The sequence below is a fragment of the Ambystoma mexicanum genome, chromosome 1p, assembly GCF_040938575.1.
Source record: "Ambystoma mexicanum isolate Mex_15411 chromosome 1p, UKY_AmexF1_1, whole genome shotgun sequence".
NCBI classification, from domain to species: Eukaryota; Metazoa; Chordata; class Amphibia; order Caudata; family Ambystomatidae; genus Ambystoma; species Ambystoma mexicanum.
Genome location: NC_090921.1, coordinates 816,840,778 through 816,984,956, shown reverse-complemented (window position 1 = coordinate 816,984,956; position 144,179 = coordinate 816,840,778). Strand labels below are relative to the sequence as shown.

At 46.8% G+C, this 144,179-nt stretch overlaps 1 protein-coding gene across 1 annotated transcript; it reads right to left on the bottom strand.

Moving 5' to 3' along the window:
- Positions 1 to 42,350: 42,350 nt before the first annotated feature.
- SF3B4 (splicing factor 3b subunit 4) lies at positions 42,351 to 133,648 on the bottom strand. The gene is made up of 6 exons (XM_069652413.1): positions 133,501 to 133,648; positions 57,062 to 57,190; positions 52,568 to 53,113; positions 51,832 to 52,026; positions 43,996 to 44,172; positions 42,351 to 42,797 (listed from the first exon to the last, which is right to left on the bottom strand). The coding sequence occupies exons 1-6, from the start codon at positions 133,532 to 133,534 to the stop codon at positions 42,622 to 42,624; spliced, it is 1,257 nt and encodes a 418-aa protein (XP_069508514.1). The 5' UTR covers positions 133,535 to 133,648; the 3' UTR covers positions 42,351 to 42,621.
- Positions 133,649 to 144,179: the final 10,531 nt, after the last annotated feature.

Here is a 144,179-nt window from a genome sequence, read left to right as displayed (position 1 = left end):
AGGCCTTGACCGCATCCAGCGACACTACCGCCATCTCGCCCGTGTCATCCTTAGTATGGTCGATAACATGGTGCAGCCTCCTATGGTTATCACTGATATTCCTGCCTGGGACATATCCCGTTTGATCCGGGTGGATCAGCTTGCCAATCACCTTCTTCAACCTGTTGGCCAGCACCGCCGTGAGTATTTTGCTGTCCTGGTTTAGCATGGACAGAGGTCTATAAGATCCACACTCAACAGCCGGCTTGCCTGGTTTCAGTAATGGGACAATAATGGCCTCACGGAGGGACAACGGGAGTTCACCCTGTTCGTATGCCTCATTCAACAAGGCCAGCAGTGGCTGGAGCAGCTCCTGCACGTACACCTTGTAAAACTCACCAGGCAGTCCATCCGCTCCAGGGGCCTTACACGTGGGGAGGCCCCGGATCACCACCTCCAGCTCATCTGTAACGCTCACCTGATTCTCGCAGAGGCGCCGGTCTTGACTGGGCGACTACCGTATCTTCAAAGGTGATGTGTAGCACCCGGTTGGCTCTTTGGGCTGGACCTCTGTGCACTGTATGCCTGACGTTTAGAGTAAGATGTCTGCAGATAGAAAATATGGGGTTAATGAACTGGGGTTATTGGGGTGTCCCTATCTCTTTCCTCTTCTCCTCTCCTGTAGACCCCCAAAGTTTAACGCTCTCACCTTAGGTAAGTGAACGCCGAGCTCTCCATCTGCCTCGGGGCAGGGTGCTGTAACCAGTTTCTTCACTGGATAGGTAGCGCAGGCCTCTTGACTTCAGAGGACTGCTGTCCGTCGTTTACTGCACGAACGGTAAGTTTCGAGTCATTCAAATGTCTTTAAAGTCTTTAGTAATGATGTCTCTTGTTTTGCAGGGTTCCGGCGATGGCGGATGACGGGCTGAAGTGAGTTGAAGATGGAGCCCGTGTGATGAATAGAAGCGCCTGGTAGCACGTAAGTAAGCGCTTGTTGCCTGCTTCACTATGCGCTCTAACTGTCTTTTTATTTTGCAGGTACGAGTTCGGAGCGGCTGCAGGGTGCCGGAATACCCACTGGATTAGATGTGGAAAGGAGTAATGGCACGTGAGTATTAAAGTTCCCCAATGTCTTTAAACGCACCTTGTTTTGTCTTTCAGATGCGGGATGCAGCGCCGAAGGCCTCCGGAGCGTGCGAAGAGTTGGTAAACTTTTGTCTTTCAGATGCCGGAATGCAGTGTGAAGACCTCCGGAGCGCACGAAGAGTAGGTAAGCCTTTGCCTTTCAGATGCCGGAATGCTAACCTGTTCTTTCTTGTCTTTATAGGTGTTGCTGAAGACTGGATTCAGGATGGTAAGCCTTTTTCCTTGGGCCCAGGACCGGATGCAGAAGACACGATGAGCGTTCTGCTGCAGAGGTTGCAGAATAACGCAAAGCAAGATTCATCCACCGGGTGTGGTTTAAATAGCCTCCTGTAGTGCTTAGGTGTCTCCTTCCACAGCCACGCCTAAGTAAGAAAAGAGTTCCTGGTAAGAAAAGAGTTCCTGCCTTCCAGAAGAGTTCCAGTGTTCTGAATCTAGGGAGTGGCTCCAGCCCCACCCAACAGGAAAAGTAGTTCCAAACAGAAGAGGATCAGAGGCTCAACTGGCAGGCAAGTAAGCAGCATGGTCTGCTGAAGGTAAGTCCACCCAAGCATTATGAGCCCGGCGCTTCCAGCGCTGGGACTGGGCATATTTATGAGCCTGGTGCCACTGGCGCCAGGACTGGGTCCAAAAGGTCCCAATTGGGACTGGTTGGCACTCGGAACCTGGGTTATGGATCTGCTTCCAAGGGAGTTGGGAAAACCCTGACCTTTTGGAAGCAGAGATCATGACATCATCTGAAGTGATAGGGGCGTCCAGTTCCTCCCGCTCCAGGTCGTCTAGGGTGGGCAGACCAATGTCTTCCAGTGTGTTCAGGATGTCCTGGCTCCTGTCCTCCCCAGTGTCCTCATACAAACGTTTGTAGAACCTGAGGAATTCCTCGTTCACCCCATCCTGAGTGTTGCGAAGACAACCGTCCTCACCACGGATCTCATGAATAACCACTCGGGGGGACTCGCTCTTGTACAGCCAAGCCAGCAGTCTGCCTGGCTTGTCACCCCCCGCGTGCAGCCGCTCGGTGTATTTCCTATGGTTCAATCTACATAGTCGATCCCAAAGAGCGCTGCACGCCACCTGGAGGTCCCTCATCCTAGTTTTGTCTACCTGAGTGGCGTTCGAGACGAGCCAGGCTCTCCAGTTCCCTTTCGGTGTCCTGAAGCTCCCTCCCGATACCCCCTTGAAGTCCCTTGGATTTAGAGATGGCCACTCCGCGCACCACCACCTTAAAGGCCTCCCACAGAGTTCCTGCAGAACGCACGCTAGCCGTGTTTATCTCAAAATATTCCCCGATGGCAACCCTCAGGTCTTCCCGGAATCCCTCATCCTGCAGTGCCTCCGACCGGAGCCTCCATGTGGGGACCCGAGGCCTAGGGGGTTGGTGTCGCCACTCTACCACCAGGGGCGAATGGTCCGACAATACTCGAGCCTTGTATTCCGCCCCCACTATTTCGCCCGCTATCTCGGCGGTTCCAAACACATAATCCAATCTCGTATATGAATCGTATGGCGCCGCATAGTGCGAATACTGCCTCTCTGTGGGGTGGAGTTTCCTCCACACATCTACCAGTCCCAGGTCTCCTAGCAATGTCCCGAGCGCCTTGGCCGCCGGCGACATTTTCCCTTTGGTATCGGCGGACCGGTCGATTTTGGGATCTAAGACGCAATTGAAGTCCCCACCCCACACCATCGCACCCCCTACCAAGGGGCCAAGTTTGCCATAGAGGGATCTAAAGTAGGCTGCAGTATCATGATTGGGGGCATACAGGTTGAGGATGTGTACTTCCCTGTTCTCCAGGAGTCCTGTTATCGCCACCATTCTACCCTCCGGGTCCACTATCGAGTCAAGCACCCGGAACGGCACGTGCGGCGCCACCCAGGTGATGACCCCTCTAGCATACGCCGAGTACGTGGCACCCACTACCTTGCCCTTCCACTTCCTCTTGACTACCTCCAATTTCTCCCTGGTGAGGTGGGTCTCTTGTAGCAGGGCTATGTCTATCCGCATCCTCTTCAGGTATAGCATTACCTTGTTCCGCTTGAGGTAACTATTGAGGCCTCGGACATTCCAGGTAACTATGCGGAGACTATCCGATGCCATCGGTTTGGTCTGTATTCAGCTCCGCCCTCCCCACAATACCCCCTTGGTCTAACACTCCGCCGGCTCTTCCGCCCTTGATCCCCATCCCCCCTCCCTGTTTCCCAACTACAAACCACAGCAAACAACCCCTCCCCTCCCAACAAAAGCCCAGCTCCATCCCTGGATCTCAGGCCCACCCGCGTCTGGTCTTATCCCGTATTCAAGGAGTAGGACCCTGCGGGGCGTCGCCGATCTAACAGCGACCTAACTAACTAGATATGTTACTACTGGGGACAAAGGAAGCCTCTAGGAGCTCCCAACCAAGTAACCACGGGTAGGCACGCCCAATGGGCCAGCCAGTCAGCACCATATCATACTCATCATATACCGTATGAATGACTATATTCAAGTCCCAATGTCTCGGCCCCATTGCCCTAGGCGACCCAGCCGTAAGCTACTTATCTTCCGAAGTCTCTGCCTGGATGCCCGATTCTTGAGGACTGCCCAGCGCGTCTAGCCAGTCCATCGCTTCAGTTGGTGTTTCAAAGAACAGGGATCTGCTTCTGTAGAAAACTTTCAATTTGGCCGGGTAGAGTAGCATGTAGCGATGGCCAGCTTCACGAAGCCTCCTTTTCACCGCCCCAAAGTGCATCCGACTCCGCTGTACTTGTAGCGTGTAGTCAGGGTAGGCCGTGATCTTGGCCGATCCTCTGTCAATCGTTCCCCCTTTTCGAAAGAATTCAAGGATTTTTTCGCGATCTCGGTAGTTCAGAATTTTCGCGATCACCGGCCGCGGGGGGGCCCCAGGAGGCGGCCTCCTGGTTAGGGCCCTATGCGCTCTCTCGACTGCAAACCCCTGGGTCAGTATCCCGCCGGTAATCTCCTGCAAAAACATGGATTCCACAAATTCCGTGGGGTCTGGCCCTTCCGTTCCTTCAGGTAGGCCCACGATGCGAATATTGTTGCGCCTGGCACGTCCCTCCGCCTGCTCCGCTCTGTCCTCCAGGTTGCCCACCCGTTGCACAAGGGCGTGTAGTTCCTTTTTATGAGCAGCGCAGTCTGCCGTGTTCATGGCCGTCTCCTTCTCGATGGTCCCCGTGCGCTCCAAGATCGCCCTCACATCCAGTCTAAGCAGGTTCACCTCCTCCTGGACGGCACCGATCTTAAGGTTTAAGCCTTCCTGTAGCTCTTTCAAGGCGAGGCCCAACTTGGTCTCCCATGACACTTTTAAGTCCGCAATCGCCGCCAGCACCTCCTGTATCGTGCCCGGTGACTCCGCGGCCGTCACGGGGGTCTCTTTGTTCTTGCCTCCTTCCGCCCCTGAGGGGGACTTGGCGTAAGCCTCCATCGTGGGCTGTTTGGCCTTGGGTTTCACACCTCTCGTGGCCATGTTGTTATATGAGTCGGGTGGGGGGCACCGAGGGGGAGTCACGCCACACAATGTTCAAAGCCAGGCCCACCACACCCTGGGGCATCCAACACGCCCGGAGCACCCCAACCGCCGGGCCCACGGTCCCGTCGTCACAGCTACATCCGTTCGGCTCTCCAGCTTGCTGGGCCACCGTGCGTCCTAGGCGGCGCTCACGTGTTTTGGTCTCCAAGCAAAGGGACCCAAGGGTCCTGCACTCGTGATCGCGACACTGACTTCACGATCCTCGGTGTTCGCAGCGTGTCGCCATTTTGTCTTGTCCGCCTGCTCAGGGCTCGTCCCAGTCAATCACATTTATTTCGGTTTCTAGGCCTTCTAGACATCAAACTTTCACCGGGTGTAGTGGTGGCATTCACACAACTGGACATCGATTTCCAGCGTCGGCCGGCCCCCGTGGACGTACCCCTCCATCAGGATCAAAACAGGATCTGCCAATCAGGTAAGTCTTTAATGAGTGTTTTGGTAATGTCTTTTCATTCACTCATTAACGCTGATGTCTTTTTCCCCTTGGGGGCCGGGGTCCGAAAATGCCTGATGCGGCGCGGACCCGAAATGAAAAGGGAATGACCCAACAGGTAAGTCTTGACATGGAGTTTTAGCTTCCCTTTTCCCTTCTTTCTCTCACCTTTGTTCTTGTCTTTTTCTCCCTAGGCGCGGGGGCGCGACTGCGAATCCGGATGGTCGCTGCTGAACATGGAGGCGCCCTGTAAAGGTGAGTAGAATGCGGCGCTGCAGCGATCGATGCGATGTGCTTTTAAAAATAAATGTCTTCCTTTTCAGGATTGTCGGCGAAATGTCTCTGGGGTGCAGATTTAGCAGGTGAGGCCTTTTCCTTCTTCTGTTCTCTTGTTCCCTTCCTTTGCAGGTGATTCAGGATGCTGGCAGGTGTGGCAGAAGTCAAGATGCAGGAGCAGACACGGTGAGCGTCCAGCTGCTAGATGCAGAACAACGCGAAGCACGTGTGGCTGATCAGGTGTGGTTAAAATAGCCTTGGAAGAAGTTCCTAGAATGTGTCCTTCCTCCAATCAGGTATGTATCCTTCCCCGACCACACCCGGGTGGTAAATGAGTCCCACAGGTAAAGTAGTTCCTTTCAGGCCTCAAGGAGGCCGGGGTTCTACAGCATGGTCTGCATCAGGTAAGTGCACCCAAACAATTTCATAATGAGCCTGGCGCCTATGGCGCCAGGACTGACGTTTTCTATGAGCCTGGCGCCATAGGCGCCAGGACGCTGTCCAAAGGGCCCCTATAAGGGGTTGCTGGGACCTTCCCCGGGGACTTGATGTCCGCTTTCGGGGACGCAGGGCCTGAGCCGGCTCCCCGGGAGCGGGCATCGTGACAGCTATAGACATTAATGATGAAGATGATGCTCATGATAGCATGAGAGGTTCAGACATAGATACCCCAGACTTATCCTCATCGGAGGAGGATACAATGAATGAATAAGACGTTTGGCATATGGCCAAAAGGAGGGTTTGTCAATCTGGAAAAGTGAATACCCTTCATTTGAATGACGGACGTAACTTGATGGCCGTAGGCCAACCGTCTTATGCATCGAATTAAAGAAATACAGACTGCTATGCTTGACCAACAAGCGGCCATTTTAAACGTAGCAAGAATCGCCATTTTGCTTGTTAACCATTGCTCATTGCTTTCTGTCTAAACTGCTTTGCAGCTTGCAATTCTTGCGAATTCTGCTTACTCTGCTCAACTGTTAACATTGTTGTCTGAATATGAAAGAGCAAGGTCGCAGGACTGAGGAGTTCGTTGAAACTCCTCATGAGTAGCCCAGAAAGGAATGCCCACGCTCCCTCTCTGTAGCCTTGAGGGAGAGCTGCAGGGCATTTAATCATTTCACAGCTGCCAGCCAGTCTCGTACTGTGGTAGAATATGTTAGAATAAAGCAGCTAAAGGCTTGAATTATGCTCTTCTTACGGCCCCCCTTCGCAAAACCCTTTAGAGCGTGTCGGCTCCCAGGACACGAATAGTACCTCATAAGATAGCAAAGCTTGGAATGTGACTCTTCCCCCCCGTGTGCAGCTGGCTTCCAAGAACAGATCCACTGTGTTCTGTTCAACAACTAAAAGATGCCTCCGCACTTTCTAATTGCACATTGTTACTAGAATAGACATCGAAAGTGTCATAATTGTCATACCCGTCGGAAATGTCCATCGTCATCCCGAGTTCAAAGAAACTTAATAAGGAGGGGTGTTAAACATGACATAGCCGATTGTATGATATGCATTTTGTATATATGTAACTGATGTACGTAATTCGCTCTCTTGCGTTCCTCGAGGTCTAGGAAACTCACGTCGCGGGGCGTGAGACCACAGTTGGCCAATTGGGACTATTTTTGCTTGCAATAAACCCTAGCATTGGGAATTTGAACCTTGTGTCTGGTGCATCCTTTCGTGTATGGTTATTGCCTTGTTTCCATATATCGAGGGACCCCTAGGGGCCCCTTTCACATCGATGGGGGAAATGCTCTCCTGACAGGGCTCCAAGCTGCTCATTAGGCTCCCCTAAAAGCAATCCACCACGCTGCAGCGCGTCTTGTTAGGGGAGAACGGAAATTTGACCAAATGATCCCCATCCTATGTCAACTACATTGGCTTCCACTCAAAGCTAGTATACTGTTCAAGACTGTATGCATCATCTACAAAGTAGTCATGAGTAGCACACCAGCGTGCCTGGAGGCTAAGGTCCAAATATCAGGTGGCACACTCCTCGCGCAGAATTATCTAACCCATTCAAGACATGGTTGGCCAGCATCTGGAAAGTGGCAGGTGCATTCTTGAGACCAAAGGGCATTACCCTGAACTGGTAAAGTCCATCAGGCATAGAGAATGCAGTCTTCTTCTTGGTATTTTCGGTCAGCGATATTTACCAATACCCTGCAGTGAGATCAAAAGTGTGAAGGTATTTGGCAATGCCTAGCTTGTCCACCAACTCCATCAGTTTGTGGTAAGGGGTAAGCATATGTCTTAGTGACTGCACTTTAGAGCACAGAACCTTAAATCTCAAGTTCCAGCTTTTGGGACCAAACCCCCTGGGATGGACCAAGGACTATCAGAAGGCTCTATCACCCCAAGATCCAAAGTCTTGTTGACCTCATGCGAGACCTTAGTGGTACGACAGTCCACAACTCCAACTGTTGGTAGGCCCACTATTTCCAATGTCAAAGACATGCTCACACCAAGGTATTTGGGATTAAGGGAAAACAATGGGGAAATATTTCCTACGCAAAGCTTTCACCTCACCCTGTTGTTGCAGAGTCAGTTGAGAAGAGACAAGGTCATCCACAAAAGGACTGGAGCAGGTTATCGGAAGTACCCATCTCATTCTGTGGGACTCCTCTGGGGGAATGCTCTCCTGACAGGGCTCCAAGCTGCTCATTAGGCTCCCCTAAAAGCAATCCACCACGCTGCAGCACATCTTGTTCGGGGAGAACGGAAATTTGACCAAATTATCCCCATCCTTTGTGAACTACATTGGCTTCCACTCAAAGCTAGTATACTGTTCAAGACTGTATGCATCATCTACAAAGTAGTCATGAGTAGCACACCAGCGTGCCTGGAGGCTAAGGTCCAAATATCAGGTGGCACACTCCTCGTGCAGAAAATCAACCAACCGGCTTGAATCACAACTCATCCACAAAGAGCAGACCCACAAACAATCCTTCTCTTGTCATGAACCCACCCTCTGGAACTCGTTCCCGGCGTCAGCTCGGAATGCCCTCCAATTTCGCAAATCTCTCAAAACATAGCTCTTTCAACAACACCTGACCAAGGACTAATTCCAATGGATGCACATACCGACGCACAGACCTCACTGTACTGCGCTGTTAAAAGATGCCAGGCCAAATGCAAACTATCCACACGCTGTACAGCGCTCTGCTGCTCTGGAGCTAGATTCATACTTTAAACAATGAAAAATAAACTTCAGGGAAGCCATCCCTGTTAAAGGTGTCTAGTAATGCTGAAGTAACTGAGTTGGCTGTTACAATCTCTTGTGCGATGGCTTTAGGATACCTTCTGAGTGATCAACTACCAGTATGATCATCCCGAGGCTTTAATAGGATTTAAGGGACTAATCACAGTAATCCATACCTTCAGAAAAGGTACATCCACTACTGGTAGTGGAACCAGTGGTGTCTGAATCACAGTTCTACTTCATCAGACGACTGGAAAGTTATGGAACTCCTGTAATGGTTTTCAACTTGTGCTCCCATCTTAGACCAGAAGTATCGAGATGAACTGCAAGAGGGCCTTCTTGCACCAGCTGCAGGAGGAAGGGCTGCACATTGTGAGGGACCACCAACTTCATATGGTCTTCCCCAGTGGGCTCTGTGGGCTTACAAACTATTAACCCACCTTCCTTTTGGATTCTTCGCTTCTCAGAGGATTCAAATTCCAAATGAGAGCAGGCCTGGCTTCCAAGGCCTTCAAGCAATTGACACGTATGTTGACCCTTACTCATCTCTTCCTCCATGGAGTACTATTCTGCAAGCAACCATGACAGGTAAGGATACTCCTGGGGATAGAGATTTTCCAACAACCCTTCTTCCTCGTTAGGTTATGGGGTTTAGCCAACTAACTTAACCGGAGTTGGAAGTAAGACATGGGGAATATTCTCCTTCCATGATGCTGTCTTTCTCCTTTAATCTTCGGTTTCGCCTTTGGCTTAGGCTTGTCTGAGGCAGCCTGGTTTCGAGACCTAGTGCTTGAAAATTCTGCAGCGTTTGCCTCAAGACCTAAGTCTTGGAGTTTTATCTCGGACAGAACACTTTGTGAACTTTCCGCCTCACACCGACAGGTGTCCTGTCCACTTCTATTCTGGCAGCTAAAGTGACAGGTATTTCTGGAAAGTTATGGGAGGGATCATCAGTCAACTGGGAAGTCTGGCCAGGGCCTCTTGGTTTACCAATGTGGAGTCCACCACAGTTGGACTGGACACAGTGTTCCTAATAGTAGAGGTAGTTACACCACCGAAGAGTACCCGATCCTCCAGAATATCATTCTGGGGGTTAACAGATATGGGAGAAGCTCCAGAAATTCTAGAACTCCAGGTTCCCAGGGAAACTAAATCTACTTCAGATCCATCACTGCAGGGTAGTCCAAAGAGAAGGATTCTCCTGTGATAATCTCTTCCTCATCAGGAAGGGTCAGATTGAGAGAATGGACACACACGTAGGACCTACTCTTACCTCTGGGGTCCCCTTCACATGGTGACTTGCCCCACAGACTACCCAAGGTCCAGAGGACCTTTGTATATAGGGAGGCTTATAGTGTCCCACCACCCTTAACAAAATCATGTGACTTAGCACCCATATTAAACCTTGTGTGATACTCGTGGGAAGAATTTTGATCAGTATGCCCACTCTCCTACTTTTTCCCCTCCTCGTGTTTACCAGAAACAGGTTTGTCCTTATGGGGCACTATGTGAAACCCACAAATCAGCAGCAATGGCCAGCTTATTAGGATCAAACTCTCTGAAATGCTGTTTCAGCTCAGCAAAAATATATTCAAGCATGACCAAATTGATCAGGACTTCAAATGTAGTTAACTTATGGCCTTCCACCCAGCCTCACAAGTTCTTCAATAGGCCCATTACAAATGACACCCAAGCATGACTCCTTTTCTTATATTCTCTAAATCACTTTAGGTATTGGGCAGAAGCCTGTTTCAGTGTATTAAAATATTTTCTGTCAGCTTTAGACAAATCCATAAGGGCACTGCAGCCACAATGGGGTAGTCTGTTACAGACTCTCCTACTTCTTGCCCTTCACAGGCATATTCAAAAGCAGTCAACCAATCAATGATATAATTTTCCTCAGCAGACATACTCAACAGATCCATAGGAAATCTTGGATGAGGAGGCCCAGAGCCACTCCCAGAACCTCTGGAGGAGCCATGAGACACTTGGTCTGGCCAACTCCAGCTGGTGCTCCCTGTCCTTGTGCTCATCAATTCGGCCAAATTCTAGCTTAACTTTATTAAATTCAAGCTCCTTCTCTCCAAGATTAGGTTTTTCCTTCTTTCCCCTCATGCAAAGTGTAAGAGTGCAGAAGTACGAGCCCAACACAGTGGTGGTATGTTTGTTGGCAAAGACTTATTTATAAAAGTAAAAGTAAATGAAAAACCTATCTTGACCTTTTACTATGAGGGGTTGCCCTACCTCAACAAAAATACCAAGGACTCTGTCAGGATGTGCGTAAAGTAAAATGTCCACCATCCTGTGTCCAAAGCGATTTCTGTCCCTTACACTCTAAACATACAGAAATAATTGGGTGTCTTCTTGATCCAGGTGGTCCCCCTCGTTCTGGATACAGACTCAAATGTTCAAGTCTTGATAAGAAAACCTTATGAATTAATCTTCAACTTAAAAGTTCTTGATCTTAAAAAGTCCTTCCTAACTTTTACAAAACACAGTTCCCAAATATCAGGGGGGAGCCTCTTCCCCGGTCCTTTCTTTAGCTCAAACATAGCATCAAGTTTGGTTCACTATCCTGCCAGATCTGACTGTATACTTTCTGTTCACAAAACACAATATCCAAATATCTCCAAGTCACCAATGTAGTGTCAAGCCGTGTTCACTATCCTGCCAGGCTTGACTGTGGACCTCTTGTTCACACAACACAATTTCCACATCGTGGCATCAAGTGTGGTTCACTATCCTGTTAGACTTGTTTGTAAATCTTAAGCGTTTGAAAGATATATATCTCCCTCTCTCTCCCCCTCTCCCTCTCTATCCCCCCCTCTCTCTCTCTCTCTCGCTCCCTCTTCCTCCCATCTCCCTCTCCCTCTCCCGTTGGTTTCTCCTTTTTGTGGGTCCAAGAACCCTCAATATTCTCTTGGGACCTCCCCAGACTTACTTAAGGCCCAAGCCCACTGATTAAGTGTTTCTTTGCACTTGTGTGGGTCCTTGACCTTGGTGTATTTCTTTCACGGGTTTTGCCCACTTTCATGTGGGTCCCAGACCCTGGTATCTTGTTTAGGTGGGAGGTCAGCCCCCGTTTCACTCAAAGTCCAATTAAACATAACTGGTGTACTCTCCCTGCCAGGTACTGTTCCACATAGGATGTTTCACAAAGTTCATTCCAAACTGTATATTTCTTCCGTTATCCCTTTTTGCTCCTCGGGACGTTACGTGCGCCTTTTTAATCCATTTAGCTCCCTGCATGTCCCAGTAGCCAGCCCAACCCTTTTCCTACCTTTAGTAAGTGATGTTCTGGACTTCGATCTATCCTGGTAGCAAAGTGGGGCTTCTGTGCTGCTATCACATTTGGCGCCCTGTCTTTGGCGGCTTTGCAACGTTGGACTCTCTTTTGCGTCCTAAGCTGCACACCTTCTTCTCGGTTTGGCTTCACCAGTCAGGTTTTCCCTTTCCCCACCACTGGCCAGGTGCCTATTGCATGGACCTCCTGGAGAGACTGATCCCTCCTCGACAGAGTCTCTGATTCTTTCCTTTGGGTCCCTCGCCAAAGAACCAGCACCTGGTTCCTCGTTCCGCTAGGTCTGGTGTGACAACATATGCAGTCCTTCCTTGCTTTTTATCATCAAGGCTGCCTCTAGTAAAATGTACTGTGTATGTTGGTTCTGCAGTGGGCTTTTGCCTACTTTCATCTTCGTGCCAGTGATGCGTTGTATTCTACATGGGTACGTCTCACTCTTCCTTGTCCCAGTAGGATTAAGTCCTTGACTCTACTAAAATACATAGAGGTGTGTGGGACCAGAGGGGACTGAGTGGGGGTGCAAGGATAGTGGCGATAGTAATGGAGGGGGCAAATACTGTGTTCTCCCAAGGCTATCGTCACTGGTCCCATGGATGGCTTCCCTCCCCATGAGATCCACAGCTGAGTACCACCCCCAGGGGGACCATCGGGTAGCAGCCTCGCCTTCCTGGCCTCATGGGAAGGGGCTCCACCCATGGGAGCAGTGACAATAGCCTGGGACTCGTCACAAAAGCATCAGCTTCTGAAGTTTGCATTGAAACATCTATGTTCTCAATAGTAGCAGTTACTACAAGACAAGTCCTACTGCAAGGCCCTGCCCCAGCATCAACTGCATCACTACCCACAGGTAAAGGACCAATCCTACATTCCCCATGATCCATCAATCTATCATCAGATCGATCCGCTTTTAGGAAAGGCATGATCAACTTCAAGATTATAAGTAGGTACTATTGGTAACTTCTGTTAGGAATCTTTAATCTATAACATGTTATATTCAGGGAGAGGACCCTGAGATATTAATGTTATTGCAGGTTGCCGATTGTTTTAACCCAAAGGCATTCTAAATTTAAGTGAATTGAAACAATAGGACTGAGTTTGAGTCCATTTAAGATTCCAGTGAGTATGTATTGCTGGAATTAAACAGATTTTGATATTGTACATTATGGATAGATATTGATTTCCAACTATTAACAGAACTATGGACAACCACAAGATATTTTCTTAACAGAGGCAGATTGAAAAACAACACAGTTTGTGAGGTGTTAATCATTGGTATTTTTTATCACATACCCCACAGTACAATTAATAAGATTAAATGATATTGTATTAAACTGTAGGATTTATATTCAGGAGTGTCTCCCGATGCAGAACAGGGAACAATTCAAAATGCGTTGTGCCACTTTACTACAGTCTCATATGTTTGACAAACTTGAATAAATTATATTGATGCATCAATGAACATTTTGATAGGACAAATTCATTTGGATTACAAGATTTGATTTTTACATTTCTAACGCGCATACCTTATCAGGTCTTGGCAGAAACTGCATCTGGGCGCAGATGATAGTTACTAGCTATTGACACACTTCGCTAGACAATAGCTTGATGCTAAAGTGTAGTTGGTAAAAGACACATTACAGAAAAAGATACGTTTTTAATTGTTTCCTGAAGATAGGGATTTAATCCCTCGGAGGTCATAGGGAAGAAAATTCCAGGAGCGAGGGCTGAAAGAGGAGAAAGGTCTATCACCTGATGTTGCAGTTTTTGAGAAAATGAGCATTAATTACTGAAAAATAAAATCGTTCTATTGTTTGAGCAAATGTTAAGAAAAACATTTACATAAGATGCTAATTGGACAAATTGTGAATTAAATGTAGGCATGCGTTATGAATCTTATTGTTCAACGCTTACAAATATATCATTTTCAGATTTATAAAGAATTTTCAGATTAAATCACAATTTATTCTAAGAGAAGAGTTAGTCACTAGATTAGAGTGCAGAAGGTTTAACGGAAGAGCTGTTGTGACCATTTTGATAATAGAGGGTTTTAGCTAAAACAAGAACTCTTGATACCTGCTTGCATGGCAAATTTGGTCTTCTTTTTTATGAATTGATTAGATTTATCAACAATTATTCAAATAAAACCCGAGAGCGCACCACATCCCAGATCAGCTTTTACACCACAGGATGGCAATCCTCTGTCTAAACAATACTTTTTCAAACGATCTACCTTGAGAGCAGTAAGAGTACTCATGGTGAATGTTTGCAATATATATCTCAAGAGCAGGCAACTGTCATACAGTCTTATCTAAAAATTACAATGTTATGTGTAAACAGAATTATGGTACACCACCAGTGAACAACACTTGGCCCCCAAGGCTTTATCCTCACTGCCAAGTACCAACATGTTAAAATTGATTTCTAGAATCTGGCCTGGTATGCGCACATTTTAAGAGGCCGCCGTAGTTATAGTGAACAAGGAACTCACAATCAAGATGCATGGAGGAGCTGTTAAGACTGATTCTCAGGAATGAGTGGGGTCGGGGGCCCTTCATGAGTCCACACAGTATGGCACACAATCAATATAGACAGCAAACATTTATTATAAGCCTTCTGGTAGTATTATCGCACACTACTCTATTGCACATTCACCATAGGTTCATGAATGCATTAAAAATCACTTATTTGACAAACAGGTAAGTAGATGATGGAACCAAGTCACCAGTTAATTGCCTAACTTAAGTAGTCCAAACCCTAAGAAGAATGGGGCCTTGTGCCCAAAAGCCACAGTAGCCACAATGTTTCTCCCCTGAAGAGTCTCTGCAGGTCAGTTGCAGTTTCCTTGTGTTGGCGATAGTTCAAAAAGTACTTCAACAATTTTACCAAAGGTAAGAACATGTTTTCTTGTATTTCAGGTTTCTCTACCCAGGTCCGATTAACAAAAGAGTGAGTGGAATGGAACACAGACCATGAGACTTGTTCCCAGTGTTATCCTATGGATGACAGGGGGGACAGATACACTGTGTTTACTTACCCCGCCCCCTCACTGATGTCATTGTGGATCATCGGAGGGTTCCCGGGGATTGGTCTTTCGCTGCCGGTTCTGGTGGGTGATGGCCAGGAGTTGCGGTTTAGGGGATTCTTCCGTCAGGTGCAGATGCAAGATTCAACCTCTTGCAATGAAGAAATGCAAGGAACACTGATGCAGAGCTCCTCAGGACACTTCACAGGTTGGAGAAAGGCGAGTTCCAGCAATGGTCTCTCCTCACACAGGTCAAGACAGGCGTCCTTCCAGTTGTGGTCACAGAAGCTGCTCCAGCACAGGATCTCTTGATGCAGGGAAGCTGAAATTCGGGGAGAAAGTGACTTGTGGCATGAGCTGGCGACCACCGAAGTTCCAAGCTTGAATGCAGACTGGCAACACTTCTGGCGAGGTAGGGTAGCACCGGAGAGAGCTGGTCAGACCACCGGGCAGTCCAGGGACACTTCTGAAGGCTCAGAAGGGCAGCAACCTCGAGAATATGTGAAGACTAGTTGGTCCCACTAGTCCAAGGGCTGAAGCAGCGCTCTGGGTCTTCGGAGATCAGGAAGTCACACAGGGCTTCACCGGGCCAGACATAGGAAGGGATGCTGAGCCACTCCAGTAGTAGTCTTCGGATCTTCAGCAGGCTGTGCTTGTTCGAGGGATTCTCGGCTCCATCGATGGTCTGGAGATATAGCTACAGAGGTCCTGTTTTTATACAAAATCAGAGCTGGAAGTAATTCCAAGCCCACTTATGTTAAGGATCTGCACCATTCACACTGCCAATAGTTGTCCAATCAGGGATAACTACTGGTTTCACATCTGCCCCAAACCTAGACTTTCTGGCACCATGATGTGGAGTGGGACTGGACAGTCCCACCCCCCTTCCTGGACCAGACACATAGAACGGCATCATTAGACCAGCAGCAGCTTTCCCGGGCAAGTGTATGACCTTTAAGGGATTTCCTGGCCTGGCAAGGCAGGAAGCAGGCCAAATAACAAGCGAAAAATATCAGGGCACAGCCCTTGTAAGGCACTGGCCACGTTTAGTAGCCAATACGCGGTAAAGACAAAGAACACTAAAAACAATTCAAAATGGTAAAAATGAATTTGCTCCCACCAGCTTGATTTAAGGCACATAAAAAAGTAACCAAAAATCCCCAGTATAAAAATCTATGGTGACACAAAAGTATCCCCATTGCACTGCACTGTAAGGTGCTGTTTGCAATGTTAAAAGTACATGAATTCAAAAAGGGAAATAGTTTCCCAGTACTGGAAAACTGAAAGACTGATCAGATTCCCCATAAAAATGAGCAAAAGGGAAGTGAAGCTGAAGCTAAATAAGTCAGAAAAGGTTTAAAAACAGAGCACTCGTAATAGCGTTCAAAGGAACACTGCATTAATATGTCATGGCTGTGGCCCTGATGGCATGAGCATGAATGCCCTTAAATGGCTTGCGCTTCTGCATGGATTAGCAGTGTCTGATGCCATGAGAATAGCCACCTGGCATTAGTCGTCCCAAGAGGCCCGTAAACCGAGGTGCTGACCGCCAAAAGTAATGAAAATAGCATCCGATTTCCTGAACTGTTTAGTTTGATGCAGGTAAAACTTGAAGGGTCTCCTGACATCGAGGGAGTGAAGAGCAAAGTCAGCCAGAGACTGAGGATTCGGAAAAAAAGGTGGGTAATATCACCTCTCAATTGATCTGGAATGAGAGACCACCTTAGGTAAAAAGGCTGGGTGAGTGTGTAAAACTATCCTGACCTTATGGAAAATAGTGTAGGGCTCTGAAACAGATAGGTCCTGGATCTCACTGAATCTGAACACTGATGTGAGAATCACCAAAAGTGCCTCCCTCCATGACAGAAACTTCAGCTCAATGCAAGCCAAAGGTACAAAAGGTTTGAGCATCAGTGATGAAAGGATGATGTTCAAATACCAAACTGGATGAGGTCTCTGGATCGGCGATAGAACCTGGTGAGACCCTCTAGGTGTTTGCGCACAACCGAGCTTGAGGTGGAAAAAGACATGACCTGGGTGGTCCGATATGCCCATATAGTTGAGAGATGAGATCAAGTCAACTGAGGTCTTAAGAGGCCGCAAGATGGGAAGATAAAGGAAAGGATCTCGTGCAGACACAAGTCAAGGGATGGGCGCGCTTATCCAGAGCTCAGTAACAGAACCTGGTACACTTGCTTCTTTACCTGGCCTGGGCAAATACCTTCCTGGCTGCCTGGGTTACTTCCATATTTTCTGCAGATAAACCCATATGGCCTAGGGTGAGCTGCTTAGGAATCATCCTGCTAAGCTGTGCAGTTGAGAGGAGGAACCTGCCCTTCTGTTGATGGAGGATATAGTTTACTGCAGAAAGGGCCAACCGTTCGGCTTTCGCCACGTGGGAGAACCAGAAGCTGGCTGGCCACTGAGGAGCGATTAGGATGAGAGTGGTGTTCCTGCTGTCGAAAAATCTATATAGGACCCTGGGAGGGGATTGGGGGGGGCAGGGAGTCCCAATGGATCACTAGTGCATTTCTCAAATAATTCCGCACACTCCACCCCTTGGGTAGAAGAGACGGCACTTGCTGTTCTCGGCCGTGGCAGTAGTCTACCTGTGGGTGACCAGTTGCACAAAAATGTGCTTGATCCCCCACTCGTGATCCAATGATGTCAACCTGCCGAGGTCTGGGACCGCATTGAGCATTCCCGGGAATGGGATGGCCTTCAGGGAAGCTTGATGCTCGGTGGCCCACTCCCAAATCGTTACTGTCAGTGGGAACAAGTGGAGTGGGCAATCCAGTTACCCCTGCTCCTTCAGATTATACCAGGAGGTCAAGCAGTTCTGTTCTGACTGAGAAGCTCTCAGGGCACTGAAAACCACCTTAAGTTAGAGGATGTGTATTTGAAGAAGGCTCTCCTCCTCGGATCACAGGCCATGTGCCTTGAGAAAATGCCCCCCGGCCCCCAAAGTGGCTCACCACCCCGCTAGGGAGGAGTTGGTGGCGACACCCTCCATTGGGTCCGATTGTCTCCCCATAGACTGGCTTCAGGAGCTGGTAAAGTGCAACTGGAGACGTCTAATTTTTATGCATGCCAGGGGAGTGCAGAGTACGCATGCATCAATCACCTCAAAGATCTTCTAAAATAACCAAGCAGAAATCGCCGATCTCCGGGGAAAATGGCCCAAGGCATCCGAGATATCCAAGATCCTTGGATAGGGTGGCAAAATCCTTGCAGCCTGCAATTCCCACACAGAACCCAGAAAAGGCCAGTCTCTGTCTAGGGAGGAAGGTCGATTCTGATGGTTGATGAAACATCCCAGATTGAAGAAAGAGCATGTCAATAATTGAGCCGATGCAGCTGCTTGGAAGACCAACCAATTATTTATGTATGGGTAGGCGTGTATCCTCTTTGGACGAAGGGAGCTGGCTACTGTGCATCAGTTTGGTAAATACACTCAAAACGGATTTCCATCAAACTAGGAGGTGTGAGGGGTCAGAAATGAGAGGTGGACACAAAGTTATAATGTTTTCATCTTTATTAAAATAACAGGGTTGGATAAAGACCTTTCTGTCCCTATCCTAAAGATGGTTTCCCTGCATAGGAAACTAAAAATCACTCTCTCTTGTAAACATTATGCAAACTGTCCTTGTGTCCAAAACATATCGGATGCTCACACTAAAAATGAACAATAAAAAGGTGCAAGTGTCTCTGTTTTTGATTTAGCAAAAAGTCTATACAAATCAAACATGAAAGAAAAAAAAAATCAACAAACAACCCTTGAATCCAGGAGGTGGTTCCCTTTCCCCGAATTATTTCAGGTAGGATAGCAAAAGTGTCCTTTTCAAATAATGATTCTTTAATGGTAGCAGAAATGTCTCTTCCACACAACACTTTCTTCAGGATGGCAAAAAGGGTCTTTTCAAAGGATCCAAGTCATCCGACCACGGCTGATTTTGCTGCGATCAGAACGTTCGCATGAGAAAGGTGCGAACTACCAAATGTTTGCACCTTTCTCCTGCGAACACACGTACATACTACAGGGCTGCAGGAGTTTCCCCACACCCCCTGCTCACTATACTGTTAAGTATAGTGAGCGGGGTGTTGCGGGGGACACCCCCGTAGTCTTTTTTTTTTTTACTTACCTGTAATGCTACCACCAAAGGTTCAACCTTTTGGTGTTTGTACCTTTGGTGGTAGCATTTTTAGAACTTTATGTCCTTGCGGACCTTTTTTTTTGGTCAAAAAGTACAATTCCCTTTTCAAATAATGATTCCTCAGGAAAGGTAGAAATGTCTCTTCCACATAGCACTTTCTTCAGGATGGCAAAAGGGTCTTTTTAAGAATAACAAAAGTGTCTCTTTTTACAAAACTTGTTATGGATGGCTAAAATGTCTTTCAAACAATGATTACTCAAGAGTAGTAGAAATGTCTTTCATACAACAATAAGGATGAATGTCTTTTCAAACGATGAGTTCATAATAGAAATGTTTCTTTCAGACAACACTTTCCTGTGGATGGTCTCCTGGTATACTCTGCTGCCAGGAATCCTTTTGGGCTTTGCAGAACCTCCGGTTTCATAATGTCTTTTCCTTTCATATATTTTACTTGGATTACCTGATATACTCCCCTGCCAGGAATCCCCTTCTGGGTTTTGCAGATCCCCTGGTATACTACCCCGACAGGTATCTTTCTCCCAAAAGGGTCACTGCCCGATTTGCATCTTTCACCAGGACTTCTGACAATGTTCTCTTCCAGTATAACAGTTGTACTCCTTCACTGTTTCATACTTCATTGAATTTAGATACTACTTGTTCCAACATCCCCCATATTGACCTCTCATATATGGAGACTTGTACAAATTTTGCCTTTCAACTTCTTCATTAATGTTCATCTGCTGGTCATAACATTTACTCCAACTTTCCCCCATATTGACTTCTCCTATATGGGGAATTGTGTAAATTCTGTCTTTCTAATTCACTATGTTGGTTTTCAAATAAACGTTTCAATTATTCATGTGCCTATCGGCATGCCCGGGATCCTCCAACACCTATGGGCAGGCTCACCGGTGTTTGATGGCGTCTTCAAACCATGGCACGCCGCTGCTGTGAAGTTTCAACACTGCAAAAGCTTCCCCTGCTTTGCAGTTGCTCATTCAGGTTCCCTGCTGGCTCCGAATTCATCTGCCAGCTGAACTGTGGCTGCTTAGCAAGACTGCGTCTCCAACAGCCTCGCTTTTGCTGTCAGTCTCTCAGCGGTCCTTCCAAGGCACCTGCAGCGCTTCTCCTGGTCTCATGCCTCTCTGTTAAAGCATGCTCAGAAGCGGCTGCTTGTGAGAGTCTGTCTCTCTCTGCATGGTTGGACTCTGCTTCTGCCTTCGGTTCTGCTTTATGCCCCACCCCTCTCTGCATCGCTCTCTTTTCCTTTCTTAAATGGAAGGTGTTCACCTGGTTTAAATGTCCTGTGCAGCCGATTTCCATTGCGACATCTAGACCACATGTTTAGCTTGCCGTTTTCACATAAACTCCTCCTTCCTCGTCTCAGCATTTGAGGCTGTATTGGAGTCCATGGAAATAAAGATCTTTTAAAGTTGTATTGTTTTGGATCTTTGTTTAAATCAAAGATATCAGAGACAGGAGATGTGAAGTGGGTATTATGTGTATATAAAAAAAAGGTATGAATATTATTCTGCTCAGGTTGTTTTGCAGGGAGGGTTTTTTTGGATCTTACAATGAGAGGAATTTGTAAAATGACAAGCCATCAGGAATTTAGGGTCTTCGTTTGGAAGGGAAGAATACCGTGTCTCTCCTGCTGGGGTCACCACATCTCCCAGACAGCTATTTGCTCCCATGTGATCCTTCCTTGTAATACCACCCCGAAGATCAGGTAGAGGCTGCCGTCCCCTGGCCACATGGGAGATTTTTTTCCACAGGATTCATCAAAGAGGGCCTTGCACTGAAAATGCCTCCTGCTGATAAAGAAACACAGGAATCTCGAATGGTGTTGCCAATTTGGAATGTGAAGGTAAGCGCCTATGAGGTCCATGGCACAAAAGCAGTCTGGTCAGGCGTGACTATCGTGTGCTTTTCATTGGGGGGGGTGGGAGGTAGAAGGCCTAGGACGGTTGTTCTTGGGCACAGAAACATGATGGGAACAAATACCTGGACCCTCTGGGCCTGGGGAAATAGCATTGATGGCCTCCATGGAGAGGTGCTTGTTGACATCTACTAGAAGAAGGGTGGAACTCATCTGGATGGGTTTAGAGAGAAAGAACGACAGTAGATCCTGGACACTATGGAGAGTGTCCAAGGGTCCTGAGAGATGGTCTGCCAGTGTGAAAATTGACAGGGAAGCCTCAAGTCAACTGGTGTTATGTGGACCTTGCTCAGCCAGTCATTGCTTCTTATTGATCTTCTGAACTTGTAGAGGAGCATCTGGTGAAGAAGCCCTTTTAAGAAGAGTGATGCTGCTTCCTTCTGTGGCCAATGAGAAGTTGTCAGGGCGTCTGGCCTTCCTGTCAATGGAAACACGAAACCCACCAATTACTCTGTCTGGCATCCTTGGATAAAGATGACAGCTGAAAATGCGCCACTTTGAGATGACCGCCAGAGACTTAGCGGTCTGGGTCGAAGTCTTCCCTTTGTTTATTTCTCAATCCATGGATGTACAAAATAAATCCTGAGCAATGAAGGGCAAGTCCAGTATCTGTCTTGAACCTACTGTATAAACTTGGTCGCATGCATCCATGCCACTCTGCTAAGTCAGCGTTCAAAGCTGGAGGTATCGATGTGGTGGACTGAAACTTCGAAGAGGTCCCAAGTGATGAGCCTGGCCTCTATCATGTCCAATTTGAAGACACGCTGTTTGTTAGAGGAAATGAAATCCTGAACTAGCCAATTTCCCCATAGAGCTTTTGGTTAACAGTAGCCAGAATCTCATCAGCATTGGCCTGATTAAAATGCAAGGCAGCGTTGGTGAAGACTGTGTGACCATAGGCCTCCAGAAGCTTTTCTTCCTCATTCAATAAGGCTGGTGACGTGGAGGAGCTGCCTGAAGTAGGCGGCTTAGCGTAGAGCGATGCAGAAGCTACCACTGCCGAATGTGGGAGAGTGGTGAGACACACTTTTTCAGAAGCGAGGTGCCTGTAACGTGCCTCGAGCATCCTATTGGTGGCTTGCACAGCATGGGGCTTTTGCGAACTCTTGCAAGCTTGCACCAAAACATCCTTCTGGATTTGTAATACAAGTCTACTGGAAGATCTGAGGGCCAGGACCTCTGAGAGGACACCCGACTCCTGCTGCAGCTTCTCAGGAGTGGGAACACTTAAAAATGCAGATACTGCAAGCATCCTGTCATGGAAAGCTTTAGCTGAATGAGAAATGTCATCTTCTGCTTCGCTTTACAATGAAATATTCGCCCGGTGGGTCAAAAAGATCCATTGCCGGAGGGAATGGCTGCTGGGGAGCTGGCAGAACATCAGAGTCCGTGGTTGAGTTGGAGGTGCAGTCAGAGGGTCGGGCAGCACCATGGTGGCAGGTGGCTGTATGGGGGCGGGAGCAGAAGGATGCTTGGCACCACTGTAGTCATGGTCTTCATAGGCATGACTGGAGGAGTCAGAGATGACCGGAGATGCAGGCGGATGAGGCATCATCTCATTGCTAATCCCATTAAAATATTCAGTCTTGGCTCCATAGACCTTATCACGGTTGGAAACCGGTCTTCAGGCTGGTCTGATACTGGGTGGCTGACATCAGATTTCATGACAACATAGCTGGAAGCCAGTATGTTTGCAGTGTTGAGCCATCCAAGACTTATTTTTTTTGTATTTATAAAGCGCCTACAGCCCAGAGGCATCAAGGCGCTGTTTCAAGAATGTCTTAGTTGCGTGAACAGTAGGCATTGCATGGGTTACAGTTAAGGAATACAGTAATACATATATGATACAGGGTGAGTTGAGGAGATAGACATACATACATGATAATTGTGCGATTAGCACCTAATTCTAAACAGTGTTTTAATTGATTTCCTGAATGCTGTGAGTGACTCAATGCCTCTCAGTGGGGGGTCAGGGGGTAGCAAGTTCCAGTTGGTGGCTGCGATCACTGGGAAACTCTATTTTCCTGCTCGCGCCCAACACTTTTTGGGATGGCTACACGGTTAGTGTAGGCTGTTCCTGTGGGTCTGTCGGTGTTCGGTAAGGAACAAGTTACTTACCTGTAACTGTTGTTCTCCAGCATGGGTCTGGCATGGATTCACATGCTCATGAATATTCCCCGTCGTCAGGCTGTGAATCCTCGGTAAAGAAAAAACCAGTATCAGTTTCGTTTCTGATCTGTCTTTCGTAGTAATAACCAATCACTGGTCTCTGAGTCATACTGACCACAGCCAATGACTGCCCTCTACCTAAGCACCGCCTCTGGCAGCCATCTTCAGATTTGGAAGCACGTGAAGTGGCAGTATGACCAAGTGAAGAGCCGCAGAGGGGTAGGCGGGAGGGTTCGCATGTGAATCCATGCCAGACCCATGCTGGAGAACAACAGTTACAGGTAAGTAACTTGTTCCTTCTCCAGCATGGGGTCTGGCATGGATTCACATGCTCATGAATAAAGAATACATAGCAGTACACACATGCACAACCACGGGAGGTGGCAACGGCTCAACATTAAGCAGTACATCAAACTCAACATTAAGCATCTTACCTCCTCACCAGGCTCACCTCAGGCGAACAGGTTGCGCAGCACTGCTTGGCCGACCCTGGACTCCTCCCTGGAATCCCGATCGACGCAGTAGAATTTCGTGAAGGTGTGCGTCGACCTCCACGTAGCAGCCCTGCATATGTCCAGCAGGGGCACACCAGAAAGGAACGCCGTGGTAGCTGCGATCGCTCTGGTGGAATGGGCTCTCGGACGGCCAGGCAGCGGTCGGTTTGCCAACCGATGACAGTACATGATACAGCCGGAGAGCCATCTGGAAATGGAAGCCTTCGAGAGAGCCTTCCCCCAATTGACAGGTCCAAAGTTCACAAAGAGTTGTGACGTCTTCCGAAAACACTTCGTGCGGTCCACGTAGAACTTCAGCGCTCTAGCTACATCCAGCGAGTGCAAAGTCCGCTCAGCCGGCGACGAAGGCGACGGGAAGAACACAGGCAACACCAAGGGTTCGTTGAGATGGAAGTCCGACGGTACCTTGGGCATGAAGGAGGGGTGCGTCCTGAGCACTACCCTCGTGTCGTGAAAAGTCAAGTACGGGGCCTTGCATGAAAGGGCCTGGATCTCTCCCACCCGTCGTGCGGAGGTGATGGCCACAAGAAACGCTGTTTTCCACGACAGAAACTTCAACGGGGCCGAGTGCAGAGGCTCGAACGGAGGTCCCATGAGCTTGGTCAGCACCACGTTGAGCTCCCACACCGGGGCCGGAGCCTTCACCGGCGGGAACGATCTGAACAGTCCCTTCATGAACTCTTTCACCAGACGATGAGACCACAGGGACGACCGGCCCGTGGTTCTGGTGTATCGGGAGATCGCAGCAAGATGAATCTTGATGGACGCGTGTGCCAGTCCAGCTTTGGCCAGCGTCAGCAGGTACGGCAGTACCTGGGGAGCCGTAATCCCTAGAGGGTTAATCTTCTGTGCGTGGCACCAGACAGAGAACCTCTTCCATTTGTGTCCGTAGCATTTAAGAGTCGAGGACGCCCTGGCCTTTGCAAGAACCTCTCTGCAGTCGGCCGGTATGTCGTATCTGTAACGCTCACCTGAAAACTCTGCGGGAACCTTCTGGAACTCCAACTGACTTCTACCTTCCTGGGAACTAGACACTGAATTTCTGTGGAGAAAATAACAATTTTCCCTTCCTTAGTTTTCTCGCGTAAAACAGAAAGTCAAAACTGGTAATATGGGGGCCAGCAAATATCTCACCTTGGTATTTAATTTGTTGAGCTCTCCATCCTGTTCTATACAGGGGCGCAAGCTCTGAAGAATGGGATACTGGATAATAGTTTCTTTTGAAAGGGACTAAAATGGCACTAAACAAATGACAGAAACCCTATGCTACTTGGACCTAAAGGGGGCATAAGCTGAGGTGTGATGCAAGTGTAGAATTACAGAAAAAACTACCTCACTACACTACGGGACGGTAATGGAAAACACCTTATTACTGAGCGTAATATGAACCTTAGTGTGACCAAAATTATCTGACTAGAAAATCAGCTTCCAAGACAAAACTCCACAGGAAAAGGGCGCGAACCCGCTACAAACAACGTAATATCCTGAAAATGCGTGAGGAATCCAAATAACATTTATACACAATTTCAATGTATCAGATAAGGCAACACAAACGGAGCAATTGCATTTGCACTTAATAGGTGTACTTGCGTGAGAGAAAACTGCTACGAACTGAGAGATGAGGAGACCGCTATGACAGGACTGAGCCGGGAACGGCAGCAACTGGAAAAACACAGGAAGGGAGCTGATAACTAATTAAAGTTACTCAAGGAATGAATGGAATAAACTGTGGACAAGGTCTATTGAGCGGTGACAGGGAACGGAGGTACGCGGCGAGCGTTCAGTCTGAACTCAGACAAACGACGCGAAGCGCGAGCCTCCTGAGGGGCGGGGCTTAAATAGCTGGCACATGAAAACAACTAGACCCGCTAACTAACTGACCCAGAGGCACCACCTAGCGGCCATTAAAGAAACTCAACTAACCATTAATATGGGGAGTTAGAATCAATAACTAGCTAGGGCAAATAAATTCCCAATAAACCTGCAACTCTTAGGACAAGTATGGGAAAATAAACTAACCTGTGGTCATGACAGTATCCTCCAAACTCTAGCGCTGCAGGAGCCAGGCCTGCAAGTTCAGCGATTTCGGGTCGTGGTGGAGGATGGCGCCTCCTTCCCTGGAGAGTAGATCCGCGTCCACCGGCAGCTTGATTGGCGGGGACGCTGACAAGTCCAGAAAGTCCGGGAACCATATCTGCCTCGGCCACGCAGGTGCGACGAGGATCATCCTGCACCGTGACCTCTTGAGCTGGTTGACGAGCCGGATTAGCAGTGGCAAAGGAGGGAACGCGTAGAGGAACAGGCCCTCCCAGGGGAACGAGAAGGCATCGCCCATGCTCCTCGCCTGGGGAAACCTGCTGGCGAACCTCCGGCACTTGGAGTTCGTCGCCGTCGCGAACAGGTCGATCTGGGGTGTGCCCCACCGTCGGAAGAGGCGATCCACTAGATCCTGCCGTAGTTCCCACTCGTGGCACGAGCGCAGCTCCCTGCTGAGTGAGTCGGCGATGGTGTTTTTTATCCCTGCCAGATGAAACGGCACCAGAAACATCCTTTGGGCGACGGCCCAATGCCACAGGTCCTGCGCCTCCTTGGACAACGCTGGGGACCTGGTTCCGCCCTGTTTCCTGATGTAAAACATGGTGGTGGTGTTGTCGGTGAAGATCCTCACCACCTTGCCCTTGAGGGACGGAAGGAAGGACCTGAGGGCCCAGAACACTGCACGGAGCTCCAGGACGTTGATATGGAGGGACTTCTCCGTCGGGAGCCAAAGGCCTCTCGCGTGCAGATTTTCGGTGTGCGCTCCCCACCCTTCCAGGGAGGCATCGGTGGTCACTGTCTCCTGGTGGTCTGGGGTCTGGAAGTCCATGCCCGCCGTCAGATGCGTGCGGTTGCCCCACCACCGGACCGCTCGGCGGAAACTCTCGTCGAGTGTGATCCTCTCCTCGAAGCTGCCCGTCGTTTGGATCCAGCGCGCGTCCAGGAACTCCTGCAACGGGCGCATCCGGAGCCTGCACATGGGAATGAGGTAGATGCAGGAAGACATCATTCCGAGGAGGGACTTGATGGACCTCACCTTGGCCGCGTCGGAAACCAACATCCGCTGTACCTTGCCCAGGATAGACCTGGTCCTTTTCTCCGACGGGGAGGCCAGAAGAGACACTGTGTCGAGCTTCGCTCCCAGAAACAGTGCGTTTTGCGCGGGTACCAGGTGAGACTTGGCGTAGTTCACGGAGAATCCCAGGTCCGTGAGAAGTCGGACGGTCCTTGCCGTGTGATCCACGGCGAGCTCCCTCGTCTTGGCTCGGATGAGCCAGTCGTCCAGGTAGGGGTAGACGTGGATCCCCTCGCGGCGCAGCTGCGCCACCACCGGTGCAAGGCACTTGGTGAATACCCTGGGTGCCGACCGTAGTCCGAAGGGGAGGGCTTTGAACTGGTAGTGACGCCCTTGGACCACAAACCTGAGGAATTTTCGGTGCCCCTTTAGGATGGGAATATGGAAGTAGGCATCCTCCAAATCCAACGACAACAGGAAGTCTCCTTCCACCAGCTGACCCAGGACGTGCTGGAGGGTGACCATCCGGAACTTTTGCGCCTTGATGAACTTGTTCAGACGTCGCAGGTCCAGGATGGGGCGCCATCCCCCCGTCTTCTTCTTCACGAGGAAGTATCTTGAGTAAACTCCGGAGCCCCGAAGCCTCTTTGGGACGAGTTTGATGGCGCCCTTCCTGAGCATCGCCTTTACCTCCAGGAGAAGTTGAGGGACGTGAAGTTCTTTCCTGGCCACGGGGGGGACGCGCGGACCCCTTCTTTGAAACTCGAGCGCGTGGCCCCGGGCCAAGGCGTCCAGCACCCAACGGTCGGTGGAGATGGACTCCCACACGCTGACGAAGCTCGCCAGCTGGCCTCCCACCGGGGTGCTTCGGTTGGGGCCCGACCCCACGGTCGGTTCAATCCTGCTTCGACGAGGCTTTGCCGCCTTGACCTCCTTGGCGACGACGGCGGGGTCCGCCAGACTTGCCTCGTCCTCTGTAGGCCTCCTGAGCCGACGAGCGGGCCGCTTGACGGTAGGTGGAGAAACCGCCGCCGGAACTTTTGGAGGCGCCCTTGCCTCCGCTGCTCCGAAAGGGCGTCCGTCGTTGTTGCAGAACTCCAAGGGCCCGGGCCGTCTCGGTGTCCGCTTTAATGGCCTGAAGGGAATCGTCCACTGTTTTCCCAAACAGGTTGTTCCCATCGAAGGGCATGTCCAGGACTCTGGTCTGAACGTCTTGACGGAAGTCCGTAGCCTTGAGCCATCCACGCCGCCTAAGGCAAACGCCGTTGCCCAACTGGCGGAACCCAGTGTCGGCGATGTCCGTCGCAACGGTAATGGCGTGGTCCGAAGCCACCTCACCTTCCTGCAGGATCTCCAGGGCCTCTGCCCTCTTGTCGTCCGGCAAGAAGTCCAGTAGGGGAGCCAGTTTGTACCAGAGCTCCCTGTCGTAGCGGGCCACGATAGCCAAGGCGTTGGCCGCTTTAATCGTCGACGCCGCAGACGAGATGACTCTGCGTCCCATAGCGTCCAATTTCTTTCCCTCGCCGTCCGGTGGGGAAGTCGATGTGGAGGCCGCACCCCCCCCCGCTTTTTTCCTGGCCGCCGCGGAGACGACGGAATCCGGGGTAGGCTGCGCCCGGAGGCACAGGGGGGCCGTGTCCGGGACCCGGTACTTCTTCTCGTACCGGTCTCTTCTAGCTGGCGTCGTGGAAGGGTTCTTGAGGAGGGTGAGGCCCTCATCCCAAATGTCGTCCAATAGAGGCACTGAGAGGACCGTCTTCCTCTTGGCCTCGCGCCGCTGATAAAGGAAACCTTCCTTCTTCTCCTCAGGGCAGAGTTGGAAAAGCTCGGATGCCCTGGTGATCATGGAGTGGAACGATCCAATCTCGTCGGGCGGAGAAGCCCTGGTGGGAGGCGACGACGGTACATCCTTGTCGTATACCTCGTCGTCCGTACCCGTCGCTGCCGTGTCAGTCCCCGTATCATCCCCTCGGGTGGACGGGGAGGAGGGCTGGAAGGGGCGCGACGGCTGAAAAGGAGGCAGAGGGTGGATCCTTCTTTTCTTGGTAGGGGGAACACCAGAAGGTCCCGGTTCTGGGTCCCCCGACGGGAGAGGTTCCGTCGGCAACGGTAGTCTCGTCCTTATCTCTGAGCATAAGGACTGTATAGTCAACAAAATGGCCGCCGAGTTGTCTCGCGGCGCTGGCAGAGGGGAATCCGACGGGCGATCAGGGGATCCATCCCGACGGGCCTGTCTTCTTCCACGCCGAGGCCGTGGCTTAAGACTTCGACCAGCTCCTCCTCCGAGGTTGAGGCCGAATCTACGACGACGCCCTGCCCCCCCTTTTTCTTCCCCACGGGGGATTTCACGGGGGTCCTATCGATGGGCACAAAAGAGGACTCCCTCCGAGGTGGCAGGGAGACTCTGAGCCCCGAGGTCGCCACCACTGGTGTAGCCTCCACAGGCTGAGCCAGGGCCGCCGCGACAGTATCGATAGAGGGCTTGGCCGGATGGATTAAGGCCTTCACCACCCTAGGTGCGCTCACCGCCTTATCCTTGAGGGGGGGGGACACTGCCTCGCTCCCCCTCCGCCTTCGAGCTCGACCGGGGCATCTCCAGGAGCTTCGCCGGGTGCTCGGCCTTCCTCTTACCCGACCCAGAGCGTTGGCTCGTGGTTGATGGTGCCGGGGAGGGTGCGCCCTGCCTGGCGCCCGTAGAGCCCGACCGTTCGGCGCTCCCGGTGCCAGCGGACTTGCGGTGCTTGGCCTTATGTTGGACCCCCGTCGCCGGGGCGTCCTCAAAGGTCTTAGAAGACCGCTCGGCTTTCTTCCTCTTCTTCTCGCCGGACGGGCTCTTCCCTTCCAGCCAGTTGGCGAGACGTTGATGGCGGTCCTTCATGGTCCGCTCCGACATGTTGCCGCAAAACGCACAGTCCTTCTCCACGTGCGTCTTGTCCTCATGTAGGCAGTAAAGACAAAAAGAGTGTTCGTCCTCCTTGAAGACGTTCTGCAGCTGGCATCCAGGGCAGACCCTGAACAGCTTTCCGGGCGTCGAGCTTCCCTTCTCCTGGGCCATGACCGGGCCTGGGAAACTTCTGGAGTCCTCCAAAAGCGTAGCTCGACGAAATCTTCACCCTTGAGGGGCGCAGACGAATCCGACACGGGTCCCCGTTGATCGGATGGAGAATCGGTGGAGCTTGAGGCTCTTTTGACCGAAAAAACGAAGTTTTTGAGAAAAAACGTGAAAAAAATAGCACTAACGCTCGAGAGCAGTAGCACGAGGATCCCAACACATGAACGTGCGGTAAAAATCTGAAGATGGCTGCCAGAGGCGGTGCTTAGGTAGAGGGCAGTCATTGGCTGTGGTCAGTATGACGCAGAGACCAGTGATTGGTTATTACTATGAAAGACAGATCAGAAACGAAACTGATACTGTTTTTTTCTTTACCGAGGATTCCCAGCCTGACGACAGGGAATATTCATGAGCATGTGAATCCATGCCAGACCCCATGCTGGAGAAGGTGAATCTCTGAGCGAGGTAGCAGGGTGCTGAGTTGTGGAGACATTTATGGGCAAGTGCGAGAGTCTTGAAAATGATACGCTCCTCAATGGGGAGCCAATGAACACATTTCCTAGTGGCAGAGATGTGGTCCCTCCTTGAAATGCCAGTGGCTGCTCTAAGGGCATCGTTTTGTACCGTCTGAAGTTTCCTAATGTTTTTTGCAGAGGTACCTAAAAGAAGTGCGTTGCAATAGTCAAGTCGGGACCCAATTATTGCTCTGGAGATGGTGAGGCAGTTTTGTTGCATCAGAAATGGTCTGGCTGTAGTGATTAATTTCGTGTGATAGGCCGATGCGGATAAGATGGCGTTAACCTGCCTAACCATTGTGAGGTTAGAGCCAGGTAAACGCCCAAGAGCTTTTACTACCTGCGATACAGGGATGGGGGTATTGTCGATCAAGAAAGAGTTGCATTTTGCTTAAGTTTGAGTGTTTCCAGTGAGCCGATGAGTAGAAGTTCAATTTTTTCCACTGTTTAGGCACAACCAATTCGCAGCCATCCAGGTTTGGATTGTGGCATAAATAGTGTCAAGGGATTCCTTGTCAGCCTCGTAATCTCCCGTAAGGAGTATGAGGACCTGTGTATCATCAGCACAATTAGTATATGCTATGTCTAGGGAGTCCATACAATTAAATATCTATCTCATGAACAGGTTGTAGAGAGTGGGCGAAATACAAGATCCTTGTGGAACTCCGCATTTGATTAGTTCGGGCCTGGCACAGGCTTGGTCTGAGAAGACTTCATTGCTCTTTCCATTGATCAGGCAGTGGCATTTGGTGCAAAGTTTGCGGCTGTGGAAAGGTGGTGGCATAGGGTAGCATGGTCAACCAAATCAAAGGCTGCGGACAAATCAAGGAGCAGCAGGAGGGCAGGTTTGCCTACATCTCGGAGGTCATCCATCTGGTTTTTAAGGTCCAATAAGGCAGTTTCCATTCCGTGGTTAGGACGGAAGCCTGACTGTCGGAGACCTAGTAGGTGATGAGTTTCCAGGTATTTGTGGGCCTGCAGGTATGCTGCCTTATCCAGAATCTTCAGTAGGAACAGGACCGTTGCGATAGGTCTGTAATTTCAAGGAATTTCGGGTCCAGTGTGGGTTTTTTTCAACAGTGGACGCACCCACGCTTCTTTGAGGCAGGAAGGGACACGGTTGGTTTTGAAGGAGGTGTTGATGAACGCTGCGATGAAAGGTGCCAAGGTGGGTGCACTGTCTTTGATGAGCTGTGCTGGGCAGGTATCCCCCTTACAGTTTGATGGCTTGATCGACTTAAGGATTGGCAGGACTTCTAGTTCATTCATTTCTTTGAATGAGAATCCTGGGACTTCACCTGAAGTATTCTGGTGTAGGTTGGATAGTTGTTTTAAAGCTTTTTGGTGGCAGACGAGGGTGTTCAGTTTGTCCAGCATAGCATCCTGGATCTTATTACACCAGTCCTTGTGCTTGCCTAGGGATGACGGGGTGGGCGCAGGAGCTTCCAGTTCCCAGAAGATGGGGAACATTTCTCTGGATCCTGATTTAGCATTAGCTATCCTGGAGTTGAAGGAATTGGCTTTGGCTGCTATAACAGCAGCTTTATATTCTTTAGCAATGTTTTTGAAGGCAGGTTTGGTGGTATCACTAGGTTTGGCCATCCATGTTGCGAGGGCTGTCCTTTTCTTGGTGCGTAGTTTGAGTAGTTCAGGAGAGGACTTAATGGTACATGGAGGAGGTTTGTGGCATCCTCTCATGCTGCTGGTGATTTCAGATAAGAAGTGCACCAGCTGTTGGACTGCCAGCCCGAATAAGGTATGAATGATCCTTGTGGCACTGAAGGTGGCAGAGGCACCAGCGATTCAAGGTCTCTATGTGTAGACCTTGCAGCCAGCTCCACCGGCTAAGAACTGGCTGTTGATCCTTAGTCGATGACATCAGAGTCTGTACCATTGGTGGGCATCCCTTCGGGAATTGTGCGTACATGCTCCCTTGACGTACATGTTCATCTTCTTTTGACCTGACATTTAGTGAATACTGTAGCCTGTAGATTTAGGGACACTAGGACTTTTGCCTACCAACAAGGGCAATCTATGTCTCGGGCATAGACACGAGAGATACTGAAAAACCCTCAGGAAGGAAGTGGCTGGTAACTCTGCCCCCCTTGGAACATAATACGGTACTAGGCTCTGAAGAACACTTGGCCCTAGAGCGGATGTCAGCGGTTCAGGCCTTGGGGCCACCCAGTGGGTCTTGGTACAAGGCTCCGAAGATCCATCTGCCCTAGAGCTGGTGTCTGCTGTTCCCACCTCGGGACCACCCCAGGTGGGTCCTTGGGGATCCAGAGGACTCCTCCCATGCATGGCGGGAGTTGCCCCGGTGCCTGTGGAAGACGGTAGGAAAATGCCAACAGGACCCCTCCACTGACTAAGCGTGTGGGAGCCAAGTGCTGAGTAAACATTCCAGATGTGGTTGTGGTCCAGGCACCTCAAACAACGGCTGTGCATGTCCGAGGCCGGGAATTTCCTGATGCTGGAAATGCAGGAGTTAAATCCTGTTAGCACAGACACATGACAAAAGCTAAGGCGGCGAAGCAGGAGGTGAAAAAGCACAAAGGAATCAACAAAAAAAATCTTTAATGAGGTAAAGCTGAAACGGCAAAAAGAAAAAAGGTTGCAGCGGTCCGTAGAGCATCTAGTCCCATCAAGCAATATAAAGGACCGATGGGTGAGGCCGGTGGAAGGAGTAAGTGTGGGAGGACACAGAACAGTCATTCAAGGCCTCAGACACAGGCACTCACTACTAACTCACTGTGGCAATGCTAGCTCAGGTAGCCACAAAGGAAAACCTTATTACATTTGTTGAAGCCCAAGGAGGACTGTGGTCCAGTTTCACATCCCATCTCCTACCGCATGCAAAGAAACAAAGATTTGAAAAGTCACTTTAGCCAAATGAGCGCCATACCCTCTGGTCCTCATGGTACTTAGAACAGGCATGCCCATGCTTGCACCAAATTAAGGAGGGGGGGGGGGCGGGAGATGTTTTATTGTGCTGCAAAAGGCTCCGCTTCCTGATGGACTCCCATCAGTATGGAAGAAAGGGGACCGGATGTAGAAGTATAATGAATGTTCTGCGGGTGGATTGGTGTGTGTGCGAGGCACAGAAGTCTTCCAATAATGGCGATTGACAGACTGGTTGTGTAGAACATGAGCTAGTGTGCTTGTCTACATACTTGATGAGACTTACCATGACTTACTTACCTGTAACTCCTAAAACAAGAAGATTAAAACAACCTTTTCTTTTCTCTATGGTCTCGGAGTCGAAGGCAACCAACAGCTTTATGTTTCACTAAACACATGTACATATGTAAAATGTTCGGAGTTTAAAAAAAACACCTTTGAAAGGGTATTGTCCGATCGGACGGAAAAAAAAAGGTCCGACCATACAATACGACCGAACAATGCAACAACCTTTGGTGGTAGCATTGCAGGCAAATAAAATAAAAAGACTGCGGGGGTGTCCCCCGCAACACCCCGCTCACTATACCACACATTAGCACCGGGCACAACGGGAATACTGCATGGTGATTGGCTCATTTGCGAGCCATACCACACAGTATTCCCTTTTACGCCGTGCGTGCCGGCTACTCTGTTCCCGGCGAGGGGCGTGACAGCCCCTCAGCCAATGAGGAGGCTCGAAACGGGGCAATCCCCGCTCCGAGCCTCCCCATGGCTGCAGGCTTCCTTCGTCCCCCGCCGGGGACTCAAGTAAGAATTTTTTTTTTCTCCTCCCTCCTCACCCGACTTACCTTCTATCCTGCGATCTCCGGCGGGGGACGATGGAAACCTCCAGGCGTGTGGCGACTCGGAGCGGGGCCATCCCTGCTCCAAGCCTCCACACAGCCGGAGGCTTCCATCGTCCCCCGCTGGGGAGACTGCAGTACTCCCCCCCCACCCCCACCCCGTTCCCCTCCCTTCCGCCCTCCCAACCCCACTTACTCTCTTTTTTCTTCTGGTCTTGGGAGTGAACGCGCTGGGAACACTTGTGTTCCCAGCGCGTCTGCTCCCGATGGCCGCCATGGAAAGGGAAAACGGACTACGTTTTCCCTTTCCCGGCGGCCATTTTTTTTCATTTTTATTTTTTTTTCTGTTTCGAAACAAGCGAAACAGGAAAAAAAAATGCCATTAGCAGCCCGGTCTAAGGGGCCGGGGTGCTAATGGCAATAAGACCCTCGGCGACGGGCCAATACCGCCCACGGTAATGCCCCCGGGGCTTTGTTAAGGCCCTCGCTACGCTCAGGCCTGTAACTATGGCCCGGGGACATTACCTGGGGCGGTATTGGCCGCCGCCTCGGGTCTTATTGCCACAGTATAGTGAGCAGGGTGTTGTAAGAGTGTTCGCATTAGAAAGGTGCAAACTTTTGGTAGTTCGCACCTTTCTCATACGAACTTTCCGCCCGCTGCAAAATCAGCCGCGGTCGGATCACTTAGAATCTTTGAAAGTGCTTGCCAAGAGCAATTATTTATATTATGCATAGGAACAGAAAATACTTTTTGTTTGGAAGCTTGCATAGGTCCATTACAATACCTGCCTTCGGTTTTCCATAAAAGAAAACATGAATGTTATGCATTGCCCAAAATTCTTATGTAGTGGTGCATAAACATGTTGCTTATTTTCTGGCATGTGTATAGGTTCTCACTGTCAAATGAAAAGTTATGTCTGCAACTTGATTAAGAAGAATTCATACAGCTGCGGAATTGCTATGGAGAAAGTACAAGTTGTGATATTTTATCAGGTGAATTTCCAGTAGTGTTGTTTCTATTTTTATATAAAGGAGCCTGATGTCTCAAACCCCATGTGCTACAGATGGAACCTGTAGAAACCAATTTTTAGATCATATCTGGAAGTCCACTTTCATGCGCTACTCACAGCTGAAATGGAAGCACCTGGGATACCCCATCCAGACCGCAATAGACCTCTGCTGTCTCACGTGTTTTTTTCATTCAAGGCAGTGTACCCTGGGAGAAATTTTCATTGAACATTACCAAAAGGATTCCACTGGATCAGGTTCGTGTCATAGGTTTTTGTACATCTCCTGAACAGCTACGAAGAAAGCTTCAGTTGACATTATTGTCTCTCTGTGTACAATGCACCTCTCTCAGTCCATACATCTGCAGGCAGCATCCTGCAAGCCCCAACTCATTAACTTCATGTGCACTTTTCTTTCCTTCCATGCCCCTTGTTCCACTATGTATAGCAAAGCTAAAATTAGTGGCTTGGACAATGCTTCCTTTGTACAGTGCTCCTTTTGCTTTCTAGCCAGATAGGCCTACTATTGTGTTCGTATTTCCCCTCTACTCTGACCGAAACACGAAATAGGTTTTTATATTGTGGAGTAAGAGGGCTGGGGGATAGCTCAAGTGTAAGATGCTTGCCTTGGGAACAGGACAACCCTGTGCATCATGATTTTGATTCTCCAGTCAGGCCAACTCAGCCATGCACTCTACAAACCCCCATGTGATAAACATAGTAACACACACCAAATAACTCTTAGGGAGCTCGAATCCCCAGCACCCCCCTTGGACAACGACCCAAAAGATGAAGCCTGGTGCACCCTCATCCAATCCTCCCTGGACACTAAAACTCAAACTCTAAGGGATCAAGCTATTCTTAAAAAAAAACCTTCTACCACCCCTGCCACCTCCACCCCAGCCAGCACCTCCTCACCTACCACCCACATTCCCCTTTTTCAATTCTCAACTGTCTCCCCTCCTGAAGTCCTCACTACCATTCAGCCCCTAAAAGCATTTAATTGTGCTGGAGACACCTGCCGAGTCCACATTGTCAAATTGTGGGCAGAATCCCTGGCCCCTACCATAGCTACCTTCATACACGCTTCCCTTAAATCCAATTCCATTCCCACTGCCATCAAAGCAGCATGGGTCACGCCTCTCCTGAAGAAACCCACTCTAGATCCTACCATCCCTACCATCTACCACCCCATCACTACCGTGCCATACCTCCTTAAGATCCTGGACCGCACTGCCTTCTCACAATTGCAACTACATCTTGAAAGCTATAATCTACTGGGCACCCGCCATCGGGCTTCAGATCTAGACACAGCACCGAATCTGCCCTCCTTGACCTCGAGATCCAGCTCGACCACATTAGGGATAATGGCGAGCTCGCCATCCTCCTACTGCTAGACCTCTGCAGCTTTCGACCTGGTGGATCATGAAATCCTCTGCAAACACCTTACTGCCACCTTCCACCTCGCCCCAGAAGCAACCCTATGGATACAATCCTTCCTATCCGGCAGAGCCACTAGGATGTCTTTGCAGGCCAGGAATCTGCTGACCCCATACCTGTCTCCTATGGTGTTCCACGGGGCTCCTGCCTCTCCCCCACCATCTATAACATGTACACCAAACCCCTCTCCGACCACCTAGACAGCCTTAACATCCCATATACCAACTTCGCTGACGATATGCAGGTCCTCCTCAAAATCACTGGTGACCATGACTCAGACTCTGCCAATATCAATCATGTCTTCAGTATCATACAGGCCTGGATGGCCACCCATCGTCTCTGCCTGAATGATGGAAAAACAGAGCTCCTTATTGTGGGCTCCCCACATCGTTTAAAACTCCTCAGTCCTGCCTACTCTTCCTTCTGCATAGACAGTTTATTTATTTATTCGTAGTTTTAAAGCGCACATCAGCCGAAGGGCATTGTGGTGCTGTTACAGGATATACATTGCTGGTTACAGGGAATACAAGAGATACATGGTGGTTTCATGGTTACATGAGTTTCATTACAGATTCAAGTTTTTAAGGATGCACATGTATAACTTTACAGATTTTTTGGGTGACATAGGGCCTGGACTGTGGGATGTACAGTGCATTATCGGATAGTCCTAGTGAAGGTGTGGTGGGGGTTATATGAATAGTGTGGTTTTGAGCGATTTGCGGGATGCGGATAGGGAGGGTTCTGCTCTGAGTGCATTCGGGAGGGCATTCCAGAGTTTTGGTACTATGTGAGGGAAGCCTATGCCACCGGCATTGGCTCTTTTTATGAGTGGTATGCGGAGTCATTTAGCAAGGTGGCTTCTGGTGGGGTGGCCAGAGGCGTTTTTTAATATGGTTTCTGATAGTTAGGATGGGGCGAAGAGGTTGATGCATTTGTGCGTAAGGGTGAGAATTTTGAAGTTGATCCTTTCCTTAATAGGGAGCCAATGGGCATTGCATCTGATCTGGGATATGTGGTCCCTTTTTGGAATGTGTAGGGCTGTGCGGAGCACGTTTTGTATTATTTGGAGCCTGTTGATGTTTTTTGGGGACGTGCTTCGTAGGAGAGCGTTGCAGTAGTCGAGTCTGGCTCCTATTGTGGCTCTGGCTATGGATAGACAGTTTGGAGTGGTAAGAAAGGGTTTTATGGCAGTTATAAGTTTGGCGGTGTGAGTGGAGGTGGAGGAGATGGCACGGACTTGTTCTGTCTTTGAGAGTGTAGAGTCTAAGTACACACCAAGGGTCTTTACCGATGATGAGACTGTTATGGTAGAATGATCAATGGTGAATTGAGAGCATTTAGTGTTTAAGTTTGGAGAGAGTTTCCTTGGGACCAAGGATGATGATCTCGGTTTTATCCCCGTTTAAGCAAAGACCGTAGATTGCCATCCAGGTTTGGATGGTAGCATAGATCTGGAGGTGTGCTGCCGCGTCAAGGTCGTAATCTCCGATGAGAGGGAGGAGGACTTGGATGTCGTCGGCATAGTTTGCGTAAGTAATGCCGAGTGCATCCAACAAGTCAAAGAGTGGTTTGGTGAACAGGTTGTAAAGGGTGGGGGCTGTACAGGAACCTCGGGGCATTCCACAGTTGATGGTTGTGGGGTCGGCGTGGGCCTAATCAGAGTAAACCTTCATGGCCCTTCCTTCAAGGAATGAGGCTATCCAGGAAGATGCTTTGTCCGAGAAGTGGGCTGTGTTGGATAAGTGGGCGGTGAGGATCATTGTCTACAAGATCAAACGCAGCGGAGAGATCGAGAAGAAGCAGGAGAGCAGGTTTGCCGTTATCCATTATTTTGGTGATTTGGTTCTTAAGATCTACGAGGGCGGTTTCTGTGCCATGGCCTTTTCGGAAGCCCGATTGTCTTTTACCAAGGATGGCATTGGATTCCAGATATTGTTGGATTTGGTTGTGGGCTGCTTTATCAAGAATTCTGAGGAGGAGGTGAACGGTAGTAATGGGGCGGTAGTTGTTTGGGCAAGTGGGGTCTAGGGTGGGTTTTTCTATGAGTGGGCGAACCCAGGCTTCTTTTAGGCTTTGTGGTACGATGCATGTGGAGAAGGATGCATTGATAAATGCAGTGATGATGGGGGTGAGCGAGTCCGCACATTCTTTGATGATAGTTGGGAGACAAATGTCGCCCTTACAGGTGGAGGGTTTGATATTTTTGAGGTCGGTGACTTCCAATTCTGTGACGTCTCTAAAGACAGAGTGGTATTTGAGGGAGAGGTTTAGATGGAGAGGGCAGGTGAGGAGTGTCATGGTTGGGAAGGGCTTTGCGCTGGGTTATTATTTTGTCTTGGGAGCATTTTGACTTTGTTGATGAGAGCACCCTGGATGCTAGAGCACCAAGCTTTGGCTTTAGTTATTTCGTCTGGGGCAGTAGCGGGGGAGGTGAGATCTTTGAAGATGGTGAAGATTTCCTTGGTTTTTTAGTTAGCATTGGTTATTCTGTGGTTGAATGATTCAAATTTGGCTAGGAATATGGCATTTTTATACGTGGATGAGACTGCTTTGAATTCATTAAGGGTGGACTGGTTGGGTGAGGATTGCCGGTTAGCTAGCGCTCAGCGCTTGTTGGTAGTCGATAGCTCTTCCGTAAACCAAGAATTAGAGTGCATAGATTTTTTTTTCTTTTTTCGCTTCTAGGGGAGCTACGGACTCAATTGCTTGGGTGAGCATCTGAGTATAGGTGTTGGTCAGTGGGATAGGGTCTTTGTTAAAAGGGGGTTTGAGTTTGGGGATGTCTAGAAGCGGTTCCAAGTTGGTTTTTGTTAGTTTTTTAGAGCTTCTGACTTTGGCGGGAGGGGCGTGTGAGAGTATGGGTGGGGAGGGTGGGAAAAGCAAATTGGATGAGGTGGTGATCTGTCCATGGGAGGTCTGAGATGTTGGTGACTGAGGATGAGCAATTGTGATCTGCGATCCAGTCGATGGGTGGGAGGATTCATTTTAAGCTCAAAGCCAATGTTGGTGAAATCTTTGGCTCGGGAGGTGGCTTTATCCTTGGGATCGTGTAGGGCTAAATTGAGGTCACCCAATAGGATGGTTTTGGTCGAGCTTTTTAGGTTTTTCGCTAAGATTTGGAGGAGGTGTTTTGGTAGTTTAATGGTGAGCCAGGTGGCCTGAAGGTGATTAGAATGTTTATGGGGCAGTTGGGGGGAAGAGAGATAGTTTGGCAAAGAGGAGATCAGAATTGTTTCCCCACTGTTGGTTGCAGAGTCTAATGGAGTAGGTGTCTTTGAATGATTCAAAGGGAGGATTCATTTTAAGCTCAAAGCCAATGTTGGTGAAATCTTTGGCTCGGGAGGTGGCTTTATCCTTGGGATCGTGTAGGGCTAAATTGAGGTCACCCAATAGGATGGTTTTGGTCGAGCTTTTTAGGTTTTTCGCTAAGATTTGGAGGAGGTGTTTTGGTAGTTTAATGGTGAGCCAGGTGGCCTGAAGGTGATTAGAATGTTTATGGGGCAGTTGAGGGAAGAGAGATAGTTTGGCAAAGAGGAGATCAGAATTGTTTCCCCACTGTTGGTTGCAGAGTCTAATGGAGTAGGTGTCTTTGAAGATGAGGGCTACGCCCCCCCCCACCTTTAGAGGATGTTTTGTGGTCCTGTTTTAGGATAGTGTAACCTTGCTGAAGGGTGAGGGAGGGGCCTGATGCTTCATGTAGCCAGGTTTCAGCGATGGCTAGTATGTCGAGATTAAGGGTGATGAGGTCATTAATCTCCAATGCATGTGCAGGGAGGGATCTGGCGTTGATGAGCACGCATTTCAGTTCTGGGTATGATGAAATGGGTGGTTTAAGGCAATAGATGCTGGGGTTTGGGCCGGGTAGAGTATTGAGTGGGTGATTGTCGGGATGAGAGGGGTTAGGGTTTGAGCTCAGTGCAATGGGAGTGGGTGTTGGGCAGCTGGTGGTAAGGGGTGTGTCTTTGTGTGGACTGTGTAAGGGTGCGAGAGCAGAGTCTGGAGTTTCTGATGTCCAGGGAAGGTGGTGTGCTGCGGAGAGTGACGTGTAACTTGGTGTCGGCTCCAAGTCTGCAAAGCCTATGGGTGAGGAGGGTTTGACCATTGAGCTTGAGAGTGTGTGAACTGGGCTGGGTATGCTGTGGTGGGTGCAGAATGCAGTGATTCTGGTGTGGTGGAGGAGCAAAATCTGTGGGCAATAAGGGCATGTTGCAGATGGCCCAGAGGGCGAGTGTGATAAAAGATAGGGCGAAGTGGGAGAAGTGAGGAGAGGTGGCTGGTGATGCTGTCTGGCAGGGTGTAGGTGGATACCTTAGTATCCACCTACACCCTGCCAGTGACAGTAATACCATCACTGTATCTGCCCATGTTGGAACACTAGGCGTCTATCTGGACGCTTAACTAAATATGCCAAACAGGTCAAAGCCATCACCTCCTCTGCAGCCTACTCTACCAAACTTATCAACCTTTCTAGAAAATTCCTCACTTCCAATAACTGTCTTCCCTTAGCTAGAGCCATCATAGGTAGCAAACTAGACTAATGCAATGCTATCCTAGCAGGAACCTCCACTAAAAATATAATAACGCTTCCCATCAAAGCCTGCATAGAATTCAAACTTCTCGCCATCACCTATCGCTGCCTTACTGTCCTCCCTTACCTTACCAACCGAATCACCAGGAAACACAACATGTGTAATCTCCGCTCTTCTACCACATCAGCCTGGAACATACCTAGATTTGCTAGAAAGAGAGCTGGGGGATCCTTTTCACCACCACCAATCCCACCCTGTGGAACGCCCTCCCTCAGCAGATCCAAGATGAACCAACCTATGCACTGTTCCGTAAGAAAGTAAAAACCTCATTGTTCAACAAATATCTCTAATATTCTGGCCGACCTTTCAAAAAAAGGTAGCAGGCGCTCCTCTTCAGAAAGAACAATGCATGATAACCTGTTTTGAGAGGAGTTTGCAGCACACACCTTTTGCTCACTGTACCTTTCACAGATGGGAAATATCCATTTGCATCTCAGTCTTTGTCCCGCCCAAATGGGCAGTCCTGCACCGAAATGCTATGGCAATTCCTCTCTGAACAAGAGTACCAACAGCAACCCCATACACGTGTTTCAGCCTTGTTGGGCCTCATCAGTGAGGTGAAGCTGTGCCTCTCTGAGCACAGTGAACAGGGAGTCCTGGCTGACCTGCCTACTCTCAACTTGGCTTACTATCTTGATGTGAAGCAACTACCTTCTCTGTATGACTCGCATTCTAAGATGTAATGCAACCACCCTATTCTGAATGACTCACGCTCTGTTGTAATGTTACCTCACTATTCCCATAGTCCTAATTATGTACTTTTAGCGCCACGATACCTCAGAGTTTGGGCGCAACCAAAAACACAAATAAAATAATGGTTGCGAAAAGTAACACTGTTAACAAGCGCGCTGAAACTCGATTTCTGGTGTTAAGCAGTGTAATATAAAACACAAAAAAAATACTTTATGATAGTTACAGGATGGATTCTGGGGTTCACATGTTGAAGGCCCGAGCTTAGCTTTTAGATTTGCTTATATTGTTAATACACATGCTCCAGTTCACTCCAATCCTAGAGCTTCCTGGCACTGAAGGGCTAGGATTACAGGAGACAATACAGTACCCTTTGCACTTTCAAAACAGGGTGGTACGGTGTCTTGCACTATGTGAGGAGCTGGGGTGTCTCCTTTGTTACATATTATCATTCCACTTTAACAGGTCCAGGTCATCTTGTACCTAATTTAAATTTTTATTTAAAAGGAAAGCTGCAACTAAAACTGTATTGTTACTTGCTACGATAAATCATTATTTTAGTTAAGTGTAATGGTGACGGAGAAGACAAACAAAAGAAGCAATTCTATGAAAAAACGGCCTGGTTTTATTTACGTGGCTGAGCCGGCTGAATTCACATTTAGATTTGTATTTAAAAAATGGCTTGTACTGTCCTATAATAAACATGACAAATAATATTGGATCTAAGAATTAGAAAGTAGGAAAAAGCAGAGTCCTGTTGACCAATAAACTCCAAGCATATCGTCTTTCCTGTAGGAATGTCAATGTACAGGTATGACTTGGCACTAGAAAGACCATGAGCCAATAGTAAGGTCTTTGCACGCCTGCGGTTCCTCACTGAGGCATGGGTGCCCTCATAGGGACCAGTGGTCGTTGCAATGGCCGTGGAGGTGGGAGTGGTCCCCCTCTGTAACCATATGGTGGTGGCCGAGGTGGTCCATTGAAGGCATGGGGTGGCATCAGTGGGGGAGGGCCACGCATTCCGTGTGGTGGCATGTGACCTGGGTGCCCTAAAGAAAAGAAAGCAGAGGCACAAATTAACAAGAGTTGCTCATATCGTTTCAACAATATCGAACTCTCACTGGAGCTCACTTCCTTGGGAAACCCCAGAACAAACAGAAGCAGAAAGCCATCCTCTGAGACAACTCCAGATGGAACAAAGGAAAAAGCTCACAGCCTCTGAAACAGCCCTAGAGCGACTGTATTTTATTGCACATCAAACTAAAACAATAATCCCACACCCCAGTTAAAACACAGGGAGATTATTAACTGGCTCAACATCCCATATGAAACCGGAGCAGAAGCTCCCTAATCTCTACCAGGGCCCTGATAGAACCAACAATCTCTACAATACCCCAGATGAAAGCAGGAAGAAACTCAAGACTTTCTGAAAACCTTACAAAAACAATATAGGGCACATTGGTACTTCAACCGAATGAGGTTCCCTGTGGGCCACATGATCATATTTTCTCTCCAACCCCATTCCAGCTTCAAGCTCCAGATCAGCGACTCTAAAGCATATATTTTTAACACTATTTCTTGTCAGGATACTCTTAGGATAAACTTCTATGTCAACTAGGGTTTTACCTACAGATAAAGAAATATTCCTCTTTTGGAACCAAGTAAAGGGTATCAGTCTGGGATAAACTAAAAAGGTATACAGGTTTGTTCTTTTAGTAGAAGTATTTGACTCCTCGAAGAGCTCTATTCAGTCACACTAATATGGCACTGTTCGGAGAGATGTTATTTCACTGCACTGATAGTTTACAACTACTTAGTTATGTCACACTGAAGCACAGCACTTTAGACAAAAGAGCAATCAAATCCCAAATCTATGCAAACAACAAGTGCAGCAATCTTGGTCTCCCTTTGTGGACTGTACCCCACTACACTCACCCTGTGAAAAGTGGGAAGTTCTCAATATGATACCTTAGGAGGGATTTCAGATCACAGTACCAAAAACCAAATCCCTGTGAAACCAATTCTCCAGAATGGGTTATTTTTTCAGCACTGTACAGTATAGAACATCTTTGGGTTCCAGGCACAAACTCCTGAAAAACTTCCACACATCTCACTTAAAACACTTTCTGAAATCACAGAAGACCAAACCACACACTAACACACATGGAGATGCAACAGCAGCTGTTTCCTTCTAGCACCCTTCAAACCATCTTCTTGGGAGATTAAATGCACTGCAAACCTACTCACCCATGGGAGTGCCGAAGTGTGGGCCTCTGGGTGGCATGCCCATCGGAGGAGGGCCAGGATGTGGCATACCATGAGGAGGGCGTGGTGGAACCTGCCCAGCAGAACCCGGGGGCCCTGGGAGATGCTGCTGCATCCCAGGAGGTCTGAGGTGATGCTGAACTTGCATTGGTGGCATTCCTGAAAAACAGCCAAAGTATTATGAAAACTCCGTCACAATCATGATAATGACAGTAAACCACCCCCCATTCGTTTTAGTGAAAACATCAAGTAGCACCCACTCCAACATCAACTGCATATTAAGGCCACCAGGCACCTACATTTAATGGACTGCTATAAAGGGGCATCAAGCACTCATTTTTCTAATATATGCAAACATTTCAGGATGGAACTGATGCGAACTAGGTTTTTGGAGCAAAGTGTAGGCTAGGTTCTTCTGACCATTAGCATTTCTTTTTTGCTTTCATGCAGTAAGAAAAGCATTTGTTTTCTCGCATAGGCATCCATATGTCAGGAGTGCCATTTCCCTTCACAAATAAATACAACAACAAGAAAAAGCTCAAACGTTGCCTTGAGAAAACAGCACATTTGAGGTGTCCAGTGCCGTGCTGGCAGGGTGTTCGCTTCGCTTTCCCGGTTCCCCTGCTGCTTCTGCCCAGGACCAATGGGCCTGAATCAGGCTTGCAGTCCCTCCCATCAGCCCTCCTTACCATCAGGAATACTACTCCAGAGCTCTGTGGGCGCTTGCTTTCCTGGTTCCCCAGCTGCTCCAACAGGCCTGAACAGGGCTTGCAGCCCCTCCCACCCCCCCTATTCGCCATCAGGACCGCTCCACTAGGGCTCTGCATGCCACACTGGCTGGCACTTGCTTTCCCAGCTCCACAGCTGCTACTGGCCAGGATCAAAGGGCCTGAACTGAGCTTGCAGCCCCTAAACCTCCCTTCTCCCTATTTTTTTCTCTCCTTGCTGGGCGACACTGCCCTGGGTGTCTCTGCCAAAGGGTGGCATCTCACAATGGCTCAGTCTCTTCTGCCCGGTTTGGACTTCGTCCTACTCATTAGTCTCCTACTATGTTTTCCACTGTTCCTCATTTTTCACCCTCCCATACCGCTCATGGGCATTGTTTACATTCTCCCACAGATTATTTCCCCTTTTTAATTCGCTCCATTTCATATTTTCTTTTCCTCTCACGTTCTCACAGCTTCTTGCTCCTCTGTTTCCTATATAAACCTATGCACTCACAAATCCTAATAATCTCTATTCCCTCTTCTGATATCTCTTCATCTCTTTCAATTGGTTTACTGAACAGTCGGTCTGCGAGTAACAAGCCTCACGCTATTCTGGATTTCTTCTTCTGTCTTAATCTTCAATTTCTTTGCATCACCGAAACTTGGATCCCCTTTGATACTGTTGCCCGTGCCTTCATTATTCCCATCAACATCCTTTCCTCTTTCAACTCGACTGCATCAGCAATGGCGTTATAAATTCCATATCATATCAGTTTCATTCTTCCTTTTCCCCCTTCCTACACCTGCTCTTCAATCATTGTCTTCTTTTGAATATATTTCTCCTCATTCTCCAGGCCCTAAACCCTTACCTTTCTTACTATTTATCGGCCTCCTGGTCCTTTATCCTCATTCTGTGATGATTTGGACACCCTTCTTTCCTCTATTCTTTCTTACCTTTTAAACTTTTTCTGCTAGGTGACTAATTTCCATCTTTCATCCTCCCATGCCTCCTGTCCTCTGCTTCCCTTGCCCTTTTCCTATGATCGTTTGTCTCTTCAATCCACTGCATCGGACATCTCGGGTTCTACTCTCGATTTAGTCTTTTCTTCCTCGGATTCAACTGCCTTCTCTTGGATCATGCTCTACTCATTTTCCGTTTCTACCCCTGCTTCTTAATCTATTCCTCCCCTTACTAAAAAATCAAACATCTATAAGGAACGCAAGGTGGCAATAGTAAGATAGACGCAAGTCACCACAGTTAAAGGGTGTTTATTCAACTTTCACAAGGGGATGATTAACGCCTATCTAAACCTAAATCTAAAGATGGGAGCAAGCTACGACCATCAAATAATAATAACGCAGTCCTAGTGAGTTTTGTCAAAAAGGGCTTATAGAAAAAAAAAAAAAAAAAAACGATTGCCAATCCTTAACACTAATTTACAAATAATGTGGGGTAATGTTCATGAAAAGGAAGAAGTGTTCACAAAATGATATGTCAGGATGCTCGGGCTGTTGGTCTCCCCCACGTTTTCAGCACAGGGTAATGCGTGTCACTAGAGCAAAGCACACTGGGGCACGAGGATGCAGTTCAATTGCCACAGTTCAAGACCTTCTGTATGCAAGTCTCTTTACTTGTTGCAAGTCTCTTGAGTCAGAGGGCATGTTGCACAAAACAATAAGGAAACATTATTTCCCTTCAGAATTTCGCATGTACACACTTCGGGTGTTCACCCTGGGTCCCCCTCAGCCGGGCTCAGATCCCGCTCAATTACCCGGGCTCGGACCAATGGCGATGTACTTTAAATGATCGAAGACTTTCAAATGTGCACAGAATTTAGCTTGACCCGCTGCATGACCACTTCGATCTCAATCTTCCTTTTAAATGACTCAACATCAGCTGAATACCAAACAGAGACTTTCGAATAAGCACCCACGTGGCACCGGACCACTCTGAATATGGACTCTTGACTTTATCTCATAAAGTCCAATTACTCCATCGCTAACGCCTCACACACTGTTCTTTTTATACAAAGTTGCCAATTGCAACCTTGTTTCAAAACACAAGCTGGTTCGGTATCAGTCTCTCCGACTCACGGCTTTGCTGTCTTGTCGGACGCTGCTTTGTTGTAGGAGCCAAGGACAGTACCACGGCTGCAATCGCTCCTCCCCGCCAGAGTTATCGGTGCGGGAGAGCCCTGGGTACCTCCGACACAATGCACAGGTTTGACCAGCCTTTGTTTGTGGTCTTTGGTTTCTTACGTTCCAAGGTTCACAGAAGTAACAGTCTTTAGAGTTCCAGGGTACTTTCCTTCTAGTGACCCTCTCTGGTCTCGCCGTCTTTCTACTTGTATTAAACTGCAATGTCGGAACTGCTGTCTCCTCGTGTGTTTTGAGTCTGTTTGAGTGCTCTGCCTTTTATCCGTGTGGGGAAGTGGGAGAAGTCAGGTGTGTGTAATGATCCGTAATTGCCTGACCTTGCCTGACCATGGTGTTGGGACATGTCAGGTATACGACTCTGGTGTTAGTCCATTGTCGCTCACGGTGGGCTGGGGGAAAGGCGTCATAAGAAAGGGGATACCGCATCTCACCCTTTGGTGTCCCACTTCCACTCCCAGAACACCCCTCATCAAGGTGATCCTCTGGCACTGGCCCATCCCCAGGAACTAGGTCCCAGGAACTGTCATCCAGGTGGCCAGTGTCCTGGCCACCTGGATGACAGATCCGTGGGACTAGCGGGTGAGACACCTTCAGGTTGCTCACACATCCCTTTGTTGACGTAATCTAAGTAACTTATTGCCTCTCCATTCTTCCTCTCGACTCATTGCTACCACCCTTTCCTCATAACCTCCTGACAAAGCTAGATCTCTTCTTTTCTCCACACTTACGTCTATGCTAGACTCTCTGCATCTTTTGTGCTGCTTTACTCCTCCTACAAGAAAAAATCTCAACCCTGTCTATCACCCAACTCCGCTCTCTGCAAACTTCTGTGCGGCAGGCAGAACGTCGCTGGAGAAAATTGCATTGCGAGTCTGATCTTTCTGCTCTCTCCCTTCTTCATTCTTCCTACGATTCAGTCTTTTTCAAGCTAAAAAATCCAAAATCTCATTCAGCTTTATTTTCCCCACCCTCGTCTTTTCCAGTTGGTTGATCGTTCACTCTCCCCTCCCTCTTCTGAAACCGCTATTTTATCTTCCCTTTAGGCTCTCGGTTTCTCCAACTATTTTTCATCCATGATTCCTCAGATGTGTGCCTCACCTCCCCCACTCATCTACTTTCTCATCCTCTGTCTCATCTAGTTTACTCCAGGTCTTAGATTCTGAAACTGCCTGGTTTCTTTCCAGAGCTATTCCCACTGCTTCCCCTGATGTTCCTTTACCCTCCTCCCTTATCCTCAAAGTCTTTTTAATTTATTATACCATATCTTTCATCATTCATTCATTCTCTTCCTCCATTTTCCCTATATAATTTCAAACACGTGATTATATTCAATATTCTGGAGGAAAGAAAACGTGCCTTAATCTCTTTCCTCTAATTGTTGCCTTACCCTTCCCTTCTTCCTTTTCTACAGGTTTCTCCCTCTTCCTTTTCTACAGGTTTCTAACTATCTACACTCTCATTCTCTTCTTCCTCTTAATCATTTTTTCACCCTATGCACTCGACTGAAACAGCTGTGTGTCACCAACTCTCTTCTCACTGCTAGGCATTCTAAACACTCCTCCATACTAATCTTGCATGATCATTCCTTGGTGTTCAACAAGGCTGGCCACCCTACTCTTCTTTCCACTAAAATATGGTGTCCCCAGGGCTCCTTCCACTCCTTTTTCCTCCTTTACACTTCCTCTCTTTCTGAAATTTCTAAATTCGGGTTCTTGTTTCACTTGAATGCTGGTGACCCTTAGTTCTTCCTTTGCTGACTTTCCCCGAGACTCTCCATACCTTCCTTTCCTAATGCCAGATTGGAAGCCAACATAAGATGCATTCTCTGTCCTTTCATCTAAACTCAAAGACTGAAATACTTCAGTCTCCCTCTTCTATATCCCCATCTGTCCATGCGCTTTCCTTCTACTGTGCACGGTTGCCCTTTTCCAAGACTGCACGTAATTTGGGTGTATTCTTCGATTCTACTCTTTCCCTCCATCACAATATTAAGCTCACTGTCCATGCCTGTCAGTTCCATTTACACAACATCTGTAAGATGCACAACCTCTTGTCCTTTTCTGTTGCAAAAACCCTTATGCCAGCCTTTATCTTTTCTCGTTTGTTCTATTGCTCCACGCTGTTTTTTCATCTTCCTGCTTACCATCTTTCCCCACTACGTTCAATTGAGCATCCATCTACTCGTACTCTTCTTTCTCTGCCCTCACGGTCAGCAATTTCCACTGGCTTTCATTTGAACATTGTCTTCTTAAAACTTTGTATGCATTGTCTTCAAATCTCTACATGGTCTTTTCCCTACACTATATTTCATCCCATCTTTTTATTCCAAGCTTTGCCTCCCTCTCTCCACAGTCTCTTTAAACAAATGGTTTTTAACCATGTGAACTCAAAAAGGTCACTCTGAATTCGATAGCAATTTAATTCAGCGCCTAAGCACTTTGTAAATACATATATACCTTCAGACATCACTCTCACAAGCTACTTTGCATTCACTTACAATCTGCACTACTATTACTACTTTTAGCTCCAAACATAAATCTTTGTTTCTCCAAATGTAACCAAACCACAAGCACCATTTCACGGCAAGAATATTTCATAATTTTAGGAGCAAAGAGAGAAGAGAAAAGAGAGGAAAGAGGGGAGAGACTTGTTAGCGTTTTGACAACACAAGATTCAAGCCACTATCCATCTTTCTATGGATTGTTGAGAGGCTGAGTGACGGCCATATTAAATGAAGAGCTGTTTGGTAGCTCTAAACTCCTTGGTCTTGTCTAGATAATAGTGAAGAGCTTTCTTCACATCTGAGGTGTGCAGAGATGGTTTGGTAAAGAAACTGTAGGCAAGGAAATGGTTTGATTAATACGGAAAGCAGACATCACCTTCGAAAGGAAAGAGGGGTGGTGCCTAAGCATTTCCCTTTGGTTTATGAAAAGCAGCAGCTGGCTTTTCCATACATCAGGCTTGAGTCTCACTAACCTATCTAGCCGATGTCATTGCAACCAGAAAAGATACTTTCCAAGTTAAATGTTGGAGGTCTTATTTGTGCATTGGCTCAAATTGGGGGCACCATCAATTTGAAAGGACATTTAGTTTCCAGGAAAGAAAAGGTCTTGTAATGGGAGGGTACAACTTCAAAACTAAAGGGGCTTTTCTGTAAGGCATAAGGGCAGGCGGACTTATATAGATGAAAACTGCAAGTCTGACTCAGGAAAGTATAAAAGCCAAAGCCGTACTGCTTCTTCTTGACAGGATACAGGGTTGGCTTCTCTCTCCCAGCACCAGAGAAAGAAGATCTACCAGTTGGCCTGGTCAATTGTCTTCTGGCCTCCTTGAGCACTTGTATGCAGTCAATCAGGAGATTCAAGTGGCAGCATTTCGAACTCAGAACCCATGCTATCAAGTTCAGAATAGAGTGACTGATGCAAGATTCTGGTACCTAAACAGTAGATCATCTATCTATGCATTGCAAAGTCCAGTGTGGCTGAATGGACAGATGAACTAGGTGTGTGTGCCACCATTGCCATGCCCATGCCAGCCCAATCAGATAATCATTGACTTCAACAGTCTGAATTTTAGGATTGCATTCGGTATTAGAGGAGTTCGAGGAAAAGCATTGAGAAAATCTTGCGAACAGTCTATCAAAAGGGTATTCCCCCATGGCAAATGTTCTGTAATACTGAAGATGAAGTCTTGACATCTAGCTTTTTCCATTGTGACCAAGAGGACGAGAGACTTCTATAAAAAGCAAATATTTCTCATACCACCTCCTTGTTTAGGACACGCTCTTATTCTTCTCGAAAAGGACCTGCTTGCATGCAGTTTCTTTATTACCGGCAGATGTATTGCCACTATCAAGAAATTCCTTGCCAGAATCCACCACTAGATGGTTTCAGCTTCCCTCGCAGAGGTCCTCGTCATCCTGCCTACCAATTTTCTCAGGTAATGACTAGCAGTGTGTTACCAACCTGTATGAGATTTCCAATTGAGGTGATGGAAAGCAGGAACAAGTTCAATGCAAACATGGGCTGCCTTCAGCTCCAAAATGTATGTGGTTGTTCTATATACTCACTGACCACGTACCCTGGCAAAGGAGATGGTCTATATGGGTACCCCCTTCCTTCCATTGATGTATGGTGGGTTGGTAAAGGTTGTGCCTTGCAGCATGTTCTCCCTTTGGCACCACCATGGGAGTGAGGTTTGTGCCACCTGGGCATGGCTAAGACAATCCTTCCAGTTGCTGCTTTTCAATGGTTCGCCAAGCATTGGCCTCATATGGAGTCTTTAATGGGCACAATGAAAATACAGGTGGTCATCGCTCCATGGAGAGAGATCCAGCTCGCTGAAGGGCTAACTTCTTCAGAAGATCGCACCTCATTTTAATAAATAATAATCTTGCTTCTGCCTCTATGGTATTCATGGTCCATCCGAGAAAGGCAATAGTCTGGCGGGGACATGGACAGATTTCTTTTCATGATTATTTGAGCCTCACCTCTTCCAACACAGCACTCTCAGTTTTAAAGTCCTGGCTTCCACGCGGTGGTGAATTGGCCTCGATTAGCCAGTCATCGTAGTATGGGTACACTACTATTTTGCCGATGTTTCTCACAAGGTGCAAAAATTCAAGCTGTAAGCTACTGGCTATACATACACACAGCACACCATTTCTTACTCGCAAAAAGTCAAATATCACTGGCCAATGGGCGAGTTCAAATTTTGCACCCAGCTTTCTCAGGTGTGCTACCACTCACATGCACCAGTTATGTGTAATGTTGTGGGAAAACCCTGACTGGGTTCTAAAATGGAATGGTTAGCGTTAGGCAGTATTTATTGTACCACTGAGTGTGTTCAACTATGCACATTATTAAAAGAAAAATAACTATTATTTGACTGCACTGAGCTACTACCCACTCTGCTGCAGATGTTTTCTTTCCTATTTAAAATGAAACCATCTTACCTGGTGGTGGCAGGCCTCCTGGCTGGAAATGATGAGGGACTTGTGGGTGAGTCTGCACTGGAGCGACTGTGGTAGCTGGACCAGGAGCACTTGATACTGGTGGCAAGGGCATGGGTGGCAGAGCTGGAGGCAGTCCAGGGGGCATCGCGCCAGGTGGAGGAACAGGAGGTGGGAATGTGCCCATGGGAGGAATTCCTGCAAAGAAGAAAAATACACCCAACTGGTCAAAGCAATTCTAGGGTTGGTAGATTGTTCACCTGCTTAACGCTGTGCTAAGGGGGCGGGGGATCTTCTACAATATGTATAACCAAAATTATTTGCCCTACTGTTTAGAGGAAAGTGGGGAGGGAGGCTCTAATAAATTTCTGGAGTAAATCCAACCAGTGCTCCTCTTCACTCACTTATCTGAAGCAATGCTGAGAAACCTGCGGTCATGTGCTCAGGAGAGCAACACACTTTGTAAAACAAAACAAAAAACAGCTGCTGGTAAGCAGGCTGGGACCATTTGCTTCATTACAGGCATTTCCTTAAGCTCAATTAAGCAAGACAGTGTCCAGCTTGTAATGGGAATTTGGCAGCAAGCCCAGGGACGAGATGGCATGCAGAAAAGGGGATGATTGCCAGTTAGACAATTCTTCCTGCACACAAAGGGATGGCAGGCCAGTAGCATAAAGGGAACCCATCAAGTAATATTTTAAGTGAAAACGTTGCGCTTTAATTATTCTCATTTGCTTACCAACTGGGGTAACACCGCCCTGCCCCATGGATGCAACCACGGGCGTTGGTGCTGAGGGAGGAGGAGGGGCATCTGCGAACAGCTGGTGAGGGCGATCTGCTTGGGACAAGGGGTTCTGTGCCGCCAGCAGCCGTTCGGCCGCCGAGCCGTGACGCTCGCCCTTTGAATCCTTTTTGAAGGCATAGGATACCGTAATGGGTCGATTACAAAGATACTGTCCATTCATAGCCTCGATAGCAGCATCCGAGGCATCAAAGCTTGCAAAATTGATGAAGGCATAGCCCTTGGAGTTTCCGGTGTCAGGGTCTCGCATGATTTTAGGTGTCTGTAGGATGACCCCAAAGGCACTGAAAGTGTCATACAGCAGCTTTTCATCGATCTCGGGGTCAAGGTTGCCAATGAAGATGTTCGCTCCCACGTCCAGATTTTTGTTGTGAGCAGAGGCCTTGTTCACTCGAATGGGTTTGCCATATAGCTTGATCATATTCATAATCTTGATCGCATAGTCTGCATCTTCCTCACTAAGAAACTCCACAAAGCCATAACCTGTGAATGGAAAGTCACAAAAAAGTTAGGATAACTATTCACAGATAGGAGATTAATTATGTTTCAGCAAAAAGGAGGTTACAGTGAACATATTGTGTGGCCAGGAGTGGAGACAGCACACATGGCCACAGCGCCATGAAAGGATGAAAACCAAGATACGCAGTAGTGGTACTATGTCTTTATCCCGAATATTAAAGGCTGCAACACAAAAAAGCCGGGTTTTTTTTCGGCCGATTTTGGGCGGCCTTAATATTCGAAGCACTTGAATACCCCCTCCCTACGCCTTTTGAAATCGGGGCATTCACCCCCAAGCCCGCCATTCAACCTCTCCTGCAACCCAACCCTGCTGCATACTCACACACACACACACCTTTTCCCCAGCACCGCCTTACATACCAAAACACTCAAAAACACACACGCAGACACACTCCTTTCCCCTAGCACCCTCCCCACCACAAACACTGTCCCGTTTCATTCACACACGCGCGCGCACACACACACACACACACACACACACTTACCTGTAACCCATCTTCAACGGCCCATCTCGGTCTGTCAGCCCCTGTACTGGTGTGCAGCAGGGGCGTGGCAGTTCCGATTTAGAAAGAACGCTCCGAGACTTCTCAGAGCGGTCTTTCTAAATCGATTTAATGCATCAGAATCAATGATTTGGGTGTAAACAGCAATACTCTGGTTCAAATCCTGGAGGGCTGACGCCACCATCCATCCAGAAGAGGTGCATAAAACAATTACCACTACATTTAGTAATAAGTAGTACACATTAAAGTGCATAATGTGATGTACGTAATGTAAATGGTAATTACCATTATTATACTAAGACAAATCTCAACTTAATTACCTCAATTTATGAAGCCAATGAGCAATTGAGGTCGCTTCAAACAGATCATCAGCTGCACCCACCCCCTTTATGAATCAGCTGCCCCCCCCCACCACCTTTATGAATGGACAGGTTAAAGTTATACAGGGACAATTTAATTTAAATAATGCTTCCTCGAGCGCGACACTAAATGGAAGCAAAACACGTGTATTTGGAAAATACAAATAATGCAGACATTTACAGAGAAAGCTTTGTTGACATGTCTCAGTGAGCAACAATGTGTACTTCAACCAAACAAGTAATGGTTTACATTTTATTTATAAAATCAAGCTGACAAGGTCGCTTAATCAGGGCCCTTGTGCTCCTGAGGTAAAGCCATAACACTGATAAATGACAGAAAAGCAGGATGACCTCCAAACAAAAATTACACAGGATACAGAAAAAATGAAGAATGTTATGGGGAATACAGGTTTCCACAAGTGCTGTTGTCCTACATGTGGTTATCGACAGGAGGTAGGATATTTGATAAGAAATGGTCTTGTGATGTTACGATTTACAGTGGTTTGCATGGGAGACATATAGCCAACACAAAGGGAAGAAAACAAAGTTGCAGAAAAACAGTCGAAGGAACTGTAGTATAGACTCACAAAATAGATGGATTTCATTTATATTACGTATAAAAGGATTATACAATTAATGATTGTAGCTTATAAAATAAACTACTTCAAAATGCATTCCAGGTGTAGTGGTTTGACCGTCGTCTTTTATAAATCGTGTTCCAAGTGATCCAGATAAAGGCAGCAAAGCATTTTTCAGCAACAAACTTTACCTCACTCTAAGAAAATAGGAATTCCTGTGTCACTCCATGAAGTACATCCGAGAAACCACCTGGATGAAGAGGTAGCAGTTTCACTAACCATCGCCTGACCTACACGCCCACAACCCTGCATAGGCCCAGGGAAGGGATACGTGCATGAAAGACGAACTGGAAATCCTTCATGGAGCAATAATACATCCGGAAAAAATACAAAAGGGGAACCAAAAATGTCTTTGGCCCAGTGAAGCTATACTAAGTTTTTACACCCACAGATCATTTACAAAGTACTTTTCCTGGCAACAATGAGGCATGTAGTCGGGCGTCTGGCTGCATCTCCAGCACTGACCCTCTGAAGAAATCTAGGTTTTTAAGCGAGTCAACATCAAAGTAGACGTTATTGGAAGGGGGGTGGGGGGTGAAGATGGAAGGGAAGAGACAACTTACATGACTGACATTGCAATTCTAAGTCACAGTTGAGGAATCTACATGGCCTGTCGAACAGTTCAGATGGACGAATGCCAACCCCACCTTATTATCTGCTTAAGAACTCACAATTGATTAATGCACCTACGGCAGAACTGTGTTTAGTCTACAGCCACCGTCTGCAATCTGTGGCTCTCTGCATTATTTGGACTCGAAGTCATGATCCTTCACTACTGACCATGCTGGCAGGAGCTGATGGAGTTGCAAACATATGCAGCACCAGAGGCCATTAAAATGGGCACCGTTTAATGGGATAACAGAAACATGGTCACAGGCATGCTAAGATTTCAGGGAGTTAGTGCTATAATAAAATATCCAGGCAGTCCTGTACTCACAGATTTAGCTTGCAGGCCAAACAAGATCTAGTGCGGACTGCAAGATCATTCCAGTATCTAGTACCAAGAAAATCCAGGAAAAGGCTGCATTTTCCCATACATATTGAATTCAAATAATTTAACTTCAATAGTCTAAAGTCACGCATGGAAGTCCGTTTCCTGTACTGTCATTTTGTCAAGAAATGTGTGGCACGGAGGCTCGAAGGGTTCAATTATTTAACCATTTTTAAAAACAAGTTATTGAAAATCAATAAAATAATGAAGCCTCAGACCGTTCATATACCCGGTGCTATGACACAGCAATGATTTACGAGACCATAAGAAGCTTGGTACATTAGGACCTTACAGGTAGATATCCTGCAAAGTCTATAAGGAACCGCTTCTTCCGTGTTTGCTGGAGCGTGATCCTGACTAATCAGATCTTGGTAAGATATGGCATGTTAGGGATGGATCATGCATCGTGTCGTTTTTGCAAGGTTGAAAACCAATGTGAAACTCTTAAGCACGTGATGCTGTTTTGTTCAGCTGTTCGAGGCCGGGGATGAAGAACAGATTTGGTCAACTTGCCTGGTATACTACCTCAACAGTTCTTGCATTCATTCATTTCTTAAAATCGGACTTTTTTTTAGAATAGTGTTTTTATGATATACATAAAATTGTGATTCTGGCATAGAATGAAATGACTGCAGTTCAGATTTTTTTCCTTCTTGTGTGTTGTCTGGGTATTGATGAATATTCTTTTGCTTGCAATTTCTTTTCATTCTTTTGTTTCAAATTTGTTAAAAGGTTAAGTTTTCATAGCCATATAAAAATAAAATTAAAAAAGTAATGATTTACGAGAAATGCTTGTTTTGTTGACCCTAAAGATTATCCGATTAAATATATTTAATCCATCGTTTCGAGAAAGCATGTGTCCTTTCTGGGGATTTTTAAAATCGAAATCCGTTTTCTTTCAATCACAGCCAGTGCACCCAGTCCTGTCAATATAAGTACTGACCCTACCAATCTGATGCGTGGGAGAAAAACATGGAGGGTGTTACATGAAGCACCCAGCAGCCACCATATTTGGGATTTGTTTCACATCAGAACAAGGTGCTCCGCTTCTTTTGGAAAAAATAGTTTCCAAGTCTTCATTGAGAGCCAGACACAAATATACCACCAAGTAGCTGAACCTGTCCCGCCCTCCCCTCAACCCTACACAGAGTAATAGTCGCCTCATAGGTGTGTAATACTCGCCTCATAGGTGTGTAATGATTCTGAAGTTTAAAAAGGACCATGACGAGAGTGTCAAACTCGTGAGGACACCACATGCAACGTGGCGCGTTCCTGGTGGCCTTGAATCTCAGTTCAAAAAGATACTCAAATGTAAAGGAAAAAGTTTTTGATGAGGATTCGAAACCAGCCAAATTCTCGGGAGATGGTTCTGTGGCTATGAAAACCGATTTGCTTTCAATCTACACCACACCACAACTTACCTTGATGTTGGCCTGTAACCCTGTCCTTGGGCATGTGCGTGTTGACCACCGGCCCCGCTTGTAGGAACAGCTCCCATAGCAGCGGCTCACTCACTTTCTCATCAAGCCCACCAACATAGACTGTGGCATCTGGAACAGAATGAATTCAACATCAGAAAATCTGCTGCAATAATGTATCATTCAAAAAAATCATATTAATGATTATTGCAACTCAGGACGAGGAGCAACATTCTCATTGCATAAACCAAAGGGAGTTTTGGAGGACTCTGCTTCTAAGATATGAAACCAGAAGAACATTAGATTGATGGGTGATTTCAATCTCCATCTCTCTTCTAACCCTCCCACCTCTCTCCTTTCCATCCTTGATTCCTACTTTCTCACTCCTCTCCCCTCACTTCCCCGCCTACCCACCAATCTGGCTCCACCATTGACCTCATCTTTACCTCCTCTTTCACTGCTTCTCCCATCTCTTCTCTACCTACCCATCTCTCTGACCACTCCTTACTCTTCTTCTCACTCACCCCCCCTCCCCACCTTCCACCACCCCCTTCTTCCGTCGTGACCTACGTAACTTTAACCCTTCTCGCTTCCTCATTTCCTGCTCCTCCACCCCCCTCTCTTAGCCACTGAAGCCTCTTCCACCTTACCCTCCTCCCTCACTTCTACTCTAGATCTTTATCCTCTCACCTCGTTCCGCCCCTCTTGTCGACCTGCTCCACCTTGGCTCTCAGCTCATCTTTCCTCTATGCGCTGCCTTCTTAGGCGTCTTGAACGTTCCTGGCTCAAACACCCCTCCCCCTCCAACCAAGCTGCATACTTCCACTATCACACCCTCTATGACTCCTGCCTTAACTCTGCTAAGCGTACTTGCTTCTCTGACCTTCTCCACTGTCTTCTCATCCTCGCCGTATTTTTCAAACCTTAACTCAACTTCTCTCTCCACCTACCCTTGACCACTCCATCGCCTCTCCTCTCCCTGCCTCCAATCTGACCACCTCCTTTTCCAACAAAGTCCTTGATCTCCGCCAAACTATCCTCTCCTCCCCTTCCTATTCTCCTCCCCCTTTTCCTTGTCTTCTGACACCCCTATCACTCAATCTGAAGTTGCACTCCTCGTTTCTAAAACTCATCCCACTGCTTCTCCCACTGACCCTATTCCTACCTCCCTCATTCCCAAAATCTACCCTCTTCTCATACCCTATCTCACCTCATTTTTCAACACTTGTCTCTCCACATCCACCTTCCCCACTCCTTTCAAGCATGCTACTATCATCCCCATTCGTAAAAAACCCTCTGCTAATCCCCATCTCCCATCCAATTTCCGCCCCAATTCTCGTCTACCCTTCCTTTCTAAACTTCTAGAACGCATTGTCAATTCTCAACTCTCTACCTACATCTCCAACCATTCTCACCTCCCGCCCGCACCCAATCTGGCTTCTGCCCTCTACACTCCACTGAAACTGCTCTCATTTCTGTTCTCGGCTCTCTTCTCTCTGCCCGTTATTCCAAGCATTCCTCTATTCTTATCCACCTCGACCTCTCTGCTGCCTTTGATATGGTCGACCACCCTGTACTCCTTAGCTCTCTCTCCTCATTTGGCCTCAAAGACTGTTCTCAGAGGAGAACCAACTTATTTTACTAACCGCTCCTTTTCAGTCTCCTGGGGTGGCTGCACCTCCCCTACCTTTCCTCTCAACCAGGGTGTTCCACAGGTTCTGTCCTTGGCCCCCTTATCTTCTCTAGCTCCCATTATTTCCTCCTTTGGTATCTCACACCACTTCTATGCAGACGATACCCAGCTCTTCCCCTCTTTCTCTCCTGACATCCACCATAAGCTTTCCTCTTGCCCTTCAGCCATCAAATCTTGTATGTCCTCTCACTTCCTTACTCTTAACACTGACAAAACCGAAGTCCTATAAACACTCTTCCTCCCCCATCCCCTCCTCCATTCATTCTCTTTCCCCTCTCTCCCCATAATATCTCTCTCTCTCTCTATAATATATATATCTCCCCCCCTCCCTCAATCCCTCTTCCACATCTACAGTAACCATAAAATTCGTCTCGGACTCTTCTACTGCTCCACTCTTCGCTTTGGACTCCCTTCCTCTCACCTTTCCCCCCCTCAAATCTATCACTCTGCCATCCATTCCCTCTGCCTCCTCTCTCCTCACGACTCCATCTCCTCTTCACTTCACACACTAGGTTGACTGCCTTTTCACTCTCAGCTCAAAGCTCAAATTTAATTTCCTCTGCCTTGTCTTCAAAGCCCTCTATAGTCTTGCCCCTTCTTACCTATCCTCCCTTCTTACTTTCCATACTCCCTCTCGCTCTCTCCGTTCAGCTGATCTCTTCCTTCTCTCTCCTTCTGACTCCACAGCTCCCAACAGTAAAAATAAGAGGTACGCACCGAATAACCTTAGAATTGAGATTTGATGTGCAGAGGATTTGATGCTTAAAGTGGAGTGACAATTTCTTTGAATATATACTGTCTGTGTTCTTCACAATGACACTAATAGGTTTATTAGTGTCCAAATATACATTTCTTCGTGCAATCCTGCTAATTTGCCAATAAGTGCCAAGGCTTCAGCAGGTGTAAATGGTATAATTGGCACTCTGATCCCCTGCCTTTTTCCAACTTAAATTAATCCAATGCCATGACCAGCTGAGTGGTGGCGGGACTCTATAGGTAGGCTCATGCGTTGAAGTGAGCGTTTTATTCCCAGCGGTCCCTTAGGGGATTTAACAGTGGTCCAGAAACAGGATTCACTGTTTTAGACCATGCTCTGTATGAAATGCCTCCATTTTCCATTCTGAAGCCCAGGTTCAATTTTCTCTTGCCTCTCTCTTACCCTATCGTGCCCAGTCAGTCCTCTAAGTAGTTATAGTTTTCAAGCCTATACCAGTTCTCCTTTGTCCAAAAAGATTGAGTAATGGGTTTTAGCTTCAAAAAGGGTAGACTATGAACACCCATTTTCAGCTAGTGAATCAACACCACTACAACAAACCCCATTCGTGGTCCGCAAGGGCTACCGTCCAAGAGAGACAATGATGAACTTAAAAAGGTGGGATATCTAAACAAACCCTTTCCAATCTACCAGAGAGGGATTGCAAATACCTAGGTGGGGCGGTGGGAATGGCATGAAATTGCTAGCAATAGCATGGGTTAAAGTAAAAAACTGGGCATCTGTGGCATGCAAAATTACACTAGTAAACAAGCTGCTTTTCTGGGTCCAGGACAGCTGGATATGCCCGTTAACAGAACAACACTAGGAATAAGCATCTATAAACAACTATGGTCTAAAAGGCTTGTACATTTCGAGCCATGGCGTGGCACACAGAACTGGGAGGCGAGAAACATCGGGGCGAGTGCAGGATGTAAGGGCACAATGTATGCATGAACTCACAATGCTCTGCCAACTTCAGTGAGATCTGGGAGACTGCAGAAACAACCAATTAGGTGGAAGAATGGCATAGTGTAACTGTTCGCCTGCTACTATGAGTCTTACCAACCCACTTCTGTACCTACACGGATTCAAACAGAGGCTAGAGAAGTATGTGGGCTGGGACGCTGGAGACAGGAGGCAATCGGGGACGTCAGGTCCTTCACGTTGCTTTCAGAGGGAGTGGGATCTTTATCCTGACTGCTCACATTGTGAGGCCCACTAGCACCCTCAGAGACACTATACCATTTATTGAAAACGCAAGAAGAGTATTTGTACTCAGTTTGCATATGCAGCAATAGTTTCCTTCTTTGCTGAAGTATGCAAAGAATAAAAGGTTAAAAAAAAATGGGTGTGCACAGCTACAGCACAATTGAGGCCAGAGATAGCATACCCTAAGACTTACTGACAAAGGTGGTTCAGGAGAAGAAAAAAACCAATTGGCTAACGACAACACTATAGTTAAGTTAATGTATTCCCCCTTCTACTACCACCACCACAGACTCGTCACCCCAACTTTGCAGCTTTTACCACAAAGACCATCTCCCCGCCGTCCCCGTTCAGCTCCCGAATTACTCAGATGAAGCCCCTAAAGCACATATTCGATGGCCACAGCACAGAGGGTCTATGGCAGTTGCATTCACGCGTTTTTATGCCGAGGACTCCCTTGAGTAAAAAAAATGTTTCCGTGCCCCGGCACAATATTTAACTGCTTAGATTTTCGATTGAAAGCAGTCACTGTAATCCCTTTTTATACAGCCTCGCACCCCCACTGTACATCCTTCGGTCAGTCCACAGTTTGAAGAGCTGTGAGGAGTCGCTGCATAGTCAGATTCCCAGAAGCACTAGGTTAAGAAGGTACGGTAGCCTGAGTGCAGAGCTCCGAATTACAGGGAACAGTAGATGCTCCAACTATGGAAGACACATACACATCTAAATAGAAGATCGAGGGAAGCTGTTAAGAACACGTTATACCGGTCACTGCCCAGATTCTCAAGTAAAATCTGACTGAGCAGCCATGTAAGCGGGTGAAGAGAGGTGTAGTTCCAGCAGGAAGATGAGGATATCTGCAAGTAACACTACCTGATGTCTGTTATGGATAATGTACCAGCATTCACAGCAAAGAAAAAGCGGAGCAGATTTGAATGAAAATAACGTCCAACCATGATAAAAATCAGAAACACTGGTCATTTAAAAGACCGAGTACTAACAGATTGCCTGGAAATCCTTGAAAGAAAGCAGGAAGACTCACGAGCGAGTGTGAAACTGCCAATAAATGGCTAATCAAGCAAGATAACTATTCCAGAAGGCCTTTGTATGTGTGTCTGAATTTTCCGACAGGGTCTGAACATGGTAGACAGACTGAATACCTCCAGCGGGAACTACCTACATTTCTGGGCCTACATGCTGGGATGCATTTGGGGATTGAGAAGGCATACAGGTCCCATGCGACGAAGTCTAAACTGGGCCAGCTCCCAGTCCTGCTTTTGTCAGGGAAAAAGTTTTCAGGAAGATCAGGGAACGTCAGAAAGTTTACAGGGGTGATGAACGACTAAAAATAATTTTTTCAGTTACCTTTAGAAGGTGATCATGAATCAGAGAAAGCAGTTTATCACAGGTAAAGAACATGCAAAACCTAAGTATTTTAAGCTATTTGATCGTATACTCTGCCAAGCTAAACGTGGCCAAGAAGGAACAAACGCATACAAACGCATGCATTCAATTATCGAAAGGCTGTTGAAAACGCTTCGCATGTGACGCAGTATATTGTGCCCCCAAAGCAAATTGCAGCTATAAAACACAGTTGCGTGTCAGAATCAGCAGATGGACAAGCTGGATTAAGTGGTTCTTTAACAACCAAAACGTGTCACTAATTTTGTCAGCCCTAGTCTACAGGAAAAAAATGAGTCTAAAAGGGTGCTCGCCAGAATGTAACGGCGGAACTTTAGCAAAAGTAAGGGCCAAGGAAATGCTGGCTGGTTCCTTACCCCACCGTTATGTCTCCTCAGAAAACGGGTATGGGGGCCCTTGGCACAGTCCGAAAATAAAGATGCCAAATGTCTCTTCTACCTTACTCTCCTCGGGTTGTGCATTTGTTGCTAGTCTTTTTCTCCTTGTACTGCCAGGGATTTTGTCTCTGGAGTTCTTCCTCACCCTTGGGATCGCCTCCTGGCTCGTAAATCCACATCAGCCCCCTCAACAGTTAGGCAGAAACCTGTGCAGTTCCTTTAGGGACCACTGCAAAATGTTTAAGACTACATGTGTTGGCAGTAAACCCAATTGGTAGCAGTCCACACCACCCAGATTTACCTGGTAGCTGTGGCTGAGCAGTCATACTTCTCTCAAGAGTTAGACAGTATATAGAGTATACACATTAGGTACAAAAATACAGTAGCACAAGCAAACACTGACCAGAGCTTTGGTATAAAAGTATATAATTATTTATTTAAAAACACTTGTAAAAAATACACTGGCACTAATATGTCAAGCAAGTTCAAACACAGTCACTAGAAATATATACACCTCCCTAATATACACACCTCCCTGATTAATTATTCGATAAGTCTTAGGAAAAGAACACCACTTATCAATACAGAGGTGAGCGCTTAACCAAGATGGCACTATAATAATTATTTAAAAAAGGAGGGAAAAGGCAGAATTAGGAAAGCACACAATACAATACCAACACTTTTAGAGAACCACAGTTAGTCAAGAAAGGCAGGGTCTACTGTAGAGCAAAAAGTTCATAGGCCAGGCCCACTCTTGGAGAGAGCAAGGCGGAATGTGCCCAAGGTCACACAGTTGAAGTACACTTTAAAAGTCTTTGCAGATAGTTCAAGAAGGAGTTAAATCAGTTCAGAAAAGTTAGTTAGCAGGTCCCAGGACACCCCAGGATAGAGAGTCAAGGATTTACGGGACACCTTGAACAGTCTGTTGCAAGGGAGACCAGGCGGGACACAGTAACTGAAATGGTGAGAAAGCTCCAGCGGGGGCAGTTGTTCCTGGCAGCAGGTGCAAGTCGGTGCTTCGTCCAGGGGAAGAGAAGATCTCGACGTGGAGGAAAGCTGGAGGTCGTTGCACTGCCAGGGAAGAAACCAGCCACTGAGTTTCCCCGATTAAAAGGTACGACCCTTTTATTCGTGGTAGTGGTGAAGCGTGGCTATCCGGCCGCCGGGGTGCTTGGCACTGGCGATTGACCACGAGATGATCCAGGAGGCGAAAAAGAGGAAAACTGGTTAACCCCACCAGCTCAAAGGAAGAAGACTCTCCTGGATGAAGATCTTCTCTGTCGTTGGTAAGTGGTGAGGCGGTTCAGCAGGGCTCTACCGGTGGTGTCGTCGTTGCAGGTCGGCTCAGCTTCTCCCTCTTCGGATTCTTTAGGTCCTGTGGCGACTTCTCCAGTCCCCAAAGCCCTGCTTTTATGCAGACAACCCCCATTCACCAGTCCTAGCTGTCAATCAAACATGCTAAGTGGTGAGCCAGGAGGCTCACCACTGGGCCAATCACACAAGAGTGAGAGGGTGCCTATTCCCCCCTCCCACACATCCTGTAGACCCAGACAGAGTGGCACCACTTTTGGAGGCTTCTGTGTAGAAGCCCGCCGAAAGTGGAACAAAGGGCTCGACTTAGGTTGGAGTTACAGAGGCGAACACAAACACCATTTTAAAACAGAGTCCTGGCAAAAAGACCAAACCGGGGAATAAATATTAAATAAATAACCCGGCAGTATCTTTAACATTGCACCAAAAAGTGGTGCGTTTAAAATGAATGGGAAAATCCCATAGTAAATATTCTTAAGGAATATTTTGCGTGGTAACCACTGCCACCAGCCAGAAACTCGACAAGGCGGGACTGCACAGTGCCCCCTTGAAAACAGACCCAGGGGTAATCTAATTAACCCCTTCAAGTACTTCCACAATATGATGGTTTGTACTGGTTCTGTTCACAAATTTGGACTAATAAAGCCAATGGTGATTTACATGCCCTGGGAGACAGTAGTCAGTCCCAGGGTATGGAGTCTATGTTTGGGGGCCACTATGACACCCCTGTGTTAAACACATACCAAAAACAAATGAAGCCCTATGTAGTAAAAGACCCCATAGCCCATAAAACGCATACAAAGTCAAAAGGCTATCTCAAATCATGCCTAAGAGTGGGAGAAAAAGAGTCACTCTTAGCAGGAGAAAAAAATAAACCCCAAAAATCCAGCAAAGCTGCTGGGGGACTCGCTAGGTTTGGGAAATTAGCCGTAAGAGAATTCTCCTTAACATCGACCCCCCCAAAGCCTTAGGTAGGTCTTGATTTGCACCCCTTCTTGTGGGCTTTGCACCCACACCTCGCCCCAGGGTCTGGTTTCTCCCTCTCTCTCCACATTGTGGGGTCTGGTCTCTGCTACCCCGGCTTGGGGCCCAGTCTGAGCTACCCCCACCATGGAGTCCGGCCTCACCTCTCAGCCCTCCTCACCATTCCATGGAGCACCTGTGTACCTTATGTCAGCAGGCAATGCTTCTCCAGGGCTGTTTTCACATAGGTGGAAGTGGCTTCTTCGCTGCGGGTCCTTTTTTGGCATTCCACATTCAATAACGCTAGCATTCTCTTCCTGCTCTCCTCCTGCGGGGCTTTGGCGTTGGTTTCTTGTCACTTCACACATCTGACTCATGGACAGTTCCCACTACAGGACTGTCTCCTGGGCTGGGTTTCTCTGGTTTGTTTCTCGGCAGGTGCAATCCGCGTTCCATGGGATCAGCAGCCACCCGATCTGCCACGCACGTACTCGCTTCCTCCTGCCACTACTTCCAGGTTGAGGTCTCTCCGTCTATGTAACTCTGCAGGCTACCTTCCTCTCTAGTCTTAACACTGATTGAATCTTTATCTTCCCGCACAGTGAGGGGTGGATCCACATCGTGTTCACTCCTCTGAGATTAAGACAGTATATGAAAAGGGCCAGAAACCGTATCTGAAAAGGGTCAGAAACCATATCAGCCATTTGTGTAGGGGATTGCCAGATATTACACACTTCAACTGCCATATAATCAATAATCTGGTAGGTTCTTGGCACAAAGGAGGATAACATATCCCTGGTTAAGGGTTGCCTGTCTTCTATAGTGGGTCACCTCCAGCGGGATCCCGCTTGCCCTGTCCCCTGGGGCGTGTTAGTTTAGCATGTTCACCTCCCTAGTCCCAAGGGGAATTGTAATTCCCTGGATTCCTCACACACGCCACTCTACATACTGCAATTCATTGGATATCTCCGACTGCCCATTTGTGTAACCTGTGGTGCTACAGGTAAAACAATGTACAGAACATATTCTAACACAAATGCTGTGCGTTAGAAATAGGAACAAGTTACTTACCTGCAACTATTGTTCTCCAGCATGGGTCGGCATGGATTCACATGCTCATGAATATTCCCCGTTGTCAGGCCAGGAATCCTCAGTAAAAGAAAAACTGTTCACTTACAAACTGTATTTATCATCTAAACCAATCACTGTCTTCTGGGTTATACTGCCCACAGCCAATGACAGTCTTCTTCCTAAGCCCCTCCTCTGGGAGCCATCTTCAGATTTGGTAAGCATGTAAAGTGGCAGGATGTCCAAGAAGAGCTGCAGAGGTGTAGGAGGGAGGGTTCACATGTGAATCCATGCCAGACCCATGCTGCAGAACAATAGTTCCAGGTAAGTAACTTGTTCCTTCTCCAGCATAGGGTCTGGCATGGATTCACATGCTCATGAAGAATACATAGCAGTACAACATTACACAACCACAGAAGGTGGCAAGGCTCAACAGAAGCAATACTCTTACCTCTGGAACAGACTCACCTCAAGCGAACAAGTTGCGTAGCACTGCTTGGCCGACTGTGGACACTCTCTGCAATCCTTGTCGACTGAGTAAACCTTCGTGAAGGTGTGCGTGGACCTCCATGTAGCAGCCCTGCAGATGTCCAGCCGGGGCACAACAGATAGGAACGCCTTCGTTGCAGCGATCGCTCTGGTGGACTGGGCTCTCGGATGGCCGGGCAGCAGTCAGTTCGCCAAACGATGACAGTGAGTGATGCAGCCGGAGAGCCATCTTGAGATAGAAACCTTGGACAAGGCCTTCCCATGGTTCACAGGACCAAAGTTTACGAACAGTTGAGACGTCTTCCGAAAACTCTTTGTGCGTGCCACGTAGAATTTCCGGGCACGAACAACGTCCAGCGAGTGCAAGGTCCTTTCAGCCGGTAATGAAGGCTTAGGGAAAAACATACGTAACACCAGAGGCTCGTTCAGGTGGAATTCCGATGGAACCTCGGCATGAAAGAGGGGTGCCTCTGCGGCACCGCACTCGACTCGTGGAATGTCAGATATGGCTGTTTGCAGGACAGGGCCTCTGGATCTTAGGTCACAAGGGAAGCAGTTTTCCACAAGAGGAACTTGAGAGGGGCCTGATACATAGGCTTGAAGGGGGCCCCCCCATGAGCCTCGTCAGAAGCACATTAGGTTCCCACGCCGGGGCAGGAGCCTTCACTGTTCGGAAAGATCAAAACAGTCCTTTGAGGAACTCCTTGACGAGACAGTGAGACCAAAAAGGATTGTCCTGGAGACCTGGTGTACTGGGAGATAGCCGCCAGATGCACCTTGATAGAGGCGTGCGCCAGTCGGGCCTTCGCCAAGGATAACAAGTATGGAAGAATTTGCAGGGCCATGACTCTCAGAGGAGTGATCTTCTGCAACTAGCACCACGTAGCGAAACGCTTCCACTTGTGATGCTCTGGCCTTGGCAAGGACCTCCCTGCAGTCCGCTGGCAACTTGTATCCTCCAAACTCTAGGGCTGCAGGAGCCAAGCCCTCAGGTTCAGCAATCCTGGGTTGTGATGCAGGATTGCGCCTCCCTTCCCTGGCAAGAAGATCCATGACCACTGGCAGTTTGACCAGAGCGACGCTGACAAGCTGCAAAAGTCCGGGTACCAAATCTGCCTCGGCCACGCCAGGGCGATGAGTATCATTCTGCCTCGGCACTGTTTGAGTGTATGGATGACTCACAGCAGGTGAGGAAATGGTGGGAATGCGTACAGAAACAGGCCTTCGCACGGGAAGGAGAATGTACCCCCATGCTCCTCGGTTGGTGGAATCAGCTAGCAATCTTCTGGCATTTGGAGTTTGCCACCGTCGCAAACAGATCCATCTGGGGCCGGCCCCACTTGATGAAGATGCAGTGCGCCTGGTGCTCCCGAAGTTCCCACTCGTGGCAGGAACCCAACTCCCTGCTGAGGGAGTCAGCGATGGTGTTCTTGACTCCCACCAGGTGAAAAGGGGCGAGGAACATCTCGTGTCCAACGGCCCAGCACCACAAGTCCTGCGCCTCTTTGTAGAGTGCTGGGGATCAAGTGCCCCCCTGCTTCCTAATGTAGAACATTGTGGTGGTGTTGTCTGTGAAGATCCTCACCACCTTGCCCTTCAGTGACCGAAGGAATGACATGAGGGCCCAGAACACTGCCCGCAGCTCCAGCATATTGATGTGAAGATCCTGCTCCGCCTGCCATAGGCCTCTGGCGTGTAGACGTCCCGTGTGGGCTCCCCAGCCAGGGAAGAGTCTGTGGTGACCATCTCCTGGTATGGGGGGCTTTAAAACCCTGTGCCCCGGGCGACGGAGTAAACGCCCCACCATCGTATCACCCGGCAGAACTTCTCATCGAGCAGGATTTTGTCTGTGAAGCTTCTGGACACCTGAATCCAGCCAGCGTCCAGGAACTCCTGAAGAGGTCGCATCCGTAGCCTACAGAGCTGGATAAGGTAGATGCAAGATGACATCATGCCGAGAAGCGAATTGATGGTCCACACCGTGGCGGTCTTCAGTGACAACAGCCGTTGCACTTTCCCCAGGATAACCACTACCCTCTTCTCTGAGGGTGATGCTAGGCAGGTGACTGTACTGAGTCTGGCTCCTAGGAACAGCACGTTTTGCGATGGTGTCAAGCAGGACTTCGGATAATTGATGAGGATCCCAGATCCGTCAGCAGCTGGACGGTTGCCTCCGTGTGTCCGACGGCCAACTCTCGCGCGAATGAGCCAGGTGCGGTGAAAGTCTTCTGCTTCCAGTTGGCAAAGCATGTGCTGCATAGTGACCATCCTGAATCTTTGGGATTTGAGAGATGGCCGCCAGCCCCCAGTTTTCTTTTGACTAAAGAGTATCTGGAGTAGGCTCCGGAGCCCCGGAGTAGTTGTGGAACCAGCTCTATCCCCCCCCTTACGCAGCATGGCCCGAACCTCCTCCAAGAGTTGAGGGGTGTGCTGCTCCTGCCAGGCCACCGGAGGGATTCACGGACACCTGTGCTTGAAACTCCAGGGTATGTCCGTAGGCTAGAGCATCCATCACCCATCTGTCGGTGGAGATCTTCTCCCACTCGCTGACTAATCCTGTCAGCCGGCCTCACACCGGGGGTGCATGGGTGGAGGCCCCGACGTCTAGGCCAGTTCAGCTCTGCTTCGGCGCCGGCGTCCTGCCTTGAGGGTGACAGCAGCGCTGACCACCTCCACCGTAGGCCTTGGAATGGCCTCTGTAAGCCTCCTTGGTCGTGGACCTGGAGGGCTGGCGGTACGACAAGGAGAAACCTTTTGTCGATCTGCCCAACTTCCCTCTGAGGAGCAAAAGGAAGAGCAGTGTTGCTGGAGTGCACCCAGGGCACGTGTCGTCTCTGTATCTGCATTGAGGGCCTGCAGGGACTCGTTGACAAGCTTACCAAAAAGGTTATCTCTGTCGAACGGCATGTCCAGTACTCTCGCCTGAACCTCCTGTTGCAAATTTGTGGCCTTCATCCAGCCTTGAAGACAGAGGCAGACACTGTTCCCCATCTGCCAGAACCCTGTGTCGGCTATGTCCAGCGCCACTGTAATGGCATGGTCAGAAGCCACCTCTCCCTCCTGGAAGAGGGTGATCGCCTCCATCCTCTTGTCGTCGGGCAGGAACTCCAGAATCGAGCACAACTTGTACCACAGCTCCCTGTAGTACCTGGCCAGAATCGCCAGTGCGTTGGCCACCTTGATGGTGGATGCTGCAGTGTAAATAACCTTCCTTCCCATGGCGTCCAACTTCTTCCCCTCGCTGTCTGGAGGGACTGAGGACGATGAGGAAGGGTTCGACGAGCTATTTGTCGCAGTCGCCAAAACAGCAGAATCCAGCGATGGTTGCGACTGTAGGCACCTGGGTGCGGACTCCGGCACCCGGTACATTTTCTCCAGCCTATCCCGCTTGGCCGGGGCCATGCAAAGGTTCTTCAAGAGGGCCAGGCCCTCCTCCCACACGCCGTCCAGAAGGGGTACCACCATGATGGTCTTCCTTTTGGCCTCGCACCTGTGGTACAGGAAACCCTCCTTCTTGGTCAGCTGGAAAAGCTTAGATGCTTTGGCGACTATGGAATAGAACAACCCCACCTCATCCGGTGTGTACGTCCTCGGCTGCAGAGTTCTTTGCTAGCGATGTGATGGACGGTGTGCCTATCAGCTGTAGATAAAGCCAACTATAAATTGAGATCCAGCTGTCACAGCTCGCTAAAGGCGTTGTGCAGCCAGATGGAAGGAACATTGCTAGTGCCCTACGCCTGTGCTGCAGGGTAACTTGCGGGTAGGCTGCTTGCAGTGGTCCTAGTTTCTCTGAATACCACTAGGGTATGACTTCATTTCTGGATGGACAAGACCCTAATATTATTCTCAATGTCTGTAGTTGTACCCACCTGCATCCAGCGGTCCTTGAGGTTGCCGAGCAGGTGCTACACCTTGCTGTGCTGCATATTGTTGCACAATATTGTGCAATGTGTGAAAATGGGTGGCTAGCATTTGTAGTCAGTTTGCAAATACGGGCCTCCACGGTTTGGATGAAACTGGGCTAAGAATTCTAGTGACAGATTGGGTGTGGCTAACATTCCATTCCTAGAACTTGTTTGTGGGTAAACTAGATTACCTCCAAACCAGTTGACATGATTTGTATGTGTTAAAGCCAATTCAGGAAACTGGTATGGGCGATACTGGATGGTGTCTAATCTCCCCTCACCGGGAGAGTTGCATATATATTATTTGTCTTTTTAGCTGGGGTTTTGAAGTAAGTAAAGAGCGACTCTGCTGGCAATTCCCTAATTGTGCTAATGCGAAATTGGTATTCACTGCCTGATAGTGAGATGATCGAAGCCATTCATTCATACAGCGACATTCTACAATGGATGGGAATATTGATTTTCGATGAGCCATCTTCTCTACTCCCTCTAACCTCTTATTTAAAAAAGCTTTTTAGATTTTTTGTTTTGCTTTGTCTGCAATATCGTGACTGGGCATGAGGTTATTCTACTATTAGTAATGCTATGGCCCTCTCTAAAACGTCCCCATCTGTTACGGGTGCCACCAGACATGATCGCCTGTGGTCAAGCTTGACCCCTGACCCTTACCTCGACCTCATTTGAGGCTGTGGAAAGCGGACACAGTCAGTAGTCATGTTTTATGATAATACGCACCCCAGGCAGTGACCTAGCGAGTGTTTGTGCCCATCAGCATAATTTAACCAAATACAGCCAAGAAATGTGTGAAGTTCTTTAGACTCAAAGAGACACCATTCTATGTCAAGACAGGAGGCGAGCATTATGCTTTACTCATAAATCCATGAGAAAAGGGAAATCCAATAGTTTAAAGCGTTCAGACATGGAATTGTAACTATGGCACTTCAAGCCCCATGAACCTCCAGTCCTTGGTAGTCCTGAGGCTCACATCCTCCACCTATCAGGTGCTAGCCCCCAGTATATGAGACCCCTGCACTAGGTCCCTTCCTCTTTCTTTTAGCTGCAGCTCTCAGATAAGTATTCATATTTTCACAGTTAATGCACCGCATATATTTTCCTTGTTGGAGTGGTGGCAGCGCGAAAAAGAGATTTAGTTTCTCTTTATATTTGAATTGTATGTGTGAACGCACGAGTGCGTGCATTATAGTTTCATATAAAAATATCCTTCTGGTGAGGGAGTGCGACGGAAGCGTTGCCACGCAGAAGCAGTGTTGGAGATATTGAAGTTGTATTTCCCTCAGGAGTCGGGACCGGAGCCACGAGCAAACGCGGTCGCATTAGGTAGCCGGCCCGCTCCAAGAATATTTCTCCTCAAGCCGGAGCGCGCATTACCGCTGGCGAATAATATGGGCAGTAGGACCCAAGGGAGCGGGAGGCATCGAGCCTACCCATCACCGCCTGGGTCTTCCTTACTGTTTTCTACATCGCGAAAGTCGCACACGACACAGACCTTGCCATATTAAGTGATTTTCACGGAACAGACGAGGGATTACAAGCCGCCACAATTGTTATACTGCTTTGAGCCTATTACAAAGCTGACAGTCCGGATTCTGGCCCTGCAGTCCCTATCACCCATGTCTCACTATGATGAACCGGACAGGTCTCATTCAACCACACCTGAGTGAAGTGAGGAAGAGTGGGTGGAAGAACCCACAGAGAAAGAGACAGAACTGTCCCTCAGTTTCAATAAGGTCCTAGGGGACTCCCTGTCCCAGGCTGTTTCCCAAGGGGTGCATCCCATAGAGCAGCGTTTAGATATGTTGGAAGCACTAATGTGTAAACAGAAAGCAGACAGCTAGCTGCTAGAAAGAAGGGCAGACAGCCCTGTGAAGGAACGTCAGCAAGACACCCCCACAAAGGGGTTGAACAAAAGGGGTGTAGGAAAGCTCAGAAGAGGCTGACCTCTTTCCCCCCCCAAACCAAACAGAAAGGGTAAACTCTGTTCCCCAGGAAGTGACCAACCGAGTCACCAGGCTAAAAAAGGCCTTCCTATTGAAGTCTGCTACCCACGACCGACCCCCTACCTTAGGGGTGAATAATTTAGGGGAAGATGACTAAGGCTACTCGCCAGACGACGAGGAGGAAATCATCCCAGAAAAGCCCCTCAAGGAAGAGCCAGCCCCAGGACAGGCAATATGTTCGACCCAGAGTCCACCGACATCCAAAGTCCTGAGAATGGTTACCGTCGCCGAGTGCAGCCCTATATATGTTGCAGCACATTCGGAAGCCCCTGGACACAGAGATGCGTGCACAAATTAAATGAGAATGTCCACAACCGGAGTTGCCTAGCTAATTAGCAGATACCCCTGACCAGGATCCAAAGATGGTCACGTTTGTGACGAAAGCGGCCAGAGACATTAGAAAAGGCGTCGACCACGCCTGGAGAGGGTGCCAGGATAAGCTGCTAGACCTGGCAGGGCCATTGGTCAAAATAATGGACTTGGCAGAGAAAGCCAAAGACACTGGAAAGCCAGTGGGCGCCGAATCACTAGGGAACTGGGCTCAACGCGCAGTATGCCTTCTAGGCAATGCGAACTGCGCGCTATCCTCAGAGAGGATGAGAGGTGTCCTGTTAAAAATTGACAGCAAACTCAGTGACTTAGCTTTGTGTGAAGTGTGCGAATGAGCAAAGGGATTGCTATTCGGAGAGGCCTTCGCCAAGGAAATGACGCAGTTTGTAGGGACCTGCTCCGCTTTAGAGAAAGCCCAGAGTGCCATCAGAAAGATCTTCCCCGGGCACCGGGGTCGATCATCCGTTTACTTCAACCTACATCGCAGACCCCAGGGCACTAGAGCCCAATATTGGGAAGGGAGACAACAAGACACTTACTTCCCAGGTAGAGCGTGATGACGCAGAGGAAGAGGCTCAGACAGACAGCCGGGCGCATCAGGCGGCGAGCACACTAGACACACTGTTGTCCAAAGTGGGAGGAAGGACTCTATGTTTGCGCGAATGGCGAGAGCTATCCAGCGATGCTTGGGTACTGCAAGCAGTAGCAGGGTTATCCCTAGAGTTCACGGGCGAACCAGAGTAGAGCCCCAGCCAATACACGTGCCACAGGAGAAGCGAGAGCTCATACAAATCGAACTGCGCAAGCTGGTAGACAAGACTCGATAGAGAGCGACTCCCAGGGGGCCCAGGGTTCCTCAGCAATATGTTCTTAGTCCACAGAGGAGAAAAGATAATGTCGGTAATAAATCTGAAGGGTCTGAACGAATGGTTAACTTACAACCATTTCAATATGGAGGGAATTCACCTCCTCCGGGACCTCCTACGCACCAGGGATTGGCTGCCGTGCTTAAACCTCAGAGACATGTACCTCATTATCCCAATGGGGACAGCTCATCAGAGTCCTCCGCTTTCGGTGGAACAAGGAGACGTGGTGCTTCACAGGTCTCCCTTTCGGCCTGGCATCTGCCCCTTGGGCCTTCACCAAGATAATGAGGCCAGTGGCCGCAGCCATAAGAGAGAGGAATAAGGATCCTCATCTATCTAGACGATACCCAAGTCTTAGCCCAGAACAGAGTGGCTCTTCAGGAGAATGTTTGCTGGATCTTCACCCTAGTGTCCTCACTGGGATTTATTGTAAACACAGACAAGTCTCAGCTTCAACCTGTGCGGAGAATAGAGTTCTTGGGGTTTATGATGATCCCAAGAAGATGGTGCTAGAATTGCTGACCCACAAGGTCAAGGTGATCAAGAAAGAGCACAAGGCGGTCAAAGCGAATGGCCTACTAGCAGCCTCAAATCAGGCAATCTTTCCCGGGCCTCTTCATTACAGAGCCTTGCAAAGGCTCAGATCAGACACTTACAAGGTGGAGTGGGGTATCATCAGATAGTAACCCTGGACCAAGAGGCTCTGACAGAGCTCCACTGGCAGCTACAGAATATAGAAGCCTGGAACGGCCGAGCGATTTTCGGCAATGTGCCAGACTTAGTCATAGAATGGGATGAGAGCAGAGCAGGCTGGGGAGCCAGATGTGATCGAACAGAGACAGGAGGACATTGGTCATCGGAAGAGTTAAAATTGCACATAAACTGCAGCAAGCTCGTAGCGGGCTCATTTGCGGTGCAAGCATTTACCAAGGGCAAAGCCAGATGAGTCTTACTTAATAATGGACAACAGTTCAGCGGTGCGCTATATAAACAAGTTAGGAAGCACAAAATCCAGAATGTTAGCAGAGCTAACAAAAGATTTCTGTCATCACTGCCTGCAAAATCAGATTGCGATATCAGCAGAATACTTACCAGGTGTACAGAACAGTGTAGCAGATTGGAACTCTCGGTATCTCACAGACTCCAGCGACTGGAGACTACATCCCCAACTGTTCAATCGATTGCAGGAGATTTGGGGTCCGCTGAACCCTACCTGTCCGGATCCAGGTTGAATGCACATCAGTTGGAGGCTAGACCCAGGAGCAGTAGGGACAGACGCATTCTTACACCCGTGGAGCGGAGCAGTGCACTATGCCTTTCCACCATTCATCATGCGGATGAGAGTACTAGCCAAAGTTCGCAAAGAGGAAGCAGAGCTTGTGATGATGATACCGATTTGGAAGTCCCAAGCATGGTTTCCAGTAGTAATGATTTCCCAAGGATAGTTAATCGGCGGGACCTTCTGCTCAGCCCGACCGGTCTCCAGCAACCCCTGATAGAGGCAGTCATACTCCACCTGATAGCCTGCAGGGTTTCAGGAAAAGATGGGAATTGCCAGCAGTGCTCCAGATAAGATTTTGAGGTGGGAGTATTTTACACATGATTTTTCAAAGTAGAGCGTAAATGCAATTTCAAGAGAGTAAAAATTAGTTTTCTCCTCTGCAAGAGAGTAAAACTTATCCAACACATACGTTATGGGTATGAACACATTTTAAAAGGGTGCATGCTTTATTGTGTTGCTCGCTTAGCTGTCACAGATTTGGTCTTTCAGTTGGAAATTCACCATCATGCATAAGAAGGCTATGCCGCTGACAAAAGAAATGCTACATTGCCATCTAGTGGTGGAAAGTATGTTTTTTAATGAATAAATCAAAGCGTACACGGTACGCAGTACAAAATTTAATGGTCCGTATTTGCCATATTTACATGCGTAAAAGGGCAAGATACGCACGTTAACTGGTAGGCTGATTGGCAGGCATTTCACAGCATGCTACCGACTGTATTAGAGATTGCTGGGTACCTTCCACCATACAGAGCTATTGCGCTGCTTGGGACCGGTGGTTCTAGTGGTGCACGGAGCGCGATATTCATCCCGTTTCAGCCCATATAGTTTACATTCTCATATAGTTCACATTCTCAATTTCCTGCCCGACAGGTTCCACGACGGCTGCGCCTACAGAACAATAGGATCAGCAGTGTCAGCAGGTCATGATAAAATATAAAGGAAGCCAGTGGGAGAACACCCCACAGTCATTCGTCTGCTCAAGTGAATAAAGATAAAGAAGCCGCCGGAGCCTAAATATGCAGTATTATGCAACGTCAGATGTATTTCGTCTCTTTTTCGGCTGGCCAGAGAATAATAGCCTATCCTGTTCGCAGCTATCGGGGAATATCTGCTTAGCGGCATGTCGAAGAGTATCAAATGTTAAAGCACTAGGGATAGATAGGAAGCTATTTTATCCGGAGGGGGTTGCATTTAACATAGCCAAGAGAACAAAGTGTGATTCTAGGATCATTTCCTGTCCATATTTTGCAGAGAATAAAAAGATGTGTAGCGCTGCATTAAAGATTATGAAGCAGCGACAGCGCACATTAGACCAACAGGGGGACGCAGCTGCTTATTGTACAGAGGAAGTCGTATCACGCAGTAACTAAAGCGACTATAGCGAGATGGGGTAGCAAAGTGATGCACTGGGCGGGCATATACCTATCCATATTTGGCGCGCATTCCGCTAGGTGAGCTATGGCATCTAGAGCGTTTTCAGCAGGGGTGTTACAAGACATTATGAAGTCAGCCAATTGGTCTTCTGAAGCGACGTTTAAAACATTTTATTGCAAACCTGTGTCTGAGATAACTAGTTGAGTGGTGGCGAGCGTTGAACAAGCATAATGCTTGCCTGATGTCTTGACATAGAATGAAGATTACCCATGCTTATAGCGCAGGGTAGTCTTGATTCTATTAAAGACACGGAGGCAAGCATTATATCCCACCCTAAAATGGCAAAGACTTGAGCTCTTCATGTATATTCATGCTGTGGAAGCTCTTTAGCTCATTTCCCACCCTCATGATGTACTCTCCATTCCTCATAGGAGGTGAGCAGAAGGCAAGACAGCCTGAGTTTTGACGAGAACAGCAGGAGATTTGCCGCAGAATACGCACAGTGTCCCATTGGACCGGAGCGACCGTGGAGTGGGCAGGACAGTTGAAGTCCGGAACACAGAGATGTTTGCAGAGAGCAAGTTTTTATGTTTGGAATCGGGCAGAGAGGAAGGGACCTAGTGCAGGGGTCTCTTATACTGGGGTCTGGCACCTGAAAGGTCGGAGGATGCGAGCCTCAGGACTATCACAGACTGGAGGTTCATGGGGCTTGTGGTGCCATAGTTGAACTTTTGGAAATTCCATGTCTGAACGCTTTAAACTATTGGGTTTCCCTTTTCCCATGGACTTAGGAGTAAAACAAAAATTCCCAGTTTAAATGTTCATGTTTCTGAAAAGCTGTGAGTTGCAGTATTAAACAAATATAGCAGAATGCTCGCCTTTGTGTCTTTACTAGAATCAAGACTACCCTGCGCTATAAGCATGGGAAAACTTCATTCTAACACATTACTCAGAATTATGCAATTGACAAACAAAATTGCAAATGGCCCTAAATCCACAAAGGCGCAGGATGCCCTCATTATGTCCCTTAGCCGATAATGGACACAAATAACCTCCCTAACTCACGGCGGGAGAGGGAAATGGATTTACACTTTTGAAAAACACACTGTAGGGGTGCCCCTCGCTATAGGAGACATCAAAAGCTTGTTAGTATCAGCAGTGGGAGATCAGGAAGAAATCAGTGTGGGAGAAAGCAGGGTACCCAGGAGTAACACTGAGTAATGACTCGCATGATGGGGCATCGTTCAACAATATTAGGGCACATGTCTGGGAGCACTGCGAAGGACCTTCCCGTATACTCCCGATTTACAATCGATCATGCAATGTACGATGGGAGATAAGGAGGATGCTGCGCAGTACATTCTTCGGGTTCAGGAGCTGTGGAGAGCAGAAACAGGCAGCACATGGGATCAATCAACGTCTGTTTTATTTCATTGTGAAGCGGGGGCTCCCTAAGGAAATGCAGAAGGCGCTTGATAAGATAGCTGGGGTGGAAGCAAAAGGTTGACTGAAATTCAAAGCATCATAGTGCACCATTGTAAGAGGATCGAAGAACCTGAAAAGGAAACTATTCAAAGGAGGCAGGCAGAGGAAGCAAAACTAGTTCAAAATAAAAACTAGTTCAAAATAAACGAGTGAAAGTAGCAGTATCAACGGTGGTCCTGCCCCCAGAACAGATGGGAGAAGAAGGGTGTGCCCCCGTTGCCACACAGGCGAGGATGGCAGCAGTGTGGGCAGACAACAGGCAAGGTCAGTGGGGAGGAAACCAACACTATACAGGACCACAATGGCAAGGAGGGCCGCAAAGAGGACGAGGTGGGTTTCGAGGGCAGAGAGGAGGGGGATTTGGTGGGCAAGGACCAAGAGGAGGTGGACAGGGGCAGTATTTGTCATGTGGAAGGTGGGGACACTTTTCCAGGGAGTGTTGCAGCAGACCGGGAGGGAACTACAATGAACAACCCTATGGGAACACCCACTCCGGTAGCCCACAGGGGCCCATTCATGGGTCGACCATGATCCCAAACGAAATACACCAAGCATACACCCAGCTACCACTGCAAATCCCTGGGCCCTACCACCCTCTGGGACAACAAGCCATGCAACAACGCCAGACCTGCCCAACCCACAGGCTGAGGGAAACCGACACCCTTTCACCACTGCACCTAACAGTGCAGCAGCCCCCCCCATCAAGGGGACGCCGTGGTAGGGGGGGGGGGGGGAGGGGACCCTTTCTCGACAAGTATCCCGACTATGACAGCCCACAGAGAGCACTTGCGTGTCCAGTACTATCAAATGACCTTGCACGCGGAAGAGGAACCACTGGTGGGGGCAGAGATGGGAAATAAGCAACTCATCTTTATGGTGGACTCAGGGGTGGAAAAGTTGTGCATTAGTGAAGGTGACTTCCCACTATCAGAAAAAACTCAGGGATTTTCTGGGGCTGTAGTTACGGTTCCATACACAGAAGATTTAGATGTTAAAATAGGAGGGAAGGTGGTGCGGGTGACCCTCCTTTACTATGAAAACTCCCCTGTCAATTTACTGGGAAGGGACCTTCTCAGCAAACTAAACATGACCATATCATTCATAGATAGAGGGGTTGTCTGCGCCACCCCTGGCATGTGCCCCCTTTCGGGCGATGCTAGTGATACATGCAGTAGCAAATGAGATGATGGTGAGGGGGATACCTAAAAACCCACACATGTTTGTGTATGGCAGTAGAGTGCTTGCCAGACCAGTGCCCCAGCTTACCAGGAAAGAATGGAGAGTACCTGCTGATTTCATCTTTTGACCTGTAGCACTCCCTGAAGTGGTTGCGGGTACTATCTTGTCCCTAAACCTAGAGGGGTTGCAGGTGTCTGCCAAGAGAAGAGAATTGTAGTACTGGGGACAGATACCCATGGATGCCAATGGCGCACAGTGTTGTACATAGATCCCAATATACCCCTACGAGAACTGTTGATAAAAATTTGTTTGAAGATGACAATGATGTGGAAACTGTGCTCGAGATTTGTATACCTGTGACATTATGGTGCAGTATCGAAAGGTTCAGAGCCCTCCGCATGGCTATTGTTAGCAGGGCACCACCATTCTGTGACAGTGATCTACAGCAGGTTCCACCCCACTTATGGACCACTAACCCCCATGATGTAGGGATGCTAAAAGAAGTGACACCAGTAAGAATAACACTCAAACCCGGTGCAGTACTCCCAAGGGTTGAACAGTAGCCCCTGTCCAGAGAAGCAGAGGAGACAATTCAAGAGACATTACAAGCCCTGTTACAGCAAGGGATTATAGGGCCATCCACGTCACCATGCAACCCCGCTATCTATCTGATCAAAAAAGTAACAGGGGGTAGTTGGAGGATGATCCAGCACTTGCGCCCCCTTAATCATATTGTACAGAAAGAATTTCCTTTCGTTCCCAAACCTGCCTCCATCCTGTGCAGCATCCCGAAACAGGCCACCCATTTCACTGTGGTGGACCTGAAAAATGCATTTTTCTCTGTGCCCCTTGACCCAGGATCACAATATCTCACAGCATTCAGGAAAGTGATACTGCAAAAGCCCCAGTATCTTCAATAGAATACTGCATGAAGATCTCTGTAATATTCAGGTGCCAATGCGATCATTCACGTAGATGACCTACTGGTCTGCAGTGACAGTGAGCAGAGCTGTCGAAGGGACTCCATTACCTTTTCCCAGCTCCTAGCACAAAAAGGGTACAAGGTGGATAAGAAAAAGCTCCAGTACTGTTTACCAGAGGTTTTGCACTTGGGTCAGCTCATCTCCAAAGATGGCAAAAGAATAATTCCAGACAGATCTGCCACAGTGCGTGGAACTGCTCAACCAACAAAAGTGAAAGAGATGCAAAAGTTCCTAGGACTCTGCAATTATTGCAGGGCCTGGATTTTAGATTATGCAGCATATACCAGACCATTCCTACAAGGTCTCAAGGAGGCACAGAAAGAGGGAACAGACATTCAGTGGACCGCAGAAATGATAACTGGGTTTAGTGATCTGAAAGATGTAATTTCAACAGCCCCAGTTCTAGCAACCCCAGACTACACTCGGAGTGCTACCTGTTTTCCCATTCAAATGGCACCCTCATGACCGCGGTGTTAACACAATTGAGTTCCATCGGACACAAACCTTTGGCATATTACAATGGCACACTCGATTCTGTCATGTCATGCATTCGCCACTGAAAAGAGTTCCATGATCGTGATGGGGTGCTCAGTGCCGTTATATGCTGAGCCCTGACTGTTAGCGATACTAGAATGATCAAAATCCACCCTGACTACCCAAAGGGCATCTGCATATGAAATAATAGTGTCCAGTCCCAACATTCACGTAGTGCGGTGCAGGACAGTAAAGCCAGCAACATTCCTAACAGAACCATGCACTGTTGAAGAAATGCAACAGCATGACTGTGCAACATACGAAGGAGAAGGGGATGAATTTCCCAAAGCAAAAGACAGTGCTTTGGAAGAAGGGGGGGGGTAGTATTTTTCGTTGATGGGTCAGCATCCATTGATAAGGAGACAGGTGAAAAACATGTTGGGGCAGCAGTAGTAGGAGGGAGAATATGAAACACTCATCATGAAAAGATTACCCAGACATTATTCCGCACAAGCAGCAGAGCGTGTAACTTTGATAGAGGCTCCGAGGGCTACAAAAGAATGTTGCGTTACAATTTACTCCGACTCTGCATATGTTACAATGACCGTGCATGCAGGTCTATCCCGGTGGAGGAGAAGGGGGTTCAGAAGGGCAGATGGTTCCCCAGTGCAACATGCAGAATTACTAAACACATTGATTTCGGCCCTCGCAGAGCCCTCTGTAGTAGCAGTCGTTAAATGCTTAGCTCACACTCAAAACACAGACAAAACATAATGGGGAATGCTGCAGCTGATGCGGCCGACAAAAAAGCAGCATACCTTCCAATGGAAATGGGGGCAGAATATGTGCTAGCTACCTCTGTAACGCCCCAGACAGCAGAAGCCTACAAGCCCTATAGTACAAATCATTGAATTGCAGCGAAGGACACCAGCAGATGAACAGGATCTATGGCTTTAACACAGGTGCATTCAATCACTCACAGACCTCCTTTGGCGACAACTGGCAACAGGAAAGGTGGTGATGTCTGTCGAGCTACTATACACAGCATTGGAACAGTTACATTTTCCATCCCACAGTTCTAAGCAACACATTGCTGCCGATCTCCAGGAAGATTGGTTTATTCCAAATTTGCAAGAGCACCTCACACAGATGGTGGTCCAGTGTACCACGTGCCAAGTATTCAGCACAGGTTTGACGCTGAGAACTCTGAGGAAAATTGCTTTGCCCAGTAGGCCCTTTTCGTGAGCTGCACATTAATCACGCAGACATGGGAGAAAAATGCAATGGGGCCCCGATATGCGATTGTGGCGGTGTGTCCATTTTCTCAGTGGGTGGAAGCGGGCACATGTGCCCACCTTGATGCCAAGTGTTCAGTGAAGTTTCTTGTTAGAGAGGTTTTCCCTCGATGGGGAGTTTGTGATGTCCTACGGTCAGATAATTGGACTCACTTTTTCAATGAATTAAAAGAAGTGACGGCCCTATTGCGAATAAAACACAAAATATGTTCCATTTACCACCCACACTCAAAATGGTTGGTGGAAAAAATAAACGGCCTACTTTGACTCTCCAAACTGTGCAACACCCTGAAAAATAATTGGGTATACTGTCTACCCCTGGCATTGTTCCAGTTGCGCACACAGCCCACCAAGGACCACCACCTGTCCCCTCCAAAAATAGTGACTGGCCGGCGCATGCAGATGCCATCGTCACCAGTAAGAAGAGCATCAGATGCTCCCAGAGCAGCCACTATTCTGGGAGAGGAATTAAAACACCACCTGACAACTCACATGCGCAATAAGGTGTACTTCAAAACAAAGCGCCGCCCCCGCTAGGGAGAACTCTCATACATGTAGTAATTCCCTTCACTTAGAGACCCCCAGCAACTTTGCTGGATTTTGAGGACTTGATTTTTTTACCTGGAAAGAGTGCGAGCCTATTTTCCCCCCACCCTTTCATGTATTTTGATGTGTGTTTTACTCTGGTGTTCTTTGATTATGGAGTTTTAGACTCCATAGGCATCATCTTGGTGTGTTACACAGCACCTTCAGTGCCGTGACACAGGGATGTCTTTTAGACTTCCCAAAGGTTTAAATACCTTCTCTGGGATAAAATACTGTTTCCCAGAGATGTAAGGTTAAATTGACTTTACTAGTCTTTTTAAATTCCTAGATCCAGCACACACTATCTTCCTATAGAGTGCTAGCGTGTAGCAGTCAAATGCTACCCTTTTCTATCGAAATGGCTGGTGGCAGTGGTTTTACAACTAACTACCATGATTTTCCATACCGCAAACACTGGTAGCTAAAAATCGCTGGAGCCATGTTTTTCAAGTTGGTGCCTTAAGCCCTTTTGTTTAGGTCCCGGTTTTCTTTTTTCGCCTTTTCTTTATGGAAAGGTCCCTTTAGTGTTTCTCTCTGCGCGCCAAACTAGGTTTGGTCCCTTTGTTCGTATGCCTTTGGTGGGCTTCAGGACTGAAGACCGCCTCTGGCGTCTAGTGTCTGGGGTGGGCAGGAAGTGAGGGAGGTGCTAGAAACACCATGTGCTTAGTCTCCTAGGAGACCCAAATACACTCTGGCGTGATTGGCTGGCTGACTGTCCGGCAAGGACAGCCACCCTGCTGGGTGAGTGGCAGCTAGGCTGGAATGAAAGGAAGAAAACTGTAAAAGGCGAGTCTCTGGACTTGGAAGGCAGAGTCGACCACTGGAACGAAAGAACCTAAGACGAGCTGGAAGAGGATGGTTGCTGCAACCACTGGACCGTTGGTTTGCCCGGTGAAGCCCTGCTGCAGGTCCGAATTGCCAAGTTCATCTCGACAGAGAAGCCCCTTCAAGGGCGACTTCTTCCTTTGAGTTGGTGGGACCAATCAACTTGTGGGCCACCTGGATACCATTCTCAAGGCTGGTTAGGATTAACAAGGGAGAGGGACACCAGCTTGTGTGCTTGAATTACAGCTACTGGAACAAAGTGACTCCATTTTGTCAGCATTTTCCAACGATTCCGTGCAGTGCAGGATTCCCCCGACATCCTCCCTCTTGTCCCCACGACCGAGGCTCAGGAACAGTGAGATCTGCAGGAACTGCCAGGAACCAACGTCTTCAGCTGCATCTGGTTCTTCCTATTAAGGTACTGTGCTAACCCGATTGAGAAAACTCATCTCTCGTGGTGAAAGTTTAAGGAACTTTGCCAACTTGCAGGCCTAATCAGCTTGTGACCCAACAAATGATTATTTTTCGTACAAACTACTTCTGAGAACTTTGGCAAAGACTTTACCGTTCACTACAAGAACTGCTCTTTCCTATCCAAGACACTAGCCCGTTGACTTTGGCCTAAGCCTATTGAACTGAATTGAGTCCACTAGTGAACTGAAACTATTTGCACTGCCTAAAAGTATTTATGATCTATTCTATTAACTTGTGCCTTTGCTTTCCCATTTAAAGTGACTGAAATGCCATTTGGCTCCTATTTCAGGGAAGCTTAATTTACTCAGAAACTTATTGGCTTTGTGTTGAAGTATATTTGTGCACAATATTAAGTTGCCTCCTTCTAGTGAATGTTTTCTAAATGATTGTGTACTACATTTATTATGAGTGTTTAACCAAGAAACCTTGAATGTAAGTGTCTACTTGAACCACTGTGATGGTAAGACCTCTTTGTAACTTAATTTACTGCTCACATTCCCTCTTGAGAGAAGCCTGGCTGCTCAGCTTGCTACCACAAACGGTGTCGTACAAAGGTTGGTTTTGCTTACACCTGTAGTCCTAATTGTATGTGGTGGTCCCAGAGGTTACTGCATGCAATTTTGCCAATACAGAGAAACTAGAACTACCTCCCCAAATGACACAACCCAGACTCAACCCTTATTACCCAGAGATTGGATATATGTCAGAAGTTGTGTCCGAAAGTGGAACACACCCTGGTTCCATGGACCATGGTTTTCCACCCCTCTTGCAGTGAAGGCGAAGGGGCTAAGTTACTGGATACACCTCTCAGATGTTTGTAAGACTCCAAACCACGCTGCACAAGGCACATCGACTGAAAACAATGAGACTACCTCAACATAAGTAGCCCTATGCCAACCTTATCTGTGCATGCAAAATGAGTTAACATGTATAGCTGCTAGAGCATGAGCTACAAAAAACGAAATCTCTCTCTTTTCCACATTTTTCTACCCGTCTGGTTTTTTTCCCTCTCTGCAAGTGCCACGATCATGGAAATGTCACTGCTGAGAGATTCTTCACATGTAGATAGCAGTAGGAGTAGAATTAGCTTCACAAGAGCATATAGTTACGATTGCGGTTTGCACTTTACAGCCATTTTATTTACTGTTCTAATGTTTGCATTGGGAATCTATTGGGGAACGTCTTTCATCTGGGCTCGTCATAAAAGGAGGGGAGGAGGGGGGTTAGGGGGTGTAAATGGACATGGGACAGGTATAACTGGACCTGGAATGAAAGCACACCCTTGAATCTTACAAGTTTATATTGAAAAAGAACATGAGGGATCCCAAGTGTTACTAGATCAGTAGGAAATAAATGAAACGCCAGTAGATGGTTCAAATGCAACCCGTGTACCCCCCACCCAGTGCTTGAATCCCAAACGCCCACCTCCTTCCCTGACACGACCAAAGGGGTTTTCTTTCACTTTACCCCAAATTAAGGAATAAATGAAAGCACACCTGTAGGGAATGTTGAATCACCCGATCTATTAACAAACCAAACAATGCATAACATTACAAATGCCACCTGTAGCAACTCCCAATATGCTCCATTTAACAGCTTAATGTTTCAACTACTAAAACCATGCATACAACGATCCCTATGTATCACTAGTACCTCTCGACAGACAATGTTGGGGGAGGGGAGGGACAAGAATCCCCTTGAGGAGTAATAGAAGAAAACAGCAGACACGCCAACATTAATATGATGCATACCATGGTTTAGGATAAGATGCAGTGGAAGACCTTCGCCATCCCGAACACTCGAACAGCTGGTACTCCAACATGAGTGCGATGGGAAGGCAAACAACTAACGGGAGTTGCTACGTTTTTTCCTTAATACTGCACGCATCTAGGGTGCCCAAGGTAATAGTACCCCAAGAGGTACCCTTAGTAGAAACACAGTGTCCGATTCATCTTGCAGTATGTAGGGTAAAAGGTGCCTTTCAGGCACGCAGCATCCGTTTACAACTTGTTGAGCCAGATAACTGCAAGTGCAAGACGTGTTCCACCACCCCCAACTGTTTCAAGGAAGCGCACCTAGCCATTGAAGGGGCAAAATATACAGACAATAAGTGGCAAGAAACAACGCTCGTGTGCAAAGCCGAAGGACTTGTCGGTTACCCAACAAAGACACTAGCACTTGTAGAGCAAGAATGTGCATAGATATGGACCTAACACGTTGCAAAGCTGACGTGGATCACAGCAATTGAAAAGCCAGTGAAGGAGCACCTAGAAGAAAATTATGAACTATGTTTTTACAGCGAGGGAACTGTCTCTGTGGGATCGAACAAACGATGCAACAGGACACTACTCATTCCATATCTCCGAAGAGGTAACACAGCGCTGATGGATTACTACTGGGTCTGCGGCCAAAAGGCATACTTGCACCTACCATTATAACTGGAGGGTAAGCTCATGAACAAGTGGAAGGACTTGGGAGCTAATAATATTTGAAACAAGTGGGGAGGCGTCCTGCCACTTACTTTAGGTCCATTTACCTGTATGGTAAAGGCTGAATTTCTTTGCATGCTAATTATGACAGTGGTTATATTATTTAACTGACTGTCATAGGTTTTCTTAAAAGATGAGCAAGAAATAGACCCTTATGGAAATACATCATAGCATACTTTTATTATTCTGCTAGTGCTAGTAGGTAAACAACATATTTTATGCTTTTAAAGTTTTTACAAAAATAAGTGTAGAAAATGCTATTTCATAATATGCATCTTAAATCAGAATACATTCATTTTGTTTTACAAATGCATTGGAAAAAAGAAAGAGTGAGTGACAAACATGGTTGTGACAAACATTCAACAAATGCACTAAAAGAGTGTAACAAATGTGATATACAAAATCACCATTAATATTGTTTGTTCGTGTCTTGAATAAAGCATATAATCAAGACTGTATGGTGTTTGTAAGCTCTAGAGAAGACAGGGACCTAGTCGTTGGTCAACGTCAGGAATCAAATCAGGTTATGAGACGGGACTGTGGGAATGTAGCCCACAAAATTATGTAGCCCCGTGACGTTTCGGCAATAAGCCTTCTTCTTGGGCCTTGACTTGGTCTCCCCTGTGTGTGGAGAAAAGGAGGGAAAAAATAAAGAAGATTCCAAGTAAAATTCAAGGGCAGACTTACTACAGAATACATCTAAAAAGAAAGCTGAGTCTGTAGGTAGTTTGACCTGCATGCTTTAAAAATTAATCAGGACCAATATAGGTACAACAGTGGAGTTGTCCTAGTGCTTGCTGGACACTTAGGTACTAACCTGAAAAAAGTACAGGGTTCTAAAGGTGGCTTCACGGAGATGGAGGCGGGGAATACTGTTAGGCTCTCCAACATCAGGTATCTGGTAATTCGAGAGTTGTGCGTGGATTGTTTGGTTACTACAGATACTGGAAAGGAGACAGGGAGACAGAAAAAGTGTCTCAGTCATATGTTGAGATTTAACATACTCTGGGTGCTGTTAAAATAAGTATACAGAGTGACCATGCAGTACCTGGGGTATCTTGGTGTTGAGCGGAAGATCAGACACTTTTCCAATTGAAAAACTACCAATGTAATATACATCATCGAATGCCCCTGTGGGCTCAGGTATGTTGGCCAAACTCAGAGACAGGCCAACAAGAGAATTGGTGAACATCGCTCCAGGATTCGATGTCGAGTTCATTCAGCACCATTAGTGTCTCACTACATGGAATACCAACATAGTGTAGATGACATACTATGGTGGGTTGCTGATACAGTGGTTAATACCACCAATGCTTCTAACACCCTTAACTACAAGGAATCATGGTGGATCTTCAAACTCAAAACCATTACAAAGGGCCTTAATGAAGCCATACCAACCACCTATGGCTGAACAGGGATATTCCCCTACCTAGTGTTCCACCTAGGCCTAACAACAGTACTTTAACACCTTATTCCGACATTCCAAGGTCAGCCTCCCATAGCCTCTTCTGTTATATCAGAAACTCTTCATACTAGATGTGCTGTCACATATCTAGTAGTGCCCATTAGGCTACCGACTATATACCTGCACTTTGTGATAAATATTAACAACAAGCGACTACAAGAATAATGTCTATCCCAATGAGTTGTGAATTTGTTTCCGCCAAATTTGTATTTCACTTTTGATACAGTATATTTTATTGTCACCTTGTTTATATGTGGTACTAGCCAACTCAATTACGCCCTAACGTGCATCAATTACACATGCACCCATCCCTGTGAACATTTGTCATTCGTTGCACTCCCAATGTGTCCTTTATCCTTCCCTCCCCTCTTCTTTTCCTCCGTCCTATGAACCATGAGACTTCAAACTAACATCTAAGAAGTAGGTAGTACCTACCCGCACACACGGTCCAAATATACAACCTAAAACAATACGAGGGGTCGCGGCCAAGCGTACAGTAGCTAGTTCCGTTACGGGTGCCATGACAACCCATAGACACCGTACTAAGTACGCATGCGCAGAGACTAAAACAGAGGTTCCCTGCGCAAGCGTACTATATAGATAACGTTACAGCTTTGTCTCCCTTTTCCATGCGCAGAAACTAAACAGAGGTTCCCTGCACATGCGCACTGTATAAACAGAGTTTTAGCTTCTCTTCTTTTGTATGCAGCTACGCGAGCCGCCGCATCCGTAGCAGCCTTACAGCGCACGACACCACAGGTGAGAGACCCATTGAAGTTAGACCATGTGGGGATCAGGAACGCCAAATTCTGACCCTATGTTCTTGGCCCCACTAGCTGATCCTCACCAGCAATCAGAACACACGGGCTGTGCAACAAACGTGCGCTTTCAGCCGCACGTGTGGATTTCTCGTATTTCGCCACCCCCACTAATCAGTTGCCGTCCTATTTTACTTTATTGTTTTTTACAGGGTTACTGAATAAATCAATAGAACGGCCCACAGCTGTCCACAGTACCCTGTTACCGGCTATGTGACTGCCCTTTCAAATCCTGATATCTAATACCAAGGCATCGTGTATAGAGGACTGCCTTCACGTAGAATTCAGCACAACAGTTTCTGCGGGCTCAACACCAAGATACCCCAGGTACTGCATGGTCACTCTGTATACTTATTTTAACAGCACCCAGAGTATGTTAAATCTCAACATATGACTGAGAGACACTTTTTCTGTCTCCCTGTCTCCTTTCCAGTATCTGTAGTAACCAAACAATCCACGCACAACTCTCGAATTACCAGATACCTGATGTTGGAGAGCCTAACAGTATTCCCCGCCTCCATCTCCGTGAAGCCACCTTTAGAACCCTGTACTTTTTTCAGGTTAGTACCTAAGTGTCCAGCAAGCACTAGGACAACTCCACTGTTGTACCTATATTGGTCCTGATTAATTTTTAAAGCATGCAGGTCAAACTACCTACAGACTCAGCTTTCTTCTTAGATGTACTCTGTAGTAAGTCTGCCCTTGAATTTTACTTAGAATCTTCTTTATTTTTTCCCTCCTTTTCTCCACACACAGGGGAGACCAAGTCAAGGCCCAAGAAGAAGGCTTATTGCCGAAACGTCACGGGGCTACATAATTTTGTGGGCTACATTCCCACAGTCCCGTCTCATAACCTGATTTGATTCCTGACGTTGACCAACGACTAGGTCCCCGTCTTCTCTAGAGCTTACAAACACCATACAGTCTTGATTATATGCTTTATTCAAGACACGAACAAACAATATTAATGGTGATTTTGTATATCACATTTGTTACACTCTTTTAGTGCGTTTGTTTGTCACAACCATGTTTGTCACTCACTCTCTTTTTTCCAATGCATTTGTAAAACAAAATGAATGTATTCTTATTTAAGATGCATATTATGAAATAGCATTTTCTACACTTATTTTTGTAAAAACTTTAAAAGCATAAAATATGTTGTGTACCTACTAGCACTAGCAGAATAATAAAAGTATGCTTTGATGTATTTCCATAAGGGTCTATTTCTTGCTCATCTTTTAAGAAAACCTATGACAGTCAGTTAAATATTATAACCACTGTCATAATTAGCATGCAAAGAAATTCAGCCTTTACCATACAGGTAAATGGACCTAAAGTAAGTGGCAGGACGCCTCCCCACTTGTTTCAAGTACTTGCACCTACCAGCATCTTGGAGGGGCTACTGTTCGCTTACAACGCTGCACTCAGCCCTGCTAGTAGTACCAGAGGAGCACCTAAAGGGGGGACTGTTGCCGGATGAAGAACCCACGGGGCCCCGAGACCACAGAATTATACCCACCATGCCACTGCATCCTCCCGCAAAAAGAATTTTATGATCAGCTAAGAAGAATGAAACAGTCTTCCAATTACTTGTTTCAAGATTCCTCTGACCTACTCGCCCAGATACCAGACGAGTATACATTTTACAGTTCCGCAGAGACGTTTTTGCATCCCTAGTGCCCAGCATCCAGACAAGGGCCAACGCCAAGTGGCTCCAGATTGTTAGATGGGAACTGATCCAGCTGTCAAATGATACTGAGGAAGAGGGGTTTAACGTCATCAAGGTGGAATTAAGGGCCCTTCGGCTAATGACAATGCAGAACAGATATGTCCTTGACCTTCTGACAGCAATGGAGGGTGGTGTTTGCAAAAAGATAGGGAGTTCATGTTCCACCTTTGTACCTTCTGAAGACGCTGAAAATGGGACACTATCACATGTCATTGCAGCAGTACATGAACTTGGGGTAAAAATGAAGAAGGAAGCTGGGGTCAAAGAAGATTGGTTTACTATGGCTTTCAGCTGGGTCCCTTCATGGCTCGGAACATTGGTGAAGATGCTGGTCCCCCAACATCGTGTTTATCCAGGTGATTTTTTGCAAGTGCCAACTGGGTCTCCGTTTTTGTGCCAAAGCAGTACCTAATAGTGCAATGATGATGGTGAAAATTGGGAAAATAATAAAAGTACCTCATGATACACAGGAAGTAGAGATCCAAAAACAGGACGATGGCCCCAAACCCTGCACGATAGCTCTTCCCCATGGGTGATGAGGTTAACACATTGTACCACACCACCATTGTACCGCCCCCAGACCCTAAAAATTACAAGGAAGTTTGGGTAGATTTAACAGGGGATGGGGATGCATATAAATGACCTGCACACCTGAACAGTATGCACAGCATGGGGAAAGTCTAAGGAGCATCTGTAGGGCATGGATGCCCATAAAAGGTGCGCCTGCATGGACGAAGCAGAGAGACATGCCAACAAGTGGAAATATGGGAGGAGGGGTACATTTTTTACTGTAGAAGTAACGAAAGGGGGGGAATGTTGGGATGGAAATGAACCTATCCCACGCCCCCTAGGCGCTTACAAATAAGGCTAACCCCTTACGAGATAATGTAATGTTATGGATAATGGACAACGAGCCTGGTAAAACAGTTGGCCACAGATCAGTTGACTTTACGGATGAAACAAACAGTCAATAGCAAGAGGCTGCAAATGTTTGTTGAATACAATGCACACGCTTCCACATAAGTACTTTTGTTAAGAAGCACATGCAGACATTTGCTTTAGAAAATATACATGGCAGGAGGCCAGGAAATCATAGCTTCCCCCTCCAGCAGAGAAACCCTTCCCCCTCCAGCAGAGAAACCTAACCACAAGTGGCAACTGTGATGCCGGAAATGCATCGGAGGGAAAGGGCCTCTGTATCATTGTCCTTTACTGCTTTTTAATCAGGTGTTCTGTAGTGTTTTCCGTGCAGAATTTATTGTGGGACTCCTGGCAGTGCAGCTCTTTCCTTTGGTTTGGTGTACAGACCCATGGGATACCCTTATGGCACCCATGGGTGGGGGTACAACCCTGTGCCTCTAGTGTATGTTTTTGGGCACCTGTGTGTAGCCCACAGAGCAGGGCACGGGCTGGTGGCAGCTCTGTGCTGAATTGACTGGTGCCCTGAGCGTCCTCCATTTTGGGATGCCCAGGCCCGGTCATTGGAATCGGTAGATTCCTGATGAAGACAAGAAGGCCTCTTGCCTTCCTTCCATCGCGTGTTACCTTGATCTGTCCCTTCCCCGACTGGCTGTTGGGTGGAAGTTCCATATATGGTAGTGAGGGGAAGTGCCGACCAGCCTGGCTGGAGCCTTCCCAACGACCGTATGTTGTGGGTACATCTGTGGGTGGGACCTGGGTGAATGGGAGTGTGTGACGAATCTACACTTCTTGTTGTGGATGTCTGGTATCTGGCGTTTGACACAATGACTGAGACAGCCCTGCCCGAAACTAGTATGAATGCAGAGAGTAGTGTTGAATGGCGTGGTACTTGTCCGCATCCACGTTCTGTGTTGGGAGTATCTGGATGGAGAAGAATGGCCTAAATGCACTGTGTGCCTGATTGGCTGCCCTTCGAAGTGATTTGCTGCCCGAGTGTGACCCAGCAGAATGAATGGGAGATCAACAGTATGTCTGGGGACCTCTCACTGCTAGGAATCGTGTTCAGAAGCTGAAGTACGAAGAGTAACTGAAGTGAAACTGAAGCTTGACTTTGAAGCCCCGCTGTTGCTCTTCTTCTTCAATCTAAAAGCTGTGGTGTGCTAAGGACTGACCCAGAGAGGACCTGGTAAGGCGCCCTCTTCCCGAGATACGAGGGACCATTGTGCACCAGCTGATCTTTGCCAAAGCTCCCTGGTAGACAGACCTACGAACGGCTGCTGACCGGAGACGGGGTCTGCCGCAGAATCCCAAAGAGAAGCGTCCAGACTGTTGTCCGCCACCGTCGACGACCGCCGTCGCCGCTGTGCTCCCGTTGCCTAAGAACTTTCGATTCACGGACGCACTCATCCGCCTGCCTTATCCCGCCGGAGAAGGCCAGGCCGTCAATGCGCCGAGGAGCATCCGCTGGTGGGTTTCCCGCCACCCAAAGACCACAGTGACGCCGACGACTCGACGCCCCTGCTGGGCCACAGTTCTTCAAACTCTTTGCGGTCCAGAACTATCGACATCGAGGCGTCCCGCACGCCTCTTCCTTGCAGAACGTTTATGCTTCCCCGTCGACGAGCACCGCTAGGAAAGAAGCTGCCACTTCACTGTTGTAGTTCACCCTGTTCTTCGCCGAACGGTCAACGACCCGCGACTCCTGCCTTAAAGGGAGGGCACTCAAGAAGGGCCGTCGATTTCCTGATGAGGAACGCTACAGCGCTAGGTACTTTGGGGTTGCTGAACTATTGGAAAGACTCTTGTGAACAATATATGGACTGGGCTTGTGATATATCTTTATTCTACAGGTTGCCGGGGGGTGGGGGTGGGGGGAAATCTCCACACAGAACTGTATCTAGAGGTAGGGACCAGTATTCTGCCAATTGTTCTAACCAACTGCTTTCCTCATATCTATTGTTGGTTTTCTTTACAAACTGATTTGTGTGACATTTAACCGTACAGTTGATGCACTTGAGATCGAATAGTAATTGGGGTACCACGTGGAACTGTATAGATTTGCCATTATAGACAACCGAGTACAAAGTGAGTCATCGTGATAGTGTACATAACCCCTTCAATATTAATTATATAAAGACTGTGTTTTAACTAATATGGTGTGCGGACAGTCCTTTGTGGGTGCGTGGGGACTACACCAAGAACCAGCCCGCAACACCTCCTGAGAAGCTAGGCCCCAATTGCTCGTCCATTGCTACCAACAATAGAGAATCTTGGCTGGGGTCTTCTGTGCCTCTCCTCTACCATATAGAGAGCTGGAGTACAGAACCCCCCTCCGGGCTTTACAGCAACTTCCTGTTTTAAACGGCAAGTAGCAAGGTAAAGAGATGCTTTTTACATTATTTAGATCTGATAAGCAGTCAAAGTACAGGAAGCACCAATAGACACCAAATAAACGCAGACAGTAAGTTGTTAATGACTCCAATCAAGCATTCCCACTAAGTCAGTGCCTTATCGGGGATTGTTCAAGGGAAGCCCTTATTTATATATTTTTATGACAAGTTATAATCTGGATGATGAACCCTTGTATAACGCCCCTCTCTTAGAATCCCCCTGACCCCACTGAGCCAAGAAGCAGGTTTGTTTTACAAATTAAACAAATGATATATATCACACTTTAAAATAAAATATTTGATATCACACTTATGAGTATAATGTCGATCAACAATGGATAATGTTATACAAGCACACTTATTTTATTACTTAGGAGTTGGTACGGAAAGAACAAGGTAGCTGGGAATGGTTTATGGTTTCAAGGAGATGCAGAGATGAATAAAAGGCAGTACAGAAATAAACTTGATACGATTTCAGCAAAAGATAATATGATTACTTTTTCTCCGACAATTCACCCCCCCCCTATGCAATGTAAGGAGATGGAAGTAACACACAGTCTTCAGGCATACAATCACAGTACAATACGAATTCAGTTCCCCCCCTAGCAAGCTTATAGCACCAGGGATGATTTTGAAACACAGGTGAAAGACTTTCAGGTGATTTGCAAGGGAGTAAAATATGCTAAAATTGATTTTAATTCCCTCTAGAGGTTCAGGGTGAGTGAGAGATACTTTAAATCAGTTCAGGTCCACACGAACAATGATTAATGAGGGATTATCAGTTTGAAAACGGATTTCAGGAATGGAAGCAAAGGACAGATCTTTCTACACATGGTTGAAATGAAGCAAATGTCAAGTCGCGGCACTTTTTCTGAGTGCGTTGAGCGCAATTACGGAGGCGCTCTAAGGAGTAGCAAGTCGGTATAGAGCTTGTTGGAAAGCTGGGAATCTTAGCTTCCAAATGAAAGTTAAATCTCGTTCCTAGCACAAACTGTTCAAGAGATACGGACACTTTTATGAAGGTAGTTTTTCAGAAATGAAATAATGATTCAAAATGGCAAATGACACTCTACAGATTTAAAATCGGAGAAGGAACACACAATTCTATGATGCAGTTTTGGACAGGTTAAATGTTTTGAATCAGATTATTTTAAGCTAAGTGATGGGTTCTGCACAGTTCTAGCTGGGTACTCCCACTATAAATTTGAAAGGAATGGCCTCATCACAGATCTGGTCAACAAGTTTAGCTGCGGTTCTCTCTGCTCGGCGGGTCAATCAGGCACCGGTTCTGCTCACAGCAGTCTGGGTCTGGTCTGCGGTTCTGGATACAGCGGTCTGGTCTGGCACTCGGCACTGCACGGATCTCTGGTTCTGCTGGTCTGGATCAAATGGATTCTGGATATAGCACTGCTTTCTGGGTACTGGTTCTGTTCTGGATACACAGGACTCTTAGCAAGCAGCAAACCGAACAGCCTGGCGGTTGAATAGTTTGCAAAAGATTTGGAGGCCTGCTGAAGAGTTCAGCTCTTTGGAGTTTTTGTTCTGGAGTTAGCCTGGATCTCTGAAGTTCTGGATTCTGGAGTTCTCCGTCAGCGTGCTGCGCAGGAATTCAGTTGAAGGTTGGAAAATGAATGTCCCTGTCTGGCTTCCAGTGGCTCTTTTTTATGTCTTTAGAAAATGGGTGTGTGTTGGCATAACTAAGCCTGCCCCTCGCAGCTTATCATTGGCCAAGTTTTCCTCTCTCCCTTGATTGGGGGAAGAAAATGGAGTGTCATCGTGATGAGGTAGTTTATGGGTCAGAGGATCCACCCCTTTTTAATTTGCAAAATAAACCTACTTCTTGGCTCAGTGGGGTGAGGGGGATTCTAAGAGAGGGGCGGTATACAAGGGTTCATCATCCAGATTATAACTTGTCATAAAAATATATAAATAAGGGTTTCCATCAGCATCCCAGACTAGGCATTGACTTAGCTGTAGTGTTGAATTGAAGCCATTAACAGAGTGGGGGCTCGTAGCCGGGGATTCTGGATTAGATCTACCGCTTGTGCAGCTTAATACAGTGTACTGATAGGCTACATAAATCTGTTGGATCACCACTCTGTGCTACGCTGTGAAAACACCCCTCAAAAAGGAACGCTCTCAAGAAACTGTCTGTTGTGCAAAATAAAATACTAACTTCGGTAAGTCAGGAAGGAAATCAATTTCCAGAATGACGACACTGGTAGACATCAAAATAGCGAGAGAGCACCTCTTACATAAACTGTTTGTGAGAGGTGAATGGTCTGAACAGGACCAAAATGTATGGTTGCAGGCGATCACACAATAGGTCACTACAACTGGGTCAGATATCTGGAGAGATCAGGGTCCCTTACATGTGGCCCTGAGTGAACTATATATGGCTCCTAAAGCTAAAGATGAACACGACAAGATTGTCAGGATAGCAGCCAGTCTACCAGTTAACATGCGTATCTTGCCCTTTTACGCATGTAAATATGGCAAATACAGACCATTTAATCTTGTACTGCGTACCATGTACGCTTTGATTTATTCATTAAAAAAAACATACTTTCCACCACTAGATGGCAATGTAGCATTTCTTTTGTCAGCAGCATAGCCTTCTTATGCATGATGGTGAATTTCCAACTGAAAGACCAAATCTGTGACAGCCAAGCGAGCAATACAATATAGCATGCACCCTTTTAAAATGTGTTCATACCCATAACGTATGTGTTGGATAGGTTTTACTCTCTTGCAGAGGAGAAAACTAATTTTTACTCTCTTGAAATTGCATTTACGCTCTAATTTGAAAAATCATGCGTAAAATACTCCCACCTCAAAATCTTATCTGGAGCACTGATAGCAGCATATTTGTATCTATATATGGGAGCCATACAGGACAAGATCTAGCAAATAGCCAACAGATGGCGTTAGAAAAGGCCCAATCTGACCTGGTCTCTTCCGAGCAGAGGCTGCACAGGAGCCAGGAGTCAGAAAATGATAGTAGACAGTACATCATTAAAGTAGAGGAGGACATGGATATCCTGCAACAGGAAAAGGCTGACCAGGATACCAGAATTCTGGCTTTGCCGAAGGAGCACAAGACAGTTTGGACTCCTTACTGCAGAGCCAGAAAAATCTGGAGCAACAGATCAATTTCAACAGTGCGTGCACAGAGCAGGTAGCCACCCTGCAAATCCAACTAGAGAAAGAGGAAAGCAATAAAATGATTTTGAAAGACCTGGATACCCAGGCAGAGTTTGATGAAGAGCGCCAGAAAGCTGGTGCCCTTCAACGGCAGAGGGACGACCTGGCGGCACAGATGCAGGCTCTTACTCAGGAAAGGGATACCTTAGGCCAGGAAGTCTGCCACTTAAAAAGGAAAATGGAAGAAAATCACCTGGCCCTCCAGGGACTGGGTGACCTCCAAAAAGAGCACCACGACTTGTTAAAGCACACCAGGAGGGTGGAAGATGCTCTGGCAAGAAAGGAGCAGGCCAGTAGGGATGGTACCCAGGAGGTAACCCTCCTGCAGCAAATACTGGCCCAGTATTCCAGGACCAATCAGGAGGCGCAGAGAGAAAATGAGGCTCTCTGTCAGCACAATGATAGGCTCCAGCAACAGGTAGCCATGCAGGAGAGACTGCAGGAGAGACTGATGGAGTCTAGTAAGGCCTTAACTGAGGATCTGAAAGCGCAGGCTCTTGCATTGCAACAGGGAGCAGGGGCTGACAAGAGATGAAGTTCGCTGGGAAAGGGAAACACCTGAGCATAACCTCAGGAGCCCTAGTACCAGAGGCCTTCATCTCTCCCGGTCCTTGGACTCTGCCACCCCCATGTGCCCTGGCGCACATGAGCACAGGGCCACAGGGATGGCAGATACTATCCAGCCAAAAGTATGGGGTTCATAGGCCAGTACCTCCCAGGAATGGATGGGCGGGCATCCGGGAATGGGCACCCAAGCACAGTGAAATTTAGTGGGGAACCCCAGGAAAGAAGACCCACTAAGGGCATCCTAAAAACCTCTGCCCAGTTAGGTCAGTGGGGCGGGGGCACCCATCAAATCCTGGCAGCAAGGAGGGATCTGAAGACTCCTCTGAGCGGCCCAGGACACAGGAGACCAGGACCCCACATTCTGCCAGCCATTCCCAGGCTCGCAGAATCCGGGAAAACCTGGAAGATCAGACGGGCACCTCTGGGAGCAGTGCCTCCGAGTCAGAGGATGAGTGGACCAGGGTTACCCGAACCAAAAAGGCCAATAAGGCAAAAAGGGCCTTGCTTAATGAGCCCTTAAAGCAGATCAAGGCAATAAGGAGTGTCATCACCCCTTATCACAAGAACGCCAAGTATTCTGTTTGGGAACACTTGGAGCTTTATGAGTAAATGATGGAGACTTTCCATTCGAAGGACAGCAGTAGCTGCATCCAGTACGTCAAATGGACATTCTCCCCGGAATACTCCAGTTTCTTTGCGGGGCTGGAGGACCAAAATCATTCAAGATGGTCCACCTATAGGGCGGCCATCTTGAAACATTTTTCTGTTCATAGAAATTCTCAAGAGGCTCGCAAGGAAGCCTACAATTTGCAATGTGGGGAGGATCAGGCCCCACAAGAATTTCTGCAGGAGTTAAAGCGTGTTTTTGCACAGACTACCAAAAGGGTGCGCAATACGTTTTTCCATGCCTTACCCAAATACATAATGACCCAGCTCGTGAGAGATTTTCACGAGAAAAGCTCTTTAGACTGGGTCATTGAGCAAGCCACCCGCATCTATGAGGTGCAGAAACCGGTGGAAAATAAGAATCAGCCCAAAAACCCCAAAACCAACAGCACCCCTGCAGCTGCCAAGGTGGCAGGGGTAAAGGTTGCCACCGTTTTAGATTTGGAGATGGGGGGGCCTAAAAACCTGCCTGCACCAAATAATTCTAAGCCCAGAAGGCCTTCGGGCCAGTCACAGACAGGGAGTCAAGGAGGTAGTCCCACAAATGGCGTCCCTCACTCCCCTGATTATGTAAGTCCCCATTACAAGGGAAACCGACCCATCCTGGGTTGTGTGTGGACTCCTCCAGCCCAAGGGGGGGGATCCAGCCAAGCACCTGACCCAGGGAACTTCCCTCCTAACTTCCCACAGGAGGGCAGAAATTTCCCAAACACTGGGTATAACTTTTTTCCCCAGGTATCCACCCAATTTCCAACCCCAAAACCATCCATCCTTCTTTCCCCAATTCCCTGAGCCCAGACAACCTAATCCGGGAGAGGGCAGGCCAAGGGTGGAGGGGTACCCAAATCTTCCCAACCCAGGGTATTACCAGAGAAGGGATAGCTACCCTTCCCGGGATCAGCCCAGGGGAGAAAACAGAACCCTGTATCAGCCTGAGCGGGTTTCCCCAACATGAGCGCCAGGTCCAAAATATGGCCCGGATCTGGGTCACATACTGAGGGCTCAACCGAACCCTCAGATGAGCATGCCACCGCAGAATGCCCCAAACTCTGGGCCTGGTGCTCCAGAACAATGACGGGGGCAGCACCCCAATAACCCACCGGTTCCCAGGGAGGAGGCACAAGGGGAAGGGGGGTGTAAAGCCTTGGAGGAAGCTTCCTTCCCAACTTGTAAACAGCCCCTGGAAAACCAGGAACTGGAAACAAAATCTCCTACTGCTGAAAGTCTGCCACCCAAGGAGCAAAGAGGAGGTAGGAGAAACAAAGGACCCAAAGAGACCCGTTTTATGGAGGAGGTACAGGTCTTCCGATTTGAGGGAGAGGGATCCACAGAGGATCCTGGGAAAAGCATCTTCTCCTTCAGAGATGGGGGAACTCCTCCCAAGGAAAAATGGGTCCCAAGGGATTCCAACCCAGACTGGGTAGATGTGGGGGAATCGAGCTGTCGCCGCCCATCATCCTATCCGAGAACCAACAATATCAAAATCCCCGGGTTCAAACCCATTCTGGTGACTGCCTCCAAAACGGGGGGGGGGGGAGGAGGGCGGCCCAGGACCGGAACCAGGGGAACTCGAATATCCTCTTTCAAGTTGCCAACTTTTTTTTTCAGATTCCCGAGACTCTCCACAGAATTTTGCCCAAATCTCTTCTCTCTCAATGTCCACAACCAGAAAATGAGCCCACCAGTTGTCCAAAAATGTGCATTATCTGTGCCCCCTTGAGGAGAAGGAGGGAAGATACTATGCCCCGGTACAAGTACAGGGGCAGGGTACAATTTTGGCACTGGTGGACACTGGATCCCAAGCTACCCTTCTGTCCAAAAGGGCCTTTGATGAACTAAATGCAGGAAGGGGGGAGAATTACCGTATTCCTCTCACCTCTCTTCCTGGACAACTCCAGAACTTTGACGGGAAGGAAATTCCCGTCGAGGGGACTGCAGATTTGGACATCAAAATTTGGGCCACACAAGGTGAAACACCCGGTCATAGTAGTGACTCCAGAGGGCACCGCTTGTTTACTAGGGAATGACCTCCTGAGAAGGTTGTCACCCCTAATAGATTGCGTAAACAAGGTCCTCTGGACCCAGGCTAGCCGACCAATAAAATTAAAGCAGTGTGTCAACTATGTTAGCTTATACGGCACCTGCCACATGGTTGAACAAAAATCTGACCAAGTAGAATTTCACTTCTAGAACAACCAGATTCCGGACGCGACAGTAATAGCAGTAGGACAACAGACTGGTGATGGGGGTCCTCTCTATTTCTGAAAATCAACCTTCCTTCCAGTTTAAGGTGGTATTCCACACTGGAAGGAAATACTCTGAAATTCTTTACTAATCCACAATCAGACATTCCCACTCCGATAGTCCAGAAAGATGTGAAATCAGCTCAGAGCCTGGCTGATATTCAGCAAATTGGAGAGCAGTTGTTCATCCCTGTTCAGTTAAATGATGGGAAGGACTCTGTTCTCGCCCGAGTGTGTGTGAACAACGGTAAGAGCTTCATCAGCGAAGCCATGTTCCGCCAACTCCCAAAAGATCCAGCCATTCCCGCATTCAAACTGATAGACAAATGGGAAATGGATCTGGAAACACCCAATTCCAAACATCTCCTGCCAAGCAGGTGTATGCTCAAAATCTCCATTGGCAACAAGAGCATAGTCCATAATTGTTGGGTCGTGCGAGACGTCACTGCCGCCTTTTACTTAGGCAGCGACATTCTCAATCGCTTTGCCATTAGTTTGGACCTAATAAACTTCAAAGCTTGGGCCCGATTAGCGGATAATCCCGATAATCCCATGGGCTTTCATGATCCAGAAAAAGCATTTAGGTCAGCTCAATTGCTACCTTATGCAGTTGAAATTCAGATTAAAGAGGAAGTCACCATCCCAGAAAGGACCCGACAATTCTCCCTGGAAGAGAAAGTTAAGAGGACAAAAATTGAAAAACCCTGATGCTTATATTCATCTAAATGAATCTCTCCAGCGGCAAGGGTTGGTGGTAAACCCAACACCATTAGTCAATATAGAACATGATACCATTCCAATAGAGGTGGATAACAGCGACTTAAAGAGTATTACTCTAGCCGCGGGCACCATTATTGGAATGGCGGTTGATGACCGACATTTTTCCATTGATTTAGGAAATTAACTGTTAGGACCAATCCCCAAGGACTGTTTCGACAGTGACAGTGATGACAATACAACACCAGACAGGATCTTTACCCAGCATGGGGGGAAATTCCTGGTGTACACTTCTTGCCCTTATGGTAAGGAAGATGTGACTTCAAAGGGGATGAGGTGATTTTCCAGGTCCATGAGGGCTGCCTTTCCCACCTGAAGCCTCCGGTCCAAATCAGCACTCTGACCAGGGACTTCTCCACCCAGCTGGAGGAGGCTGCTGAGATAGCAAAACCAGAAGACTTTCCAGGCTTCAGGCAGATGGTGGAAGAGAGAGTCAATCTAGCTGATGCCTGCGTGACTCTGGAACAGAAGCAAAAGTTGAAACAAGTTTTCTTGGATTTCCAAGATCTCTTTGCGGTAGACTCATATGACTGTGGTCGCACCGACATTCACACAACAACAATTCCCACGGACCCTGGCATGACTCCAGTGTTTGTGAAGCAATATCGCTTGCCTCTCGCATCCATGGAGTCCCTTACTGAAATAATTAAGAACCTCGAGTCCCGGGGAATAATTCGTCCAGTACACAGCACCTTCAATAATCCAGTGCTGGGAATATTGAAGCCAAACGGCCAGTGGAGACTGTGTGCCGACCTTAGGGAGCTCAACAAACGGGTCCATACTTCCCGATGGCCTCTGCCCTACATTGACCAAGGGCTGGCCCAGATTCAGGGGTCACAGGTATTCACTGCAATAGACCTGATCAATGGATACTGGACCGTGCCTGTCAGTAGGGAGGACCAATACAAACTGGCTTTTACCTTTGGGGGCCAGCAGTACACATGGACCCGGACTCCCTTCGGATACCTCAACTCTGGCAATGAGTTCAACATTTTCCTACATAAGGCCATGCCCGACCTGGGTGCGAGGGGTAACCTGGCTTATGTAGATGATGTCCTCATCAAAAGTTCATCTGTGGAAGAACACATAGCGGAGATCCGTTATGTTCTGACACAGTTGAGGGCCGCCGGAGCAAAACTTTCCTTTCAGAAAGCACAGTGGTGTAGAACCCGTGTTAAATTTCTTGGGGCATGAGATTACTCCTCAGGGTCTCTGTCCCCAAGAAAAGAAAGTGGAAGCACTTCAGAAACTGAAGGATCCCACAACTCTGCGGGAACTAAAGGAGCCTCCTTGGACTGACTAATTACAGCAGAAAGTTTATTGAGGGCTACTCAGTGATCACCAGACCCCCGATTAATCTCTTGAAGGGTGGGGGGGGGGTAAAGTGGGAATGGGGTCCAGAACAAGGCGAGGCAGTAAGACAGCTCAAAAGAAGCCTCTCACAAGCGCCCTGCCTAGCTTACCCTGTCAGAAACAAGGAGTTTTTCCTGGAGACAGGGTTTTCTAATACGTGCTTGACAGCAGTATTATACCAAAAGCATGACAAAGTCAATAAAGTAATCTCTTATGCGAGCAAAACTTTATCCTCTGTGGAGGAAAAATTCAACGATTGTGAGAAGGCACCCCTGGCAACGGTGTGGGCATTGAAGAATTACTGCCCGTTCATCCAGGGGGAACACATCATAGTGGAGACTCCACACCAGCCTCTGCAATATCTCCAAAGTGACAGAATCCGAGCCGGAAATGTGAGTAATTCCCGAATTACTTCCTGGATTCCGTCAATGCAAGGCTTTCCTGTGGAGGTCAGATATGGCCAAAACAAGAAAAGTCCCCTCGCGCAAGGTCTGGCTGACTTGCAAGATTGTGCCAGAGAAAACTGTCTCGAGGACGAAAGTCTAAAAATCAAGGACAACATGGAGGCATACCTTAATTCCCTACACAAAGTCTTTGAAGAAGACAAGTGTGAGGGGATGCCCACTGTCTATGTGGATGGATGCTCTTACCATGTTGACAACAACAGAGAAAAAGAACTGTGGGCCGGCGTAGGGAATGCGTGGGTGAACGCGTCTCCAGAACCCTCCGCTGGGAACAAAATCAGTCCTCGAAGTAGTCAGGTGGCAGAATTGATGGCTGTGCATCAGGCCATCCTCACTGCTGTCCAACATCAACTCCACGAACTGGTCATAATCACAGATCCAGATTATGTATGGAACGGGTTTGTGGAACACCTGTTTAATTGGAAAACCAGAGGCATGTTATGTGCTAATAACAAACCCTTGAAACATGGGAAGTTATTCCAAACCATTGATGATCTGGTCACCTCGAAGATTTTCCATCTACTGGAAAAAGATCAAGGGTCATTCCAAAGTAGAGGGACCAGACAAAACTGGAAATGACTTAGCTGATCAGCTGGCTAAAACCGTGGCCATCCAAGGGGATCCAATAGAAATAGAGTCCCTGTTGGGGGAAATCCAGGTCACTGCTATCACTAGGTCCCAGACAAATGCTCACAATGATCTTTCAACTCCACAATGGAGTAAGGAGACCCCTGATGCTGATTTAATTATGGCTCAGAAGGGGGATCCAATAATTGGTAAGTTTTACCAACACATTGGAGGACCCTGAGAACTTTCCCCTGACGGATACCGATTACATTGGGAAGGAGGACCTTAGAGTGTTGATGAAATGTCCAAACATTTTCCGAATCCAAGACGGTTTGTTGGTAAGGAAATCCCAAGCTGGCCATGATCAGTGGGTGGTCCCTACCTCATTCCGAAGCCTGATGTTAAGTCACGCCCATGATGCAGCCACCGCCGGTCATAGGGGTTTCATACAACACTTGAGATCTTAAGAGAGGTTGCTCACTGACCACACATGGGGCAGGACCTCGACCAATACTTGACGGGGTGTCTGGTATGTGCACAATTTCAGCCATCATCCCTCACACACCGTGCGTCTCTCCAAAAAGAGGGGGATGACACTGCCATGGTCAGATTTGCAAATCGACTTCGTAGGCCCTGTGATTCGCTCGTCTAGGGGAAACAAGTACATGTTGACGATCACATGCTTGTTTACCAAGTGGGTGGAATGTCTCCCTGCCCCAAACTGCAAGGCAGAAACAGCAGCTGCCCTGATGATTAACCACATCTTTTCCCGTTTTGGTCTACCTCAAAGGATTGAGTCAGACAGAGGTAGCCATTTCACCAGAGAGGTAATGACAAAGATGTGGGAGATACTAGGGGTCAAAAGGAAGCTACATATTGCTTACCGGCCAGCTTCTTCTGGGGCAGTAGAACGCTACAAACGGACCATTGTGAGCATATTAAAAAAAGTTTGCGGCAGATTCTGGGCCAAGTTGGGATATCCGATTACCTCTGGTCCTAATGGCCATCAGATCTACCCCTTCATCTGCAACCAAAATGTCGCCATTTGAGTTGATGACTGGACGCAAGATGGTGCTTCACCAGCATTTGCTCTACAGGACCCAAGAGCAGACGTTGATCAATGCCTCCACAACTCATGAGTATGTGGAGAATTTGAGGAAACGCCTCCAACATGCTTTTGCCTATGCTCAGCTGAATCTAGAAAGATCATAGCATGAAAACTCACTATGATTTGAAAACCACCAGGAAGGAATATAAGGTGGGGGACTGGGTCTATCTATACAATTTCCAAAGGAACCAGGCCAAACAGCGAAAATGTTTGCCTACATGGATGGGACCCTTTGAAATTATAGACAAGATCTCCCCAGTTGCATACAAGATCCGCATCCCCAAAGGTAGTTTGGAGGAAGGGGGAAGACAAGTGGGTCCATATAAATCAGTTAAAGTGTTGCCATCCCAGGCACACCCTAAAGCAATTGGAGGAGTCCTCTGCAATCCCAGAGGGGGTCGCTCCAGAGTAATTCAGTTCCAACCCTAAAATATCCCACATATGGTCTCTAAAATATTATGATTCTTGAAGGAAAATGTCTCAATTATATCTTCTTAAAATAAGACTGCCAAATGTATCATGATGTATAAAATGTATCTGTTCGCCACACCATTAATAGTGGTGGAAAAATGTCTAGGAATGTGGATTGCTGCTTTGCTTTGTCATCCTATGAGATAGAAAACCCGGAGACTGACCACGGAAGACCACCTGGAGACCGGGAGCAAAGATCCCAGGGGCCCGGGGTACCGCCCAATATTCCCATCAGGACCGGCGGGGAGAACCGATCGATCCAACTGGATGGAGGAAAAGATGCTGAACTGTGCCATCTGCGGAATTGGAAGAAGATGATGCGGACATACCAGCGCGTGGATCAAAACATCCTTTGCACCCGACTCCCGCTCGACTCGAAATCAAATTGCAGTCGAGCGGGGGGGAGGGGGCTTGCCAGGGGTATTGACCCACGTTTGAGTCATTAAGCTGCAACAGTTGGTGCTGTGGGCTTAGAAAATCCAAGATGGCCGAAAAGCCCACGTTGCGCCAGGATCCAGGAAAACCGCACAGTTTTTGCGCACACCAAAATGGTCGCCTGACCTACCACCCACCAGTGCGAGCGTGATGGGCCAGGAGTGCCATGAGCGGAATGTGTGCCAAAGGAAAAACAGCAGTGCCTGTTATCTCAAAAAGCGCTTTGAAATCACCTTTGTTTCTCTGAAATGCAGGCTAAAAATGCTTATTTTAAACATTGCAAGATATTCAAAAATCTCAATGAACACCAGCAGACATTTGGCAGAATGTAGTCTTGTGTGCATACAAAATCTGGAAAGATGAAGAGCCCAAAACAATGTTTATAACAAAACTGGCTGAGCTGTGGATGTCAGCAGCCTAAGTTAAACTGGACTGAAAGACACTAAAATCTAAATGTTTAAAATAAATAAGTGACCTACTGTTGAGTGTCACATAGTTTCCAACTGTTAAATGTCATAGTTTTGAACTTAGAATCAGCATTCTAGCTGCATGTGTAAAAATTGTAAGTTTGACTTGGATGAAGAAAAACTGGGAACAAAAGTGACATTTAGCTGAAGCCTGGCTTAAAGGGATTGAATTCTGCCCGGCAACTACTCCGGACAGGAATTGAAACTTGCTCAGCTAATGTTCCCAGGCCTGGCTGCATTCTGCTGCCCCCACCAAAAGGAGATGACACCTCCCTGATTGAATCAGGGGAGGAGCACCTAGGACTGAAGGGAAACAGAACAATGAGCCTTCCTTGGCTCAGGCAAATGTTAAATTAGGGAGGGTGTTCGTAAATGGCTTTCTCTTAAGAGAAACAGGGAGGGGCAGTGCCTCTGTGAGCAACTTGAGTTGGAGGAAGTGGACCAACCAGAAATTCCACCATGTGCTTTGGGAAACCACACCCCTTTGGGCCAGAGCATAGTTTTAAAAAGATGGATAATTCATAGTACGGACTTGTCAAAATTATATAATTAATATCATTATTCTTGTGATTTTTCTGTGCACATTTTAAGAGGTGTTAGGAAACTGTGGTATGTTCTTGGGGGTAGTAGTGGAAAATAAGGTATTACTCCAAATGTCTGTATGTTAAAAATCTGACACCATCATCTGATGCCCATATTCCTTCTGCATGTTTGTGTAAATTCTGGAAAAGTTTAGAGGTTGTGTTCTTGATGAAAAGGGCAGAATTCTGTCATAAGTGGACACGACATCTTACAAAGACAGGGATCGGATGGTTTGGTGCTACAGAAAATATGTTAACTGAACCTATAATAGTAGAAAAATTGTAAGTAGATAAATATGTATTTGGATCAAGAATAGATTTGTGTGCAAATTGACCATGGGTGGATCCTCTGGCCCATAAACTACCTCATCACGATGACACTCCATTTCCTTCCCCCAATCAAGGGAGAGAGGAAAACTTGGCCAATGATAAGTTGCGAGGGGCAGGCTTAGTTATGCCAACACACACCCATTTTCTAAAGACATAAAAAGAGCCACTGGAAGCCAGACAGGGACATTCATTTTCCAACCTTCAACTGAATTCCTGCGCAGCACGCTGACTGAGAACTCCAGAATCCAGAACTCCAGAGATCCAGACTAACTCCAGAACAAAAACTCCAAAGAGCTGAACTCTTCAGCAGGCCTCCAAATCTTTTGCAAACTATTCAACCGCCGGGCTGTTCGGTTTGCTGCTTGCTAAGAGTCCTGTGTATCCAGAACAGAACCAGTACCCAGAAAGCAGCGCTATATCCAGAATCCATTTGATCCAGACCAGCAGAACCAGAGATCCGTGCAGTGCCGAGTGCCAGACCAGACCGCTGTATCCAGAACCGCAGACCAGACCCAGAGCGCTGGGAGCAGAACCGGTGCCTGATTGACCCGCTGAGCAGAGAGAACCGCAGCTAAACTTGTTGACCAGATCCGTGATGAGGCCATTCCTTTCAAATTTATAGTGGGAGTACCCAGCTAGAACTGTGCAGAACCCATCTCTTAGCTTAAAATAAATCGGATTCAAAACATTTAACCTGTCCAAAACTCCATCATAGAATCGTGTTTTCCTTCTCCGATTTTAAAACTGTAAAAGTGTAATTTGCCATTTTGAATCATTATTTCATTTCTGAAAAACTACCTTCATAGAATCGTCCGTATCTCTTGAACCGCTTGTGCTAGGAACGAGCTTTAACTTTCATTTGGAAGCTAAGATTCCCAGCTTTCCAACAATCTCTATACCGCTACTCCTTATAGCGCCTCCGTAATTGCGATCGACGCACTCGGAAAAAAGTGCCGCGATTTGACATTTGCTTCATTTCAACCACGTGTAGAAAGATCTGTCCTTTGCTTCCATTCCTGAAATCCGTTTTCAACCTGATAATCCCTCATTAATCATTGTTAGTGTGGACCTGAACTGATTTAAAGTATCTCTCACACACCCTGAACCTCTAGAGGGATATCAATTTTAGCATATTTCACTCCCTTGCAAATCACCTGAAAGTCTTTCGCCTGTGTTTCAAAATCATCACTGGTGCTATAAGCTTGCTAGGGGGGAACTGAATTCGTATTGTACTGTGATTGTATGCCTGAAGACTGTGTGTGTTACTTCCATCTCCTTACATTGCATGGGGGTGGGGGGGGGTGAAAAGTCAGAGAAAAAGTGATCATATTATCTTTTGCTGAAATCATATCAAGTTTACGTCTGTACTGCCTTTTATTCATCAGTGCATCTCCTTGAAACCATAAAGCATTCCCAGCTACCTTGTTCTTTCCGTACCAACTCCTAAGTAATAAAATAAGTGTGCTTGTATAACATTATCCATTGTTGATCGACATTATACTCATAAGTGTGATATCAAATATTAATTTATTATAAAGTGTGATATATATCTATTGTTTAATTTTTCAAATAAACCTTTTTAATTTGCAAAACAAACCTGCTTCTTGGCTCAGTGGGGTCAGGGGGATTCTAAGAGAGGGGTGTTATACAAGGGTTCATCATCCAGATTATAACTTGTCAAAAATATATAAATAAGGGCTTCCCTTGAGCAATCCCAGACAAGGCACTGACTTAGTGGGAATGCTTGATTGGAGTCATTAACAAAGTGACATGCTTTACATTATAAATTTGCACATCGGAATGTTGTATGCTCAGACAAGGAAATACTCTAAGCGGTGAGCTTTAACCGCCCCAAAATAACAGATGTCACGCATAGGTATGATTTCTGTGTTACATATAAAACGCATGCGGGCTTAAGGGAGGGGTGTTTTCGCGGAAAGCAATCAGCAGACACAAGTAGTGAGGGCTGGTGAGAGATCTGTTGCAGGTCCCAGAGGCAAGAGAGAGATAAGCAGACCCAGCTGGACAGGAAACCATGGTCGGTTTGTGTGCTGCACATCTTGCTCTGAAGCGCGAGTTGAATGTGGAGTTTTGCTGTGTGCATTTTGAGACTAAAAGGTGTTTGGTATTTTTCACCACTCCATAGCATAGCTAAACATAATATAAATCTCAGGTCACTCAAGCTGCTAAACTAGAAGGATCACTTGTTCTTTTTTCCTATTAATGTAATCATGTTTTTCTCTCATATAGTAGTCCTTTCCATATGTGTAGTAATGCGCTATTTTGTAATTGCTTCTTGTTAGGCAGTATCACCTGCAGTACCCTTTGGAAACACTACAGGCAATTAGGACTACAAGTGTAAGCACAATTTCACCTTTGGTACAAGCCTGTACTACACAGTAAAGTGGTAGCGATGGCCGAGCAGCCAGACTTATCTCAAGAGTTTAAAGGCATGGTCTAGTAAACATTTTTTATTGTCCCTAAGGGTCGGCCATGTTTTTTTAAGCCCAAGTGGCTCGATTTTAGAAAACTTTCCTATGGACCTTACCCGAGTTTTCGTCCATTAAACGCACGGGAAAACAAGCACCAGGGAGCCGCCATTTTCTGATAATCCTATCTTTTCCCCGATCGCCCTGGCTGACCTGCTTTTGCGGCACTAAATCAATTCCCCCGCCCCTGAGCCTGTCATCAGCAGACTCGTGCTGCCCATTTCCCAATGCCAAAGCCCGTCTCGTGTCAACATTCGCTGCGCTTCAGCTAATGACGTGTCGCCATGGAAATGGCAGGACGCCTCTTTCCTCAATAAGTATAAACAGACCGTTTCACAACACACAGCAGCAGATTTTCGATTTCATTCCACTCTCTGTGTTACTTTGAGTATTCTGTGACTCGTTTCAGTGTTCTGGTCAGCTACCTTCGCCGCTTGTAGCCTGTGTGAACAGATACCAGTACCACCGCTATAAATTATTTTAGTTTAACACACAATGGCTACAATAATGCCCTACATGTACGAGCCAGAGTATACCGAGGAGGAACTACTGGAAAGGGAAGCACGCGAAAACGATGGGGATTCGGACGGCAGTTGGCAGGACGAATCAACAGATGAAGAGCCTGGGCCTAGTCGAATGGACGGCGTCTCCACCTGGTGCACATGCAATCGGTGCGAGCTAATGTCAACTGAGGACGAGGACTGCTGCTGCCGAGAAAACTCGGGATGCCTGGCCTACATTTCGGAAGGCGAGCCACGACCGCAATGCATCACCGAGCTGCCAGACTTCAGGGCAGCCTGCCTCACACGGGCCGTGTTGAGAATAATGATGGTGCTTATGCACGAACTTCGTGCAACTGTTCGTCCTCATAATCCGAGTAACGAGTAAGTATACTCTGCTTGTCATGCCACTCCTATATCATGTTCTTCTACTATATCCAAAATTACATCTACATATCATTGTAACGCATGTAAGTCGTTCAATAGTGTGCATTGTCTAGATAGCATTTGTCCGTGCAGAATGCCATTAGTTACAAGAATTGTCATTGACAAGAAACGTTTATTAAACTTATCTTGGTCATTTAAAAACAGTTTGTTTCATTCCTTTTCACAGGTGGTACAGGCTGGTGGCCTATCGTTCCTTTACATAGTGGCTCCACGGGAGGCTTGGACACCGCATTCGAAGAGTGATACCCGCCTGTGCCGTTCGTGCCATTAGAGAAACGTTCCCGAGTGACAGCGGTCAGTACAGGGGATTTTCTCTCGCTGTGCTGCAACCTGACCTGTATAATCTTTAAAGTCTTGGTTTTTTGTGTCATGAAAATAAGATACAAAATAAAACACCATATACATTTTAACAACGTTTGTTTCAATTTTTTAAATGAATCAAGTGTGTCTCCATTCAAGGATGGACGTCAGACATCTGTGCTACGAATGGGTGAAGGTCTGGTCGCTGTGAAGCAGGGTGGTCACTATCTATCTAAGCTAACATAACATTCTCGAACACTTGTTCAAAGTCTTTCAGTAGGTTATGTCTCTATAAAAGTCACACATATATCTATACTAACAATTACCATTGGATTAAACAGGCCTTAGGGTCTTGACCACTATAATACACCGGTTGAAGTGTGGGGCTGTGCTCACAAGAATCTCCGGTATGTGGCATTTGTTATTGATAAGCAACGATATACTATCATTGATATAAAGGCGATATACTATATATTGATATAAAGGCGGTTCGCGCCAGTGGATGAGCGCTGGCATGAGGGGCTGTCAGGGGGCGCGAAAGGCCAAGGTGCCAAACTACATGTACACTTCAAAAGGTGTCCCACGCCAAGGGGCCATCGCTCACATGGCCTCCTCAGACCCCGTGTCTCCAGCCAGGCCTCCCCTTGAAGCAGGCTGCCCCCCCCGCAATCCACATAAGTGTGTCTCCATTCAGCAGTCTTGCTGTGCCTTTTCTGCACGCCCCAGGGCCATCCATCCCACCCCCCTGTATCAAAGGCAGTTCGCGCCAGTGGATGAGCGCTGGCATGGGGGGCTGTCAGGGGCGCGAAAGGCCAAGGTGCCAAACTACATGTACACTTCAAAAGGTGTCCCACGCCAAGGGGCCATCGGTCACATGGCCTCCTCAGACCCTGTGTCTCCATGCAGGCCTCCCCTTCAAGCAGGCCGCCCCCTAATACCACGACATACATACGTCATTCATTCACAAACACACCCCAGTTTCTAATACTTTAAAAACCACTCGATATGTTTCATGAGAACATCTTTGTGCTTTGCAAGTCAACTCCTGAACGTGCTACCTGGGAACCACTGAGATCTATGCTAATCTGCTCGTCGTTGTGCTATCCGTGAACTTCTGTGACCGCTTCGAGCATACCCATCAGTGCGCTACCTGTGGCCATCCACCTATTCTCCCGCAACATACTGCTCTGCTTGCTGAATCCAACTGTTTGTTGGTCAAGGTAAGGTCATGTATCCTGGTCATATTTCGCAGATTTTTAAATTTCTATCTATTTGCGAGTAGAGTACCCAATAGTGCTATGTTCATTGGTCTCATTGCTATTGACTTGCATTTCCATTGCTATGCTATCAATAGATCTATTTATTTTCATCTGTGTCAATTGTCATCGAATTGCACCCTTCGGGGATCCAGTCTATGATGTAAGCATGTTTCCTTCTCGTACAATACAGAACATCCAAGGGATGAGTCACATGTTCAGTTTTTAGTCACATTTATACATTTCTGCAACTTATGCAAATACTAAGCCGCACATAATGAACTGGTATAGTTCCTGCGACCAAAACAAACCTTGCATTGATCATTGTATGATTCATTTACTTTTGTATCAAATCTTTATTCTTGAAGATTGTATAATAATGTCGATATTTACTTTTCAGATTTATCAACAATGCCTGCCTGTTCGATTAGCGGTTGCCCTTCGAAGACCCATGCGAAATCTGAAGGCACTACAATGCATGTATTCCCGAAAACTGTTGATCGAATAAGAGAATGGGTCAGACATTGCGGATATCCCCTGGATGAGCTGGAAAGTAGAGTCCAGCAAGTCTTACAGGACAAGAGGGGTGATCGATACCGCATCTGCAGCCGGCACTTTTCCTTGGACATGTAAACAACATCTTGGGTAACAAAGAAGAATAAACGGCGAACGACACGGAAATTGCTCGAAAACGCTATTCCCACTCTATTCGTCCACATTCCGCCACCGGTGAGTCAAGTGTCCGGATTTAGCTTTAGGCCTTGGGGTAGTGTGTAGGTATCCGAACTGATTAATTGATATTGTAGGTGTTCTATCCCTTGTAATAATTTCGATATTGATATGATTGTATAGTTTTTTGAATAATGACATTTACCAATGTATTCTTTTTCGATTTCATAACCCACAAACGCAATGTATATATATATGGGGACAGGGAACTGTGCTGTATTGAGCATTTTTCAAGTATTCTGTCGCCTTACATGGCTATTTTTAATATTGGCATTTCATTATCAATCATTAATTGACCTTTACAACTTCTTGACTATCCCTTGAATCTGAAGCAAGAACATTCTACATCCTTGACGTGGTCGCAGTTATCAACCACTCCTTCACGTATCAGGTAATCTTACTAGGCTAATCCGCTAATACTTAATGCATGTCAAGTAATAGTTTTATTCCATCGTGTAATTATTTTACCGAATGTTTGGTTACTGCTTTCCAATTGATATACACCTTAGTTATCGTCCACTGGTGTTTGTTTTCAGTTATAATTAGTGTTATCCATACTAATGCAAGTACTGTCTTTCAGGGAGATGCTGAAGCGTCCGCCACATCTACAACATTTCTAGATGTTCTTCAACAGCAGGAGGTATGGATACTGACAGCTCCATCGAGCGTCATCATCAGAGCTGGAATTCTTGTCGTTTGATTGTTCTACACAATGTTTCATTCGTGGTTAGCCGTTGATATGTACCTGTGCTGTCGACCCCAGGTGTGTGTTATGTTTTCACAATTGTAATCCTCACTAATGCAAGTACTATGTGTTTCAGGCAGTTGATGGAGCGTCAAACCCTGCACTTGATGCAGAGCCTGACATTCAAGTATACGAATCGGCGCAACAGCTTTCGGAAGTGCGCACTACATTTGCAACATCCATAGATATTCTTCAGCAGCACGAGGTATGGCTAATGACAGCTCCATCATGCGTGATCATATAACGTGATTCCATTTGCTATACTTTCTTCCCTATTAACGCAAGTGCTGTGTTTCAGGGAGACGACGAAGCTTCCACTACAATCACAATATCCAATTTAGATTCGTTGAAAAAAGTCAATGAAATGTGATCATATTTGGATTTTCCTTGATTCTTTTGGACAATGCATCATTTGTGGTTATCTCTTTATATGTACCTGTGCCGTCGACCCCAAGTGTGTGTTGTGTTTTCAATATTGAAAAGCATACTAATGGAAGTAGTGTGTTTCAGGGAGATGTGGATGCCTCCTCTCCAATACAACCATTCATGGCAGTCCATGCAGAGCCAGAGGTATGGATACTGACAGTTCCATCGAAATAGATAATCACTGGTCGAATAATTGTCGTTTGATTGTTGCATACAATGTTTAAATCGTGTTTGGCTATTGAGATGTACCTGTGTGTTCGTCCTCACGTGTGTTTTATGCTAACAATATTTTGATACATAGGGCCTCATTAGGACCCTGGCGGAGAGGGTTTTACGCCAGCGTAGTGCATGGCGTACCTCTCCGCCATACTACGAGTTCCCGTAGCGCCATGGAGGTTTTCTCCGCCTGGTTTTACCAGGCGGAGAAAACCATGGCGCTACGGGACCTCGTTGTTAATTACGCCACCGTATTTTACGGTGGCGTAATTAACTCCTTCCCCACTCCCATTATACCCTATGGGGCAAGAATGGGAATGGGGAAGGGCAGAATGGGGATTGGGGATTTACCGCTCCGCCGAGGTCGGAATGGGGCGGTAAATCCGCCAACCCCCATGGCGCTATCGACGGCTTTCCGCCGTGCTTCGCGGTGCATTTAGCACCGCGAAATCCGCCTGGGTCCTAATGAGGCCCATAGTAATGAAAGTACTATGTTTCAGGGAGACGATGGAGCCTCATTCCGTGCGGTCTATGCGGATACAGAAAATATAGTCGTTGCAGCGCAAGAGGAAGGGAGGACATGCGGAAACGAATCGGAGCTACAGCGTGCAGATGTTGAAGGTCGAGTCCAAAAAGTTGGAAAGAAAAAAAAACAAAAAAAGGTTACAAACAGTTCATAACTTTAAAAAAATGTTTGTGCTGGGGACTATTTTATGTTTTTTTCCAGTCAATTCTACTACACTCCATCTTGTGTTTAAACTGAACATCATTTTTCCAATCTCTCCTCCAGTTACCCGTGGGTGTCAGAACTATACACACACAGACAGTGAAGCGAATGAGAGATGTGGCTTGCCAGACCCTGTACACTATGGAGGAACTATTAATTGAGGCGAGGCGTGTTCAGGCTCGAGATGCTCATGTCCATTGGCCAGAACATGAATTAACTGTGTTTGGAGACTACAGCAAAGTTGCATTGGAACATAGCTACAGTGCGACCGCACCACCACAAGAAGATGTTATTGAATGTATAGCTCTGAAGTAGTTGCAGATCAATTTACACAATCTACACCCGCCAAAAATTTGCCACCAAAAAATCTGTCGACATTGTTGTGTTCGCCCATCAATGTTGAAGTAATAGATGTTGAAATGACAGAGAATGAACCAGCCGCAGCATCCATAGACGCATCAGAACTTGATATGAGCGATATTACTTTCCAATGTGTTGAAATCTCCACAACGTCAAAGGCCGAAACAACGTTGACGCAGGATGACAGTCTAATGAAAGAGAGCAAATACATTGCATTCGACAATTGTTTGATGGAAATTATAAGTATGCTGAAATGTGTGCATTCCATTAGAGGGAAAGTATGTGGGAAGCCATTGATTAATGTGACTCGTCAAATAAAAGGCAGTAACGTCAAAATAAATGCCGCCTGTAGATTAAATCATAGGTTCTCATGGTCTGCACAACAGATGCTGGGGAAACTGCCAGCAGGCAATCTACTTTGTGCAGCTGCATCACTTTTTAGTGGCTCCAGTTTTAGAAAGTTAGAGGCTTTCTTTCAGTTTGTGGGACTCCATTTCATTTCTAAAGCGCTGTACTACATATACCAACGTGATTATCTGTTTCCGGCCATTAGTGATGCTTGTAAAATTTAACAATTGTCTCTAGCAAGTACATTCGAAGGCAAACGATTCAGGCTAGCCGGCGATGGACAGTGCGACAGCCCTGGATTTTCTGCCAAGTACTGCACCTACCACTTTCAGGACATGGATAGTAAGAAAATTGTGAGTTTGGTGGTCGTGCAGGTAACACAATGTACATCCTCAATGGCCATGGAGAAACTAGGTTTTATAAAATCAGTGGAATATCTACAATCGAGGGGAATGCACATCGACCTCATAGCCACGGATAGACACGTTTCAATTGCCAAGACAATGAGAGAGCAGTTCCCACATATTAAACATCAATTTGACGTATGGCATCTTGCTAAATCAATCAATAAGAAAATCTCGGCTGCAGGGAAAAAAAAAGGTTTTGAAAGTATTTTGCAGTGGTCACATTCTACCACCAACCATCTTTGGTGGAGCTCAAAAACTTGTGAGGGGTCAGTGGAAATACTACTTGAAAAATGGCGGTCACTGATGCACCACTGTACCAACGTTCACCGCTGGACAGCAAATGAACAGTTCCAACAATGTGAACATGGCCCTTTGTCCCCAGAGGAAGCACGGAAGAAGAAGTGGTTGATTCCATCTTCACCGACACACAAAGCCATTGAGAAGATTGTTTGACAAAACTATATCAAGAGATTTGAGAGGACTGACAGAATTCTGTCACACAGGAGATTTGGAGGTGTTCCACAATATGTGCCTAAAGTACAGGCCAAAGCGCTTGCATTTTAGCTTTCAGGGCATGAAACATCGCACTCTACTAGCGGTCTTGGCCCATAACAGCAATGTCGGACGTGAACAATCTAGGACTAGGGGTAAAGTAAGGATGCCTCGCTACACTAGGGTGTTTTCAAAACGAAGTAAGCAATGGGTGATCAAACCAGTCTATGATGAAATGCAATTCGACTTTGTGAAAGGCCTTATTGTTGCTGTGTTAGAGAAGCACAGATATGGAATTTTGGACGTTTCTGTGCAGAGCAGTGATCCATTACCACCGAACATTGCGACTGTGCCATGCCCACCCGAAGCACAGCTGATTGTGAAGTACAAATCCCGGTTTAAATAATTGCAATACGATTGTCTTTTTGTAAATAAATGTTATTGTACAGTGTACCTGTAAACCTAACCCCTACCTTCACCATCATGGGTGGCGAACAAGCTGGGTGTCATCTTTGAATTCTCTCTATTCACCTCACATATGTGTATGTATATATTTTTCTCATGTCTCATCTCATGTAAATGTAAATGCTGCGCACTGTTAACGGAGGGGAGGCTTGCGTATTGCAAATAATAAAACAAACAAACAATATATCTCACTTTTAACTCAACTCCTGTGATACTTTATACTTTCCCCGACCTTCCGCCAAAAATTAAATGTCTGAATTTGGGCTGCAAAGCTCGCAGACAACGGGGACAAAATTGGGGCACTTAGAACGCGCCAGCCAAGCGGGCCGTGGCATTTGGGAGAGAAGCCAGTTCGCATTTGCACATTGAGGCGCACTACATAGACTGATTCTAAACTTTAAGTTCTCACAGATGCCTATACTACATGATGTTGCAAATAAAGAATGCGAAGGACAGCGCCCAGATGAGGCCCACAAGTCGCACTGGAAGTATAAGGGTCTATTGTTTTTTTGACCTTGAGACAGGGACCATGCCGAAAGAACTACATTTGAAGGGAGTGCGCAATAACGTAAGACGATAAGGCAGAAAATTCAGAAACTAGACCGAGTTTCATTTTAGGTCAGTATACGAAAAATTGTTGTCAAGAGCACGGGCCGTTTTACAGACTGCATTACGAAGAGACACAATGGAAATTTCAAATATAATGTAAGTAAATATTTACACGCTTTTATACCGGAATGAAGATTTAATGAATGGATGCATGAATAAATGAATGAATGAAGAGCTAGGAAAAGCAAGTAAAACTGTTCGTAGTGGGCACATGGGCATGCAGGTCCACTGGTCTCACCGATCTCGGTCCTTGGCCCAGCCACTTTTCCCTGCACTGCCTACCTGCACTACCAAACTGTCTCTGTATCCTTCAGCCCCTTCTCCTGGCATTTACCTTGCACTTGCCACCAGCTGGCCCTATTATTTAATTTGTATTCAACTAACTATGTACAGCCCTTCCCCATGCGCGATCAGAAAGACACCTGGCCTAGTAGGATCGTTGTTGTCTGCCCTTGTTCCCCACCTGCCTCGTCGCGCCTAGAAACACTTGAGTATAGGCGCGTTACAAATGCCATATCATATATCATATCATTCCTCACGCATGTAGACTAACTGTCGTTTATCATTGTGTGTTGGCCTCGATTTATCTCGTTACTTTTCGCATTGATTTTAGAGACGAACATACTCCATTGAACTATCCTTGCAAGCAAATAGTTTATGATCGGCCGTAATAAATAAAATGAGTAACATTAATGAAGTTCGGCTAGCGAGACTAATTATCATTTTTTTGTTTTCATAACAGGTATTTGATCCCATTCTGCCACTGCCATCCGTTTGAGACACCGGCGGATGGATTCTTCAGCAGACACCTGCAGCTTCGTGTCAACAACTGCAGCACGATCACCATATTATGGGACGATCGCCAAGGGCCCACATGCCCTTACGCTGTACTAGTGGCTAGAAGCAACATAACCTTTAGGCTGGACTAGTGCCTAGTTGATGGAACAGCCTTGCGGTTCACCGTGCTTCCAAAGTGATTCTTTTTACGAAAATGAACACCCTGTGTACCATAAAGGAACAGCGCGTGACTCAAGATGAAACGGAACAGTTATTGCGGATACAGATAAAAGAAAATAAATGGCTTCCGGAGTTCATATGGCAATTGCTGAATATGCTCTAAACATTTAATGTCAAATAAATGTACTTTACCAAATGTACCATGTTGCTGTTTCATTTTAAAGTACAGTTTCATATTCCGAATTGTGGCGCGCTGTGTTGTGAGTTGATCTGTGTTGGTTTCCGGGTTCTGTGTGGAGTCGCGTAGAAGACGACTGGGCGCGTTTGCCTACGCAGCACAGTAACGTCACGGAGAGAGGTGGGGAATATGAATGTTTTGATAATGTCAGGCTCAGGGGCGGGAGAATTGATTTAGTGCCGCAAAAGCAGGTCAGCCAGGGCGATCGGGGAAAAGATAGGATTATCAGAAAATGGCGGCTCCCTGGTGCTTGTTTTCGCGTGCGTTTAATGGACGAAAACTCGGGTAAGGTCCATAGGAAAGTTTTCTAAAATCGAGCCACTTAGGTTTAAAAAAAACATGGCCGACCCGTAGGGACAATAACATTTTTTACTAGACCATGCCTTTAAGTGAGCAGTAGAACAACTTACACAAAGGACCAACTGATACAATGATTCAAGTAAACACTTACACAAGGTTTCTTGGTAAAAGAATATACATTTATTTACTCAGTTAGAAAACATTACACTAGCATAGGCAGCTCAATATCACACACTAATACACCACAAAAATCCAACCTGTAAGTAATTGAACCAGTTTAGCTCTAAAACGAAGTGGTAGCAAAACGGCACTTCAAATACTTCTTAAAGGGATAAAAAGACACGGTTAGAAGAATAGACAGCCCAAATACATTCATAGGCAGCGCAAAGAGTTTCAGTTAAATACAACCAGCAATTCTTCTCATATGCCTGGGCCAAAGTCAATGGATTAGAGGCTTGGTATAGGATAGCACAGTTCCGGTAGATAACGGGTAAGTCTTTGCTACAGAGTTTAGAAGAATTTGGCTAGGTGAAAAGTTTGACGAGTGTTTAGGGAAGAACAAGCATTCGAAGTTGATGAAAGTTTCACGCATTTTCCCGATGGCCGAAAATAGTTCTGGACCGCGTTTGCACAGTACCTTGTAAATGAAGAAAGCTGTAGCTGAGGAAGTTGTTCCTGGCAGTTCGAGCCCATCTCGCTGTTCCTGAGCTTCAGTCGTGGGGACAAGAAGGAGAACGTCGGGAGGTTCCTGCACTGCCCAGGGATGAGGCCAAAAGCTGTAGCAAGTCGTCGGTTTAAGGTGGGAGTGCCTTTAAGTTCACTAGCTGGTTTCCTTCCCACTGGCTATCCGGTTTTCAACAGCACTCTGATGAAAATTCGACCAGTTGGGGACGGTGTCCAGGTGGCTTACGAGTTGGTTGTTCCCACCAAACTCAAGGGAAGAAGTTAACCTTGAAGGTATTCTCCGTCGATTGGAGTTTCAGGCAATTCGGACCTGCAGCAGGGCTTCACCGGTCGTCCAGGAGTTGCATGCAGCAGTCCTCTTCCTTCAGCTCGTCTTCGTTTCTTTCGTTCCAGTGGTTGACTCTGCTTTCCAAGTCCCAGAGACCTGCTTTTAAACAGTTTTCCCCCATTCATTCCAGCCTGGCTGTCACTCACACAGCAGGGTGGCTGTCCTTGCCGGACAGCCAGCCAGCCAGCCAGCCAATCACGCCAGAGTACATTCATGTCTCCTAGGAGACTAAGCACAGGGAGTTTCGGGCACCTCCCTCACACCCTGTCCACCCCAGACACTCAAGACGCCAGAGGAGGGCTTCAGCACTGAAGCCCGCCAAAGGCCAACAAACAAAGGGACCAAACCTGGCTTGGTGCACAGAGACAAACACAAGAAGACCTTTTCCTAAAAGAAATGGCGAAAAAAGATGACCGGAGTCTGTTTTTACAGATAGGTCTTGGGCGCCATATTGAAAAACATGGCTGACCCGATTTTTACGACCGTTGTTAGCGGTTGCGAAAAATCACGGTAGTTTTATCTAAACCACTGCCACCAGCCATTTAAAGTAGGAAAAGGTAAGATTTTACTGTTACATGAGTATTTTGACTCAGGGGAAGCTAAGCAACCCCTTCGGCACTCCATAGGAAGATAGTGTGTGCCGAGTCAGTAAATTTAAAGAGACTAGTAAAGCCAATTTATCTTTACATGCTCTGGGAGACGGTAGTCAATCCCAGAGAAGGTATTTAAACCTTGGGGAGTCTGTGCACTGAAGGTGCTGTGTGACACACAGAAAAAGATGATGCCACTGGAGTTGTTTTAAAACTTCATAACCAAAGAACACAAAAGTAAAACGCACACAAAATGAAAAGTTCAAAGCCCCAAAATATAGCAAAAGAGCTGGAGGGCTCTAAGTTAGAGGGAATTAAGCACTTGTGTGAGAATTCTCCCTAACACTTCTATCATAGCATGTGCAATGCAAATCAGATCTTGTAGAAGATAGATGTGATATTAAATATATAAACCTAATACCCTCATTGTCAATTGCATATTTTCTGAGTAATGCATAAGAATGGTGTCTCTTTGATTCCAAAGAATTTGACACATTTCCTGGCAGTATTGGATAAATTATGTTAATGGGCACAAAGCGCTATGTAACCTTCTGGGGTGCATATTATCATAAAACATGACTACTGACTCCATGCTCACGTTCCACAGCCTCACCTGAGGTGGAGAGAAGGGGCAGAAATCATGCTTGACCACAGGCAATCAAGTCAGGTGGCACCCGTAACAGATGCAACGTCTTCGAGATGACCATAGCATTACTAATTGAATAACCTCAGGCCTAGTCACGATAAAATGGACCAGGCAAAAGTATTGTTTCTAAAAAGCTTTTTTAAAATAAGAGGTTATAGTGAGTACAGAAGACAGCTCTCATCAGGAAATCAATATTCCCATCCATTGTAGAATGGCACTGTATGAATGGCTTCGATCTGCTCACTGTCAGGCAGTGAATACCAATTTCACAGTAGCACAACTTGGTGGATTGCCCGCAGAATTGTTCTTTACCTGGTATGGGGAGATTTAGACATCATCCAATCGCCCATACCAGTTTCCTGAATTGGCTTTAACACACACAAATCATGTTAACTGGTTTGGGAGTAATCTAGTCTACCCACAAACAGGCGCCAGGCATTGACCGTTAGCCACACCCAATCTGTCACTAGATCTATAAACAAATTAAGGCAGTTGCTATGGGTACCAATTATGCACCATCATTGCCAAACCTTTATGGGAATCTATGAAAAAGTTCATCTCTACTCGCATGAGGAATTCACTCAACATATCACGTGGCATTGTTTCATAGATCTCGCTCTCAAACGGAGAGATACCGAGAAATGCCTATCCTAGTTCATCAGGTATCTAAATTCCAATCGTTTTGTCATTAATTTAACATACAACACAACCTACTGAAATAAACATCCTTGATGTACATTTATACATTTATATATTGGGGCCAATAGGATCCAATCGTCCACCTTTAGAAAGGCAACGGAAGTCAATTCAGTACTCTTAGCTACCAGTTGTCACTGAAAGTTTGCGATTAACAATATACCGACTAGTGAATTTATTTGAGCACATGGGAATTGCAGAGCAGTCATTTAGGCAAGAATGTGCTACTCTTATTGAGCGATTTCAAGAACTAGGTTACGATAGAGATCAATGGTATCAGGCTCAAGAGAAAGGTTTGAGCAAGGACAAAGAATTTGATACCCAAGAGGAAGGCACCTCACAAGTGCCTCCCCCACCCCCTGCCAAGGGTGTCAGAATGATTACGCGTTATACTACCGACAAACAGTTTTAAATATTTTTTTAAAACCTTGGCATCTCTGGGTCAAGCATTATCAAGGACAACCCCACTTTTGTATATACTAGAGTTCGAGTCAAGGGGTAAGTTTACTGCCCGACTGAGCACAGGTAAGATCAATGGACAGAGTACTGAAACACCCATCCTTGCCAGCTGGTATCTCATAACTGTACCTCTCAAAACTATAGAATCTGGTCACTCAACACACTTCAGCATTCCACCTCACACAGCAAAGCCAATTACAACACTTCTCCCTCCCTAACAATCACAAAAGGAAAGGATCCACATCTCACACACCAGCTTTCGCATAACCTACGTGTGGCCGGCACGCAGACCAATAAAGACCCTCACGAAACTCCCAACACATGCGGGCCCAACACCAAACACAGTGGTGTCATACCAATGCACTCCACCTCTGCGGAAACAGGAACTAGGAAAAACCCATGGCGATAGACAGTTCACCACGAAGCAATAACATCAACACCACTATATGGTCACACCCGCATACGTGAAAACATGAAGAGATAGCATGGTCAAACGCCTAAAGCGAATACGCTTCACCAAAGAAGAAAAACTGGAACCTGCCCCGATGAAAAATGTAAACGTGTTACCACATGCACAAGCCCCAGCAAACTGAAACTGGTATGGAAACGCCAACGGACACCAACGAAAATGAATCCAAGACTGAATGAAAACCCAAACTCAATTCCCAACTGGAAACACATCCCAAAACAATTCCAACACCAATTGGAACTAAAACAACAACTCCGCTCCCTCCTCACACACCACCACCTAGTTAAGGCATTACGCAAAAGAACGCGGACACCAGAACACGCACTACACCATAAAATAGGTCACTGTAACCAACAGCCATCATGACCCACAACAACCATCACAACCTACAGAACCCACCTGGCGTTCTACGCCAGGCACTATAACTAACAGTGAAAACTAAAATCCAATACCATCACTCACGGAACCCACCCGGCTTTCGGTAATATATCAAACACTGTAACCAACAGTGAAAATGTATACACACGGCTGTAACCAACAGCCACTGCAATCCTTCAGCACCCACCCGGCATTATGTAATCACCAAGCAATGTAAAACACACAGTGAAAACAGCTGCAACCAACAGCCGACACCAATTGCAGAACCCACCCGGCATTCAGCAACTCACCCTACACCATTCACATATGCAAACACATGGACAAAAACACACAGATGGGGGGGGGGGGAAAGAAGCAAGGAGCAAAGGACAAACACATAAAAAATGTTAAGCAATACATCATATAATTACAGTTAAGCATAACCAGCTCCCCGCACCCACCTGTCCGTGGAATTTCAAATCCCCCAAAACACCTGCAGCAGAAAAAAGTCAATAAAATAATCAAGAACAAGGAAACAACCCTGCTCCCTCAGGTCTATGCCTCCCCACCTGAAAAGGAAAAACAATGACATCATGAATGCAATTTGCAATTATAGCTAAACGGGCACCCTGGGTTCACACCAAAAGCACTCGCAGAGTTGTTAAGCAGACCCCAAACAAACATTTACCGGTGACCAACCCCATTATGTAATATCACTAACCCTGAGGCCACAACACACAAACAACTAAATCACCAGCCTTCCCCGACACAGGCAGATCCCAGCCTACTCCTCCACTTCCAACACGAGATTCTTAAATCGACATATGAAATCTTCACAAATCATTAACCAAACTCTTCAGGTTGAGCATAGGTTTCTTGAAAGACCAACTACAACCAGTGCAAACAACGCACATTTGCAAATGTCAGCCCACCCTTCCGAAAAGTTAAGACATCTCTCGGGCAAAATCCACATCCATCACACACTTCCTGCCAATAGCGGCTGAACACCAATATTGGAATCCAGCAGGCCCCAATATCCTTACTACCTTGGTGACATAGCATGTTAAACTGGCAGTGAGCACTCTCTCTGACTCAGGAAGGTCACAGACACTGCCCTCGTCACAGCCTCTGCAATGTTCAGGCAACCTCCTTCCTGACTCTGCCGCATGCAATCCAATGGGCCTTAGTTGACACCGGCGCACCCCACGCACTGACATGGAGGGCCAACATTCTCCAACCTTCTACACTACCGCATCTTTGGATTTAAACCGTATATCAGCCTACTCGCATTGTGACTGTACTAGCACACCATTTGGCCCACCGACTACTGTTGAACTAGCCTTCACCTAGACCTGCCCACCTCTTTCTCTGCCTTATGAACATTTACTGTCACTACCTGCTGATCCACTTTATAGGTGCCTAGACAGTGCGTATTATGCATCTACCAACTATTTACACGGTCCTATTGAGGACTATCCTTAATCTATTTTGCACCCGGAACGTCACCATGTCACCTACTTACCTCTCAACAGTGACCAATCCCTGCATTGCGGCGTCATCCCACAATACTCTTCCCAGGTAGCCCAATCTGGACACCAGACCCTGCTGCCTCCATCAAAGAAATTATAAACTGTGCCAGGCTCCCCAAAATATTCGAACCATTGGCAAAAACCATATGCTATCACAGAACAAGCACTACTAGAACCACAGGCAGCCCTCAATCCCTTACTAATAAATCCATCCGCAAAATCACTGCCACCAAGCTCTCATTAGCAAATAACAGTCGGCCCAATCAAGAAACCATCACCCTCTCTAAACGCCCCCATAACGCCCAGGCTCTGCCTACTGAAACCACCCAGACTAGTATCAAAGGTGCCCTCATAAACGCCCACTCCATGGTTGCCCATGCCACAGAAATCGCTGACCTACTTCAAACCGAAAAAATTGACTTCCTCGCCATTACCGAATCCTGGCTCCACACAGCAGCTGGCCCAGCGATCATGCTAGCCATTCCCGAGGACTATACCCTCCTTAGAATAGATCGAACAAAATCCTGAGGTAGAGGCCTTGCCATAATCGCTAAAACTAACCTAGCCGTAATACTCACCACGTCACAAAACCTTGACTCTTGTGAAACACTAACAGTCAAACTTCCCATCTCCAACACTCAAACCCCGACCATCCACCTCATATACAGACCTCCTGGCCACCTAGGATCCTTTGAAGAAGACTTAACCACCATGCTATCAGATAACCTCAAAAACTCTTCACATTGCCTCCTCCTAGGTGATCTGAACCTAGGGTATAACGACCCTCTATGCCACAATGCCGTGCAAATTAATGATTCCCTTGCTGAACTGGGGTTTACACAAAAAGTGTCGCTCCCAACCCACATTAAAGGAAGGACTCTTGACTGGATTGCTGAGCATAACTGCCAGACTTCCATCACATCCATAACGCCACAACATTGGTCCGATCATCACCTGATAACCTTCATCTTAGAAGCCATGCCATTACCCACTCCCAACAACAATATAGCACAAGGCCCTCTTTGACGATCTAGATGGTCTGGGTATCACCTACACTAATTATGCTGATAACACCCAGATCCTCATCCCGCTGACGGGATATTACAAGAAGGATTTGACGTTCAAGAGTGTACCTCATCATTCATGCATGGATGGCCTCGCACATGCTATGCCTGAATGACGAGAAAACGGAACTCCTTATCCCCGGCATCTCATCCAATCTCAACAAACTTTGCCACAATTACAGAATAGATGACAATAACATTACAGTAGCAAAGGAAGTCAACACCCTTGGCTTTTACCTTGACTCTACCTTAACATTTAAAAAACAAATTAATTCCATGGCCTCATCTACTGCTTATACATGCAAGTTAATTAGAGGAGCCAAGCCTTTCCTCTCCACTAATAATTGTATCACCCTCGTGAGAGCCCTTATTTTGTCTAAACTGGATTACTGCAATGCCCTATATTTAGGAGTAATAAATATATTACCAACAAAATCCAGAATTTGCAAAATAATGCTCTAAGAGCAGCCCTAGGCCTCCCTAAGAAAGCTCATATTTCTGCTATTAGAAGAAACAATAACTGGCTTTCCACCAAAGATAAAATTCTCCTGAAAACAGCTTCCATGACACATAAATGCCTCCACAACGACGCCCCACAATACCTCATAGCTAGATTTATGAGGTAGTCTTCCACCCGCCCCACAAGAACTGCCAATGCCAATCTCCTAACAGTGCCTAGATTTAAATGCACAAAGACGGGTGGTAACAGCTTCCCGGTTAAAGCTGCCCAATACTGGAATTTTCTCCCACCTCCCCTGAGGGAAGACCTACCCTATCCTCGCTTTAGGTCTAACCTAATTAACTGGAACAAGGAAAACGACCTCTAATCACTCCACTACCACACAATATGCTCATTAGGTATCATGCATTGTGTATTTTGTATAAATATGTAAATATGACCACATACACTATGCTTTATCTACTGTACATTCTTGTAATTATTCTTATGCCCTAAGTTTTCTCATCTTGTATAAACTTGTTCCTGCACAGCAATGTAACTAAGCTGAACAATCTATTGATGCCTATTGCGCCCCGATACCATCGGGTCTGGCGCGCATTACAAATATTAAAACAAACAAACGTCATCACTGGTGTAGTGACTGTAGAACAGCGAACATCCCCCTGCCGTCCACCAGCCCTCCTCTTGCTCCGCTCCATACATGCCTCTCACCAGCAGGATACTACCATCCAAAGCGCAGTCGCCGGCAGCTGAAAGACAGCGGCAGCCCCTACACTGCCCACTCGGACAGCGCGCTGACCTCCTTGAGCCCTGATCACCAGCAGACAACAGCTTCTGCCCTGGTTCTGCACCACACTGGGTGACCGTTCCTCTCCCGAGGTGCCCGCCTGGAAAATGCTCACTGGTCGTCCTCTTGCACCCAGTACCTCAGCACCGAACGTCCTCCTCACAACCAGGCCTGCTGACAGCACCCACCCATGGCTCTGATAACAGGCCTGCATATGCCCCGGACCTGTACATCCTGGTCGCCTTCCAGGGACCAGATTTGCTGCAGCCACGCACTGCACTGCAGCTCCTGCACCACCCGGCCTGCAGGATCGCCCAGGACCAGCTCCTTCTGGTACCAAGGGCAGCTGGCACCTTCCTGGATGGATTTCACTGCTGGATGGCAGTATCTCATCCCCTGCTGCCCCCTCCCAGCAGCCAAGACCACCATGTCTCCAGTGTAGTAATGGGTTTTGCCTGCTCACACACCACCAGGAGGTAAGTTTACTTGTGAGTTTATTCCCCGACTGTGAGCACAGGTAAGATCAATGGACAGAGTACTGGAGCATCCACCCTTGCCAGCTAGTATCCTATAACTGTCCTTCAGAACTATAGAATCTGGTCACCAAACCCACTCCCACATCCCACATGACATCACGCCATTCTACCTCACACACCAAAGCCAATTACAACACTGTTCTAACATACGAAAGTCTGAACAGATTTGGAAAATTACACGATTGAAGGTCAACTGGAACATTTTCAGGAGGTATGGAAGTGTTTTGAGTGAAGGCTTTGATTAAGGTATTTATTGGCACTAGAGGATTCTCTGTTTAAAGTTGTATTTTAGACCCAGCACTTTTTTATTTTCACTTGTGGATGTTTGAGGAATCCTATCCGTTTCTCTTTGCATCTGTGACAACGGATAATTACACTTTCTGTGCATAGAACCAACATGCATGCATGAATGAATTCATACACGTCATTCCCGGTTGTAACATTATTGGTATTCACAATATAGGGTGTTGTTGAGTATGGATTTACACTCGTCCACACTGGCAGTTCTATTTATATATGCCACGGCTTTTATGCATTTTATAGATGTACATTTTGTCTTTTTCATTGCCCCTCTGCAGTTTTGTTCTTCGACTATGTTTTTTATAGTGTTATTGTTGATGTTCTTTAACTAGGTTCATTGTAAATACTTGTGATATTGATCAATAATCACATCTTTTATAATCTTAGCCTTGAAAAAGAACCTTCCACTCATCACTTTTGTGGTCACAGTTTGTCTCTCCATGTGAGAGATGGTATGCCCAGACGTGGGTCCCTTGCTCGCTGCGCCATAGGGAACCAGGCTGCACCTCACTGAGGAGGTCCAACAAGGCTGAAACATGTCTGGGGTAGCTTGGTTTTCTGTGCAGAGGGGACCTGGCCTAGCAGTTTGGGCTGGGCTGCTACCATTGGTGGCGGCAGCTGACTGATTTGCACATTGCTGGACACCTTTTGCAATGGTGCAGACAGGCTAAAAAACGGTGGTGTGGAAGGTTGCCCAGAGCAATTGCCAGTGGTTCAAATTCATTTGAAAGCTTCCACCCATCACTTTTGTGGTCACTGCACGGGTCAAAACACAGGTTGATGCAGTAAAAGCAATAATAAAAGAAATCTTAAAACAAAATATACTTTGATGGCCCATTGTCTCATATGTACAGTCATCAGACCCAGACCCATTGTGGTCATTTGCTCTAGAAACGACGAGGGTGCACGTTGGTCAGGACATTATGAGTTTTCATTTATGTCTTCAGTACACTCAAAGAATATGAAAGACAACATCTTTTAACCCCATTTTACTAGCACCTTGAATCCTGTTTCACATGAATCCCTTTTTCACCAGACGAGTGACATTAGGATTGTATATAAAACTAGGGTCAACTGTGGAGTGTCTAGATCAGGCAGGCATTTTGGCCATTGCTCGAACCATTCCCTATGGTATAAAATTATTTGCATGTTTAAGATCCGCCTTCTTATTTTGTTATATGAAGTGATATGTTGTTGAACAGGTTATACATTTCAAGAAATACACTTCACAAAAAAAGGCAGTCTGGTTTATGATGGACACGTCTGAGCACATACATCTGCAGATGTACTTGTCCCTATTTAAAGAGACAAAAAAAGTTCCCACAATAGGGGAACTCCCATCCCCTGCACACTATCAATAGCTAACATAGCTAAACTATTATGAGAAATAATAATAGTAAATTCGTAGATCCTATGGAGAATTCAATATGAACGGGTCGTAGTGAATGTATTGTTTAACTCATCTGAATACCATAGCAACATTCAACATTAATTTATGTTTCACAACTTCAATACAATCATGAATCTTGAAATGTAAATTCGTTTTTTTCTTCCTTTATTGTTGCAATGCCCAAGGCGTTTCGTTTCAAGCTGTAAAAGCTCTTCATCAGGGGGTCAATAAAACTTCATACAGAAAATCTTCATGCAACTAAAATGTAACAAATAATGAAACTCAATCAGTTCAAGTATGTATGTCTGGTCAGTGATATTTCATCAATTAGCTGTTGCGAGTATACAAAAAATAAATTGCCTCCATGCTTCGGTTATCTGCGGCATGTGGGTGCTAGTGCCCTGCAATCTTTCTATCCACATACTTTCTGCAGTAATAAAACGTAAGGGTCACCATATGATGAAACAAATATGATGGTCGCTCACCCTTTCCATGTGTACATGTGTGGAATCCACTCCGTTCATAGTCGTCACTGCACACTCAGCTTTATATATACCGTGATGAACTTCACACTAGAAAAAAAAATATCGGGAAATATCTAACTCAAAGTGTGCCGTATCCAAACCGCTCAATGTACGGAATTTAGTAATGTAGATGCTTACTATAAGGCTTTTCCGTAGACTGGAAACTTGTCTGCTGATAAGGGCGAAAAACCTGCGTATGTTGCAATGTTGGCGTCGACAAAACGTTCTTGCATGCCTCCTTCAGTCGTCTTCAATGAAGGGAGCCTTGGAAGCGATATTGCACCATATGCTCTCAAAATGGGCACATCACTACGTCTGTATAATGGAGTCATGATCGAATAAACTTACCGGTAGATAAAACCGTTCTGCAGATCATTCTCGCTGCACACGGCGGCTTCCAGACGGCAAAAAATAGTTGTGTGGGTTGGTAACCTTGACTTCCACGTTATAGATGTACACGTGAGTCGTGTCGCGTTGCCGAATGAGTTACTATATTATGGCAACTGATAGCCGTCCACAATTTATACGCTGTGTCAATGTTATTGTATCGTTAAACCAAATGTGTTACTATATAGAAATTGCAACTGCAGGCCATCTACTGCATTTACTTTGCTGTGTCAAGGCTCTCTCTCTAAATACCTGTATTCAAACAGACTGGTAATCACCACACTCCTACTGTGCAAGAGGCTGAAGGTGTGGAAGTATCACTCGATTTATGTTAAAATGCACCCCAATTGAGGCATAGAGCTACTGTCATCTTCAACAACACATAAGTATAGCGTGTAAAGTTTATCGCAGATCTGTCAGATTAATGTAAACACATAATTCAACCGGCACATCAAATGTACTTATGCCAGAAAATATGAATTCTGCCTACAAATCTTAAGTGCAAAAATCACTACATGTACCCATTTGTGCCGGCCATTATCTCTTACACTTTCAGTTCACAAAATGTTATGAGCCGTAAACCTGCAAATATGTTTCATTTTCACTTGTCCCTATTTAAACATGCCTACATACACGTTACTACAGTAAGTTTTCATCTCATTGTATGAATTGAATTTCTACGTCTCCCATGTCCTGCTACTTAGAATATTCAACGGCACTGTTTGTGGCATCAGCTTTCAGTGAGGCATTTTCGTAATTTAGGTCCGGGACTGGGCATATGCTGGCTCTCGATAGGCATGAATGTCTGCAGAGGCATACAATGGCCATATATGTTCATTTGAGGCTGTGCCCGGCATTAAATGGTATATGGATGCACAAGGGGGGGTGTGGAGGGTGAAATCACTGGGCATTTATAAAAGTAGCTGCATAAAAGCTGAAAGTGGCATGTAATAAAGGCAGACCTATTGGCTTTCTCAATGCTTGTGTAATCATTGTGATGATGGTGATATGGGGTTGTACAAAGACCACTTCAAATACCACCTAGGTTATACACAGCCATACATATAGTGAACCAGGTACTTTTACTCCCTAAAAACAGACATACACTCCCAATATAAAAACATACATCCAACCACATACTAGAACCTGCCTCCTGCTTCCAGCCCAGCATATCTACTGATACGTTCAGATCAGTGGTACTGGCGGAGCAGTGTCACAGGAAGGGACTAATCTTATTACTGCCTGATGTGAAAAGGAACTTGAAGATATTCATGAACTACTAGGTTCAAAGATTGTATTACAAAAAATAACTTGTGGAGTTAGACTATACTTGACAAACTTGTTTATATATTTTCTGTGTATGTACAATAAAGGAAGTACCCTTGCCATGTCTGTGGACCTGGACCCAAGGGGCTAAATCGTGATATGTGGGTCTGCATATTGCTCTGGGAAATCCCTGAGATATTACTAATCAATGTTCGGTCATCTATAAAAAATATATATATATATATATAAAAAAAATGGACAGGCTTGCAGAAACCACAAAAAGATTGTGCGCCAGACCAGATCCCAGGTCCTTGCAAAGGATTGGTGCTAATCTGTTCAACCCTCTGAATAAGAGACAATATTTTCCAAAACAATCCAAAGTCAAGTCTGTATGTCTTTTTGGAAAGTTTTGTGTTAAGCCACCAAAATTAGTTTTTCTTGTGTGCAGTCGAACTTGGCTGAACTACAGGTCGCTTGTGCTCCACATGCGGGGGGGGGGGGGAAATGGCAAGCTACCAGCCAAGCAGAAGTCACACTGCATCATCAATTCTCCACATGCACACAGCACACCATTCCTTACTCCGCACTAGTTAATGATCATTAGATAATGCACATTTTGATCCTTGGCAATTGTGTCAGTTGGCGAGGCAAAATCGAAACATTTTAAGATTATGAACTTCTATGGGTTAGGGAGGGGGAAGGAGCTTTCCAGGGGAAAGGTAAATAATGCAAATATGTGTTTTCGACGGGACTGTCATTCTCGAGGGCTGGTTATCCTGAACCAAGCAAACGTTGGAAGTGCTTTGATTGACTACCCACCAAAATCCAGAAATATACAAGTCTAATACAGTTCTTGAAATAGTTCCAAAACATTAACGCATTACGCGACTGGCTGCTACCACTGTGTGAGAACGCGCACATTGCATATGCTGCAACATCAACAAAACATCAATGTAGCTAAATTAACACAATTTAACATAATTACAGCGGTAGAAAGGAATAACACATGATGTGTTATTGCATTCAGGGCACTGCTGCCTTATGTGTGTTGTGAGAAATTCAGGTTTAAAAAAAAAAAAAAAAAGGAGTTCATCCGACATTCCCTGTAGGGCCTATCTTGTAGGCGATGTCCATACTTGCCAACCCTACTGATTTAGGTAGTAGGCTACTGCTTTTTAAGTAGGCTTACAACCTACAGATTTGGGTGACAGATCCAACTGCTTAGGTAATTTATGTGACTAAGGCAGGCAGGCTGCTTGAGAACGGGCCTAGGACAAAGCATGCAACACAATTTGTCTGTGGACGGGTACGTGATTACTTTGAGTGATCGGCTTAGATCAATCCATTGATCTGACAGCTACACGACTCTGCCCTGCACTCTTGCTGGGACAGACTTTTGGTGAACCTCCACTGAAGACAAGTGGCAAAGCGTACCACCATAACACAGCATCTGCCTATCAGACGAAGGAGGGCATCAGTCCATACATGCCAACCCTCCCAGTTTATGCGGAAGACTCCCGATTTTTTGGGGAAAAATAATGCTATTTTTCACGTTCTCCCGCCTAAAATAGTAATTTCCCCAATGCATTCCTATGGGGAAATTGTTGTCTCCCGATTTCTCTGTAGAAATCTCCCTCCCAGGCTCGTCAGAATGTTGGCATGTATGTCAGTCTGTCATTCAGTATTCACCTTGCACTGCAGGAATAAGTATGTACTCCTAGCCTGCTGCTACAGAACAGTGGCAAACGTTGCCTACCAGCTCTGTGTGAGTATCTTCTTTAAAGTTAGGTTATTGAATTTGGTGTTAACTTACCATTCAGAAGTATACATGTTATTTGTACATCTTTCCATGTCGTGTTGTTTGAAGGGCTGTGTATTTTGGAATGCTCCAGTAGTACCAACAATGTATGTTTTGTATTGTCCCGTTATGTCAGCATTCTTTCTGAAACTTGAAAAATCCTACATCTTTTTGGTCACAGAATGTTGGCAAATATGGATGTCTGTGGCTGAGTTAAATAAAGTGAATCATGCTCAGGCTACAAACAATGCAAGGAAAGGACCAGAAAACAAGAAACATTTTAATAACTTTACAAACATGTTTTGAACCCGAGAAGGACGTATGGGTTAGGGTGCTCATCATACTGGCAGTCAAAGGCTCGCTGTGGCGCCACCCTCGCCCTCTTCAAATACACAGAACGCCCCCAAGACTGGACAAGACGTCTTTACCCTCAAAATAAATCTGAAGCGACCCTCTATTAGGAGTTGTGTGCCGCACTGCATAAATAAAAAAAAACAGTTTCCTCCAATGACAGTCCACAACGCTCATCCTGTCAAATGCATTCCAATGGGATGGATTGATTGTGTAAGGTTCCCCCCAAGCCTAATTACAAATTTGGAAACTATGCCCAAGTCCACAATCCTAGGGATGCAGATGTTTGCTTTCACGATAACGAATATTAGCCAGAGGAGAAGCAGAGCACAAGTGAAAACTGTTTTTTTTGGAACCGACCTCTCCTCGCCTTGCCACCGCTCGCATCTGCAACTCTCCCTTACCTTGGTTCCTCTCAGATATAGGACCCGCCGCCATTCTTTAAAGAAACCAGGAGCACTACACTATTCCGGAAGTAGTCCCTTTCACCTCTAACCCCTGAACCAAGACAGTCTAGAGAACGGTACCAACTAGTCTACATTAGAGGAAAGAACGTAGCAACGCCTATAAACAGCACGTGACTACACGTCACGTATCAAGCACGGAAGGAAGAGGTGCAGGTTGTGTTGCGAACTAGGCATGCAGCGCAGACCCTGCTGCGCACCACTTAAAGAGGTTCAGCGGGGATTCTTTACAGAGAGAGCACTGGGTAGCTGAAAGGCTTAGTTGCCAACCAAGTTCGCAGTGTGGTCGAGTTTCACTTGCGTGTTAACTACACCTTCATCCCTTGTCCTCCAAGATGTGCATGTTTGGTTATATAAACATCGCTATATAAATGCAAAATAACATAACATTTGCTTTTCCCCGCTTACTAGCACTACACTAAAATGGTACAAACCACTGTGTTTACGCTCTCCATGTTTTGCGAGGATGAAGACGACTGCATCAAAATCTCAAACAGAACACCGTTTTCTCCGGTTTACCTTTTGAAATAGTTTAATGTATTTCCACAAACAACGTTAACAGTTCCTTAGTTAACGTGTTTTTCAATTACTTGGACAGGCGTATCATACTTAGTGAAAGTGTTAACTGCATTGTCCTTTTATATGCGTTTACCCTGATAGAATGTGCTGATGTAATGTAGTATGTGTTGTGGACGGAAACGTCACAAGGATCTGATGGGATTGGACCACACTGCACTGGCTTGTAAAATTGGGTAGAAAATAGATGCCAATCTTATAAAGTGTGCTGGAGTGTCACTTGTGGGTGTCTGCCACTCACGTGCCCTGCCCTCCAAAAATGTGACTTTGCATAATCACATCCACAAGTCCACAATGTGCTATGAACCCACCAGCGCTGACCCTGTGAAACCAACTCTACTGTAGCAAGATAACAGAGATCAAGAAGCAACCCAAACCATGACTACACTTTCAACCAGAGAAATTGGAGTGATGAGGCTCTGCCTCGTATCCAACAACATCGCTGACCGATCAAAACTGTCAGCAAGATAAAGAACGAACGAGGTGCAGGATGAGCCCACCACATTGAGTGCAAATGGCATTAGAATGAGGATTAGGCAAGGTTCACTTTGATTTACCTTTTGTAATAATTATTAATACTGTAAATATGTGTATTTGCCCCAAAAGATATGGCTGCTCTTTGGTTGATTGTGTTTTGCCACTAGTTGGACAGGTGAGCACTTCATCATATTTGAATCATTCAGTGAAAGTATGTATTATATTCATCAAATTTGAGATTTAATATATCTGAAGGTGACAACGGAGAAAACCCCAAAAATGGAGGAGGCGCCCCGATAACTCGGGCAGGGTCCTCCTCGCCTCCCTCCCCATGGGTAAGGGGGAGGAACAATGAGAAGCGCGCCGGAAAAGACCCAGAAGGGCGAACAAAGAAAGGGGGTGGGCTAACCCCCATATAAGCGGCGGGGAGCCAGAGCAGGAAGTATCCAGCCCCTCTGGTAGAAGGACGTCGCCCGCCGCAGCAGAAAGGAGTATTTCGTTTTGCCTCTTTGTTTTCTGCTCCTGGTTCGGGTTGTGTGATGGAAGCGGTCCAGTGTGAGGCGATCCAGAGGTTCCAGTGAAGGAGAGGGCCAGTTCCAGTGGAAATGGATTGTAACTTTGAGAACCATTTCAAGAAAGGAGGTAAATACCTTAAACGGGAAGGTTTTGTGCTAAGGGCAGGTTAATTATGCAAGGTGGTGGCTTGATATGGGATCGCGGTAAGTGAGGACGTCGGAAACTAGGTATATTTAATTACAGCCATATCCTGGGCATTCGAGCACTGGGGGAGGGACGTTGTGCTGTATGGGTGTCGCAGTGGGAAAGGGGCTTATGGTCCGCATGCAAGGGTTTGGTGAGCGATTTGTTGCTAGTTGGATGTGGTGGTGCCCAAGATTACTGCAAGCAGAGTATGCGCGGGTTAGCCCAATCAAGTTTGGGGTTGCGGTAGGCACTCGTCTAAGCGCTGGAATCAGGAGGTGATAATATGATAGCCATTGGCAAATGGTTACCTTGGTGTTGTTCTAGACTGTACATGCGTAATTTTCACCACAGCAGAGTGGTGTCGCTGTTAAAACTACCATTAAGGAAAGAGTACCTAGGTGCAGTGCGGGTTCCGTGTATGATTGAGTAGGCCTTTGAGTGATGGGCCCGGTAAGGTGCTGCTGGTAGGTGTATATATAATGCAGCCTCGAAGTGGTTGATGCACATGGGATGAGGCGATATTGGCTCGGGGGAGCATGCAGTATTGGTGGTAACTATATATGTTCTAAACCCAGCCTTTCCACAGGGAGAAGGGAACGCTAGCCAATATACTTAGTAACGGAGCCACAGAGCCCCAGTGGCTTTGTCACGGGTCACTGCGGTGCGCAGTGCTTTCAAAGTTGTTTAATGGTGAGAATGGGTGCGTCCCATACTTGTTCGCCATAAGGGCAGAAATTAAGTTCTTTGCATGTTTCGGGAGGGGACGATAGCAGGTGCACTGCTCGCCTTGGGTGCGTCGGTGACAAAACAGTTTCTTCTGTAGGGAAATTGCGATTGCTTATTAGTATTGAAATACCGGGTACCATGACATTTGTTCAACGTGCTGCCTCGCTTGAATGAAATTAGTTGTGTATTGTCGGAGGGAAGGAGGTGCCTTTCCAGGTGCTCGGAGGTAGTGAAATTAATTGTTTGTACCGGTGGTCATCACATGTTCAGTACGGAGTTTATAGTCATTATGGGCATCACATTGTGTTTATGAGCAGCAGCATTTTAACACGCAAATGTATAGCGGCAGCTAATTACACAGAGGTGCTGTGGTAGAGGTGACCCCAATGCAATTTAATGTATGCACACTATGGTTCACCATGTGTAGGGATTGAAAGGGCTAAGCGTTACAATCAAGGTAGTTGCTTCTGTGGGTACGATGTTAGATTCACTTTGAAATGGAGGGGGCAGCAGCTGGTCCGGTAGCACAGCGAGTAGAGCGCTCACTTTGACATCTGTGCAGAGCTTGCTGACACAGGTTCGAATCCCGGCAGGGCCAAACTCAACCATTCATCCTTCCGAAGTCGATAAATGGCCACCACACACTGTGGGAAATAAGCAGCGCTCAGGGGTCTGAGGGTTCGTAGCGCTATATAAATGCTAAATTATTATATTGGCCTGTGGCTGGCACTTTGCATCAGTGATTTCTAGAGACTTAAGCGGTGTGTTGGTCATAGGGGTGGGCAAGTATGCTGCATGAATGATGATAAATAATTGGCTGGTCTCTGGTGATTCCCAACTGAACGTCTTGTTAACTACAGATGTACCAGGTGAAAACATTTGTTTATAAGCAGGTATTGCAGAGATTGGGCTTGGCTTTGAGTTTGAAATATGCTGAATGGAAATTGTTCTTTTCAGCTATGGGGGAAGAGGAGTGTTTGCCATTAAGCTGGATTGTGTGGCCCTGCTACGGGGGTGTTTCGTGACAGAGCCATGCAGATTGTAAAGGTGCTGTGCAGTAGCAGTGAAATTGCTGCCCGACCACATGGGGTGGTTTAGTGGCAGAGATATGGTGAAAGAGAATTATTTGTTGCAGTAATTTTGATTTTATTGCCCGGTTTGGGGAGTATTTCATGTCAGCGCCATGGGGATGGTATATTGGGCATTTCAGCAGCTTTGAAATTGCGGCCCGGCTACGGCTGTGTGGTGAGACAGCCTAACTATGGGGAAGGTTGTGTGGAGCATGCATGGTGAGGCATGGTACTATGGGGAGGGCTGTGTGCAGCATGCATGGTGAGACGGTGACTATGGGGAGGGCCATGTGCAAAACACAGAGGACAGGGTAGCGTGTTGATGGTATGGTGGTGTGCAGCATTCACGAGGTGATCGGGTAACTATTGGAGAGAATGCAGTATGCTGCAGAGATGGACAGGGTAGCATGAGCGTGAATGTGAGTGTTTGAACATGATAAATGGGGCTATGGGGGGGTAGTTTCAGATCCATGCAAGGAGCTACAACCTGTTTCTCTGGGGGGGAACTCTCTGCTGCCGGCAACCAGCAGAGAGTCTTGGCGGATTCACAGGTTGATCCACTAGAAAGCACTGGCAGACCCGTAGGGGATTGCTCAGCCAATAGCTTAGAATCTACGGCGCCCAGGAGTAATAGACTCAGGGGAGGCCCTGGAAAAGAAATGGTGGAGGGGTTTGGAAGTCATTCAAACCCCAAATGCGGGGGTGGCGGTGCAAAGGGGAGAATGAAGAAAACGGAATGGGCAAGAAGGGAAGTCAGGGGGGGAACAAGAAGAAGGTGGCACAGTAAGGTTGGTAAGGAAAACAAGTAGGGGAAGGGATAACTGAAGAAAAATACCTAAGGGAAGAGTAAGTGGGGAAGGGCTCGGGGGGGGTGATAAGGGGTCAGGAGGTCCAAGTGGTTTGGGGAAGTAAGCACAAGGCTGGGGGGAAGAGACTGGGCAATTTGGGGGATAGAGAGAACATAACATGGAGGCCAGGGGGGGCGGGTGCAATGGATTACAGGGAACAGAGCATGGAGGCAAGGGGGGGGGCGGGCAGAAGAGAAGAGACCCAGAAGGGGGAGGAGGAGTGACCCTCAGGAACAGAAGTGTAAGTGCAGGGGATAATCGGAACGGGGGTAGACCGGGGTAAGATCACTGAAGTTGGATAAGGGGGAGAGAGAACAAGGAGGAATGGAATGAAGGTGAATCAGAGCACACCGAGACGCGAAATGGGAGATAGAAATGAAGCAGGGATCACTTAGCGCTAGAATTGGATGATTGGTTGGGCAGGTAGAACAAGGGAACAGGAACGTACAAAGGAAGAGTTGGTACAGAAAGGGGACGGGAGCATAGAGCAGAGTAGAAACGTGACTGTGATTAAGGACACCGAAAAAGCCATGTGTTTTTAAGCCTAAGTCGCTCGATTTTAGAAAAATTTCCTATGGACCTTACCCGAGTTTTCGTCCATTAAACGCACGCGAAAACAGGCACCAGGGAGCTGCCATTTTGTGATAATCCTATCATTTCCCCCATCGCCCTGGCTGACCTGCTTTTGCGGCACTAAATCATATCCCCCGCCCCTGAGTCTGTCATCAGCAGACGCGTACCGCCCATTTCACAACGCCAAATCACGTCTCGTGTCAACATTCGCTGCGCTTCAGCTAATGGCGTGTCGCCATTGGAAATGGCAGGATGCCTCTTTCCTCAATAAGTATAAACAGACCGTTTCACAACACACAGCAGCAGATTTTCGATTCCATTCCTCTCTCTGTGTTACTTTGAGTATTCTGTGACTCGTTTCTGTGCTCTGGTCAGCTACCTTCGTTGCTTGTAGCCCGTGTGGACAGATACCAGTACCACTGCTATCAATTATTTTAGTTTGTGCAACACACAACGGATACAATAATGCCCTACATGTACGAGCCCGAGTATACCGAGGAGGAACTACTGGAAAGGGAAACCCGCGAAAACGATGGGGCTTCGGACAGCAGTTGGCAGGACGAATCAACGGATGAAGACACTGGACCTAGTCGCATGGACAGTGTTTCCACCTGGTGCACATGCAGTCGGTGCGAGCTAATGCCGACCGAGGAGGAGAACTGCTGCTGCTGTGAAAACTCGGGATGCGTGGCCTACATTTCGGAAGGCGAGCCACGACCGCAATGCATCACCGAGCTGCCAGACTTCAGGGCAGCCTGCCTCACACGGTCCGTGTTGAGGATAATGATGGTGCTTATGCACGAACTTCGTGCAACTGTTCGTCCTCATAATCCGAGTAACGAGTAAGTATACTCTGCTTGTCATGCCACTCCTATATCATGTTCTTCTACTATATCCAAAATTACATCTACATATCATTGTAACGCATGTAAGTCGTTCAATAGTGTGCATTGTCTAGATAGCATTTGTCCGTGCAGAATGCCATTAGTTACAAGAATTGTCATTGACAAGAAACGTTTATTAAACTTATCTTGGTCATTTAAAAACAGTTTGTTTCATTCCTTTTCACAGGTGGTACAGGCTGGTGGCCTATCGTTCCTTTACATAGTGGCTCCACGGGAGGCTTGGACACCGCGTTCGAAGAGTGATACCCGCCTGTGCCGTTCGTGCCATAAGAGAAACATTCCCGAGTGACAGCTGTCAGTACAAGGGATTTTCTCTCGCTGTGCTGCAACCTGAACTGTACAATGTGTAAACTTTTGTATTTTTGTGTCATCAAAATAAGCTACAAAATAAAACACCACATATATTTTAACAACGGTTGTTTCGATTTTTTAAGGGTTTTAAGGGTCAGAATGGCAGTTACTTTCCACTGGCGAGGGTGCGTGGGCAAGGACACGTTTGTGGAGATGAACGAGCCATGTGCATGGTTCAAGCCGGTTCACATGCAGGACCGTGATCTCAGAGAGTGATGTGTTACATTTATTAGCTGTTGCAAATACCTCTGGAGTTTTCGAGTCAGAGTGGGAACGAGGCTGTGGGCCATGTGCTCTGTGCGCTGTACTATCGCAGTGAGGCCTGGTCACCAAAATGGAGTGGAAAGGGGGTACAAAAATGGATGCCCCGTGTCCTTTAACATCACATAAGGGCAAGGCACAGGCGCAAACGGCCAAGGTGCCAAACATCATGTACACTTCAAAATGTATCCCACGCCCAGGGGCCATCGCTCACATGGCCTCCTCAGACCCCGTGTCTCCAGGCAGGCCTCCCCTGAGGCAGGCCGCCCCCCTGCAATCCACATAAGTGTGTCTCCATTCAGCAGTCTTCCTGTGCCTTATCTGCACGACCCAGGCCCATCCATCCCACCCCCTCTATCAAAGGCGGTTCGCACCCAGGGATGAGCGCTGGCATGGGGGGCTGTGACAGGCGCAAACGGCCAAGGTGCCAAACAGCATGTACACTTCAAAAGGTATCCCACGCCCAGGGGCCATCGCTCACATGGCCTCCTCAGGCCCTGTGTCTCCAGGCAGGCCTCCCCTGAGGCAGGCCGCCCCCCTGCAATCCACATAAGTGTGTCTCCATTCAGCAGTCTTCCTGTGCCTTATCTGCACGCCCCAGGCCCCTCCATCCCACCCCCTCTATCAAAGGCGGTTCGCACCCGGGGATGAGCGCTGACATGGGGGGCTGTAACAGGCGCAAACGGCCAAGGTGCCAAACAGCATGTACACTTCAAAAGGTATCCCACGCCCAGGGGCCATCGCTCACATGGCCTCCTCAGACCCCGAGTCTCCAGGCAGGCCTCCCCTGAGGCAGCCGCCCCCTTCAATAAACATAATACCACGACATACACACGTCATTCATTCACAAACACACCTCTGTTTCTAATACTTTATAAACCACTTGATATGTCTCATGAGAACATCTTTGTGCTTTGCAAGTCAACTCCTGAACCTTCTACCTGAGAAGCACTGAGATCTATGCTAATCTGCTCGTCGCCGTGCTATCTGTGACCGCTTCGAGCAAACTCGCCAGTGTGATACCTGTATCCATCTACCTGTTCTCCTGCAACATACTGCTCGGCCTGCTGAATCCAACTGTTTGTTGGTCAAGGTAAGGCCATGTATCCTAGTCATACTTCGGTCATTTTTACATTTCAATCTATTTGCTATTACAGTACCCAATAGAGCTATGGTCATTGGTCTCATTGCTATTGACTTGAGTTTCAATTGTTATGCTACCAATAGATCTATTTATTTTCATCTGTGTCAATTGTCATCGAATTGCATCCTTCGGGGGTCCAGTCTATAATGTAAGCATGGTTCCTTTTCGTGCAAGACAAAACAGACATTTCTGTAACTTATGCAAATACTAAGCCGCACATGATGAACTGGTATAGTTCCGGCGACCAAAACAATCCTTGCATTGAGCATGGTATGGTTCATTTGCTTTTTTATGACATTTTTATTCATCAAGGTTTTATAATAATCTTCATATTTGCTTTTCAGAATTTTCAACAATGCCTGCCTGTTCGATTAGCGGTTGCCCTTCGAAGACCCATGCTAAATCTGAAGGCAATACAATGCATGTATTCCCGAAAACTGTTGATCGAATAAGAGAATGGGTCAGACATTGCGGATATCCACTGGATGAGCTGGAAAGTAGAGTCCAACAAGTCTTTGAGGACAAGAGGGGTGATCGATACCGCATCTGCAGCCGGCACTTTCCCTCGAACATGTACACCACATCTTGGGTAACAAAGAAGAACAAACGGCTATCGACATGAAAATTGCTCGCAAACGCTATTCCCACTCTATTCATCCACAATCCGCCACTGTTGAGTCAAGTGTCCGTTTTTAGCTTTAGGCCTTGCAGTAGTGTTTAGGTAGCCGAATGGATTCATTGATATTTTAGGTGTTGTTTCCAGTTTGTAATACTTTCGACATTGGTATGAGTGTATAGCTTTTTGAATAATGGCATTTATCAATATATTATTTTTAGATTTCATAACCCACAAACGAAATCTATATATGGGCACAGGGAACTGTGCTATATTGCGCATTTCTCAAGTATTCTGTCTCCTTACATGGCAATTTTAAATATTGGCATTTCATTATCAAACAATAATTTACCTTTACAACTTCTTGACTATCCCTTTAATCTGAAGCAAGAACATTCTACTTCCGTCACGTGCTTGCAGTTATCAACCACTTCTAGCGCGTATCAGGTAATCATACTTGGCTATTCCGCTACAGACTTGTTTTATGCATGTCAAGTAATAGTTTGTATGTATCATGTGATTATTTTACCAATTGTTTGGTTAGTGCTTTCCAATTGATATACACCTTAGTTGTCGCCCCCTGGTGTTTGTTTTCAGTTATAATTAGTGTTAGCCATACTAATGCAAGTACTGTCTTTCAGGGAGATGCTGAAGCGTCCACCACATTGACAACAGCCCTAGATGTTCTTCAGCAGCCCGAGGTATGGATACTGACAGCTCAACTGACCATGATCATCAGGACTGGAACACTTGTCGTTTGATTGTTCTACACCATGTTTCATTTGTGGTTAGCCGTTGATATGTACCTCTGTGGCCGACCCCAAGCGTGTGTTGTGTTTTCAATATTGTAATCCTTACTAATGCAAATACTATGTTTCAGGCTGTTGTTGAATCGTCAACCTCTGCACTTGATGCGGAGCCTGACATTCGAGTTATTCCGGTGGATGCGGGACCATGCGGATACAAATTGGCACAACAGCTTTCGGAAGTGCGCACCACATTGACAACAGCCCTGGATATTCTTCAGCAGCATGAGGTATGGATACTGACAGCTCCATCGAGCGTGATCATATAACGTGATTCCATTTGCTATACTTTCTTCCCTATTAACGCAAGTACTGTGTTTCACGGAGATGATGGAGCTTCCACTACAATCACAAGATCACATTTAGATGATGCAGATGTAAAGACATTGGAGAAATAAGTCGATTAAATCTGATCATTTTTAAATATTCCTTGATTATTTTAGATAATGCAGCATTTGTGGTTATCTCTTTATATGTACCTTTGCCGTCGTCCCCAAGTGTGTGTTATGTTGACGATATTGAAAACCATACTAACGCAAGTACTGTGTTTCAGGGAGTTGCTGATGCCTCCTCTTCAATACAATCATTCGTGGAAGTCCATGTAGAGCCAGAGGTATGTATACTGACATCTCCATCGAACTAGGTCATCAGAGCTCGAATACTTTTCTTTTGATTGTTCCACACAATGTTTAAATCATGTTTGGCTATTGAGATGTACATGTGTGTTCATCCTCACGTGCGTTTTACGCTAACAATATTTTGATACACAGTAATGAAAATACTATGTTTCAGGGAGTCGATGGAGCCTCATTCCGTGCTGTCTATGCGGATACAGAAAATATAGTCGTTGCAGCGCAAGAGGAAGGGGACACATGCGGATACGTATCAGAGCAACAGCGTGCAGATGTTGAAGGTCGAGTCAAAAAAGTTGTAAAGAAAAGAAACCAAAATAAGGTTAGTTACAAGCAGTTCATAACTTTAGAAATGTTTTTGTGCTGGGGACTATTTTATGGTTTTTTTTCGAGTCAATTGTACTATACTTTATCTTGTGTTTAAACTGAACATCCCTTTTCCAATCTGTCCTCTAGTTACCCGTGGGTCTACGAACTATACATACAAAGACAGTGAAGCGAATGAGAGATGTTGCTTGCCAACCATTTACACTATGGAGGAACTATTAATTCAGACGCAGCGTGTTGAGACTCGGGATGCTCATGTCCAATGGCCAGAACATGAAATGAATGTGTCTGGAGAATCCAGCAAAGTTTTATTGGACCATTGTTACAGTACGACCGCACCACCGCAACAACATGATACTGGAAGTATTGAAGATAGCTCTGAAGTAGTCGCAGATCAATTCACACAATTTACACCCGCCAAAAAATTGCCACCAAAAAAGCTGTCGACATTGTTGTGTTCTCCCATCAATGTTGAAGTAACAGTTGAAATGACAGAGAATGAACCAGCAGCAGCATTCACCGACGCATCAGAACTTGATAGCAGCGATATTTCTTTCAAATGTGGTGATATGTCCTCAACGTCACAGGCCGAATCAACTTTGACG

Excerpts from the sequence above, each read along its gene's own strand:
- SF3B4 (XM_069652413.1), bottom strand. The coding sequence starts at position 133,534 with ATGGCGGCGGGTCCTATATCTGAGAGGAACCAAG. Across the intron at positions 53,114-57,061 it reads GGTTACAGGCCAACATCAAG|GTTATGGCTTTGTGGAGTTT; the intron begins GTAAGTTGTGGT and ends TTCCATTCACAG. Across the intron at positions 44,173-51,831 it reads AGGAGGCCTGCCACCACCAG|GAATGCCACCAATGCAAGTT; the intron begins GTAAGATGGTTT and ends GCTGTTTTTCAG.